The sequence below is a fragment of the Dipteris shenzhenensis genome, chromosome 33 (assembly GCF_047967505.1).
Source record: "Dipteris shenzhenensis isolate YYH24624 ecotype China chromosome 33, Dip_SZ_1.0, whole genome shotgun sequence".
In the NCBI taxonomy this organism is placed as follows: Eukaryota; Viridiplantae; Streptophyta; class Polypodiopsida; order Gleicheniales; family Dipteridaceae; genus Dipteris; species Dipteris shenzhenensis.
The window spans coordinates 27,427,979-27,572,157 of NC_141628.1; the positions used below are offsets into that span (position 1 = coordinate 27,427,979).

At 43.1% G+C, this 144,179-nt stretch overlaps 2 protein-coding genes across 2 annotated transcripts; both read right to left on the bottom strand.

Annotated features, from left to right (window-relative positions):
• Positions 1-16,555: 16,555 nt before the first annotated feature.
• On the bottom strand, positions 16,556-105,081 carry LOC147879909 (Class II aaRS and biotin synthetases superfamily protein). The gene is made up of 12 exons (XM_087371544.1): positions 104,645-105,081; positions 104,428-104,504; positions 78,511-78,603; positions 78,054-78,170; positions 70,510-70,697; positions 68,720-68,786; positions 53,466-53,588; positions 53,206-53,358; positions 52,799-53,080; positions 23,544-23,762; positions 17,405-17,498; positions 16,556-17,302 (listed from the first exon to the last, which is right to left on the bottom strand). Exons 1-12 carry the CDS (start codon positions 104,874-104,876, stop codon positions 17,238-17,240), a joined length of 1,710 nt encoding a protein of 569 aa, XP_087227670.1. The 5' UTR covers positions 104,877-105,081; the 3' UTR covers positions 16,556-17,237.
• Positions 105,082-129,105: 24,024 nt separating this feature from the next.
• On the bottom strand, positions 129,106-140,017 carry LOC147879910 (kinesin-like protein NACK1). The gene is made up of 14 exons (XM_087371623.1): positions 139,641-140,017; positions 139,443-139,532; positions 139,189-139,289; positions 138,986-139,099; positions 138,733-138,814; positions 138,515-138,582; positions 138,316-138,381; positions 138,077-138,201; positions 137,716-137,917; positions 137,389-137,538; positions 131,193-131,300; positions 130,097-131,104; positions 129,526-129,971; positions 129,106-129,397 (listed from the first exon to the last, which is right to left on the bottom strand). Exons 1-14 carry the CDS (start codon positions 139,978-139,980, stop codon positions 129,106-129,108), a joined length of 3,192 nt encoding a protein of 1,063 aa, XP_087227749.1. The 5' UTR covers positions 139,981-140,017.
• Between the last annotated feature and the right edge of the window lie 4,162 nt (positions 140,018-144,179).

Consider the following 144,179-nt stretch of genomic DNA (forward strand, 5'->3'; position numbering starts at 1 on the left):
CTTATCCCTCTCTCTCTTTCTCCCAAAGTTTTCCCACTCTCTCTCTATCCCTCTCCCCTCCCTTTCTCCTAATTTCCCCAAAACCCTCTCCCTTTCCCAACTTATCCCCTTTGTTATCCTAGTTTTTTCCTAATTTATCCCTATTTTCCCCTTATTTTTTCCTTTCTATCACTTCCCCTCTCTTTCTATCTAGTCCTCTCCCTCTCTTTACCTAATTTCTCCTTCCCCCTCCCATCTAATTCCTCACTTGTATCTCCCTAACTACACCCCATTCTACCCCCCCTCTATATCTCCCCCCCTCCACCCCTGCCTCCCCCCCCCCCACCTCTCTCTCTCTCTCTCTCTCTCTCTCTCTCTCTCTCTCTCTCTCTCTCATGCTTTTCACATGGAGGGGGAACAAGTACAGTAAAGTATCTCCTCGGCTTACTAGCCTTCACATCGAGGATATCTAACTTCACGGTGCCTCCACCCCCACTTGGAGCCGATCACACATATTTGGCATTCAGTATATCAGTCATTATACCTCACATGGATTGGTGCCCCCAAAGACAACCATGAACCCAGGTTCATTTTGATTGAGCCCTCTATCCGGTCTACACAAGTCATTTGGCTAGAGAGCTCTCTGACTTACTCGGAGATGGCGAAGACTTGGATCTAACTCAGGCCTCAGACAATTGTTACCGTTATATGAGATGCTACCAGTAGATCCTTCCCCATGACCTGACCCAGACAGGCACGTGAGGGGAAGATGCCACATAACTCATGGTTTGATGATGAGTGCAGGCCGGCCAAAGCACACCTCGCATGGGAACATGCATTAGGTCACATGCCTACACATGAGGCACAGAGGATCTTTCGACGACTGACATGCCGTAAGAGGCGAGCTTTCTTGTCAGACAAAATGGAGGATATCATCAACTCATTTCGAGGGGGTGACCCCACTACTGGATGGGGGTTCTTGATAGAGAGGAAGCTACCTATCCCTATCACTGACCCATCTATGTGGCACACTTATGCATGCTCCCTATATGATGTCCTTGCGCCAATCGGGCAACTCGATATGTCATCTATGCCGAGGCCCACGCATTGTTATCTATTCACCACACGGAATATACAGGATGCACTGCGACGGCTGAATAATCGGAAGGCACAAGATCATGAGGGACTACTGATGGAGCACTTTACACATGGCCATGAGGTTTTAGCCCCGATCCTAGCACGGATGTTTAATGACGCAGTATGCCACGACTTCCCACATACTTGGTGCACCACCACCATAGTCCCAATACACAAAGTAGGGGATCCTATGGACACGAGGAACTATCGCACTCTCATGATTGGCCACACATTGGCCAAGATCTATGGGTCAGTACTAGAGGGCCACCACACCGAGCTCCATGGGTAGTGAGCACTAGGGCAGGCAGGTTTTCGGAGACAACACTCCACTTTGGATCATATCTTTACTTTGCGAACCATCATCGAGGAAGCCAAAGCCCGACACCAGAAAGTCTACGCTTGTTTTGTAGACTTTCGGAAGGCCTTCGACACTGTCCCATGAGCTCGTCTCATCATGAGATTCAAGAGCTACAGATCCCAGAGACGTTGATTTGGGGAGTTATGAGCCTCTATGAGTCGGTCAGAGGAAGAGTCCGAGCCCCAAGAGGTATCTCAGATTTGGTTGAGAGCACGATTGGGGTAAAGCAGGGTTGCCCTCTCTCGCTGACCCTCTTTGGACTCTACATTGATGAGATCACATCCTTCCTAGACCGGCTGGGCAAAGAGGGCTCACCATTGGCTGACCTCCTGATTCAAATATTACTATATGCTGACGACATAGTTCTTCTATCTTCATCGGTCGAGAGATAACATTAGCATCTAGATGCCCTTGAGGCGTACTGCAGAGAGGGACCTGACTGTCAACCCTGGCAAGACCAAGGTCATGATCTTTAATACCTCATGTCTAGCGCTTCTTTGACACAACTTCACATACAGAGGGGAGCCAGTGGAGATAGTACAGTTCTATACATATTTGGGCACAGTCTTCACAGGACCCATTTTCTCGATGACCCAGGCTACCAGGGCACGACTCACACGAGGCCAGAGCGCGCTAGCCCAACTAGAGAGACAGTGCTTCCAAGCACACTTCCAGGATCCTCCGACGAAGAGCTGGCTTTTCGATACTCTAGTACAACCGACCACCATGTATGCAGCACCCTTCTAGGCGAGTGACATTCATTCCAGGAGTAGATTAGAGGAAGTTTGAGAGGATAGGTCTAAATGGGATCCAGGATGATACGGAGTAAGCCCTCAGTTCCACATGAGATCATACAGGCAAAGTTTGCCACGACGCCACTATATGTCAATGCTATCTTCTAGATAGTGACTTTCATTCATAGGGTATGGGCACTACCTCATTGGAGGCTACTGAGGGTAGCTTTGGAATCACCCCGACGCCTAGCAGGTGAGGGAGTAGCCACCTAGTATGCATGCACAGACACATGGCTGACTAGCCATGGCATTCAGATGGATAGACTACCCCCATTTCAGTATAGAATGGATGCCCCTCCTGAACGACTTCCGCATGATGAGATTAACCGTATCATATGGTTAGACCTCCTCCAGCTCACCACATCCCAGACTTGGTTGAGGGACCAGCCGCTCCCCACCAAGATGCATTTCTATCGTGCTCACTTCCTCAGAGTCTCTGATGATGGTTTCATTATCCAACCTCCTTATCTAAAGGATAGAGGAGTCTCACATGCACTCCGGATTGCCATTGGCTAGATGTGAGTTTCCTCCCATCAACTTAAGATTGAGGCAGACCGAGCTGCAGGTCTACTCAGAGAACACAGGATCTGCACACTGTGCGACATGGATACTGTTGAGACTGAGGAGCACTTCCTATGTAGCTGCTTGATTTACTATGAGATACGAGGGCGATATCATTGCCTTTATTACGAGGGGATCGGCTTCCGCTCTCTCGGTTGATACACTTTCAAGATCAGGTCTATGTAGGGTTGTACTTGATGGAGATGCGCCGACACCGAGAGGCACTACTGAGATAGGCCAGAGCACTATCAGCACTGGACAAACTACAGGATACAGAGCCGGACCCAGCTTAGAGACAGGTTACAAACTTCTATGCCTTTCGAGATAGCTCCTGGACATAGTGGAATTGAGGATGAGAAGATTGTTGACACGAGAGCAGCCTAGATCAACAGTCGGTCACCCCAAACTCTTCGGACTACTAGAGCACACACCACCAGAGCGCACACCATTGAGGTTTGTCCCATCACAGCACTACTTGTAGGGGACCGCTAGAAGAGGGATCACGATCGACGTAGCCGGAGGGGTATTGAGATCGAGGCGACCGTGGCCACCACCTAGACACGAGACAGCCCAATATTTATAGATATGCGACATCTTCATGGCCCAGCGAAGAGACCTGACCTAACTTGATCTAGACACTTGATCTGGACACTCCTGACTCTTGATTCAGATTCAAATTTTGTCTCTATTCTATTCTATTCTATTTAGACATCTATTTAGACACTATATAAGTACTTGGCAAGGGCTTTAGCTCACCCCTTGCCCAGCCCACAGAGGCTTGTATGAGATCTTTTTTGATGTTGTATCACTCTATCCCATAGACCCACAAGGTCTTCCGAGGATGTTAATATATCTTTCTCTCTCTCTCTCTCTCTCTCTCTCTCTCCCTTTATCAATCTATCTATCGATCTATCTCCCCCCCCAGTCTCTCTCTCTCTCTCTCTCTCTCTCTCTCTCTCTCTCTCTCCCTCTCTCTCCCTCTCTCTCCCTCTATCTATCTATCTCCCCCCCCTCCCTCTCTCTCTCTCTCTCTCTCTCTATCTATCTATCTATCTATCTATCTATATTCAGTGCCCCCTTCTCTCGCTCTCTATCTCTCTCTCTACCCTCTACTCTCTCGTTATCTCTTTCTACTCCCTCTCTATCTATCTCTTCCCTCTCTCTACCCTTCCAAACTAACCATCTAAATATACTAATCCCCCTAACTATATTATTCTCTAGTCTACTCCCCTCTTCTCTCTTGAAGTCTACCCCCCTAGTCTCTCTTGAAGTCTACCCCCCTCTTCTCTCTTGAAGTCTAAATTTCTTCCCTTTTAACCCCTTTGAAAAACCCTCTTTTTAATTGCCTTCCCCCTCTCTCTCTTCCTCCCAAAATTTTCCCACTCTCTCTCTACCACTTTCCCCTCTCTCTCTCTTAATTTACCCCAAACGCTCTCCCTTTCCCAACTTATCCCCTCATTGTCCTATTTTTTTCCTAAAATTTTCCTAATGTTGCCCTATTTTCCCCTAATTTTTTCCTCTCTCTCACTTCCCCTCTCTTTCTATCTAGTCCTCTCCCTCTCTACCTAATTTCTCCTTCCTCGCCCCCCTGCCCCCCATCTTATTCCACCCGTCTCTCCCTAACTACACCCCTTTCTAACCCCTCTCTATATCTCCAACACCCCCCCCTCCTCTCTCTCTCTCTCTCTCTCTCTCTCTCTCTCTCTCTCCTTCTCTCTCTCTCTATCTATCTATCTATCTTTACTCTCTCTCCCTCTTTCCCTCTCTCTACCCTCTCTCCCTCTTTCTCTCTCTACCCTTTCAAACTGACCATCTAAATATACAAATTCCCTAAGTATACTATTGTCTAGTCTAACCCCCTCTTTTCCTTTGCCCTCCCCCTTATCTCTCTAAGCCCCCCTCGTATCTCTCTACTCTACCCCCATCTTTTCTCCCCTTCTCCCTCCAAGCTCTACTCAACTCCACCTCTATCCTACCCCACCCATCCCTTACTTGACTACCTAACCTCACTTCCTGTTAACCTAACCCAACCCCCCAAGCTCTTCAACTTCCGTGGCTTTGCTGCCTTCACGCCCAACTTGTCGCCTTGATTCGATTCCTCTTCTCCTCTACTCCTGACTGCTATGCCTCCCCTACTTACACCCGCTCCTTCTTCCTTCCTTCTCCCACTACTCCAACTGCCTCCTCTGTTAATTGTTGTCATCTGTGGCTTCTCTTCATGTGCTCACCTTTTGATTCTCTACCTCCTCTGCTCATTGGCACCATTCGTTGATCTACACTTGAGCATTCATTTCACCACTCAGGCCCTTGCTACGCTCACACAATTGCACTATCCTCATGCTCTACTTCCACTGTGGACTCAGAGGTCTATTGTTTTAATTTTTCCCACGTGTCCTCTCCCCTCTCCCTTTAATGTACTCTTTTTACCATGCTTTTTTAAGGGTTTAATCTCCCCCCTTTCTTTACATTTTTCAAAGATTTAAATCCCCCATCTTTTAATTTTGTCCCTTTGTTAATATTTAACATGTCTCCCCTTTTTTCCTCCCTTCTTTTTATCTTTTATTTTTAATTTAAATTCTTTCTTTAAAATTCTTTAAATTTTCTTTTAAATTCTTTCTTTAAAAATTCTAAAAATTCTTTCTTTAAATTCCTTTGAAATTCTTAAAATTCATTCTTCTTTGTTAAAATAATGCTCCTTATTTACTTTCTTACTTATATTTATTGTTTTAAGATTCTCCTCTTAAAATCCTCTCTTCTTAATTCCCCTTACAATTACACTTCTAGTCCATTATTCTTTATCATTGTTCCTTCCCTTTATAAATTTCCCTCCACATTAAATTTATTTGCATAAAATCACATTAACTTCCCCCCTTTTTTCCCCTTTCTTCTTTCTAAAATTTTGTATAAATTTCCCTCTAATTTAACCCAAATTGTCTTGCTTTTTTACAAATAAAACCTCTCCCTCTTCTTAATCATTATAGATTTTTAAGTGTGTAGTAATTTTTATTATGACCCCAATAACAAGGGAGGGGTGTTTATAACACTTGTGTTCCCAACGAAGCTCAAGCTGGTTCTCACCATGTTTTTCTTGTTGGATGGTGGCAAGTATGTAGGCTCCCCTCTTTAATAAGAGTGATGCTTGCTACTACTTATCAAAGAAAAACTTGTTTGTACAATAATGCACTCTACAAACCTTGGCAAAATTGAGCCCCTCTCCGTTTTTTTTGTAATGTTTCACAATTGTTTTCCATTTTGTGTCCATTTCCAAAATTGTTTCATTTGACTATGAAATGGGGTTTTATTGAGTCTACACACACACACGCACGCACGCACGTGCACACACACACACACACACACACACATGCACACACACACACACACACAACACACACACCGTTTGGAACTATAATGGTACCTCATGGTAAAATACTGTGAGCTCTCAAAGTCATACATAGGATGAGAGATCAAAAGCCACAGCTTCCTTTGCAATTAGTTTATGGGCATACATGGGAGACAACATACTAAGACGAGACTCAAGAGATAGGAGGAGTTTGTGGATTAGGAGAAGTGGCAGTGTTGTAGAGATCATCTCTCACTGTGATGATCTCTACCGAGAGACAGGGCATACATTCCAAATTTCTCTAGATTAGGGCTTGATGCACATCTCAATAGGACCTCTTCATCACTCAATGCGAGGACAAGTATGTATACCACTTCTTGATCTTTGAGATGATTGTAGTTTAGTATCTAATATTGACCTAGATGAGGTAGGGATATCTTGAGTATCTACAAATAGGCAAGCCCTAATGAACGAGCAAGCCCACCTATTATTATGGGTACACTTTCTTGGACATGGGTAAGATACATACTTTAACATTTACAATGGTCGACTATTGATGGCCCCCCTTGTGTGGATTCACCTACTTGGGGAGCTCCAATATAGTTGACTAACTCATGGGATCCCCTACTTTAATAACATATATCACTAATTTCTTTGTCTCCCCACCACCATTAGTAGTTGACCACACTTATCCTTCCTTCAGTATATCCATCCCCTACCACATGACATAAACCACAACACCATCCACGCACACTGGTATATCATGACATCCAATTCGATCATAGCCTATCTCTCAAGTACTTTGCATGTCTTTCCACCCTACTCATAGATACACTCTTTTGCACACATCACCCCTTCGACTCACCTAGCTGCCTCTCGACTCATGCCTCTCGACTCAGTCACTTGCAATAGTTAGTATGATGATGAGTGTAAGGCATCATGTTGCAATCTTAGATTGGAGCCAAAGCATCATCTTTCGAATTAGATAGAGACGATATGCAAGTATCATCATTTGATCCACCAAAAGAAGTAGGCTTTCATTTTCCAAAATGAAGAGGAGCTACTAAATATCTTTTTTAGTAACAACTTCAATGAATTTGGGTAGAAGTTTATTGAGCAACAAGCCCCTCTCCTCTCAATGACACCAAACACTAGCACTCTTATGCATGCACACTATATGACATTCCCATTAACCATCATATGACCTCTCACACCTTTGCCCACCTCTTGTGTGATGTTCATCACCCACGATGATGTTAGACGTAGCTTTAAAGCTACATAATGACCTATCTAGATCACAAGGGGCTATGTACTGCATACATTGCATATCAACTAAGTACTAATGCCTCAAACCTTTGCACTTTTAAATGAAGCGGTCTGCAACACCCACATCTGGACCCTTAAAACCATCACTCTCATTCACATGCCAGGGGACCCTATGAGCCCAAAATTTTGTAAGACCATTCTATGCATCAATGCTCAATACATAGGTTAGCCAATTTGCATAGCCCTTGAGGACTCAAAGCTGATGAATAGCAAGAGTTCACATTATTCATGCCACTTTAGATCACATCCTCACAATCTAATGTGTCATTGAGGAGGCTGAAGCATTGAGATGTAGGGTTTATTACTACTTTGTTGATTTTCACAAGGCTTTTGATACAGTGCCAAGAGCTCACCTCATCAGATGCTTTCAAGATCTGAGGTACAGTCAAGAGATCATTTGGGCAATCATGGCACTTTATGAGAGGGTCTCAGGCAGAGTTCAAATGGCTATAGGGTCAACAAAGGAGATTTGGAGCACTATCAAGTTTGGGCAAGGTTGTCCATTAACAAACCAACTCTATTTGGTCTTTACCTTTAGACCTTCATCATCGAAACATTAGGATGGCTAGGTCCATCTCTTGGTGGCTCCCTGATTTAGATTCTCCTTTATGCAAAATGATGTGGTCTTACTCTCCTCTTCACGGAAGGGCCTCAAGCAACACTTGAATGCACTCCATACTTTCTTCGAGATGATTTAAAGGTCAATCTCAGTAAAACCAAGGTTATGATCTTCAACACATCCAAAGCACCCATCCATAAAGAGAGCTTAAACCTTGATGTATTACTAGTGGAAGTTGTCATATCCTACACATATTTAGTGTTCTCTTCTTTGGATTTGATTTTTACAATGAGACCAATGATGCAGGCCCATCTAAGCAAGGGGTATGCCGCACTTGCTAGGCTTGAGCAACAATGCTTTCACTATCACTTCTAGGATCCCCAAACCAAGTCTTTTAGCTTTGATTCTTCAGTCTATTGAGCAACTATGTATGGCAATCCATGCTGGGAGCTTGATCTATTATAGACGGGCTCGAGTGGAGAGTTTTCAAGTTCTCTTATTGGCATGGATGATTAGCAATAAGCCATCAATTTCTTACCATATCATTTTGGCTGAGTTTAGGGTCCCCCCACTCCACCCTGATGCAACATTCCAAATGATCACATAACTCCATCAAGTCATGGATTTCATTTCATTAACCTCAGGCCATCGCAGGTTACCATGGATGGGTCTATCCTCATCCATGATATTAGAAAACTAAGGGTGATCAAAGCTATTAATATGCCACATGGTTTAAGAGCTTGCTCCACATGGACAGATTTTCCCCCTTTTAGTATAGCCTTAAGGCCCCCTCTATTTTTCTTACTTATCTCCAGGCTAACTAGGTCATTTGGCAGGTTCTCATATAGCTACACAAATTTAGGACCTAATTATCCTCTAATGAGCTTCCTATGAACCTTAGCTTCTATAACTTCATTGCTTATGGATATCAAAGGAGGGCTTCATCACCCATAGGCTACACATGGATTCACTTCCTCCACTCTTTGAGGATTTTGATCAAGCAACTCCATGTTTCCTTACAACAATTAAAGATTGAGATAGGCTGAGGGCATATACCTAGAGAGGGATGCATATGCACCTTATGTGATCTACAAGAGATTGAGTCAGAGGAGCACCTTACTTGTATGAGATTTGAGGTCATCACCACCATGTTTTCACAGATGAATTCAAACCATTTCCAACTCTTGTCTCATTGAGATCAAAGAGACCTTTGACAATCTTCATTCATGATAGTGACCGGTTGCTTATGGCATATAAATGAGATTATGGGGCTCGAGTAGACTCCACATAAAGCACAATTATCATAGTTTTCCAATTGGATAGCATAGACTAGTAGTTCCTAGGGAGATAACATAGTTGAGGCCCTAAGCAAGAGTCTCAATAGACCCATTAGTGACTTGATGCACAGATGAGGTTTGGATCTTCCCGCCATGTTCACCAACCCAAGGATACAATTGGCAGGGGTGACAATGGCACTTGTCCAATGGAGAGCCATAGCTAGGAGACTGCAACAAACCTCATAAACTAACCAATGTTAGTGCTTTATGATGAGTCCCATGTGGCACCAATCCCTAGAGCCTCTCCTTACCAAGACCCTCTTATCCATTCTCAACAATCTAGTAGACTAGGTTCCTCAAAGAGCATACAAAGGACTACTACTATGATACCATAACGTAGTTCCCATCCTCTACATGGGCCTAGATACTTAATATTAGTGTTTTGGTTGTATTTATCTTGGGTACGGATGCCCACTTAGTAGCTCCACCCATTAATCTCATTGTATCCATTTCTTAAAGTCTTAGTAACCATTTGGTTTTCAAATACTTTAATTAACTTTCTTTATTTCTTTATTCTCTCTCTCTCTCTCTCTCTCTCTCTCTCTCTCTCTCTCTCTCTCTTCTTTTCTGTGGTTTACTCTTTTCTTATGAAGGTATTTATGGCTTTTTTCTAAGAACCTTCACCACATTAGTATTGATGTCCTTAAAGAAAAAACCATTTCTTAAAATCCAAATGTGTTATTATGCATGAGCTATGAGAGAGCAACTACAGAGTGGAAAATAAGTCTATGCATTATAGGAAGGTGAAAAGAAATGGACCAATAAAGTCTTAGCATGAGTTTGGTTAAAGATTGGCTAAAGACCCCCTAAAATCCAACATCCTTCTACAACTACTCTTAACATCAGCTTAACTTTTGATGATGGTGGATTGGTTTCGAGGTCCTACTTTGTTTTGGGTTTGAATTTTAAGATTCTTTAATCTAGGTTGCTATTCACTCATTCAAAGTTTCAGGTTCACTTATTCCCAGTTTTAGAATTACATGTTTCAAATTCATCGAGTTTTAGGTTTCAATTTTGGGGACCACTTGCTCTAAATTCCAAGGTCCATGCTTTGAGTTGAGTTTTCAAGCTTCACTTGTTTGGAGTTTTGAAGTGTGTCCCCCCCAACATTGAAAAATCGAAAATTCCTATTAATTAGGTGTGGAGAAAAGAAGAGGGGTGAAAAGGAAGAGGGCATGATTAAACTAAGGGATAAAGGGGGAAGAATTTCAATCAAATAATAATGGAGGATAGGTAGGGGAGGAATTTCAATTGAAGAATAATGGAGGATAGGTGGCATTAAAGAGGAAGCTATGTGAGATTGGGGAAGGGGGAGAGGGACCACTTATGAAGGGGGCATTAAAGAGAAAGGAACATGCAAAAAGGGGGAGGGGGAGGAGGGACCATTTATATTGCTATATTTATCTTTAGAGTAGTAGAGCTACTCTATAGGTTAGTGGTAGAGCTCACATGTGTGAAACACAAGATTATCGGTTCAATCCCTTGTTGAATTTCACATATCATGTGCACACCTCTTGAACATAGGCTTAAAAGATTAACTATGCATAAAATGAAATAATCCATGCTCAAACATAGGTTAATTAGCCTCCATGGGCCAAAACAAGTAGGAATAAAATAATCATGTTTGCATTCTCTCACAAAAACAAAAATACAAGAGAATCAACGTAGCCTATGCAACATGTGCCAAACTTTTGGAGCAAATATATGTTCCACATATGATTTAAGATAAATTTAAAAACCTTACTACCTAAAGATGCTATCAAACTAAGATTAATGGCCTCAAGAAAATAGTGGTCTCTCACTTTTCAAAGCCAAAGGGAGGCACTACTATCGTCTACTCAGCGCTGTCTTCTCCTTGCTTCAAAAATGCTTCATTATGCCAAAGGGAGGCAGTACTATTGTCTACTCAGCACTATCTTCTCCTTACTTAAAAAATGCTTCATTATGCCTTCCAATGGCACTATTAAATGTAATGGAATTTAAGAAATAGTGTCTATCAGGAATCATCATCAAAGAAAAGATAGTTGTCACCAAAGAAGGCATTGCTAAAGAAGCCAAATGCACATCCTCTAGTACTCTACTCAGCATGTGAGCCCGGTGATTGGTAATTTTTACTACACTCGTAGTGATCATGCATGCTTAATCCCAGTGGTGGGTGAGCGATGGCTGGTAATTTTAACTGCCAACCCGATGGAATCGTAGCCCTGACAGATGTGACTTGTAATCACTCATTACCATGCACTCTAGTACTCTATTGAGAATGCGAGCCTGGTGACTGGTAATTTTGACTACACTCCTAGTGATCATGCATGCTTAAGCTTGGTGGTGGGTGAGTGGTGGCTGGTAATTTTAACTGCCAACCCAGTGGAATCGTAGCCATGACAGACGTGGCTGATGAGGGCCACCACCACCGGGCAGTAATTACTAGAAAAGTAAATCATGACACCTAATCACCTCTAATCCCTCATTATCATGCACTCTAGTACTCTCCTGAGCATGCAAGTCTAGTGACTGGTAATTTACTGCACTTGTAGTAATCATGCACGTAAGCCTGGTTGTTGCGGGTCATTGCGATGGCTGGTAATTAACTCCCAGCCCGATGGATCTTAGCAGATGTCTTGGGTATTTGTAGATTATATTGGGAAGTGCCTGTTCATCTTTCTCGATGATATCCTTATCTTTTCCGCTACGGCAGAGTAGCATACTAAGGATGTGCGATGTGCCCTACAGTTACTGCACGAGAACCATCTATATCTCAATGCAAAGAAAAGTGAGTTTGGATTGCTAGAAATCAAGTATCTGGGATACATCATTAGTGCTCAAGGGATCTGATTAAATCCAAAGAAGTTTCAAGCTATCACCAATTGGGTTGTTCCCATGATGGCTCAAGTGATCCGGTCCTTTGTGGGATTGTGTCAAGTCTGTAGCTCACACATGGATGGATTCTCAACACATGCAACCCCTCTTACAGATTTATTAAAGGGGGTAAAGACATGTAGACATAAAGTTCAAGTTACACGCAAAGCTTTACAGGCCTTCCATGACTTACAACAGAGATGTGGCTAAGAATCTTAGATGCGACCACCTCTAATCGCTCATTACCATGCAAGTTAGTATTATCGCCTTGAATTAATCAAAATTCGGGCCAACCATCCTGGTGGCTTTCACTTTGACAGTGTAGTTGGGCTACAACCACCGCGGTGGCTCTCACCTTAATAGTGTAGTCGGGCTACAAATTGCCATTCCATTCCCCTAACCATTTCATCTTCTATCACTCTCGACCGTTTTGTTCTCCCTTGCAATTAGACTGCAAACTCAGTGGCCTCCACTATTCCATTTCCTTCACTGTTTCATCTTTTAATCCTCTCGACCATTTGCAATCGGATTGCAAACTCAAGCCCCCACTATTCCATTTTCTTCACTATTTCATCTTCTATCCCTCTCGACCATTTCTCTCTCCCTTGCACTCTTCCTGCAACTTTTATCCCCTCTCGTAATGGACCCTACATAGTCTAAGAGCTCCTCACACAATCTTTCCTCCCCCTCTGCAACACAATGCAAGAGCTCCTCCTCCGCTAATCTTGAAATCATGACATATGGGATCTCCTCTCTCACTCTTCAAAAGCCCAATTCGGATGCTCTCCAAAACTTCACCAAATTGGTACAAGAGGTGAACATGAAGGAGGGACAATTCCAAAATCTTGTGTTCCCAAAATAAAAGCTAAGAGCTCTAGCTTGGTATGCTCAGAAAACACACCTACCATTCAAAGCTCGAATCGACCGTTGAACTACTTGCACTTGCATACTGCCCTACTGCCTGCACATCAACATGCACGAGAAGATGGACAACAAAGGTCCATCCTTACTCGAGCATAGGATTGCATGATCAACTTCATGTATTCTCTCATATGTGTGTGTGTGTGAGAGAGAGAAAGAAAGAAAGAAAGAAAGTTTATTCAAGTCTTCAAAAGACCGATGAGTCTATGAGACTGTGAAAAATCCTGATACAAACAAGCTGTGTGGGTGGAGCTACTAAACGAGCATCCACTCCAATGTAGAATGAAAATGAATAGTGCCGAGTGCTACATAGCTATGTTAGAATGATGATCACCTACACACTAACATCCTCATCATCAGAGCGTCGAGGGGGATGGGGTAGTGAGGGCATAAAGTCAGAGATAGGTGCTGGCGGTTGCCTGCGGACATGGTCCTATGTCATCTCCAGGTCGTAGCTCTGCATCTGATAAGGGCTATAGTGACCCCTGTCAGTGGAGCCCCAACTCTGAACAAAGAAGAAATATCCCCAAGCGTAATCTATGCATTAACCCTCTATCTGAGCTAATGTGTCGCTGGCTTTGTGTCGCGATCATGGCAAGGCCTCGTGGAGTGGGAGCCCGCATGCTTTGGCCAAAAGAACTCAGTAATCGAGCTCTGAGAGGAGTCTATCAAGGGGGTCTGCTCTTGTCTCCATGATCGAAGTAGAAGCTCGCGGTGTTTGATTGCCTCGTGAATGAAGCCGGCTAAGCATCTCTGGTCTGGAAAGGAGAGAGAGTGGGCCAATATCCCAGAGCTGTCTCTGAAGAGGCAATAGAAGCGCACTCGAATCTCATAGTATATTGGGCATCTGAAAATGAAATGATCCTCCGACTCAATCTCTTGGATGTCACATAATGTGCATATGTGCCTCTCCTAGGCAAACCCTCAGCCCTGCCACTCTCAATGCGAAGTCTATGTGAAGAGACCCAAAACTGCCTGAGTGGGGTAGGTGGATCTGCATATATCTTGGTGGGTCGCTCCGCTGTGATATGTAAACAATGATCCCTGTAGAAGCTGAGCTTCATTGGAAGCTCGCTTGGTCCCAACCACGTCTTGAATGTGTGTAGCTGCAAAAGATCCTCATGAATGACCGAGTTGACCTCATGAGATACGAGAGGGAAAAAGGCGCGTCAATGCTATACTGGAAGGGGGGGGAGTATGTGGAGTCCCAATCGCTCAAACCATCTCCCTGTTCGTGCAAACCAGCATCTTTGATCACCTGCTACTGATAGTGCCATAGAGGAGGACTATGCTAGTCATTAAATTTGCTGCATCCAGAAGTTCAATCTCTGCACCCCCTCACCTGATGTAGGTATATTAGTGTCCACGGGAGACCAACAGGTCTACGGGACAAAAAAACCAGCTAGTACATCCAATCCATGAAAGCACATAGCAACTCTGAATTATCATAAGATGCCTATATTGTGGACTGGAAATTAAAATAGTAAACAACCATACATCAATTTAAGACTTCAAGGTCTTTTGGATTGGATTTAAACTCCTTAATGAGAGCCACATCCTCATCGATATACTACCCCCCCATTTTTCATTCTTCCTAGCAACCTTGACCTTGGCCAATTTTGTTGCCTTTCGATTCAACCGAGCTCCTGTGAGTGTCTTAGCTATTCATACCTTGGTTCGTTTGAGCTGGTAAGATTGGTGAAGAAGCTTAATGCACATATCTTGTATGCAGAGTGTATGTATCCTCTTTATTTAAGGCGGCCTCGTATTCTAATCTTTAGTGCATGGTTGCATTTGGCTTCATATTCCATGATCTCATCTTGAGTGTTCGTTTTACTTGCCTTTGTATCCACAATAACCTTACAAGTCTACATTACTTCGTCAATTACAACTTGCTTCTCGAGTCCTTCAAGCACTTGGATTCAAGTGTTTGTGGCAATAAATAGCTCCTTCTTGGCTTCTTGGATTTGCTCTTGATCTCTTGAACTAGGTGAAGTTTGCCCTTGAGAGTGGCCAACCTGGTTTCAACCATGCTAAGTTGATCCCTCAAGGAGGTTTGAACATTGTTGAGGTAACCCTTTAGGGAAAAATTTTCATCTTGTAGCTTGTTGATGTCGGCTAATAGCCCCTATGCACCTTGACTTTGACTAGTTAATGGCTTGGTTGGTGTTACCAAAACATTGGCGAAGGATTTCCTTGGCATCTTGCTTGTGACACACTGTGCGCCAATGGTGGCTATGTCGATCGGTCACATCTTAGCACTAATGGCCATGGCCTGGTTGTGCGAAGGGGGGGTGTGGGCAAGTGCGTGTGTGTGTGTGTTCTCACAAAAAAAGTGTGGAGAGAGAGAGAGCCCATACACACATACACGAGACACGTACACATAACAACAACACACATACACAGACAATCCCTTCTGATAGAGCTAATGATCCATTTCTTCAAATACGCCAAACTTGAAAATAACATATTCAAGGTGGCTTGATCAAATTGGAATGACTAGGCTAAGAATAAGAGTTGTGATACACCGCGTTTGTAGAAATATCTTAGTAATATATTTATGAATATGATCTTCAAATATGGGTGAAAACACGAAAGACTTCTACTTAATGCAAAAGTAACACTTTCACTACATTTCTGCAACCTCCGAAAGACATCTTGTCCCAACAACTATATGGTGAAATGTGTATTATTTAACACAAATCTTTATAAATCCCATTGTTCTTCTCAATCCTCGAATGTATGGAAGTATAATAAGAGTTCCAAGTTTTCATTTTCTTTTCAATGCATGAAAAACGTCCTAAATCTATCAAGAGTAAGGTAAATCCCTTGAACCAGCACAAGACATTATGTGCCATCATTAAATTCAAAGATAGAAATGGGGATGGGAAGCTGAACTTATATGAAGAAAAGTCTAAGACCATTAGAAGATTATTGAAAATTCGAGTAGAGCCTTATAGATGTTCGAACACCTTTCTTTTAGTTGAAGCAATGGCATTCCATCCCCCTTCATAAGAACTCCCTCTTGCAAGCTTTGATAGAATTGACTGTATGGCACCCTTTCGATGTACCAAAATAGGCCGAGGCATTTTTTACAGCCTCATGTCCTTTTAGCTGTATTCTCCTTTTGATGTTTTTTGTATGGTTGAGATCTAGATTCTCACCTCTCAGACAACTCACTTGAGAATTGCCTTTGAGTGATGCCATTTTGGGATAATTGAAGATATAGCTTCACAAGCCCTTCTTGCCACCTCCTCATGCCTGTCACATGGAACATTTTGAAGAGCTTAGCAGGCAGCTCTTGTGGCTGATCTAGTCTCATCTTCTTCTCGTTTCCAAGGAACGACTCAGCTCATTCAGATTTAGGAATAAGGTGGAAAATACACTTGATATTTGGAGCTTCGGTGTTTATGTGTGGCTCAAAGGTGTCTTACTGCATTATACTATATATCTTGGTTCTATGCAATTTACATGATTCTCATGCACATGTTGCACAACGTCCATATCTTTGCATAAAAAGAATGTCCAGTTTATAAGAGCACAAAGCATGATGATCCTTTTAACCTCCACAGTGCTGATTCCATCCATTAAGACCCAGATTGGGAAGCCATCAAATATATTGCTTAGAACGTAGCCATTATATAGTCAATACAGCAATAGCATACAATTGAGAGTCTCATTCTCCAAAGTGGAAGTAAAATACCCAAAAGCAACCATGAGGAACCAGTTTCAGCCTGTTTCAAGTAAAGATATTCAAACCCAGCGTTATCCATCTCTATGACGATCCAATATTTTTTCTCCCAAAGAGCAGAGGGACTGTAACTTTGACAACCAGGAAGCTCCCTAAACTAAGGCATCCATCAACTTGTAACTAGCTTGAAGGCAAAAATATCCTAAAGAATTTTACCAAAAGGTCAGTTTTCTCTGTATGCAAAAATCGGTAACCCGACATGTCTTGCCACACTTGCAAATACAAGAATGAGTTCACATTAAGCTCGTGCATTTAAGCTCTCAGAACACAAATGCCGAGCTTGAATTCCTGAACAGAAGAGGAGATTCACCAATTCTTTCAGTAGCTCCTTCCCCAAAGTGCCCATCGCTTTGCCGGCTTTCCAGAAGCAAAGCACAATGTACCTGAAGAGAAAAGACGCCCAAGTTATAATTGAATGGACGTTCGGTATCCTTCCATCATAAGACTTACACAAAATAATTAAATCACTTCTAAAATATTCTTACCATCAGGAAGATCTGGCTGATCAAAAGGCATACACAACGTTTTGGCACCTCCTGTATCCCCTTTTGTTCTAGCTTTCACGTCTTCTTCAACATCCTGCAAGTTAGAAAATTTAGTCCGACTATACTGGCCAAAATAAACAGCAGCCCTTCTGTGTTTCTGCCCAATCACACTCGAATCACAAATGTACTTTCAAAAATATAAAGGGAGTCTCGCAAAAGGCTGCAGACACAACAAACCCTAACACTAACGCCTTTTCCAGTGGCTGCAGACCACATGGCAACAGGCAACCCATTCTCACAATAAAGCTACAATGGAATGACCAGTCTCTGATTAGCCTGATTACCAGAAAACAATTGGTGGAGGCTTTTGATTTCTTTGCAGACCCACAGAGCAACAGTTACTCTGGCTCATCAAAGCTGATTTGCTAGTTGATGCCACATTTCAAGGGCCCTACCATTACTCTTGAGCAAGTAATCACTTTGAAAGCAATTTGTGAAAGTAGATCATGCTTACCCTATTATTAACTAGACCAGGTGAAATGTCTGTCATTTCAGCAATAGGATTGAAGTTCTGTTGGGACTATCAGAGTCACCTCCCCACATGTGAGCCCCCAATTGGGGGAGGTGTACCAGCAGGGTTTGAGAGGTGCCACACGAGGGCAGAGAAAGGGGCTCCCACAGGGGCAGATATGTGGGCTGCAGCATGGCTTGCATGCAGGCTGCCATGTGGGCAGCATGAGCAGCAACAGGCTGCTGTTGGAGGGCAACACAAGCCCTGGATGGCGGGCAGCAGGGCCCACACATGATGCAAGTACTAGGACCGGGTCCAGCAGCAAAGGCTGCTCAAAGGCAGGCCTGCTAGGACCTGCAGACAGGACTGCAGTTAGTACCAACTGCCTGTGCAGGACAGATGCAGGTCGGAGCAGAGCCAGAAACTTATGTATCCGTCTCTCTATGCAATTGTCTACACTTTAAGAATTGAGATTTGAAATAGCACCTGTGTGATTCTGGGCATATGTTTCCATACTCTTCAGCTGCTGTAGCAAGCAACCTCCACCTCAGTTTTCTAACAATATCTCAGTTGGAATCTTTTCCGCAAGCTTGTTTCTCACTAGACCAATACAAAACACGTTTTAGACTTTGTGTGCAACCATACAAGGGAATGTACATGTGGGTGTGCTCATGCAAAACTTTCAAGGGAAAGAAACAGCAACATGCAGGTACTCCAGAAAAATGGAAACGAGATGAGAATCCCATTCTATCATGTTACATGGATCTACAAATACAAACATTAGACTGAAGAGGGACATTTAAAAACCTTTTTTATAGAAGACTTATCCTACAACAATGTAAAGATTGGATCATGAACTATTCCTCCTAATTAAATACTCATAATCTGATAAAAGAGAGTACTGAAGTTGAAGCTTAGAAATGTTCCAAATGTCCAAGAAAAAGAGGTAATACTCATCGTGAACGGCATGTCCAGTGAGCAAAGAGGTGTGTCCCTTTGCTCTGCGACAGTTGCTTTATCCCCATGTTAGCATATACCATTCAAGGCTAAATGCCTTGATGTCTCATACCATAAAGACCCCTTTGTCTAGGTAGATGTGTTGAAACTGTGAGAAGTGCAGCGGTGCTGAGCAACAATGGAGAGAAAACAGCAAACACTGACACAGGACGAACTGAAAACAGGAGAGCCAGGAGAGACTTGCACAAGGATCACAGGGAAAACTCCTCAAGTGCTGGAGAAAACCTTTGCCAAACTGAGAGAACTCTGTTCTTTCCATTTCTGGAAGTGGCAGAAAACAAGGTGAAGATCCCCATTTTACCCATGTTCCCTGTCGATCGTCAACTGGACAAGAACAATTATGGCGTGTGGCGTGTTATGATGGAGTCAATATTACAGTCTTATGACTTGGCAGACTTCATTCTGGTAGGTGTCACAAGGCCCGATCCCCTTGATGCAAGTTCAGGTATTCTGGATCAGGAGGAGGCTGAGAATTTGGCCCAGATCTGGGACCGTGTCAATGCTAGGGTCCGTTCAGTCATCTTCTTGAACTCTACTCCTCTGATTATTAATCATGTAAAGCACATGTCAGCATCTGGGAGCATCTGGCCTCCCTCTACAACCGGACTTCCCCTATGAAGAGGGTCCAGGTACCAGTGCTTCCAAGGGTCCAGGTTCTTCCTCTATTGTTATCACTCATGCTTTTGTGCATAATGATTGTCTCTCTCGCTTCCTCTGTTGGAGAGGGAGTTCTCTCTCTCCAAGCCAAAGAATTCCTAACCTAGATTGTTGATAGTGGGGCATCGTGGAATATGAGTCCTCCAGCTGGGTTGAAGGATTTTGTGATCTCCAGTGGGGATGTCTGTATCCGCGACAGATCTGTCATCAAAGTTCATGGTGAAGGCAACCTCGACATCATTCCCACTGGAAAATGAGGGATTCACTCCTTGAGTTCCAGTTTGTTCCCTCTCTCATATTCAATTTATTGTTTGTTTATGAGACTTGCCATCATGGTACCATCAGTATTATTTGATGAACACTTTGTGGAAGTTTGGGATAAGGCTACCGGTCAGGTGGTAGAGACTGGTACAGTCAGTCATGGCATCTACACTCTGTCTGTGCTTTCTACGGTCACGTCTTCTCTTCAAGGTGACCTATGGCACTTTGGTTTGGTCACTTGAATGTTGAAGCGCTCCGACGTGCTGCTCGTGAACAAATGGTCCTTGGCTTACCTAATGTGGGCAGTAAGCACCGTCAATGCCGGGATGTGTTCCCGAAGCAGGCCGCACGGAGGGCTTCCTTACCTCTAGAGTTGGTTCATGTTGATCTTTGTGGACCTATAACTGTTTCCAACCTTGGCGCTCTACTTCATGCTACTGGTTGATGACTTCAGTAGGTTCATGTGGGTATACTTTCTGGCCCACAAGTCTCTGGCGCATTCTCTTTTTCGGGAATGGTGTACCTTAGTTGAGACTTTCATGTGGAAACCCTTCGATCTGACAAAGGTGATGAATTTTGTTCTCATCCATTTGAGGAGTCGTGTGTGACAAAGGGCATTCGACGGGAGTTTGCCAATACCGGTACTACCTCTAAGGTAGGTGTTGTTGAGCGGATGAATTGCACCGAGGTTGAAATGTCTCGGACCCTGCTGGCTCACCAAGAGGTTCCTCGGTTTCTTTGGGCAAAGGTATTTGGGTGTGATGCCTTTGTACACATTCCAAAGAAGCAGAGGGGGAAGTTAGATGTGAAGTCCACCCAGACAATCTTTGTCGGTTACAATTCTCAATCTATAGGCTATCGGCTGTATGACCCTTCCAAGCGCCTCAACAGGGATGTTATTTTTGACGAGTAGATTCCGTCTCCAATGGTTGATGTCGACCCACCTATTCTCCCAAAGACCATGGATGATGATAGTAGTGATGATTATGTTCTTGCACTGTCCCCAACCCCGGTATTCATTCCTGATCCTCCACCCGAGAGTGACCCCGTAGGCAGCAGGGGAAAGTTCCTAGTCAGGCTCTCAGAAAGTACCCCGTTGGTTGATAGAAACCCTTCGTGACTCAAGTGTCACCGACATCCCTTCTTCATGGCTTCGAGAGGAGGATGGATCCCGACGATCCTAGCAGAATAAGGAAAAGGTTCCGGAGGTAGTTCCACTTTAGGTCAATTAATCCTCAATGTCCCTTATCCTCAAAGACAAGGAGCCTTCGAATGTTCGGGAAGCACTTTCTCAGACACATTGGAAGCAGGCCATGGAGCTGGAGTTGGATTCTATTGAGCAGAATGTGACCTGGGAGTTAGTACCGCGCCCCAAGCGCCGTTCGGTCATTGGTGTCAAATGGGTCTACAAGACCATATATGCCTCGGACGATACTATGGATAAGCACAAAGCCCGACTTGTGGCTAAGGGATACTCACAACGCCCAAGGATCGACTCTGATAACACGTTTGCTCCTACCGCCAGGATGGCCACTCTTCGGACAGTGTAAGCAGTTGCAGCTCATGAGCAGTGGCCCATTTATTAGATGGATATTAAATCTACATTTCTCAATGGTGATTTAAAGGAGGAGATCTATGTGGATCGACCGCCTGGGCTTACCAAGTCACTAGGTATGGTCTACAAGTTACGAAAAGCCTTCTATTGGCTTAAGCAAGCTCCCCGAGCATGGAATCACAAAATTGATGTTCCGAAGCATTTCATGGCCCCCAGTGCAATTGTCCAAGTATGACCCCAATGATCTAGTGGAAGCAAGCAGATATTGCAAACTGATCGGCTTCAGTAGCCTTGTCCTTGACTGAGGCTGAGTATCGTGCTGCATGTTACGCTACTTGTGAGGCAGTTTGGCTCCTTCGATTTCTCGGAGAGATTGGGTTTCCACAAGCATTCTCAACAATCATTCACATTGACAATCAGAGTTTTGTTGCCCTTGCTCGGAACCCTGTGTTCCATGCTCATACCAAGCATATTGAGATCCACTACCACTATGTCCAAGAGAAGTTGCTCAATGATGTGATTCAGCTTACGTACTGCAAGACGAAGGACAACAAGGCAGACCTCTTCACCAAGCCCTTGGCACAACAACTACTTGGCGATCATTCCAGCTCCCTCAAGATGATCCATGATCCAGGAGCTAAGAGGGGGTGTTAGACATCATCTGTTGTATCATAGAGAGAGGGCCTTGGCTGTGGGTCTGCCCGCCCATGTGAGGTTGAGTGAGGGCCACGGTTGTGGGTTTGCCCGCATGGGAAAGGCACACAGAGAGAGAGAGAGAGAGAGAGAGAGAGAGAGAGAGAGAGAGAGAGGGATGGTGTCCATCCCATGACACCTTGAAGGAGGTATGGGGCAAACTTGGGGCCTGTTTTGGGCTTGTGCCAGGGCTACCTAGTGCTGCCACTAGGATGCCATCATGGCGCCTAGGAGGCGCCTTGGCTGGGGGGCCTTTTTATAGCCCCTAGCTCTAGTCGGCTGCCCCTGCCCCCTTGCTTTTTGCAATCACAGTAGATGCTTTAGGGTGGCTGCTTAAATGCCAGGTCAAGGAAGGGAGACTTAGAGGCATAGAGCTGGCCTCTTGCAAGCAGCTAGTTTGCCAACAGTTTGCAAATGACAGAAATACATCAAAGGATGCGAAAGGCACCATGAAATGTCTAGACATCTTTTGCAAGGCCTCTAGGTCTAGGATTAATCACACAAAAACTGGTTATGCTACCCTCAATGGGAGGAAAGTCTGAAGGGACTTGGATGCCATAGTATTACTAAGGGTACTATCTTCAGGTTTCTTGGGATCCCTATGAGCTTTGACATATCTATGAAACAAAGGTGGGATTGGTTTATGGATACGTTTCAGAAGAAGGTGGATAAATGGAGGGATTCCAAGCCAATCTTGCAGGCAGAAGGTTGGGCACCAACCATTGCATATATCCTATCTCCATTTTCTACCTGATTTGTTGGGCCCCCTCCAAAACTGGCCTTGACAAATTCATAAGGATCTACAAATCCTTCCTCTGGGGGGGAGAATCTCCAAGGTGAGATGGTCTTTTTGTACCAAAGCTAAGAAAGAAGGGGGATTAGGAGTGATTGATAAAGCCCCTAGCTGTTGAAAAATTATCTACTACATTGGTGATTAAGGCCATAATGGACCCAGAGTGTGATTGGGCTTAACTTCTTAGAAATATGAAGCTAGTCAAACCAGTCCGTTCTCCCAAGTGGAAGAATTATGCCCTGTGCAATCCTGAATCTTGCAAAACCGAAGGAAGTCGTCCACTTTTGGCAATCCATTTGGAAGGCTTTTGAAGAAATAAAGGCCTATCTACAATTCTCTGGATAGGGGGTTTATTGAATCTATCTGGGTGTCCACCATTTTTAGAAGTGCTCAGCTCAATGATGAGTAGTTTCTCCTGGCCAGCATTATGTTTAAGAAAGATCTTCAAACTCGGGGCAATTATGGGATAAGAAACAGATTAGATGGCATGCACACGCACAGACCCACTTATGCTAACACAGGCAGTCATTCCAACACACAGGCGCACGCAGAAACTTAGGAAATTAGAAAGAAACTGTAAACAACATTTTTTTAATACAAAACTCACAAAGCCCAACAAGGTGACCATAATAAACCACAAAAGAGAACTTACAACTTCATCACACCATGGCGCTAGAACCATCTTTTTATCATTCAAAGCTTGAGTAAACTCATCCCATGTCAATGCTTTTCTTATGCAAAGATCTCGTTCTTGCTCTGCCCTTTTAAACAGGTTTTCTTGAATCTCATCAAGCAGAACTGCTGCTCTTGCCGAGATGTCTTCAAAGGAGACATCTTCTTTTCCAAAAGTGTCACGCCGAACCATTCTAACCTGAAAACTTTCATAAAAATTATCAACACTGACTACAATGAGATAGGCGCAACATGGGAAAAGAATTATAAAGTACAAGCTTACAGCAGAGAAGCACAATTTAAGAAATATCTTAAACCATTATCTTTGAAAACCATCAAAGTCAGCCCAAAAAATATCCCTTTACCCTCGCATTGATATTTTTCTGAGGCAGTACATGACACCAGAAATTGATGGTTAAGATCAAAGGTGGGTACTCTAACAACCATAGCAAAAGTGAACGATACAAGCAATAAAACTTGCCAAAACAATGTAAAATAGCGCAAGGGCTTTCAAAAAACACTATGACTAACAGTCTTTCATTTGCATTCAACATGAGAATGTGCTTGATTTGAAGAGCGAAGGTAAGACAATTTCAATAAGGTACCCAATTTGGTAGCATACCCAATATTCTAGCAACGGATGCAGTCTTCTGATGTTTTAACCAGTCAGAGGAATAACAAATCTCATTGCCATTTTCTTTTTAAACAGGAACTTTACAAAGCATGCTTTGCTACCAAATTCCTCTGATGGCATGTCAAGTGTGTGGCAAAATCAATACATTTACCATCGGCTCCTATAGTAGATTAATGCAAGCATGACATTAGCATAAGCCCAGATAAACACCTAAGCCCTCATGTAATCCCAGAACAAGAAAGTATGCCCGATATTGGAATCCCAGTCACATCAGGCAACTATAAATTGACCAAATACGTTAAAGCTCTTTGAAAATCGTTTTCAATCACAAATTCGTACCTGTTCGAAAATCATGTTCCACCCAACCAGCATTGGAGTTTTTTAGTGACAAAAGAGACCCAAAGGGACAGCCAATCAAAAAATCAAAGACTCAATATGAGCACAAGTCCCCCCCTTCCCCCCCTCCTCTGCGCCCCCCCAAAAAAAAAGCATGTCTATGAACTCCCCACTAGACTGTCTACTCACAAATTTCTGGGACTTGGAAAGGATTGGTTTGTGTTGATCAATGAATGTTTCCATGTGCATAAAGTTAAGTACACAGAAGCTTATTTGCACAAGCTATGTCTGATTTGAGGACCTGTGCAACAGGTCACTGGTGTTTCCAATTCTCATTTTATGCACCATGGGTTACCGAATTTCCGATCTATACTGATTTATTCAACATGTCGGAGGTCTTAATCAGTCTTTGCGTTTAGAATGGATTCATTTGAAGTGAGGCAGCCAGCATGCCATGATTCTTGTTTACTCCATCCTTTCTATGATTTGGAGATCCGTGATACAGTTGCCAATTGAAATCGTTTGCTGCTCCAAGGGCATGTGGACAAAAGGAAGAGGGAGGAAAACAAAAAAGGCGACCAACAGAGCTTTTTTATATTAATAATTTACCAGATAAATGTTCTCTTACCTTGGAAATCCCCTTCAAAGAATTCTTCATAATATCCAAGTTGTCTGCCAAATACCTAGGAAACCTAGAAGACCAACCGATATATAAAAAACAAACCACTGAATGGAGTAACCAGTCAACTCTGTGAAAGACTAAGAAAGATCTTCAATATAAAAGAGGCTGTTGAGGGTTCCTCTAGAAGGTCTTGTAAATCAGTGGACATGCTGTGCTTGAATGGCTTTATTTATCTCAAATACCTAAAAGGCCTAGTAAAAAGTGTACATGCTCGTAGAACAACGGTTTTGGTAGGATGATCATACATTAGCCCAAGTAATCATGAGAGAGGGCATGACCCCTTGGTACAAATTTGATTTATGAGAACTTGACCACGCCTTGCGTGAACTGCGATGGCATTATCCCAAGGTCAACTACCACATTCTTACTTGCACCACATGCCACTAGGTGACTGATGAGACAAAGAAGGCCTACTTGACACACTACTCCCGAAGAGAGGAGGACAAAAGAGCATTGAGTTCTACCACCTTGTGACAAAAATTCATTCCACTAGGAAGATGATGAATTCCTTGAACTGAAGCACTTAGATACGTCAAAGCGAGACAAACTAAAAAACAATGTGAAGTCATATTGCCAAGTGCATTTCATAAACGAGGTAGTTCAATTGACTAAAGAAACAGCTAAGGGAGGGATTTCGTCATCTGTCAATCATTAGTCGAAGCTTCGTGTGGGCTTGACTAGAGGCCCATCGGGACTCTTGGTGTCCATGGAACGTGTCCGAGTTTTGTCGCTGCTGTCCTTGGATCCTTTCTCTGGTGTCATGTGATAGCAAGCTCGTATCATGCCTCGACCTAGAATCAGTGGGATGAAATCCTGACCTGCCCCATGGCAATCCATACTACATTGGAGAGGTGGATCTGTAGGTATATCTTGGTGCCTAGATGAACCCATCCTCGTTCAAATGAAGAAAAAGCTCTCTATAGAAAATGATCTCGGTCACGTGTGCCCACATAGACATGCCTTGCGATCTAAACCACATGGATGCACGCACAACATGCAATGCTCATTTCCATCAACAGCGGCGTGTGTTGAAACGGAAAAGGAAAAAGGAGAGGGGGGGCCTCAAAAGGCTAAATTTTTTGAAGAATGCAGAAGGAGAAATGAGGTACTTGCCCATTCATCAAAAAATGTTAAAAAGGCACACGATCCTTCCCCGATTGAGATATCAAAGCTAGGTTTGGTGTCATTTGTAAAACATCGGTCAAAGAGCTCATGAGATTCTTTGATAGTTCTGTTGGGATATCTCAAGGTGTATGCCTCAGGCACACCTTGGTTTCTATGTGTGAGTGCTAGAGGCACAGTTAGGTGCCCATAAGCACAGTTAGGTGGTGGAAAGCCACATAGGATGATTGAAAGAATCTAGGAGCAGATTGAGAGATGATTGTGGAGCTCTGAAGTCATCAGTGATGTCAGTGAGCATGTAAGAGGTGCCTACATAAGGACCTCACTCTTCTTCATTCTATAAGCAAGTATTCTGAATTTGTGTCCACTCTACTCTTTCCTTTCAGTTTACCAACATGGTATCAGAGCCATTTGATCCCCCTTGATCCCATTTCTGCCACATTATCATCTTCTTCTCCATCTTCTTCTTCACCATCTCTTCCTCTTCTTCCCAAAACTTGCTTAAGCCTGTTCTCCTCCGTTTCTCTGCCATTCTCCACGCCCTTCCTGCTAGAGATACACCTCGAAGGGGGGAACCCCTGGCTGCAAGGAATTGAAGAATCACTGCCTCTGCTCGTCGCCATTTCACGCAGATCGTCGACCCTTCTTCCTGCCTTTTCTCTGAGAATGCTCCATTCTTCTCTAATTCCTTTCAGAGGGAGCTTCTCCATACCTAGAGCTATCCTGTGCTGAAATCTGAGCAGCAATGGCTGCATATTCAAGCTGAAAACAGAGAAAAACCAGTCGAAAATGGAGAGGCAAGCTATAGCGCCCTGACGTGATTTTGCGCCCCTTCTCCTCAGTGGACCTTCTGTGGTATATAAGCTTTCTTTTGCCTCAGAAACCCCCTTTTTCTTTGCTCTGGAGAGTGAGATTCAAGCCCTCCAAGTTCAGTCTTTTGATTTTGACAGTTTTGACAAGTTTTTGAGAGTGATGCTACATAAGATGCTATTCTAGCATTTCTGAGTTTTTGAAGTTTTCAATAACATCAGTACAATTGTGGCTTCAACTTTACTTTGAGTTGCTATACCTGGTTTTGATTGGAAAGCTTTCATTTTTAGCCACCTCTATGAAGCATGTAAGAAAAAGCATCATTGATTGAATTTTGGTCACTAGTCTTTGCTACATTAAATGCTTATATTTGGAAGCCTTTCAGTTGTTATTCTAGCCTTGTAAGAGAGAAGACACTGCCCAATACCTGGGTTAGACCCTCTCATGATATTGAATATAGATAAGTTCAATGGAAAAGGCTTCCACACATGGCAGATGAAGGTGAAATTTGCATTGATGAGCGAAAAGCTCTGGGGACTTGTCAAACCGACTTCAATTTCTTCTTCTACAGCCTCCAATAATGGAGAATCCTCAGCTCCGACACGCCCGGCAAGGGATCCCGCTAGAGAGGAGAAAGCATATGGTATCATTGCTCTTGCTTTAGGAGATGATTATATTCATCACATCTCTGACTTAGAGTCTCCTTCAGAAGCTTGGCAGAAGCTTGACATGATTTTTGGCGCTAGCTCTCACATCTCAAAATTATCACTTAAAATCTCTTTCTTTGAATTGAAGATGGTTAGTGGCACTCCTTTGGCAGCTCATGTCAATTACATGCGGAGTCTTATGACTCAACTTGCTTCTATCAACTCTCCTATCACTACAGATGATGCTATGGCAGTGTTGCTTAAGAGTATGCCTGAAGATTATGATCATATTGTTACCACTTTAAAAGATCCTCCTAATCCTAATCTTGAAGGTATTATCTCTGCTCTCCAAGAAGAAGAAAGGCACATGGAGCTCAAGAAAGGCAATGACACAGCTTATGCTATAAAAATCCAGAAGGGCAAGCTTTCACCTTGCAATCATTGTGGGAAGACAAATCACCTTTCAAAGGACTGCTTCAAAATCAATCCATGCAAACACTGTGGCAAAAACAATCATCATGAAAAGTTTTGCAGAGCCAAAGCAACTTCAAAGACAGAAAATGCCAATCTACTTTCAGATGATGTGCCTCCACAAGATGAGGCATCCTTTGAAGATTATGCATTTTAAATCATCTCTATGTATGCTCCAGATCTCTCTTTTTTTGTTGAGTCAAGGTACTCAGCCTGGATAGTCCTCCAAAATGAATGAAATAAACTATTGTGTTTTGTGTGTTTTGTAAACACCTCTGGTCACCTTATGATGTAGGCCATGTGTATCTGTTTTGCTCCATGGTACCTCCTGCAGACATTGTGTGCATGTACATGCAGGGGAGATAACCATTGGAAGGTCTTTTTGTATCCCTTTTGTTTACCTTACACCCATGGGAACCCTTGCTAGCTTGAGATCCTAGCCATTGATAGATCCATGACCACCATGAGATGGCATGAGACACCTTGTGCTAGCTGTATCCTTGACATAGCCTGAGGCATTCCCTTCATGGTTGTAAGACACGTTAAGACACGACACGTTAGACACGCTTTAGACACGAGTGTCTAAAGTGTCTTAAAGATAAGACACGTAAGACACGCCATTGTGGTTATAATAATAAATATTTAATTAATATATGTATAAGTATACAAATGTACAACTTGCTAGCATAGCTAGCTGCGAGATTCTAGAAGTACAATAAGCTACACTTAAATAATGCAAGAAGAAACAATGCACTTGTACAATGTAGTTAAGAGTCAAGACTCGTCACTCAAGACTTAAAAGTTAAAGTTAAGACTCACGATTGAAGAGCTCGTAAGTTTTGAGTACTAAAGTGACATGAATGAAAACTGCATCTCGATACATATAATTGAAAGAAAGCTTTCGACTCTCAAGACTCAAATCTCTAAAGATTCATCCTAATCTAAATCTATGAGGTCACTGCCACTGCTAGATCCAAAGTCACCATTAATGCTAGCATGGCTAAGTCAAACTCAATGTGTGTTGTTACTCCTCACCCACCCAAAAAAAAAAAAAAAAAAACACTAGAGTGTCTAAAGGTGTCTTAAGATAAGACACGTGTCTTAAGTGTCTTAAGTGTCTTAAGTGTCTTATCATAAGACACGAGTGTCTTAACAACCATGATTCCCTTGAGGGGGGGCTTGTTGGGATATCTCAAGGTGTATGCCTCAGGCACACCTTGGTTTCTATGTGTGAGTGCTAGAGGCATAGTTAGGTGCCCATAAGCACAGTTAGGTGGTGGAAAGCCACATAGGATGATTGAGAGAATCTAGGAGCAGATTGAGGAGATGATTGTGGAGCTATGAAGTCATCAGTGATGTCAGTGAGCATGTAAGAGGTGCCTACATAAGGACCTCACTCTTCTTCATTCTATAAGCAAGTATTCTGAATTTGTGTCCACTCTACTCTTTCCTTTCAGTTTACCAACAAGTTCCAACAAATCTATAGGGTAGTTCTATCATGTAAAGCTTTAAATTCCACAAATCTAGCTCAAAAGTTTTCCCTTCCTCTCCTTATGATGATTGAACCCTTCTTATGTATCCATAAAATGAGCATAAGCGTATTCAAAACCTTTTACTAGTGTAAACCTTCACCTCACGTAACGAATTAAGGCCTTGCTTGCCTTCTTCAAACGTCCATTGCACTCAACGACTTGAGTTGACTCAATCCATCATGCCAGTCACATGATAGTATCAACTAGTAGACATCTTTCTTGAATCTATCTAGTTTCTAAAAAAACATAAGAACCTCTAAGAGAGTATGTTTTAGAACTTTTAAACCTTTTAAAAATAAGATGGTGGAATGCCCAAATAAAAGAAGCAATCAACCAAAAGCTTAGTCTACCAAGACTTATATTAGTACACACCTTCCTGATAGCTTGTCTTACAAACTCCCTATCAGATGAGTTTCGAAGAAGAACAAGACACAAAGTCATCTAAGTACTTAAGGTGATCAAATCCCGAACAATAATTCATCATAAGCTTCTTGTATTCTTTTGGTGCAAAAGAAAAATAGGCCTATACAATTGTGCATAGATTATAGTGGCTATAGTTGCAAAAACGGGCATATGCTTCCCTACACAAGATTTTGTGAATGTTTGTATCATAGTCAGCCATGGCTCCTTTCCCTTTTCCTCTTTTCTCAATGCTCATGCATGCTTCTTTGTGTGGTTCCCAAGCATACGTGGGGCTCCCTTTCACCACACACCTCCCTTCCATGCCTAGGGTCTCTACGATTTCATTGAGCAATGAGGACTCTTGCTATGGAGAATTTTAGCCATAACAAGCCTTTATTCATGGATATCCCTTGTAGATAGTACCTACTATACTGCAATTACATGTCAATTACCAGCTCAAGACTCCCAAGTAAATCCTTGTATACCATGTATGAAATTAATATTTTGAACGTGATTCGTCAAATATATAACAGAGATGTATATTTTGTACTATCTTTTTTTTGGGTGCTCGTGGGGTAAGGGATGTGGGTTTGAATATGTAAGTTTAATCAGCATCTATTGCCGCTCCATCGAAATGCTACAAAAAAATCAAGGGGTATCATCTAGACAGGCAACATAAAAAGCAACAATAGACAAGCTACGATCCCCAAAGAGGATAACTCATCAAATGTGACTAACTAATGGCACGTGTATGAGATAGACCATGGGTACCGTGGGTACCGGTCACCATGGATCTGATCTGTTGCCAACAGAAATATGAGATCTTTTAGGGCCAAAGAATAGTTCAAATTCGAGACAAAAATAATAGTGAGGATAGTCATGTGCGGTACCTCCTCAAGCCAATGCCAATTGCATGATGTTGTATAAGGGGCTTGCTAGCTATAAACGTCAGCCAATGCCAGTGGTATACACGAAGAAGGGCACATGGGCAATGTGAGCCAAAAAAACTCCCTTGGTTCCACTTACCTCTCTCAAGAGACGGCACTCCCATAGCCAAAGCTGCCACCATGCATACATGTCTCCACCTTGACAATAGTCTAGTCCAAGGCTGGTCCAACACGCCCACAATTGTGACTCTCTACCACTGTAATGCAACGAGGAAGGGATCACCTCAAGAATCACAAAGATTGACAATGTGCTCAGGTAGGAGGGCCCATCGAAGACGGTAAGCCAAGTAGTGGACTCAGAGGGGGACTCCCTTGCTACAGAATTTGCCCGTAGGAGGACCCATCGAAGACGGTAAGCCAAGTAGGGGACTCCCTTGCTAGAGAATTGGCCCGTGCAAAGTGCCTCCCTGTCTCAAGTCCTCTCTCCATGCTCAAAGGATAGCAGCATCTGTCGTACATGTATGCCTCCAAAGCTTGAGATGGTCCTTTGACTAAGGTAGTCAAAGTCAAGTCCCCCATGACCCAAGTTGGGCAAAAAGCACTACCCCACCATGTCCAACCGATGTGCTTCTTCCTTGTCTTCCAAGATCAATGCCTCTGAGTCTCCTACCTCAAGGTGCCAAATGATAGATTGTCGCTCAATCTCCTCTCTTTGCACCATGGGTTGGCATGAATAAATCTTGCATAAATGTGTCTCCATACCATCATCAAACTCCACATCAGCAATGACCCCCCATGATGACAACATCTGTAAGATCCACCTATAAGAAGGCTGCTATGTTCCCAAGACAAGACTTCAAGGTATTCCAGTGTAAGCCATGCTGCATAATAAGCCTTAGGACACAAAACCTCATGTACACTAAGCTTGCTCAATATGACTCTTCTCTACATCTTGAGGTCAATAACACACAATCATCCCTCGGATTGAGAAAGGACAGTTTGCCAAGCCAATCGGGCTCTCATGCCTCCAATACCATTAGAACCAACGGAGGGAAGTTCCTAGCCAACTGATGAGCTTGTCCCATGCAACCCTAGTGCAATAGAGAGTGGAGTAGAACAAAACAGTTGTGGAGAGCGCACAAAACTGAAATGTGATTACAAAAGGTTGTACCAAAATGAGGTTTATACCTCTAACATAAAGACGTAACCCTAAGGTAGGAAAAAGTGTCCCAAGGGGTGTTCACACCAAACTAAATATCCAACAAAGAAAGGTTGCTTGCTTCCCTTATTAAAAACCATGTTTGTGCTTGCTTTAATAACAAAGCCAAAAAATCTGCACCAAGAGTCAAAGAGCTTGGGGACTCTAAGTCAATGCCCATACTTCCAATTTTGACTACACAACAAGATGTCAAAAAGAGGAAATATTAATAAACATAACTGTTTCAAAAGCCATTCTCATATTGGCCTTAAGAGTATTCAAGAAGGCAAAGAGCAACAAATCTCTTGGATGGATCTCTTGCCTGGCACTTGCTTCCATTAGTAGCCCTTATTGTTGTCACCTCACCTGATGAGAGGCTCTTTCAAAATTATGGTTTCTCGACAAACTCATGCATGCAATTACCAGAACTAAAGGACTTTTGGGCACTTCACTAGCAGTAAAAAAACTTTGGAGGAATAATTCATTACTGTTGGAATTATCACCATAATTCATGGCAATGATCAATGTGTAGTCAATGAGTGAGGGGCACTTTTCCCTCATTAGAGGTTTTATCCCCTAACCACAGTTAGGATCTCTAACTACGGTTAGTGGATAGGTTTAGGTTTTGTCACTTGGACAAAACCTTCACCTCATGTATGTTTTACTATCTCTTCTATTCAATACGTTTGTGGTTTGCTCTCCATCTCTTTTTTTGTTCACATTTGGTATCAGAGCTTGCTTGCTCCTAGATCTCACGCCCATGCTCATCTTCAAGCCTGCCGCTACCCCCGAACCTAGAGTCCATCCTCAAGCTCATCGTATAGCTACTGCTTCTCGTCCGTACACCCGTTCTTACACCCTGCCGCACACGTTGCTGTACACCGTACATCACCCGTACACTCACCTTTTGTTTTTCCCGTACACTCACCCACGCAAGCAATCTATACTGTGTACGGATTCCCGTACGTACAAGAAGTGCAGTACACCGTGCATGCACACATGCTTCAGCCGTACATTGTACAATACATTTCCGTGCAGCGCTGTACAGGTTGATGTACATGCACATCTGCTACAAAGAAATTTGAGGCTTTTGCAGATAAATGCCAAATTTGGGGCCTTTCAGCTAATTTGCTATCTTTTGGATGCAATTTCCCTGAAGAAATTGGGGCTTCTGGCATTCGGATGCAATTTCACAGTGTACAAGGTGTTTGAACGCTTTGCAGGCAATTTTGGACTTAGATTGAGTCACATTGCAGACTTTGCAATGTTTTTTGGCAAGTTTTGGGCATTTGCAAGTTATTTGGATGCATTATGTTTTCAACCCGCAATGGTGCTAGGGTCTCTTTCCTGAAGAGAGAGTTGACTCATTCTCATATGGATGAGGGTGACTCTATGTCTGAGCACCTCACTAAACTTCAGGATTTGAGAGAGCAATTGTTGAATTTTCATGAGATTATTCCAGATTCAAAGATGGTCACTACCACTCTGAATTCTCTTCGTGAGTGTTATCTTGGCTTTTACACCTCATTGAATTTGTCATTGAGGGGGGGTGGCAACCCTCTCACTTTTCATGAGTTGATGGAACTTTTGTTGCAAGAAGAACAAACCAGGAAGAACATGGCTTCACGAGCTGGTGAACATGCGATGCTTTCGAAATTCAAGCCCAAAGGGAAGGGGCAGCATAAGCAGCATGCAAATCAGCCTTCACATTAGCATAAAGCTGATTCTGGACAGCCTTCTCACAAGGCTAAGAATGATGCAGAGAAGCCCAAGAGAAAGGGTGTTTGTCATTATTGCAAGGAGCCGGGTCACTACATAGGGGAATGCAAGAAAATAATTGCCAAGGAAAAGAAAAATGATTCTGGTAAGGCTGTCACAGATTCAGCTCCTCATGCACATGATGGTGGTGATGCTTCAACCAACTTATTGGAAGAAGATTATGCCTTTCTGACTTGCAGTCCTGATTTTCAAGTGGTTGCTCCAGATATTACAGCCACCTCTGAGGATGACTCTTATGCTTTTCTGACTTGCAGTTATGATCCTTCTAAGGATTCATGTGCTTTCAATGTCAATGAGACATTGAGTAATTGGTACTTTGATAGTGGTGCCACCAAACATATCACTTCTAGGAGGTGTTTGTTTGATTCTCTGTATCCATCACCCGCTAGAAAAAGGGTGTCTTGTGCAAATTATTCTTCTTATTCAGTTCGTGGAATTGGTGAGATTGCAGTTACAGCCACAAATGGCACAAATTTCAGAATTCATGATGTGCTTTGTGTACCTGAAATCAAGAAGAATTTGCTTTCAATGTCCTCTCTCAATAAAAGAAGATTTCAGGTTTGTCTTTGAAGATGACGAGTGTGCAGTCTGAGATAGGGAAGATGATTATGCCTTGAGACTATCTGGCACGTTGTTTCGAGGTTCTTTTCAGCTTGATGTTTTTTAGAAAAGATCAGATGATGCTCTTGCGGTTTCTACTCCCACTACTGCTATGCAAAATGCGGAGTTATGGCATGCTAGATATGGGCATATGAGTTATGGCATCTTGATGACCCTTCAAAAACATTCTATGGTTGATGCTTTGCCTCCTTTGGAGTGACCTCCTCCTCAAGCCTGTAAAGGGTGCATACTTGGGAAGATATACGGGTTTCCTTCAAGAAGAATGGTGCAGTACGAGCTGTTCAAAAATTACAGCTCATTCATAGTGATGTCTGTGGTCCCATGAGGACTCCTACATTGGGTGGTTATCTCTATTATGCCACATTTATTGATGACTACTCAAACTACACTTGGGTTTATGGTTTAAAGAAAAAATCAGATGTGTTTAAGCATTTTCGACAATTTGTGGCAAAGGTTGAGAATGAAACAGGACTAAAGGTGCAGACATTTGCACGGACAGAGGGGGGGAGTATATGTCTCAAGAATTTGAGGCTTATTTGAAAGAGAAGGGCATCACACATCAGCTTACAGTGAGGCTTACCCCTCATCAAAATGGCAAAGCTGAGCGGAAAAATCAAACTCTTATGGAGATAGATAGATGCATGCTTACAAGCAAAAAGTTGCCTCACCGGTTTTGGCTTGAAGGTCTCATGTGTGCCAACTATGTTTTGAATCGGGCTCCCACTAAGGTTTTGAGAACAAAGACTCCTTATGAAGTTTCGCATGGGAGAAAGCCTTTAATGGATCATTTTCATGTCTTTGGATGTGTTGCATATGCCCATGTGCCTGTTGAGTTTCAACATAAGCTGTCAAAAAAGGCAATTAAATGCATACTTGTTGGGTAGAGTGCAGAGAGCAAAGGTTATAGTCTCTACAATCTTGCTTCACACAAGATTTTTGTCAGCAGAAATGTATCTTTTTAGAAAATTCAGCACATACACAAGCTGAATTTAATGTGCCCGCTTCTTCTACATCAGATGATGTTTTTGAGGGATTAATACCCATTACTTTGGGTAACATCCTTGCTGAAGATCAGAATTTACGGCAAGCTCCTCATGTTTCACATGCCCCGATTCAACCACCGGCTGATTTAGTTCCTCCACACACAATGGAAGATGCTGCCAAGCATTTGCCAGGCAGAACTCGTAGTGCAACAAGGCACGAAGAGAGGGCTCTTTCTGTTGAATCAGCTTATGCAGGTACTCTTCTTCATGAGGAAGAGCCTCATAATTTTGAAGAAGCCAAGGATGATGTGCATTGGATGAATGCCATGAAAGATGAGTTGCAGTTCATTGAGAAAAATGAGACCTGGAATCTTGTGGATTTGCCACCAGGCAAGAATGCCATAGGTACCAAATGGGTTTTCAAACTAAAAAGAAAGTCAGATGGGTCCATTGACACGTACAAGGCACGGCTGGTTGCAAAAGGCTATGCTCAGAAGAAGGGCATTGATTATGAGGAGACATTTGCTCCTACTTTAAGGATGACCACTATCAGATCAGTTATTGCTATGGCTGCACATTTTGATCGGAATGTCCATCAGTTGGATATAAAAACAGCTTTTCTTAATGGAGACTTGTTGAAAGAGGTTTATCTCAAACGACCACACCTGGCTTTGAAATTATGAGTAATGCACGTAAAGTTTGCAAGCTGAATAAAGCTTTGTGTGGGCTGAAACGGGGCCCACGTGCATGGTACTCCAAGATTGATGCCTTTCTGACCAGCAAGGGGCTTCATAACGGTCCAACTGAAAGTATCCTCTACATCAAGAAGGATGGGAGGAAAGAAAGAAAGTCTATTAACATCCACTAGAGACCAAAAGGTCTATGGGACAGCAAGATACCCTCTAGTACATCTACTTTAGGGAGGGCACATGGCAGCTCCCAAGGAGTGCAAAAAGCCACCCCCATTATTTAGAATACCTACATGATAGTCTGGAAGAGTAAATAGCCATACATCAGTTTAAGACTGAGAGTCTTTTGATTTTGATTTGAACTCTCTGATTTGTGCTATGCCGTCATGGTAAGCTGCCCATTTTCCATCCTTTTTGGCAGCCCTAACTTTAGCTAATTCAGTTGCCTTAATCTTAAGTTGAGCTTGTGTAAGCTCCTCTGCTATCCATACTTTGGTGCCCTTCAACTTGTAAGATTGCCGAAGAAGCTTAATCCGCATATATTTTGACTTCCGTGTAAGGATAGCATGACCTTCATAGTGCAAAATAGAAGCTGGCCTGGAGTCGTCATCATCCACCCATTCAATGTTGAGCAAGCTTGCTTTGATCTTTGTCAATATTTCACTATATATGTCCTCCTCTTTGTACCAATCTTCTAAGAGTCCCCCCTATTCTAATCTTTAGCGCATTATCACATCTAGCTTTGTGTTCTTTAATCTCTGCTTGAATATTTGACTTACATGCTTTGGTGTCCACTTCCGCAATCACTTCCTTCTTAGCAGTTTGTACTTCAGTGTTAACAAGATCTTTGACTATAGAGACTAGTGGCGGGTACATCCTTACAAGATTTTACAGCCTCATCAATTCTTTATGTAGATGACATGCTACTCACAAGGTCACATGAAGAAAAAAAATGCAGATTTCAAAGCTGAATTGAAAGCTACATTTGACATGTCAAATTTGGGCATGTTACATTTTTATTTGGGGATCCAGTTTATACAAGAGAGATGTGGCATTATTATGTCTCAATCCAAGTATGTGCAAAAACTCTTGGATGGGCCAACATGCAAGATTGCAAGCCTACAGCCACTCCCATGGAGCCAGGGCTGAAGCTTACTATATATGATACATGAATCAGTAGATACCACACTCTACAACCAGGCTATTGGATGCCTCATTTACTTGTGCAATACAAGGCCCGATATTCAGTTTGTAATATCTCAAGTGAGCAGGTATATGCACAGCCCAAAAATAGCACATTGGCAAGCTGTAAAACACATCTTTCGTTACTTGTAAGGCACAAACTCTTATGGCTTGATGTTTCCCAAGGGGGGTGACTTGCAAATGCATGCTTACAGTGACTCAGATTAGGCTGGAGATTATGACACTAGGCATTCCACAATGTTTCTTTTTGGGACATACTTGCATTTCTTGGCTCGATAAGAAACAATCTACTGTGGCTACTTCCTCATGTGAAGCTGAGTACAGGGCAGCTTTCACAGCAACAGCTAAGTGTGTGTAGCTACGCCACTTATTTGATATTCTTCACCTATAATTGGAGGAACCTTCTCCAATTCTCATTGATAGTCAGAGTGCTATGGCAGTTGTAAAGAATCATGTGTTTCATGCTCGCACAAAGCATATTGAGGTTCATTATTGTCATGTGCACGGATTGGTATCCGACATGTACTGGGTACACAAGACTAGCTCAGGTTGCCTGGGGAGGCTTAGAGCTAGGCAGGCTTGATTCTCAGGTTGAGTGGCAAGGGTACGAACCAGTTAGAGGACTTCGCTATTTTTGGCGCTTGGGGCCCGAGTCTATATAAGGGACCCAAAGGTTCAGTTCTCAGAGAGCCGATGGGAGCAAGTTTCGTTCCCAGGTGCTAGGTCTGATCCTAGATTGAGTCGCGGACGCGCGCCTGCATCATAGCGTAGCCCAAGGCCCAGCAGCGAATCCCAAGCTTCACAGCGCCACCTGGTGGTATGGGATACCAGGCTAGTTAGGATCTGGTTGGGAGTTCGTGCCAGTAGCTTAACTCGTGGCTCGGAGGGGACATCTCATGATTCAAGATCACATCTCGTAGATGTCATGGTTGGGTGGTGAGCAGCTTGCTCAGTTACCTCATGTTGGCGTGTTCTTGTGTTTGCTTGCAGATCAGAGGTTTTCAGGAGTGCTGGGGACGTGTCATTTGGTATCAGAGCCAACTCCTGAGGTAGGAACTTCTGTTGCGAGAATTTTGGACGATTTTTTTTCTCCAGGTATGCCCTAATTTCGAAATTCATGTTCATTACCCTGCAAGTGCTTGTTTTGGTTCATCGGTTTTGGGAAGTGGTTAAGATTAGGGGAAGAAGGCAGGAGAAAGCAGAGGGTGAGTGAATTCGAAGTTGAACTAAGGCGTTAGGTCAGAGAGAGAACGAGGTGTAGCTTGGAGGGCCAGAGAAGGATTGCAGGGGAGAGAGATTGTAGGTGAGAAGCGCTCGTAGGAGTGAAGATATGGGCTGATCGTTGGTAAGCGATGGGCTGAGGTGGAGCTTCAATTGCACCTAGGTATGGTCGGACTGAGCAAAGACCCGGAGTGCGCCATAGGCTGGAGCAGTTCGCAGCCAAGGGGTAAGATGGAGGGTGCGCCATGGATGGGAGCAGGTCACAGACAAGGCTGTGCTAATTCGGGGGGGGGGGGGGGGGGGGGGGGGGTCTGGATGCTAAAAAAAGCACCACCCCTCCAACTTAGGAGGGCGAGCTTTTTTTTTGGCTAAAAAAAGCACCACCCCTCCAACTTAGGAGGGTGAGCTTTTTTGCTTTAAAAAACACCACCCCTCCAACTTAGGAGTGTGGGTTTTTTTTGGCAGCTGAACTCTCTAAGAGTTGCGCCCACCTATTCTAGAGCATAGAGCAGCAGCAGCTCCTCCCCTTATCATGACCCGTGCGCAAGTCTCTACCCCTCTCTGCCCCTCTTGACGATTCCACTCTCACGTACCGCCTGCTGCAGATTTTCATGCAAGCCAGCAAGGAGATCGGCTCCTGGATTGCCAGCCTCCGCCAGCCCCTTCTTCTTTCGACCAGCCAGCCTCTTTCTCTCATCCCCCTCTGTTTCGTCAAATTTTCTCTCTGTTCCAGTTTCCTAGTTTCGGGCCCACCTGTCCCTTCTCTTCTCTCAGCCTATTTTCTTCTTTCCAGATCAGATTTCAGTTATGGCTGATTCTGTAGACCCTGAGCTTGCGATGGGAAACCAGGATATGAACTACCATGCGGAGGATGACCAGGGTCTCTACGATGATCTGATTACGAAAAAAGCCTTCAGTGAATTCACCACTGCTCTTGATGGAAAGTTTGAGCAAGTTAACACGAATCAAACGGGGTTGACACAGCAACTCCAAGGGATTCAGACTACACTCACACTTTTGACTAGCACTGTTCAGGCACTCACGCATGTGGATGCCATGGCTTCAGTGTTAGGTCCGAACATCACTCAAGATCCTTTTCCCGGCGACCAAAAGTCTCGTACCAAGGAGCTTGTTCACACTTGGTTGCACGAGTGGCAAGTACATTTTCAGTTTCACCCTTACCCCGATGACAAGAAAATATAGCTTACAGCCGGGTTTATGTCAAGAAAGGCTTTATTGTGGTGGAAGGAACTCCAACCCAAGCCTGCAACATGGATAGAATTCGAAGGGGTCTTCAGGAAAGAGTTTCTGAAGGAGGAAGAAGATTACGATATCGTAGGCAAGCTCAAAGCCCTCGATATGTCCAAGTTGAATTTGACTTTTCAGGTTTATCTTCAGAGGTTTCGGGATTTGCAGACCAAAGCTACAAAGATGGATCCAGTGACCTTATTAGGTTTCTTTGTGGATGGTTTGCCTGACTCGTACAAGTTACAGATCAAGAACAACAAGTGTACCACGTTGCAAGAGGCCATGAATTACGTGCGCATTTATGATGATACCATGGCCAGTGCAAAGGGAACCACAGTTACCGACACGGGTGGGAAGAACAAAAGGAAGTTCTTCCAGTCTACCACTGGTACCTGGGAGTCGAAGTCTATAGACAACGCCTCCAAGAAACATTTGACTCAGGCGAAGAATGGTCGTGCCCGTTTCCTTTGTATCTTGAAGCTAAAGAAAGAGAGACGTTGCTTCATCTGCAAGGAGCAGGGCCACACTAGGAATGAATGTCCTAAGCGCAAGAACCAGAAGCAAACGCTGGGACTGAAGCTCCAGGCGGGTCCAAGTACCAAAGCTAAGGGAGCTAATCAAGTTTCGATGACAGGTATTTCTGTAAATGTCATTACCTACCCACTTTCTTATAATTGCACTTTTAATACTTCGTTATTTGGTTCCCATGATCTTTTCCGAGTTTATGGAGAAGTTAGGGACCAAAGAGTTCACATTCTTTTTGACCCGGGCAACTCTCACAACTTTGTTAATTACAAACTTGTGCAGAAGATGGGGCTGTCCACGATACCTAGCGATCACACCTATGAGGTGCAGCTTCCAGCTGGGAAGCAGTTTTGGGATCACAAGATTGAAGAGCCATCTATCCGGATTCAAGAGTACACAGCGGCTCTTACGTGCTATGTTATGCACTTGGAGCATGTGGACTTGTTAATCGGAATAGAGTGGTTTAAAACCCACGATATTCGGATTATTGGAAAAAACATACTCTTTCTTTTTTGGATAAGGACACCCAATTTTGTATTCAGTAGTGTGATAATATTCCCTCTTCTCAGGGACCCGATGTATCTGCGATGCAGCTTCGGAATATATTAAACACTTCTCATTATGATGTCTATCAGTGTGTTTTGATTCCACTTTCTTCATTTGTTGTCTCTGTTAATAACAAGAATGATTTAAGTGTGTTTGAACACCGTGAATTGAGAACGTTGTTAGATGATTTCATGGATGTATTCCCTGCTCAACTGCCAGAACGTTTACCTCCAGAACAGGCAGTAGACCATCGCATAGATTTAGTACCTGGGGCTCAACCTATTAGTGTTCCACCTTATAGGATGAGCCAGCTTGAGGAGGATGAGTTAGCTTCACAGCTACAGGATTATTTGAATATGGGCTATATTCGCCCAAGTAAATCACCTTGGGGAGCACCTGTCCTCTTAAGAAAGAAGAAAGATACTTCATGGAGAATGTGTATAGATTATAAACGATTGAATAAAGTGACAATTAAGAATCGATACCCTCTACCTCGTTCCGATAGCTAATAGACCGTTTGGCCGGAGCGAAGTATTTCACTAAGATTGATTTGCGTACGGGTTATCATCAAATCCGTATCTTTATGAAGGAGATCATTTACTTAGGACACAAGATTTCTTCTGAAGGTATTAGCATTGATCTGGATCGTATCCAGAAGGTTTTAGAATGGCCAATCCCTCAAACTGTGAAACAACTTCGTTCTTTCCTAGGATTTACGGTATTTCTACGAAAGTCTGTGCGTGATTATTCACACATCGCAGCACCCCTAACAAACATTTTGAAGGCTCGCGGCCGCAGGTCTACCCAACCGATCTCTTGGAATGATGCACTAAACAAGGCTTTTGAAACCTTGAAGTTAGCTATCAAGAAAGCACCCGTTCTTGCATTACCCGATCCTACCCGACCTTATGTTTTAGAGGCCGATGCGAGTGATTTTGCGATTGGGACAGCTTTATTCCAAGAGGGCAGACCTATAGCTTTTGAGAGTAAGAAGCTAGACGACACCCAATATCATTGGCCCACACTAGAAAAAGAACTCTATGCAATTGTGTATGCACTGAAGGTTTGGAGACACTACTTGTATGGTTCGAAGTTTCTTGTATTAACCGATCATCAGTCAATCAAGTATGTGTGTGATGGCTCTGAATTTAGGGGATGCAAGGCTAGATGGGCAGAATTAATGCAAGATTTTAATTTTGAAATACGTTATCGCAAGGGTTCGTTGAATAGTGTGGCGGATGCCTTGAGTCGAGTCAAGTTTGTAAATGCTATGTCATTTACAGAAATATCCTCAGACCTATTTCAATCCTTGAGAGGGCTTTGCGCAACTGATAATTATTTCAGTTCTTATTGGCAAAAAGTCCAGGATGGGAGCTCCATGGTTGACCAAGGCTCAGGGATTGTGCCCCTTACGGTACAGGCGGCGGGAGGTCAGTGGATGATTAGGAACGGCTTGCTGTTCCGGAATGGAAAGATTTGTGTGCCACATATTCTGGAACTTCGATCCAAGATTCTCTGGGAGTGTCATGATGCTTCTAGTGCTGGACATCCGGGTATACATCGGGCTCTGTCTCTTGTGAAGCATACCTTTAATTGGCCTAAAATGCGTGCATTTATTGAAAACTATGTGGTAGGTTGCCGGGTTTGTCAGGTTGCTAAGGCAGAACGCCTTAGAAGCGCAGGTTTATAACAGCCATTGCAAATTCCAGGTAATAAATGGGAAAGTATTTCCATGGATTTTATTACTGGTTTGCCTCGAACACGCAAGGGTCATGACTCCATTTGGTTCATAGTCGACCGTCTGACAAAAATGACTCGATTCTTACCTACTAGAATAACTATTTCAGCTGTTCAGCTGGCTCACGAGTTGTGGACCACTTGTTTAAGCTGTATGGTTTGCCCTCTGACATAGTCAGTGACAAGGACTCCAAGTTTACAAGTACCTTTTGGACACTTGTTTTTGAGAAGTTGGAAACTACTCTAAGTATGAGTTCCTCAGATCATGCACAATCCGATGGCAGTACAGAGAAGGTCAACCAATTGGTTGAAGATATGCTTCGGGCATATGTTTCTACGAGACAGTCTTCATGGGACGATTATCTACCTATGATAGACTTTACTTATAACAGTGCAAAGCATTTGAGTACTAGTTACAATCCTTTTATGCTTATGTACGGGTTTCAACCTAAGTCACCAGTTATGGTTGGGTTAAAGGGAATCCAAAATGATGCTGCAAAGACCTTCTTGCTAGACATGCAATCAGATCCACTCCCACGGACATAAAGAGTGGGTTCTGTGGGACTATTCTAAAAACCAAGGGATAGTAAGTGTGCATGAATTTTGGCATACCATGCCGTGGGTGCCTGCTTCAAACCATAAAGGGCTTTTCTAAGCCGGCATACCTTATTTTCAGAATTAACAACCTCAAAGCCAGGAGGTTGTGTGACATAAACTTCTTCCTGCAAATCCCCATAAAGAAAAGCATTCTTGATGTCAAGTTGGTGCACTTGCCAATGATGATGGGCTGCAATGGCAATGACACATCTAATGGTAGTAATCCTGGATGTGGGAGCAAATGTCTCCTCAAAGTCAATGCCTTGTTGTTGGGCATACCCTTTTGCAACAAGACGGGCTTTGTATCGATCTATGCTGCCATCAGATTTCCTTTTAATTTGTAGACCCACCGCGTTCCAATGGCATGCTTGCCGGAAGGGAGATCTACTAATTCCCATGTGTCATTTTTGGCAATAGATTGTAACTCAGCTCTCATTGCATCCATCCACTCTTTGCTATCAAAAGCATCTTTATGGCACAGAGGCTCTTCATTGCAAGCTGTAGCAATGTGTGCAAACTCAAGAAAGTGACCATGCTGTCTGTTCCCTGATCTTGTCCGGGCAGCAAAAGGCTGATCTTGTTTGCTGTCCCTCAATGTATCAAGAAGCCATCTGGGAACTTGCCTTTGCTGTCTATTGACAGCTCTTTCTTCAATGACTGCATCATGAGTAGTGGGATCATTTTGTGCCGGAAGAGAAACCTGCAAATCAACATGAGGTTGTGGCCGATTATTGCTTAGTGGAGGGCCTGCAGGAGGCTCATGTTGCTGGTCAAAATCCTCTTCTGATGATGGCAAGGGTAACCAAGATTCAAAGGCATCAAACATGACAACATCTGGCTTTGCTTTGCAGTCCACAAGAGGGGAAGCTGAATGTTCAGCAAAGATCACATCTCTACTGACAATAATCTTCCCAATATTTGGTTGATATAACTGATACCCTCTGCTCTCCTGGCTGTAACCAATAAATATGCATTTGATTGCCTTGTCATCAAGCTTATGTCTCAGCTGAGATGGTACATGAACATATGCAAGAGACCCAAAAACTCTCATGTGTGAAAGTGAAGGCTTCCTGCATTTCCATGCTTCATAAGGTGTAATAGTCTTCAATGCCTGTGTAGGTGATCTATTCAGCACATAGTTGGCACACATTACTGCATCAAGGCAAAATTTATTGGGCAAAGACTTGGCCTTAAGCATGCATCTGGCCATCTCCATTGTGGACCTGTTTTTCCTTTCAGAAACAGGATTCTGCTGAGGAGTGTAAGGAGTAGTGCATGAGTGAATAATGCCCCGTGAAGACAGAAATGCATCAAACTCCTTTGACATATACTCTCCCCCCCTATCTGTGTTGAGGGTGACAAGCTTGCATCCTGATTCATTCTCAACCATATTCAGCCATCTCTGAAAGCATAAGAAAACTTCAGATTAGGCCTTTAAAGGAAATACCCAGCAATAGTGAAGAACCATACAATGCCAAATGTGACGAACTCTTTTTGAGGGAGGTCGGTTGCAAGGTCACGGATATGCCAAAGATTTCTACCAACTAAGATATTTCGAACCATGGAACTCCACAAGGAGTAGTTGGTGCCATCCAACTTATCCTCCTGTGTGAGAACCCCGAACACCTCATTTGAGTTGTTCTGTGCTATTTTTAAAGAAAAAGTGATATATTCCATTCAAAACGAATCATACAACAGGTGGGAGAGAAAGTACTCTATCCCTAGCCTCAACAATGTGGCCAAAAAGCCATGGTGGAGGTCTAAAATGCCATGACATCCCAAAAGGGGTCAAATGAAAAAATAATGAGCAGTCCCATGTCCTCATGAAGGATAACAGTGTGTCAGCCTCCATGCATAAATGGGCCCAAGGACAAAAGAACATCGCGAACACCATATCCACCATAGGGTAATGGCACTTCACGGGCAGCCTCTTCTAGAAGGACTATTTTTCTTCGAGTTTGGAAGGGTTCTCCTCTTTTCTCGAAGGTTTCTACTGGATTAAGATGGCACTATCAGCCCCAATTCTTTCTTTTTGGCTCTTGAGCTTTTCATGCATTGCATGGTGTATCCCGTATGGAGCTTGCTCTAACAATACTTAATAGAAGTCTCTTTCTGGGAAAAAAAAATTTATGATCTGGTGCTTCTCTGCACCAAATCGGGTCAGTTATGGCTTGAACTGTTCGCCCTAAGCTCCAGTGTCTGCCCTCAAGGTTTGGTGGAGATCCAAGCTTGGATGGAGGAGTTACGAGGAAATTCGACTGGCTGGCTAAGAAGACCTGCGATGATCTAGGGTTTGACAGTTCCGATTTCTGATTTGCCTTCCTCCAAGGAGTCGCCTCAGCCTCCTGAGCATATGGAGCAAGTTTGAAGATGATTAAAGTCCCTTTTGCCTTGAAATCTGCTTGAAAAATCGGTTCACAGGTGCCGCAGTTTGCAAAATCTCATCAGAATTTTCAGATTATTTTGGGGCTTTTGATATAGAGGCATTTATGGGATGTATGCCATGTGATCTATGCTGTTGGTAAGGAAATTGGTGGATTATAGGCACTATTTCTACCAAATTTGAAATTTATATAGTCTATCCTTGGACTAGCATACATTGGTTTTTTTTTCCCCTTTGTGTAGTATTGGGTATATACAGGGTTTATATCCTCCCATTGATATAAACTGTGACTGCACTTTGTTTCCATTTCAAACTCCCCTAAAATTCGGGACTACACAGTGTACAAGGCATAACTCTGTTGATATCCATTGGGAATTGAGTTATTATTGATCAAGGCTATGGTGCATTTCCACTTGTTAAGATGCCTGCAAAAAGATCTACTGGCCAATCCAGTAAGCAACTAATCGGAAATCTTGATTCCATCACGGAGAAGGAAGCAATTGATGACTCAATAAGGGCTCGTGGAATAGCCATGCTGGGCATTGGTTCTATTGAGGGAGATCAGGCTGTAATTTCTGAGCCCACTGAACCTCATGTTGGAAATATTCAAGGGGATTTTGAAGCTACTCCTCGTGCATAAATGTCCCTTAACCAGGAGCAGATTATAAGGAGTTGTATGGATCCAATGTTACAGATATTCAAGGAGTTAACCAATGAGATCAAGGCCAATAATCAGAGGATTGACCAAAGGATGCAGAACATGTCTGCCACTCTTAATAAAAGGTTTGACCAGTTCAAGAGAAGCCAATTCTATGATGGGAAAAGACCTTTGGATTCCCAAATTGATAGAGACTTGGGTTCAAATGATGATGATCATCATCATCATGTACATGTAGCTGACCCAGTTGGTTTTATGGCTTCTACCCAAAAGACCTATCACTCTAATGGAGTTACAGCTCATATGGATAAGGATTCAGCACATGGTAAGGCTCCTAATAGTAACAGTTCAGCAGCTGAAGAGTTGTGTCAAAAATTCCATTAATATAAATTGCTACCAGCAGACCTTAGGACAGCAATGACATTCCAACAATATATACCAACAGTTAAATCTATTGAACCAAAAGGACCTTTTCATCAAGACAAAGATATGAAAGACAAGATTATACTTCCTAAGTTCAAAGATGATTCTACCTCTCCTAAGGAATTGGAGGAATGGCTCAGCAAGAGGTGATCAAGGTAAAATCAGATTTGATGTTCTTCATCTTGAAGATTATGCCCACTCTTGGTGGAGGCATGCAAGAAGGGTCGACTTTTAAAGCTTGGGATGAGTTCAAGGCTGAAATGTTTAAAACTTTTATATCTCCTTTTACTAGAGATCAATATATTTGTAAGTGGTATGATCTTACTCAGCAAGGATCAGTGAAAAATTATATCAGTCAGTTTTGGAAATTGGCTCTATTTGTTCATGGTATTGATGAAAGAGTTAGAATGCTCAAATTCATCCATGGTCTACACCCTAGTATTGCTTCAGACGTTGCAGCTCAAAAGCCCAATTCTCTTAAAGAGGCCATGCAGTTGGCAAAGCTTTATGAGCCCAAATACAATTGGAAGAAGAAGACTTTGGGTATTGGTCACTTTGGAACTAAGCCTATGGTCAAAGGTGTTTCCAATGATGAAAACAAACTTCCTGCACCTGCTACAACTTCTTCTATTTCTAGGTTCCCCACAGTGTATGGCAATGGCATGGGACAGCCTAAGGTTTACAAGGCTACAGATGTAAAGCCATCATTTAAACCTACTCCAAAGGATGATCTGGGTGATAAAAGAAACAAGTTGGTTAAGCAATTATCTCAAGCAATTATTGATGATAGGAAGAAGAAGAATTTGTGCTACCTTTGTGGTGAGAAGTGGGCCCCTAAACATAGGAATGTGTGTAAAGCTAAAACAGGAGCAAAGTTGAGCATGATTCTAGAGATTGATGATGATTTATCTCCTAATATTCCTGCAGCAAAATCTCAATTCCACTAATATCATGACTGTGTGAATGAAGGCCTTGATGATGATGAGGATCATAGTTCCAAAAAAGGGACTACCTTTCCCTTTGATCCAGGTGATTTTTCCACGTGTGACACCCTGCTTATGGGTGATAGTTTGCCAAAGTGCCCAAATAGTTCTGGACAATGGAACATTAAAGTTGTTGATGTTTATGAGAATAAGATCAGAAATTCTTATGGAAATGATGCCGTTGATGATGATGAAGTGTATTGGATACACAATCAGTTTTGTACAGCATCTCTCCTGATGTTTTTATGGGCTGCAAGGGCTCTCAAACCCTTAGGTTAAAAGGAACAATCAATAACAGACCAGTCCACATTTTGGTTGACAGTGGGAGCACTCCTAACTTCATTAATGCAAAGACACTTCAAACAGTGAGGTTATGCCCATCCACTTTGGATCATGGGATCAAAGTTGAGGTGGCTAATGGTCAGCATTCCCACAGTAAGCAATATTGTCAGGCTGCTCAAGTGCAACTTTCTCAAGACTATACTTTTCATGGAGATCTAATTGTCTTGGAAATGGGACCTATTGACATTGTCCTTGGTTGTGAATGGTTGAGAACCTTGGGGGAATTCTCTATGGACCTTAACAGGCTGTATATGAAGTTTATCAATGAAGGTAAGCACATCACCTTGATGGGTCACCTATCTCCTAAGTTGTCCTTAATTTCTGCAAGAAGAATGGCCAGAGACCTCAAAAGTGTTTGTGGAGTCTATGCTATTCAGTTGACCAAGTCTCAAGAGGGTAATGGGTTGTTGGTGGAGGATAAAGACATGCAGTCCCTATTACAGAAATACTCTAATGTATTTGCTGATCTTCCCAACCATCTTCCTCCCTTGAGAGATGTGGATCATGCAATTGTGTTGGAGCCAGGATCTAAGCCAATCAACAAAGCTCCATACAGACTTTCTACAGCTGAAAGAGAAGAGGTGGCAAGGCAAATAAAGGAACTCCTTGACAAGGAATTTATTACACACAATCAGTCATCCTTTGCCTCTCCTGTATTATTGGTTAAGAAGGAGGATGGCTCATTTAGAATGTATATTGATTACAGGGATTTGAACAAAATGACAATTAAGAGAGTTTGAGGCCAACTGATGGGCAAACAGAGAGGGTTAACCGTTGGTGAATTTGAGGCCAACTGGTCTACTACAACCTCTGCCTATACCTCAAGGTAAATGGACACATATCAGCATGGACTTTATTACAAGTCTACCAGTGACCTCTACACTAAAGGTGTCCACTTCATTCCTACTAAGACACAATATACAGCTTCCAATGTGGCTAAGCAATTCATGAAGAATGTGTTTAAATTACATGAACTTTCGTGATGCTAAGTTTATGGGGCAGTTTTGGCAAGAGCTTTTTAGTTCTATGGGAACACTTCTTACCCCAAGTACAGCAGATCACCCTCAAGCTAATGGACAATTAAGAATAGGTTTCCTATCCCTAGAATTGATGATCTACTGGATGAGCTTAAAGGGGCAAAGTACTTCACAAAGATTGACTTAAGGTTAGGCTAGGAGATGAACATAAAACTGCCTTCAAGACAGAACGTGGGCTTTATCAATTCAAAGTGATGGCATTTGGTCTAACCAATGCACCTGCAACTTTTCAGGCCCTAATGAACAAGGTATTGCAGCCTTTCTTCTATAAATTTGTTTTTGTATTCTTTGATGATATATTGATCTACAGCAAAACAAAAGAAGAGCATTTATTGCATGTCCAGCAAGTATTGGAAGTATTAAGGACACACTAGTTGTATGCCAAATCAAGTAAATGCACTTTCATGGTTGAAGAAGTGGAATATCTTCGCCATATTGTCAGCAGTAGTGGCATTAAGGTGGATCCCAGGTAAAGGATTGGCCTATACCTCAGAATATCACCCAGCTGAGAGGTTTTCTTGGTCTAGCATCATTCTATAGAAGATTTATAAGGCATTTTGCCAAATTGGCAGCTCCTCTCACTGATCTTCTAAAAAAGAATGCTTTCCAATGGTCTAAAAGTGCCAATAAGAGCTTTCAAGCATTAACTTCAGCACCTATCTTGGTATGTCCTGATTTCTCTCAACCTTTTATAATTGAGGCTGATGCTAGTGGAAGGGGTATTGGAGCTGTTCTAAAGCAGAGTCATGAAGTTATTGCCTTTGAAAGTCAGAAATTGGATGACAAGGAGTCAAGTTTCCACATTTATGACCAAGAGATGTTGGCAATACTTCATGCAATCAAAAAGTGGCACCACTACATCTATGGCAGAAATTTCAAGGTCAAGACTGATCATAAGACTCTCAGATATTTTCCATCTCAGTCTTCTCTATCACCCAAGCAAAGGAGATGGCTGTCCATTGTGCAAAACTATGACTTTGACATAGATTACAAGATGGGCAAAGAAAATATTGTGGCAGATTCTCTTTCCAGGATATGGGCTTGTACTTTGTCATCTATTACTGAGGTTTATAAGGATTGGATCCATGGCATTCAAGAAGAGTATCTCAATGATCCTCAAGCAGCTGCTATGTTCCAAAACTTGCAAGATCTTGACTGTCAGCAATATCCCAATTTCAAGTTGCATAATGGGCTCTTGTGGTATAATGATAGAATATTTCTTACTGAAAATTCCTCCTATAAGCTGCTAATCTTGCAGGAATTTCACTCATCTCCTATGGCTGGGCATATAGGCCTCAACAAGACGTATGATAAGATAAAACAGAGTTTTTATTGGAAGGGGCTTTGGAAGGATGTTCTTGCTTATGTACAAAGCTGTAAGCCATGTCAACAAAACAAGCAGTTGAATTTGAGGCCATCTGATCTACTACAACCTCTACCTATACCTCAAGGTAAATGGACACATATCAGCATGGACTTTATTACAAGTCTACCAGTGACCTCTACACTAAAGCTGTCCACTTCATTCCTACTAAGACACAATTTACAGCTTCCAATGTGGCTAAGCAATTCATGGAGAATGTGTTTAAATTACATGGACTTCCTCAGGAGATTGTGAGTGATCGTGATGCTAAGTTCATGGGGCAGTTTTGGCAAGAGCTTTTCAGTTCTATGGGAACACTTCTTACCCCAAGTACAGCAGATCACCCTCAAACTAATGGGCAAACAGAGAGGGTTAACCGTTCGTTGGAAGAGTATCTAAGGCATTTTTGTTTTGAGACCCAAGCATCTTGGGATCAATGGTTGCATCTAACTGAATTTTGTTATAATACCACCAAGCACACTTCAATTGGTATGAGCCCTTTTGAAACCATGTTTGGCTGTAAAGCTCATGTCCCATCAACCATTAGTGATCAAGCATTGACCAGCCAGCAAGCCAAGGATGATTTGGCTCACATGACTGCTCTATTACAGCAATGTAAAGATAATATGGTAAGGGCCCAAGCAAGGATGAAGGATTATGCTGATGAGCATAGGAGAGATCTTCATTTTGAAGAAGGGGATTATGTGTTTCTCAGATTACATAAGTCCAAGCATGCTTCTTTGAAAGGTAATACCAATGTTAAACTTGCTCATAGGTATTATGGACCTTGCAAGGTTTTGAGGAAAGTTGGGGAAGTGGCTTATGAGTTGGAGCTTCCATCATCCTCTAGAATACACAAAGTATTCCATGTGTCACTTCTCAAGAAATATTTGGGACCTAAGGAACAAGTTATGGAAGAGCTACCTCCTATGGATGAAGAGGGCCAGATTGAGTATATACCTAAGAAGATCCTTGGATTTAGAGATCATGTGTTGAGGAACAAGTCCTACATGGTATATTTTATCAAATGGAGAGGTCTACCTGATGAGGAGTCTTCTTGGCAGCCATCTACAATTGTGGAACAGTACCCTCATTTGCTTAGCTGAATTCTATGGCCAAAATTGCATCTTTATGGGCAGATCTGATTTTCTTTTGCTATATGGCATATATGGATATGTTGCAGCGAGCATTCACTATTTTTTTCAGATCAGCATGTCTCTCACTGGATTATATGATCAGATCTGTTATATTGGACAGCATAGCTCTTCCACCCTATTGCTTGGTCTCTTGGGAATATTATATGATCCATTTACAGGTCAGCATGCCTACAGGGAGGTATTTAACTAAGAAACTTCATTGTTCAGCTGATATGACCAGAGTTGAGCTATTCAGGTTTACGAGGAGAATTGTATATCCAGGTTACAGCCTTTTCAAATTTGAGGACAAATTTCTATTTGAGGGAGGGAGGATTGTAACAGAGGGTGACTTTTACTTAGGCTAAAAGTTAGTGGAAAGGCCTTTATTGGTTTGTAAGTGTTTTTCCTTTCTTTAAAGCTTAGGGTATACCATAAGTTGCCACGTGGCATCCTAGGAGGTAATCCCATGTGCAATATTGCTTTGTACTCACCTGGGCCATACCTATATAAGGGCCCTAGTTGTACTTGGCATTCATTCATGATTTGTACTTCATTACTGAGATAGAATACACAGCAAGAGTCCTATTACTCAGCTGAATTCTAATTGGGATTGATTCCTCCTGTCCTTGTGCAGCCCCTCACAAGTTTCTGTTGTAGGTCCAACCCATGACCTTTCACTCCTACTTTTTTCCTAATACATACAATACTTCACTACTCTAACTTTCCTGCCCTATTTCCATTATGTTCTACCAACTTAGTGGCGTTTACCTTCAGTTAGAACCAGTCCTGTTGCATACATGGTTATACACTAATATGCACATTGTCGAAAGCAGAAGCACCAAGCTACATCTTAATGCAACAGCCTTTGTTTTCAAAACTTAAAGAAGTCGTCAAATTCTGAACTTTAAGATCAAATTATTATGAAAGCCTAATCTCTTACACAAATTAATTAAAACAGGATGTCAGACAAATAAGAACAGGAAAGAGGATCAGAACAGTCTGTAAAGAAGCGCTCAACACATAGATGTCAAAAAACAGACCTGTTTTTTCTCAACATCCTTGGGCCCTATTTCAATGCGCAGAGGCACTCCCTTAAGTTCCCAATCAGAGTACTTCCATCCAGGAGTTTTATCTCTTGTGTCTTCCTTCACTCTAAAACCTGCATCTCTGAGCTTTTGAGCTGCCTCAGAGGAGGCAGTCAAAATACGGCTGGGATCTACATCATTAAATAAAACAGGTATCACGACGACCTGCACTGGAGCGACTCGAGGAGGCAATACTAACCCTTTATCATCCCCATGTATCATCACCATGACTCCAATCTGATTGTCTCATACAAACCACAACACAGTTAGATATTATCATATGATAATCCGAAAAAATATGATCACAAAACGATTACATGAACTAGACAAGTTAAAATTAGAAAAGCCCAATCGTTGCTTACCACTCGTGTAGTAAATGCCCAAGAATTCTGCCAAACCATTGACCTTTCACGTTTCTCATCTTCAAAATAAATCTCAAACATTTTCGAGAAATTCTGCCCCAGGCAATGAGAAGTGGCTCCCTGTATACCACGCCCTGTGTTTGGAATGAATGCCTGCAATCAACATGGCCATCATAATATCTATAGGCCCATTGAAAAGTATATCATTTTACACTTCAAATGCAAGACTTCATTTATTTGATGTGTCCCTCAGGTCACACCTCCACTGTTGTAGTGTAAAGACCACCCGCAAATTTCTCAACTTCACTCTTGATGCCTTTGATAACTGGCACAGCCAAAAACTCCTCATATATTCTCCTATACAGCTCCAGCACTGTTTGAACCTACATAAAAGTTACAGCACAATTTATAGTAAATACGTCATGCTTGAATTTCAATTTAAGCAAAAAGAGTTCAACAATACAACTAACATGTGACTCTATCCTTAGTACACTACAGTGCTCTCTCCCTATTTTATCATCTCACAGATTCTGATCTCAATTATGTAAGCTTCCGGCCTGTGTTTTGCATGATACTACATTTATGGCCAGTATATCTCACATGCAGACTTACTACATAGAAGATCAGATTGTAACAGGGCATTACAATTACTAGACCATGACTTTGATCATGGGGCATTACAATTACTAATTATTAGACCATGACTTTTGTCATGGGGCATCACAATTACTAATTTACTAGACCATATTTCCCCAGGACATCATGTTTGCCTCAATCAAACACAAGGCGCAGACATCAAAAGCATTACAATTATTAATTACTAGACCATGACTTTTGTCATGGAGCATCACAATAACTCATTTACTGGACCATATTTCCCCCAAGACATCATATTTGCCTCAATCAGACACAAGGCGCAGACATACAAATTCCAAACCAGGAACCAAAACAACAATTTCTAAAACACTTGAAACTCCTATAGATTAGGAAAACATGTTTTCCAACCTTGTATTTTGAAATAGAGTCAGGCCATTTGAGTCCAAGAGTTATTATTGCGGTTCCGAACCTTTTTAGTGGGGGGCACAACCTCATTTCGACATTTGAGGACCTTATACCAACCAGCAGATCCATTCTTAGACTTAAATCCTACTGATACATGTGGTAACCAAAAGAGAGGAGTGTAGCCATAAGCCTGTATTACTGTACCAAGATATGTCAAGGCTCCTAACGCACTCTAAGCCTTTCCTAAATTCCTACACAGAATTAAACTCATAGAGTATAATCTATCTAAAACTAAAGGCATACTTAAAACCGAATTATTTAACGTTTGACATCTCTTTGACTCTCATTCAGATTTGACCTTTTCCCATTGAGATTCTCAAGCGCTATCCATCCCATTACCTTGCAGACTGTAAACTAGGTCAAGAGATGGAAGCAATGGAGGTGGAAGCAATAAGCTGAAATCTGTATGCTGTAATGAATTGCTGCAACCATGAAATGAGTACAAAGTACACCCAATATAACAAAACCCTAGAACAAGGTGTCCTAGTAGTACTAATGTACTAACTGGTACATGTACTAACTGTACCGTGTGTCCTAACTGCCTATAACTAGGCCTACAAGGCACATATCAAGGAATGGATGGCACCTATGGATATCCCATAGAATGGCCTACAAACCCCCTCCATGGTATGGGCTGAAGTATCCTGAACACGTCTAAGAATACCTAAAGAACTAATGTCATGGCTGCATATGTTCATCCTATATGGATATAGCAACCTATGACTGTACAAGCATAACAGATCAAGTCACAAAAGATACTAAGTTCAAAGCTTCCCGGAAAGCTTCAAACTTAGGTCGAGGAAGAGCTTTCATAAAAAGATCTACCAAGTTGTCTTCAGTGGGAACATAAGACAACTGAATATCACCTGCTGACAATCTCTCTCTGACATAGTGATAATGAACCTCAATATGCTTTGTGCGGGCATGGAAAAATGGATCCACGCAACAGCCAAAGCACTCTGACTATCAGTGAAGATGACGGTGGGAGTTGTCTGACATGCATAAAGATCTGCAAGTAACTTCCGGATCCAAACACACTCCATTGTAGCTATAAAAGCTGCGCTCTACTCAGTCTCACAGCTAGAAGTAGCAACTGTAGTTTGCTTCTTGCTAAACCAAGAGATGCATGAAGTACAGTTGCCACTATGTGACACACGCATGTCAGAGCAGCGAGCCCAATCACTATCTGCGAATCCATGTATGACAAGTGAAGAATTGGCCTTGTAGAGAAGGCCCAAATAGTGAGTGCCTTTGAGATACCTGAAGTCATGCTTCACGGCCTGCCAATGGTGTGTAGAGGGACTATGCATATATATGCTCGGATTTCAACGTACAGGTCGTCCATACATGTACCGTACATACATTTACTGTATTGTTAGTTCAATACTTTCGCAAGAGATTGTACTTTGTGCGAGTTTTCTCTGCCTTGCAGGTTTTCCTTAGCAGGTGATTTTGGCAGGTGCACTTTGCAAATAGCCATTGTTTGGCTTAGATTTTGCAAAGAATTTGGGGAATTTTATTTGTTGCAGGCATTGCAGTCAGGTTGTCGAATCTGCTCCAAACATTTGGGGTTTTTTGGTTCTGCTTGCAATCTTGCAGACAAAATTTGCGGCTTTTGCAAATAATTACAAAATTTGGGGCTTTTGGTCGATTTGCCCTCTTTCAGCTGCAATTTCTTGCAAGAATTTGGGGCTTTTGCATTTTGGATGCAATTTGGCAATGGACAAATCATTTGGGAGCTTTGCAAGCAGTTTTGGACTCAGTTTGAGTCACATTGCAGACATTTGCCACTTTTTGTAGATAAATTTTGCAGATTTTGGGCATTTGCAGAGCATTTTGGTGCATTTCAAGCCTTTGATAGGATGTGACAGCAATTGTCATATTGGGCAGATTTTTTACAGACTTTGGTTGTGCATCTTACATCCCAGGAAGGGATTTTACTTGTCTTGTTTGCTGCATTTTTGAATTGTCTGGCAAATATGGCTCAGAACAATCCCAATGAGGTCTTTGGAGTCCTCACACAGGAGGATAAGTTGGATGGCACCAACCACTCCTTGTGGAGCTTTATGGTACGCAACATTCTAGTTGACAGACATCTCTGGGATTATGTCAATGGAGATGAGACAAGGCCGGAAACTGTGTCTACACCTGTCACTCCTATAGATGGAGGTAGGGGTAGAGGTCAAGGTGCAGGACAAGTGGTAGAAGCAGTAGCTGCTACTTTGCAGCAAAACAAAAAAGGTGGGATTCATGGGATACACGAGCTCTTTCAATCATTTCTCTTTCTGTCAAGAGGTTTATTATTCCTCACATTCGGTCATGCAAGACCTCGAAGGCAGCTTGGGATATTCTAGAGAGCATGTTTGCAGCAAGAAATGATGCCAGAGTCTCATTCCTGAAGAGAACTATCTCATACACACATGGATGAGGGAGATTCCATGAATGCTCATCTCACCAAGCTTCAGGATTTGAGGGAACAGTTGCTGAATATAGATGAGACTATTCTGGATTCAGAGATGATTACCACCACTCTGAATTCTCTTCCTGAGTCCTATCTTGTTTCCATACCTCGCTGAATTTGTCATTGAGGGGGGGTAGCAATCCTCTCTCTTTTTACAAGTTGGTAGGACTCTTGTTGCAGGAAGAGCAGACAAGAAAGAACATGGCCACACGGGCTGGTGAGCATGCCATGCTTTCAAAGTTCAAGCCCAAAGGGAAAGGCCAGCAAAAGCAACATGGAAATCAGCCCACACATCAGCATAAAGCTGATTTTGGACAGCCCTCTCATAAGGCTAGAAGCCTAAGAGGAAGGGCATTTGTCACTATTGCAAGAAGCCGGGTCATTACATTGGTGAATGCAAGAAGCGAATAGCTAAAGAGAAGAAAAAGAATTCGGATTTGGCTGTCTCAGATGCATCAGCTCCTAATGCACATAAAGGAGGGAATGTTACAGCCAACTTTGTGGAAGAGGATTATCCCTTTTTGTCTTGCATATCAGATTTTCCATCTGGTCCAAATACTACAACCACTCTTGAGGATGACTTGTATGCTTTCTTGACTTGCAGCTATAACCCTTCAAAGGATGGATGCTCTTTCAGTGTCAATGAGACACTAAACACTTGGTATTTTGATAGTGGTGCTTCCAAGCACATCACTTCAAGGAAGAGTCTTTTTGCATCTCTACATGCACCACCCGCTAAAAAGAAGATGACGTGCAAATAATTCTTATTCAGTGTGTAGAGTAAGTGACATCATACTCACCTCCAAGGATGGCACAGATTTCAGACTTACTGATGTTCTTTATGTGCCAGGTATAAAGAAGAATTTACTTTCAGTGTCCTCTCTCAATCGAGGAGGATTTCAGGCCATATTTGATGATGCTAAGTGTGCAGTCCGAGACAAAGAGAATGACTATGCTTTGATGTTGTCTAGCACTTTGTATCGGGGTCTTTTTCAGCTTGATATTTATGAGAAAATATCCGATCTTGCATTTTCAGTGAGCACTCCCACTGCTGCCATGCAGAATGCGGAGTTACGACATGCCAAATATGGGCACATGAGCTATGGCAGCTTGATGACACTTCAGAAACACACTATGGTTGATGCATTTCCTCCTTTGGAGTCACCTCCTCTTCATGCATGTGAGGGATGCATCCTTGGTAAGATGCATAGATTTCCCTTTAAAAAGGATGGTGCAATAAGAGCAACTAGCAAATTACAGCTCATACACAGTGATGTCTACGGTCCCATGAGGACACCTGCTTTGGTGATTATCTCTATTATGTTACATTCATAGATGACTACACCAATTATACTTGGATCTATGGCCTGAAGAAAAAATCAGATGTGTTTATGCATTTCAAACACTTTGTGGCCATGGTTGAAAATGAGACAGGACTCAAGGTGCAGACACTTTGCACTGACAGAGGGGGGGAGTATATGTCTCATGAATTTGAGGCATTTTTGAAGGAGAAAGGCATCACACATCAGCTTATAGTGAGGCTTACACCTCAGCAAAATGGCAAAGCTAAGCAGAAGAATCGCACTCTCATGGAGATAGATAGATGCATGCTCACTAGTAAGAAGTTGCCTCACAGATTTTGGCTCGAAGGCCTCATGTGTGCCAATTATGTTTTGAACCGCGCTCCCACAAAGGCTTTGAAGACAATCACTCCCTGTGAGGCTTGGCATGGGAGAAAGCCTTCAGTGGATCACTTTAGAGTTTTTGGTTGTGTTGCATATGCCCATGTGCCTGTGGAGTTTTGACATAAGTTGTCAGATAAGGCACTTAAGTGAATCTTTGTAGGGTGAAGTGCACAAAGCAAAGGCTATCGTCTCTATAATCCTGCCACTCGCAAGATTTTTGTGAGTAGAGATGTTATTTTTTCAGAGAATTCAGCTCATACGCATGCTGAATTTACTATTCCAGCTTTTTCAGATGATGTTTTTGAGGGGATGCTTCCTATAGCTTTTGGTTCCCCAGCTGAGGCTCATGCTAAAAATCAGAATTTACAGCAACCTCCTCCTGGTCCACATGCCCCGATTCTGCGACATGTTGATTTTGTTCCTCCACAAGCAGTGGATGATGTTGTCATGCAAGAGATTCAAGAGATACATGCAGCCAAAACAGTTCTGAATTGGTTGCTACAAACTCTCAGGAAGAGTAGACTTGAGGCACTTTTGCCTGGCAAGACTCGTAGTGCAGTAAGGCATGCAGGGGGGGCTCTTTCTATTGAGACAGCTTATGCAAGTACTCTTCTTGATGAAGAAGAACCTGACTCTTTTGAAGAAGCCAAGGATATGTGCATTGGATGAATGCCATGCACAATGAAGTGCAGTCCATTGAGAAAAATCAGACTTGGGATGTTGTGGATTTGCCACCACGGAAACATGCCATTGGTACCAAATGGATTTTCAAAGTAAAAAGGAAGCCAGATGGATCCATTGCAAGATACAAGGCACGGCTGGTTGCCAAAGGCAGGCTATGCTCAGAAAAAAGGGCATAGATTATGAGGAGACTTTTGCTCCTACATCCCGGATGACCACCATCAGGTCAGTTATTGCCATGGCTGCAAATTTTGTTTGGAATGTCCATCAGTTGGACATAAAAACAGCTTTCCTTAATGGGGACTTGCAGGAAGAGGTTTATGTCAAACAACCTCCTAGTTTTGAACTTTCAGGTAATGCACTTCAAGTTTGCAAGCTGAATAGAGCTTTATATGGGCTGAAACAAGCCCCACGTGCATGGTATGCCAAGATTGATGCCTTCCTGGCCAATAAGGGGTTACACAATAGTCCCACGGAAAGCACCCTCCACATCAAGAAGGATGGGAGGGATATTTTGGTCATCATTCTTTATGTAGATAAAGCACCCTCTACATCAAGAAGGATGGGGGGGATATTTTGGTCATCATTCTTTATGTAGATGACATGCTGCTCACACGGTCAAATGGAGAAATAATTACAGATTTAAAGCTGAATCAAAAGCTGAATTTGACATGACAGATTTGGGCATGTTAAATACCTATTTGGGGATCCAAATCATACAAGACAAGCGTGGCATTGTTGTCTCAATCCAAGTATGTGCAAAAGCTCTTGGATAGGTTCAACATGTAAGATTGTAAGCCTATAGCCACTCCCATGAAGCCGGGGACTGAAGCTTACTATGTATGATGCAGGTGAATCAGTGGATGCCACACTTTACAGCCAAGCTGTTGGATGCCTCATTTATTTGTGCAATACAAGGCCCGATATTCAGTACGTAGTATCTCAGGTGAGCAGGTATATGCACAGCCCAAAGACAACACATTGGCAAGCTGTAAAACGCATCTTCCGTTATTTGCAAGGCACAAAGTCTTATGGCTTGATGTTTCCAGGGAGTGACTTGCAAATGCATGCTTACAGTGACTCAGATTGGGCTAGAGACTATGACACCAGGCAGTCCACTAGTGATAATTGTTTCTTTTTGGGCAAAGCTTGCGTTTCTTGGCTGAGCAAGAAACAATCTACTGTGGCTACTTCCTCATGTGAAGTGCAGTACAAGGCAGCTTTCACGGTGACAGTTGAATGTGTTTGGCTGCGTCGTTTGTTTGCTAATCTTCATCTCTTATTGAAGGGTCCTTCTCCAATTCTCACTGATAGTCAGAGTGCTATAGCAATGGCAAAGAATCATGTGTTTCATGCCCGCACGAAGCACATTGAGGTTTATTATCATTATGTCAGAGAGAAGTTGCATGCAGGTAAGATCAGTATGATCTTTGTGTCAACACATGACAATGTTGCAGACATCTTCACCAAAGCACTTCCATGTGAGAAGTTTGAGGCATTTCGCAGAGCCCTAAACTTATCTCCTTTTGGTGATTGATCCCTTCTGTGTACATCACATTGACACTGCAGAGGGATGTTAGAACTATTGGCATATTCTAGGCAATGGCCAATGTAATCCATAAGTGAGTTAGGGACACTTTTCCCTCACTAGGAGGTTTTCCCCCCTAACCCCAATTAGTGGGTTAGTATAATTTTGTCACTTGGACAAAACCATCTCCTCAGTTGTACTCATCTTATCTTGTTTATTGCATACTATGTTTTGCTCTGCTCTCTTGCTTGCTTGCTCCCTCCATTCTCACAATATCGCATGCACCACTGCCATCCTCAGATGAGAAATGAAAAGCAGGCTCTAACGGTGTGATACCGGCTTGCAATCCTAAAAGATGTCCAATATACTTGGATTGTGACATCAAAATACCCCCCTCGTTGCTAGCAAATTGAATGCAAAGGACCAAAATCTAACATAGCAAATGTCTTTCTACAAGTCAAGCTTAAAAGACAAGCATGTCATCCACATAGAGTACTAAAATCAGTAAACATGTCCCACTCTTACGGATGTAAAGGGTAGCCTCTATAGGGCTGTTCTTAAATCCAAGACTTAGTAAATGAGCATGTTTCCTTGAATACGAAGCCCGGGGTGCCTATTTTAATCCATAAAGGGATTGGGTAACATAGACTTCCTCTTGCACGTGCCCATAAAGAAACGATGCCTTAATATCAACCTTATATACCTCCCAATGAAAGTGGGCGGCAAAGGCAATAACAATCCTGATAGTGGTGATCTTAGAAGTGGGGGTAAAAGTTTCCTCAAAGTCAATGCCTTGCTGCTATGCATAGCCCTTAGCAACAAGACGGGCTTTGTAATGGTCCACTGAACCATCACCTTTCCGTTTGATCTTGTATATCCACTTAGTTCCAATGGCATTCTTGCCAGGAGGCCAAGTCACACAATTCCCAAGAAATATTCTGATGGATTGAATCCAATTCAACTTGATGGCCTGCAACCAACAATCGTTCTTAAAGGCATCCTTATGGCATGATAGCTCTTCATTGCATGCTGTAGCAACCAATGTTGAAGCAACCAAATTAGCATGTTCTTTCTTGACAGCTGCTCTAGTACGGGCTCGTAGAAGAGCATCTTCTTTGCTGTCTTTAAAGTGTCAAACAGCCAAGTTGGACATTTTGGGACTTGCTGCTGCAGTACGAAGCACCTACATCAGCTGCCTTGCACATGTGGAGCCTACTGCTGCATTTCGGAGCACTAGACCAGAGGAGTTGGACTTTTGGAGCCTGCTGCTGCATTTCGGAGTCCTTTTTCCCAGCCTCCTTGCTCTCATTTTATGGTTCTTCACTTCGGGCTGCAAGCTTGTCATCTTTGGCTGCAACTGCATTCATTTTGAGACCTTCTCTTGCTGGCCTTCACTTGTGGGATCCTCCGCATGAGCTCTTGACAGCTGTGGAGCATATACATACCCTTGTTGTAACTTCATAGTCCAGCCTCTCTTGGCCCTCTCAATTGCCATTTGCTGTCCATTTCACCTCTCTTACAAGGGTGACTACCTGTCCTCAAGTTTGGAGCATTTTTCTTGCTGTAATTTTGGTCAAAATCACTTGGTAAGCTCTTACTACATTGCCTTCCTTTATTTCGAGCAAAACAAGCTTTTCTTTTGGTTCCTTGGAATTGTGGAAAGGCCCCGTGTTGCCATTGGAAGTCTTTTTGCAGCAAGTACACTTTGTGAAAGCCACACGTTTGTAGTGAAAAAGCTTTGAAGCTTGTGCAGTAAATTGCCTTTTGGATTTCGGAGATTGCACTCCTCTCATTTGCATTGTCAATTGGTGCCTTTGCTTTGCATTTTTGCTCTATGGCTGTAAATAAGGATAACTCGTTTGGGACGCTTGGGTCTGAGGATAAACTTGATGGCACAAATTACCACATGTGGGCTTAAATTATGGGGCATGTCTTGGTTGCCAAGAATCTTTGGAATATTGTTACAGGTACCGAGGTTAGACCCACTAGACCTCCTGCTTCTGGTACATCTGGTATTGCCTCTGGCGCATCTGGTGATGGGTCTAATGCTAATTCTGATACAGCTGCCTCTTCCACTACAAGTACTTTGCCTCCTACTCAGGATCAGATTCATTGGGATGGCCGTGATTGTAGGCCATCTCATGGGCTATCCATAGATGCCATTTATACCTTGGTATGTGCCTTGTAGGCCTAGTTATAGTCAGTTAGGACTATTGATACAGTTAGTTTATGTACCATCTAGATCTGCTGCGGGGAGGCCTGACTCTTGCTGCTCTGAAGCCTTGAAGACCTGAGAAGTGGATGATGAATGAGGGCCAAAGGCTGCCCTTTTATAGGCTGATAGGTCAGCCTGGCCGACTTGGTCAACGCTGACCATTGACCTGGTCAGCTGGTCAACGCTTACCGTTGATCAAGGCAGTCAAAAAAGTCAACGTTGATTTAAAAAGTCAACGCGTTGACTTTTTGACAAAAAAGTCAACTCTGTGTTCTTTGACCTGCGATGACGTGGTGCTGACTTCCTGTTGACTGTGTGCTGATTGCTGATTGCGCAGGGCTGCCTGAATGGTTGTACAGACGTCTACCTGGCCGTTGACTTGGCTGCCTGCGCTAGCACTAGCTAGCATGGCCACGGGCGTGTGGATGCTCGTGAGTCGTGACATCCCCTTCTGCTGAACCTCAACTAGGGTACGAAAGAGGCTTCCCATCGTGCTGACGGTGACTGTCTGTGGTATACCTGGATGATAAATCTTGATCCGAATGCCTGGTTCTTGAATCCGACAATGGTTGCTGAACTCGTGAATCCTGATCTGCAAGTACTGAATGCATGGATCTGGTGCTGACTTCTGGTATGGATATTTGATGTGGGTTAATATTCCAAGATGATGCTCCCTGTGGTTTTCCTCGCTGCATATAGGTGATAGGGATGGAGGAAGACTGGGTTTGAGAGAGGCATCCCAATCTTGGTGTAACCCTGTTGCCTGTTGTTATACTATATCCTGTTGTAACATTGTATCATGCTGTTATCCCGTGGCCATGCTAGCTAGTGCCAACGCAGGCAACAAAGTCAACGGCCACGTAGACATCCGTACAACCGTTCAGGCAGCCCTGCGCAATCAGCAATCAGCACACAGTCAACAGGAAGTCAGCGCCACGTCATCGCAGGTCAAAGAACACAGAGTTGACTTTTTGGTCAAAAGCCAACGCAGTACCTAGATAGGCTCCAGAGTCAGTTCTACGAGCTACGCTAGGGAAACACCGAGACGGTGAATCATTATGCCAATAAGTTCACTCAGGTGTTTATACAGTTGCAGTTGGAGGACAGTTTGAAGCTCAGCAAATTTCTCCATGGGCTGCGTACAGACATCCAGTGGTATGTGAGAAGTTTCAGGCCACATGATTAGGAGAGTGCATATGAGCTTGCTCACAATTTTGAGCTCATGCACAGGGGTCAAGGATCCAAGTAGGTCAACAGTAAGAAGTCCCAGGATTCCACACCAGGTGATGGTGGGAATGGGCAGCAGAAGAAGAGCTGGATGGTGAAAGATAGCAATGGCTATGGCAGGTACTTGGATACAGCCACACGAGCACTCTATGCCAAGGAGAATTGATGCTTCCATTGTCATGTGCCGGGCCATAATAAGAAAGATTGCCCGCATTACCAGAAGCTTCTAACAGCAGGAGCCACGTCAAGTGGTTCAACAACAGCTTCAACAACCTCAGTAGTCATTGAGGAGCTTGATGAACAACAAACTATAGGGACAACCTCAGTAGTCATCCAAAAGCTTGAAGCATGGCTGTCTCAGATTCAGCTCCTCATGCATCTGACAATGAGCAAGCTACAGCCAACTTTGTGGAGCACGACTATGCCTTCTTGTCTAGCATTTTAGACTCTCAGTTGGCTGCTCGGGATAGTACAGCCACTTGTAATGATGACACTTATGCTTTTCTGACATGCAGTTATGATTCTTCCAAGGATGCATCAGCTTTCAGTGTCAATGAGACACATAATACATGGTATTTTGACAGCGGTGCCTCAAAGCATATCACTTCCAAGAAGTGTCTCTTCACATCTCTGCATCCACCACCTGTTGGTGAAAAGGTCACATGTGCCAACAACTCCTCCTATTCAGTTCGTGGTACAAGAGAAGTTGAACTTACAGCCATTGATGGCTCAACATTCAGAATTTCTGATGTCTTGTATGTGCCTGGTATCACAAAAAATCTACTTTCAGTGTCCACTCTTAACAGAGCTGGATTTCAGGTCATTTTTGAAGATGACAAGTGTGCAGTCCATGATAGAGAGCATGACTATGCCTTGAGATTGTCTGGCACTTTGTTGCGTGGTTTTTTTCAGCTTGATATGTATGAGAAAAGACCAGCACATGCTCTTGCAGTTTCCACTCCTACTGCGGCTATGCAAAATGCGGAGTTATGGCACGCGAGATATGGACATATGCATTATGGCAGCTTGATGACGCTTCAAAAACATGCCATGGTTGATGCATTGCCTCCTCTTGAAACACCTCCTCCACATGCCTGTGAAGGGTGCATTCTTGGTAAAATGCACAGATCTCCTTTTAAGAAGGATGGATCAATTAAAGTTGTTCGAAAATTACAGCTTATCCATAGTGATGTCTGTGGTCCCATAAGGACTCCATCATTGGGTGGTCATCTTTACTTTGTCACTTTTATAGATGACTACTCCAACTACACTTGGGTTTATGGGCTGAAACGCAAATCAGAAGTGTTTATTGTCTTCAAACACTTTGCAGCCATGGTTGAGAATGAATCCGCACTCAAGATACAGACACTACGCACAGATAGAGGAGGGGAGTACTTGTCTGCAGATTTTGATGCTTTTTTGAAAGACAAGGGCATTGTACATCAGCTTACAGTGAGGCTAACTCCTCAGCAAAATGGTAAAGCTGAGAGAAAAAATCGTACTCTTATGGAGATGGATAGATGTATGCTGAAAAGCAAAAAATTGCCTCACAAATTTTGGCTTGAAGATCTCATGTGTGCCAATTATGTTTTAAATCGGGCACCCACAAAAGCTTTGAAGATCAAGACTCCCTATGAAGTTTGGCAAAGGAGAAAGCCTTCTGTGGATCATTTCCATGTCTTTGGATGCCTTGCTTATGCTCATGTGCCTGTTGAGTTTCGACATAAGTTGTCTGATAAGGCAATCAAATGCATTTTTGTTGGGTACAGTGCCGAAAGCAAGGGGTACCGTCCCTACAATCCTGTCACACGCAAGATCATTGTCAGTAGAGATGTAATATTTTCATAAAATTCAGCTCACACTCAAGCTGAATTTGATATGCCTTCTTCTTCCGGTGATGTCTTTGAGGGGTTACTACCCATTGCCTTGGGTTTCCCTGCAGATATATCTGATGAAAATCAGAATTTTCAGATACCTCCACATGCTCCGATTCAGCCACAGGATGTCATACCACCTCCACAAGCCGTGAAAGAAGTTGTTCAGCAAGAAATTGCAGACATACATGCAGCAAAAACAGTCCCAAATTGGCTGTTACAGACTCTCAGGGAGAGTAAAATTGATGCTCCATTACCTGGCAGAACTCGGAGTGCAGTAAGGCATGGGGGAGGTGCTCTTTCAGTTGAATCAGCTTATGCAGGTACTCTTCTTGATGAGGAGGAACCTGAGACATTTGAAGAGGCACAGGATAATGTGCATTGGATGAATGCCATGCACGATGAGTTGCAGTCCATTGAGAAAAATCAGACATGGGAAGTTGTCGATTTGCCACCAGGTAAACATGCCATAGGTACACGGTGGGTTTTCAAAGTTTAAAAAAAGCCCGATGGCACCATTGACAGGTACAAGGCAAGGCTGGTCGCAAAAGGATATGCTCAGAAAAAGGGCATAGACTATGAGGAGACTTTTGCTCCTACATCCAGAATGACAACCATCCGGTCAGTCATAGCAATGGCTGCAAATTTTCAGTGGAATGTTCATCAGTTGGACATAAAAACAGCCTTCCTTAATGGAGACTTGTTGGAAGAGGTTTATGTCAAACAACCTCCAGGCTTTGAAATCTCAAGAAATGCACTTCAGGTATGCAAGCTGAATAAAGCTTTGTATGGGCTGAAACAGGCCCCACGTACATGGTATGCAAAGATTCATGCCTTTATGACCAGCAAGGGGCTGCACAACAGTCCAACTGAAAGCACCCTCTACATCAAGAAGGATGGGGGGGATATTTTAGTCATCATTCTTTATGTAGATGACTTACTGCTCACAGGGTCAAATGAAGATAATATTGCAGATTTTAAAGCTGAATTGCAGACCACTTTTGACACGTCAAATTTGGGGCTGCTACACTTTTATTTGGGGATCCAATTCACTCAAGAGCAAAGTGGCATTGGTATGTCTCAATCCAAGTAAGTGCAAAAACTCTTGGACAGATTCAACATGCAGGATTGTAAGCCCATAGCTACTCCCATGGAGCCGGGGCTGAAGTTTACAATGCATGAAGCAGGTGAATCATTTGATGTCACACTCTACAGTCAGGCTGTTGGATGCCTCATTTATCTCTGCAATACACGACCTGACATTCAGTTTGCAATTTCTCAGGTGAGCAGATATATGCACATCCCAAAGACTATGCATTGGCAGGCTGTAAAACGCATCTTCCGTTATTTGCAAGGTACCAAGTCTTTTGGCTTAATGTTTCCAAGGGGGGGTGACTTGCAGATGCATGCCTACAGTGACTCAGATTGGGCTGGAGATTATGACACTAGACAGTCCACAAGTGGCAATTGTTTCTTTCTGGGGAAAGCTTGTATTTCTTCGTTGAGCAAGAAACAATCTATAGTGGCTACCTCTTCATGTGAAGCTGAGTACAGGGCAGCTTTCACAGCGACAGTAGAATGTGTTTGGCTACGTCGTTTATTTGCTGATCTTCATCTTTCATTGGAGGGTCCTTCTCCAATTCTCACTGATAGTTAGAGTGCTATTGCAGTGGCAAAGAATCCTGTGTTTCATGCTTGCACGAAGCACATTGAGGTTCACTATCACTACGTCAGAGAGAAGTTGCATGCAGGAGAGATCAGCATGATCTATGTGTCAACACATGACAATGTTGCAGACATTTTCAACAAAGCACTTCCACGTGAAAAGTTTGAGGCATTTCGCAGTGCCCTAAACTTATCTCCTTTTGGTGATTGATCTTTTCCTTGTACATGACACTGGCACTGCAGGGGGGTGTTAGAATTATTGCTATAATTTAGCAGTGACCAATGTAATGTAATAAGTAGGTTAGGGGCACTTTTCCCTCACTTAGAGGTTTTTCCCCCTAACCACAGTTAGTTTACTAACTATGGTTAGTGAAGTGATAAGGTTTTGTCACTTAGACAAAACCCATCACTCTATTCAGTTGTACTACACTCATCTATTTGCAACTAAGCTTTCAGCTCTCACTCACTCCTGCCTCTTGCTCTCACCTTTGCTTTCTCCCATTCTCACACTTTGTTGAAAGCACAGATCCTATGTGTGTTTACTCTCTATGATGCACTATGTTAATTGTTGGTTCAGAACTCATGTGTCGTGAGATAACAAGGAAACCATGCGTACCTACATGCTACTACATAACAACAAAGAGGAATGAAGAGACACAAACATTTCTTTTTACAACACCTAAAATGTCGAGCTGAAAGAAATCCATTTCAATTATTGATGTGATTGTTGGGCAAAGCAAGATTGAGATGCCATCAAGATTGTACAGCCCTCTTGCAACCTTCTTTTTTAATTTCACTCACACTAGAGATTGCACAAAGCAGCACATATACAATATTCATTGCTAGCAGAGGCCCACATGAGTGATCAGGGAAAAAACTTTGGACGTAGATCAAACATTATGCATTGATTTTTTTTTCCTCACCGATACAGAAAAGATTTAATCTTGTGCATGATTGTGATTAATTACAAGTTTGCCCATTCAAGTATTGATCTAGATATATAATTACTCAAAGGGTATACATACATCAACCCTTTGTGACATGGACGAAGAACAAGTAGCAACAGGAGGTTTACTAAAAGAAGGGCCTGAAAAGCTTGTTCACAAGGCAACATACCTCTTCATCAGCCTCTGCTTTTGTTGCGAAGGCAGTATGTCCCTCTTGCCAAAGAAATTCACGGCTCCTGCACTTAAGACATTTATATACACCTTCAAAAGAAAGAAAACATTGAACCTTACAAACTTAACAACAAATTTTGAAAAAGCAAGGAAGGAGCAAAAGAATCTTTCATTAGGCTCTCTTTTGAAGTCTAATGTCATGTACATTGATTTCATGTTAATAATATAGTTACTGGCTTCACAAAAAAGTATGTGTGTGTGAGAGCAATCTTTATATGATAGCTATGCTACGAGGGACTTGGATGTCTTGAAGTGTTTTCTGACTGTTTTTGAGCTCTTCCATTAGGCTCTCTTTTGGAGTCTAATGTCATGTACATTGATTTCATGTTAATAATATAGTTACTGGCTTCACCACCCAAAAAAAAAAAAAAAAAAAGTGTGTGTGTGAGAGCGAGTTGAAAGAACAAAGAAAAAAACTTTAATTTTTTTTAACCAAGGAGAGGAAAGAAAGAAGAAGATTAGGAAGAAGAGAGATGAAAAACAAAGGTGAATAGAAAGAGAATTCATTTGTTAACCAAATCTACACTTATGTTCTCATCAATATCCAAGCATAAGCTGCCATTCGGATTTTGAAAGATTCTAGAATCACTAGGGTAAACCCAAACTCCAATGCATAATAAGCTAGCTACAAGACACAACCCATCAAAAAAGGAGGGTGGAGGGGAGGAAAATAAAAGATTAGAGAGAGAGAGAGATGGGGAATCACATAATGATAGCACACATAAGACACCCTTAAGACATTTTGAAAACCTCGTAATCAAGTGATGCGTTAATTATATACGCTAAAAAAACATGAATTGCTTTTTATATATAGATGAATCCCAATATGAAGCCACAATGCAAGACTCTTAGTCCAAAAAACAACAAATAAGCCAAGCTATGGTCTGAAACAACAACTATGATGTTCCCCTTCCAAGCAATTCTGCACGGTCTATGTAAAAAGAATTTGTAAGAACGTACCGTTAATGCAAGTTTTATTTATTGCATGCTTTATAATCATAGGACCTTCTACAATATTTAAATCCTACAGAAAAAACCATAGGAAGTACACGCACTGCAGTAGCTAGAGGATGCATTGAGTACTACATAGCTCATTTTCACAAACTTGATTTTCTGACCCATAGCACTTCCCAAGGACTGAAAAAGAAAAATGAGCAAGTTCTCAAACACTCAAATCCTAAGAGTATAGATGAATCCAGAAGCATGCCCAATTCATCCTCTGAAAACAAACAAATAGTGCAGTCAAAACCATAAACTCCATCATGCATAGCAGGGTCTAGTTACTATGACATCCCTAGAACATCATCAGCACCCAATGGTGGGAGTAGTGCATAGTATAAGCATATGCTCTCACACATACATCCACACACCCACACACACTCGAGCATCAAATTATACCGAAGTCCCCGTGCTAAGTTTTTGTCAGCACTCCGAAGATGGAGTAACAAAGGCTAGCACCAAAGAAGAAGGCTAATCAAGTAGTAGTGCACATTCTCTTCGTTTAAGCTACAATTGCTGAAGAAGACTGTAGTATTTCATTTTAGTCCCTCCCAAATGACCTTTTTAATTTAATTTAAAAAACTTAGAAGACATACCTGAGAGGGCCACGAATTAAGATTGGGAGAATTATCGCAAAATCAGCAAGCCGTAACATGCACTCAGTTTCAATCTCATGACAATCACAAAGTTGAAAACCAGATCTAAGGACACCTGGTATCGTTTATGTACCTGATAAAGGGAGTGGGATGTTTGAACTCCCATCGCACCACATTACACCACTGATTCAAACGCAAGGGGAGATCTCTATGTCCCCTGATCCACTTTGCAAAAATTGGATACATCACAGTTTCACTAGTTGGACGTATAGCAATTGGAACCTCTAGTTCAGTGCTGCCTGATCTTGTGACCCATGCAACCTGTCAAAGCACAAACAGACCCAAAACAAAAGCCACTGAACATTATTCTGTTTCACAGAGGAACGAAGTTGTTCTTCAATTTTACACAAACTTTCATAAGAAAAGCCCATAAAAGTGCAGCTAAAATGAGATGACAATTGTGGAAAGAATGAAACTGCGGAAGGACAAAAGAAGTCTCACTTCAGTCTCTCATTTGCACAAATACTATTCTAGTTAACAAAGAAAACCGTCTTAAAATCCTAAACTTTGCTGAGACTTAAGCATTCACACATTCACTGTAAGGGTGAAAATTTTTTAACATTTCCCACGCGATAGACAAAATTACCGTTCAAGATCCCGAGACGGATCATTAATCAAAGCCTTGTCATCTAGAGAAGATCTATTCACTAGCCACGTCCTCTGAAAGACAAAACTACGAAACGTTTCCCTTTCTTCCCTTGGCACCAAAGCATTGAATTTTGACAAACAAGATTTGGGGACAGACAGACTATCAGAGTGACAGTGGCAGACGAGCTAACTCCCACAAATCACAAAGTAAGGGGCCCAAACAAACTAACCACGCTAGCACTAGTAGCGCTTTGTTGCTAGCTGCCTTCCCCAATGGTGCCAGCCTTCCCAAATCCATTGTCAGCTGAGATCATCTATTCTATCCTCAGCAAACCGGGAGAGTTTGTTGTTGGAAACGGAAGCGAGAGAACACAAGAGAATGGAGCTGGAATGAAGTTGCAGGAACACCGATGAACTACAAAGCTAGGGAAGTCATAGGGACAAAACCCTAGAATGAACCCTAACTCGTGTCAAAAGATGTGTTGGTGACTAACAAACCCACAAACTCACCTCTAACTGAGGTTAGAGGTAAAAAAACCTTAATAAAGGAAAAAAGTGCCCCTAGCCCCTTATTACATAACATTGGCCACTGCCTTAGGAAATATTAATATTTCTAACACCCCATTTCAATGATAATGTCACAATGTACAACGTAAATATCAATATCAAAAAAAGATATAGTTTAGATCTTGCAAAAAGCCTTAAAATTTGGACGAGGTAATGCTTTGGTGAAGAGATCTACCACATATACCTAGATGAATCCAGGAACATTCCCAAACTCATCCTCTAAGAACACAACATAGTGCAGTTTCAATCTCATGATAGTCACTCACAAGGTTGAAAACCATAAACTCCATCATGCATAGCAGGGACTAGCTACTATGACATCCCCACTGACGTCATCAGCGCCCAACAGTGGGTGTAGACCATAGTATAAAAATATGCTCTCACACATACAAATCCACACACCCACACATACTTGAGCATCCATTTATACAAAGTCTTCATACTGAGTTTCTGTCGGCACTCCAGAGGTGAAGGGCAGACTCGGCCATGATGAAGGCTAGCACTAAAGGAGAAGGCTAATCAAAAGGTAGTCCAAAATCTCTTCATTCAAGCTACAACTGCTTGTGAAGTCTAAACATTTTCATTTTAGTCTCTCCCCAACGAGCATCTAAATCTAAATCTACCACATTTTGTTGTGTAGGGCAGAAGACCATGTTGATGTCCCATGCATGTGGTTGCTCACGGACATAATGATAATGTACTCAGCCTCACATGAAGAGGTAGCCAGTGTGAAAGTGCTGATTTGCAAGAATGCGAATGTGTGCAATGCATGCAGAATTTAAATGCTGATTGGCCCTCCAATGGGGAAAAGGCACCCTCGTGAGAGTACTTGTTTCCTATTTTTGACCTATATGCAAAATTTTCACTTATGAATTTGAGTTTATGCAATGTCTTATTTCTATCAATACCTGCCCTATCATTTTACATAAGCTTTTACCCAAGTTAGGCGTTTTATAGATGATTTATTTGTACCAGATGTTCCTAACTTTCAAGACTTTATGTACAAAGATGCTAATGCTTTTGAAGAAGGAATCTATCCTCGTGCCTCTTGTGAACAGAACTGCACTTCAAGAGGGGATTCTTGTGTTTTCTTCGATCTTAGACTTTCTCAATCTACCATAGGATTAGAGGTTGATATATATGATAAACGTGAACAACCTGAATATAGTGGTTTACACACTATAACAATGCCTCATATTGACTCAAACATTTTTTATTTGGCAAAATATGGAGTCATATCTTCCCAATTCCATAGATTTTTCCGCCTTTGTACAACTAAGGAGTCTTTTATCACTCAATGTAGTAATTTGATCACTTTACTATTACACAAGAGGTATAATCCAAGGAAAATAATGAAAAAAGTACGCACAATCTTAGATATGAAGTCTTTTACCTATGGTGTATCGGCCTTGGGTATGTTTAGAATGATTGAACATAAGCTGAAAACAAAAAGCGGGGAGCTGAATAGCCCGTTTTTCTTATAGTTTCAAAAGAGAGTTTGTTTAAGTATGCTTGTGCTTTCTAAGTTAGAAATGTATTTTTGCCTCTTTGTAGGAAACGATACATAAGTGTAAAGGGCCATTTAGCTTTTTATGTTTTAAATAAGAGTGAGAGAGAGAAAGAGAGAGAGAGAGAGAGAGATTCCAGTTTTTTAAAAGATTTTGTTTCTTGACTTGCTTGTTTATTTTTACTTAGTCACCTGCTTCCTTTCTTCTTTCTTTCTTGTTTTCTTTCTCTTTTGTTTATTTGACGTATTTTAGTAAGCCCTGGGTTTGCCCAAGAGACTCCGCAAGTCTTTCGAAACCCAATATAGCTACTTATGCTTGGGCATTGATGACGACATAAGTGTTTCTTTGCTTGCTAAGTATTTCTTCCTTTTGTTTTTCATAAGTGTTTTTGTTTACCTCTTTTTTCTTCTCTTTCATTTTCTCTTTTATTTTCTGTTTAGTTTTTTTATCTTTAGAACAACAAAAAATCTAAATTTGTATGATTTGACTTATTCTAGTCTTACAAAGGTATATATTAGTTCTCTTAATAATGAAGTGCCCTGCATCAATGCCATTGACAAGTACTAATTTTATAGCATCCTTTGACAAAAAAATATCATAGGAGAAGCTAAAAGTGGTATTGGCTTGCAAACAAACCTAAAAGACTTGCAAAAACTCTGGTGTTTTGAGATCAAATCCTTTCGAGAAACTAAGGCAGGGGCGTAAGTTTTAGTAGACGAGTTAAATCTAAGTAAAATCTAAGTAAAACTTTTTGCAAATAAAAACAAAGTTATTGGAACATTTGTCCATATAAGAAATGACAAAATTCCTATTGAATTTTCGAAGAAGAATTTCATCTTCTTTAGAAAGATGGTTACTTTGCTTTGAGCAATTAACCGAAGGGACTTCTTCTAGTTTCAAAGCAACTTTCTTCAAAATCTTCCCTTTCCATTCTGATAAGATATTTTGAACTCCTAAACATTCTTCTAATTGCAAAACAAACTTTGAGATTCCCTTATCGATAGCTTTTAAAAGGCAAGACTCTTTAAAAGAGTACAATCGAAATTTCGTGCCTTTCATGAAAAGGTCTCTTAAGTTACTAGAAAGCAAAATTGAGGTATCAACTATGACTGCATATCAGCTGTGAACTAATGGTTGGGAGAAGAGGCAAGGCATCACTCTTGACATAGCCCATCGGATACAAAGGTCGACGAGACCACATCCTCTGCCACAGTGAGAGACAACTTGATAGACGTAGATCCGTGACATCTTTCCAACCAACTGGAGAGCCACCACGGCACTGAGTTTTGAGTTTTCAATTCTAGTTTTGAGTTTTTGAGTTTTGAGTTTTGAGTCTGAGCTCTTTAGCTTAGCATAGCACTCAACAAGGGCCCTAGCGCGCCCTTTGCTTCAGCCCACAGAGGCTTGTACAAGTTTGTTACAAGTGTGTTCTCTTGATAAGCCCGTGAGGTACTCCGAGGATGTTACTCTCTCTCTCTCTCTCTCTCTCTCTCTCTCTCTCTCTCTCTCTCTCTTCTTCAAAGTGGAGAATGAGACATTGATGGCATGTATACATTGTGAAGAGGGGGATACTCTGATTGAATATCAGACTTAGATGCTTTGGTGTCCAGTTCCACAGTCACTTCCTTCTTAGCAGTTTGTCCTTCAATGTGAACAAGATCTTTGATTGTAGAGACTAGCTGCGGGGTAGGGGGGAAATCCTTACAAGATTTTACAGCCTCATCAATTATTGCCTGCTTACCAGGCCCTTCCAGAATGTGAAGTCGAGCCTTTACTTCTACCAGTTCCAATCATAGCTCTCTCACTACCTGCTGCAGATAAAAAATCTAATCCTGTTGCCTAAGGATGGGTCGTTTTGAGCCTTCTTGTTGGTAATTCCGTCCATAAGGAGAGGATGTCAAGGCTGCAACTGTAGAGTACCGAAGCCTGATGGAGGTTGAAGGAGTTGAGGGGAACTTGGAGGAGAGGGTAGGCCAGTCCATAATTGCTTGTTTGTTGAACCCCCTAGCTGGAACCTAGCCCCTGGGTTGGGTTGGGGGTTTAGCCCAACTCGAGGTTAGGGCTAGTGAGTTTGCTATTGGCTGAGGCGAAGGGCTGACAGGGGCTATACGGATGGAGAAGTATGGATGGGGGAGGTACGGACGGGGGGGGGAGAGAGAGAGAGAGAGAGAGAGAGAGAGAGAGGGATGAAGTTAGAGAGAGGTGAGGAGCTGAAAGAGAAAGGCTTTGTAAGAGAGTGGTGGTGGGATGGAGAGAGAGAGTGAGGGGGGGAGAGAGAGAAGTAGAAGTAGAAGTAGAATTTATTAGCGTCCTCGGGGGGCCAAAAATGACCCATGGGACCCGTCTCGATACAATGTAAAAAGAGTCTCCTCAAGGAGAGGGGTCAGGAGTCTATGAGTTCTTGACGACAGGTAAAAAGACGAGTGACAAAAGATCCCAATGCTGCCAGAGAGGCAGTGGAGAGAACTCATGTCAATTGAGCGGAGTCCCCCAGTATCTGCTGGTAGTCCTCCCTGATATGTGCATATCGGGGGCACTGTAGAGCTACATGTGCCTCCATCTCAACTATCTGCATGTCACAAAGGGTATAGAGTCTAGCATGTCTAGGCTGGTGTAAGAGAGTGGTGGTGGGGTGGAGAGAGAGAGTGAGGGGGGGAGAGAGAGAGAGAGAGAGAGAGAGAGATGCGGACAGCACATGATAGTCTCGGGGCTAGTGGGCAGGGGGACAAAACAAATTGTGAATGGTGGTGTGGAGCTGCAATCGCACCTTGTGGTCTGGCCCATGGAGGTTCTCAGAGACTTACACCGACAAAGAGATTGTCTTCTACCTTGTGATACGTGAGAGTCCAGAGAGAGGACTACCCATAGTCACTAGGAGTCCGCCCACAAGAAGGAGACCACGAGAGACAACGAGATACGAGGCTCTAAAGGCATAGCAGTTCTTTTCCCATCACATCTGAGACCACTTATCTCTGTGATGCAGAACAAGAAGCACGCATGACACATGAGGGTGCGAGTTCAGCCACCCGATACACGATCAATTTTCATTATAGTATGCTACTTACCCATAAATACATCATCATATGCACATGAGGTCACCACAGAGAGTCACAACCCATACGAGATGAGATCCAAGCATGGAGAAGTCCTCCTCTTAGGTGACTTCGATGCACGTACATGGAACAGATAGGCAGGATTATTAGATTTTAAGTTGGACCCTCTCAAAGTACCAAAGATGGACCCAACATAGCTCGGGACAGTGAGACCCTGAGAGGATGCACCACATGTGACAAGAGAGACACTAGCTGGAGATGGGAGTAGTACATACTATGTATAGCAGTCTTCAGAGATGGCCATTATCCAGAGGGCTTATCACGGAGGGGACACTAGCACAGTGGACGACTTATTGGGCTCCCTAGCTTTTGTGACACGGTACATGATTTTGTAGCCAGCCCCCCCTCCCCCGAGTTCTGAAGCCTGACCCACTCATACTTGTCATTCAGCATCTCGATTGCACTACCAAACATAAGACGTGATCCCCCTATCCCAACCCAGGTCCAATATACATGAACCACTTGTCCCACTGCACGCCCTCCCCAAATCCATGGTTTGATGATGAGTGCCGAGAGATGAGATCTCACCTCATACGGGAGCAAGCTTTGGGCAGGTCTGAGGCACAATGGATCTCATGGCGTATCCTCTTCAACAATAGGTCTCCAAAGGCACCTAGAGGCTCTAGAGGAGTTTTGCAAGGGGTGAGATTTGACAATCAACCTTCGCAAGGGAGTTGGAGCTATGTGATTAAATTATAAGTTGGTAACCTTAGCATTGAAATCCAATGGTCATGAATACCTCCCATATGGAATAGGAAATAAAATCCAGCAATAGAGAAAGGAGCACTCTACCACAACATATCAAATGCTAGCGTAAAAATCTATCTTGCCAACATCATTCACATGTAATTAGCATCTTGGTCTCGCTTGACAACCGAGGTCCCTTTCTAGTTGTTGCCAAAAAGGCATACCAATCCCCAATCTTCAAACCAAAGCCCTAGACACTCCACGTTTCCCAACGACGCCATTACCGTTCCACATGGCAATAGAGAATAAGGTAGACCACGTGGTGCCTTCGACTTTATTTGTTTTCAAGCTACTTCTTTGTGATGTCTTCACCAGTATGAATTTTAATGCCTTTCACATGGCTTCTAGATTTCTAACCATATATGATGACAGCAGTCCCTTTGTGACATCACCCATCCACCACATAACCTCCATGGCAATCTGTTATATGTGATTACACAAACGTCTATGGAAAGGGGGGCTTTTGAAATTGTTGTCAAAAACAACCCCATATCAAACATTCTACTTTAACATGCTCATTTCTTTTCCACCAATGTGACCATGACAATGTCTCTCGTTGGATGTGCATTTTCCAACATATTGTTTCGCTTGAAAGTCTAATCTTGATGTATTTCCATAGAAATTGCAGGATAAAAGAGCACCTCCACTCCTTGTTTTTGCTTCAAGAATTGCAACCATGCGTGCGTGCATGCGTGCGTGCGCGTGTGAGTGCATGAGAGAAAGCCCTAGAGAGAAAAAAAAAAAAAATTAACCCTGTAACCGAAATCCAACATCTAGCTTTCCCTACCTCCCCTTATGCAGCTTGCAAAAGGCCCTCATTGCCCCTCCTTCACCTGCTCACCATCTCCTCACCTTAAAGGCTGAAGGCACAAGAAGGAGACTAGCAAGAAATATTAAGTTTGCATCAAATCATGATAGACCCCTTTCTATCATAGAACATCTAATGCCCACTCTCTAAGACATGTTCATCTCTTTTGAGTTGGTATAAATATCAGAAGCTAGACAACATATACAACGTTGATGACCAAATCAGTTCTGCAAAAATAATTCAGAATCACTTCGGACTTGTAAAACCGTAATTTGTGTAAGCATACCTCTGGAGCAAATCCTTCGATGTGGTCTTTCTCCTTTGTCAAAGCTTGTTCAGAGACGAAGAGAGGAAAATATGTATTTAGAATGCCTAACTTTTTTATCTCTGAATCAAAAAAATCCTGCAGATTGGAAATGACAATGAATCTAAGTCGAGAATGAAACTATCTGTACTAAAAGGACTAAAAACAAGGTCTCATTTTTCCAATCAATACAGTAATTACAAATTTATATTCCTCAACTTGTAAACTGACATTCACACTCCCAAAAAGTAGGCGAAAACTTATAACTAATAGCATGTCTCATAATGTAAAACAAAAATCGGTGCTCATGAATAACCAACCTACAAACTACTTCTAAATACAGAAACTATCATCAGAAGTCCCAATATCAATTCAGAACTTTAAATCCTGGTAAAACTAACTACAAGAATCAATAATCTCAGCATTGATTTGACACCACCTTTAATGTCTCCCAGATCGCATATGACCAAGGTCGGAGGATGTAACATCCTGAAACATCATAATATTCTATCATCCCGCTTTCGACAACAACCTGCAGGTTAAAAACACAAAACTAAGTCGCACAAAAGACTACATCATCATACACTAATGTATTCAACCTTGGATACTGGCCACACTTTTTTTGTTTTGGAGACTGTACACACACACAACCCCACGGCCCCCACACACATGAAGCACAGAGATAATTAAACAATAATTAAAGAATATACCTTTGTAAGACTAGACTAAGTCCAATCATACAAATTTAGACTTTTTGTTGTTCTAAAGACCAAAAATCTACACAGAAAATAAAAGGGAAAATGAAAGAGAAGAAAAAAGAGGTAAACAAAAACTTTTATGAAAAACAAAAGGAAGACATACTTAGCAAGCAAAGCAACACTAAACAATAATTAAAGAATGTCTACAGCCTTAAGTTCTCATAGAGCGCATGCACCAATGCACACACAAAGCATACTAATACCTATGAAGGACCAAAATGGTCTATGAGACAGAAGACTATATAATGCAGGACAACAAATCAAGCAAAAGCCTAAGTGCTTCCCTCATGACTCTCAGGGTGGAAAGCAGGAAAAGTGGAAAGATAAGAGCCACATGATGAACAACACAAACAGATAATGAAAGCAGGCAGATTGAACAAAGGCAAACTGAAAGTAGTTCAAGAAAAATATCCCTACATAACCTGAAAAGAAACTTGTTAAATAGTATTTGGATCTCATGAAGGATTCTGAAGTTAAGGCCCTCAAACAACAACAGGAACACCACCGAGGTCACAAAGAATCAAAAAACTGATTGAGAACCATTCCATTTTCTCAAGTATAGATGCCAAAAGCAAAGAATGGCAAGGTCTCAGCATAATTCAGTAACGAAGAATACCACTTGGGAACTGTGCGAAGAACCAAAGGGAAAGATGTAGAATCAAGGACTCGTAAGGCAATATTAGAAGTTCAAGGCAAGGCTGGTGGTAAAGGCAAGTTGAAGGTAATAATACTCTCCAACCTTGCCATCTACAAAACAAAATAACCCAAACTTTGAGCTAACAAAAGAGTAGCGCAATAGGCGTTGGAAAACAGAGCTACAGTTGCCCGTAGCATAACATAGCTAATACAACATGTAGATAGATTAATGTCCTTGCAATCACCAACGAAGAACACAAGACATCTAATGAGGACGATATGCCACAATACAACACCCAGTTTTTTTTGGGTTGTGCCGAGCTGCTGCTCCCGCTGCCCGCCCTTGCCATCTCCTCCTTCTCCCCCGCCATCTGGACAAGTGAGGCGGAGAAATGGCAGGGAGGAGGCAGAGATGAGGCGGGGGGAGGCAACTGAAGTAAGGAGGGAGAAGGCCAGGAGGAGGCAGAGATGGTAGGGCGGAGGAGGTAGTGAAGGCGGGGAGGGGAGGCGGGAGATGACAGGGAGGGGAGGCGAGAGATGATGGGGAGAAGGAGGTGGAGATGGCGGAGGAGGCGGCGGGGGAGGAGATGGCGTGGGAGGAGGAGGACATGGCGGGGAAGAAGGCGCCCTCCTCGCCTCCCTCCCTACCCACCTTCTAGGTGGCTTCCCTTTTTATTTTCCTTTCTTTGCAGCGGGAGTTTTTGTGCTTGTTCGAAGAAAGAAAATCTTGGTGGTGACCCCTGGTCTAGCCAAAGGGGCTCTATGGCAGCACCCTCGAATCTCAAAGCCGTTAAGGTCCTCCTTTCTCCAGCCGACAAGCAACAGGTGAAGCAAGCACTTCGGCCCCTCTAGGACAACACGATTGTGGGCAGAATTGTGGGCCTCCCACCCACAAGGAGACACGTGAGAGAGTGGATCCAAGCGAGCTTGGCAATAGAGGGCGACCACATTCAAGAGGTCATCATCTACGGAAGAGGCGCCTTCCTCATCCAGCAGAGCTCCCCCGCTACCACCTTAACACTTGTGGACCAAAGTCCCATCCTCCTCGGCCAACATTTGATGTACCTCTTCCCTTAGTACCACAGCTTTACAGTGGAGGACATGGACACGACACACCATGTTCCTTGACTCCCGATTACACTCCGCTTCCCGAGGCTCCCAAGGAATATAGAACCATCCTCCCCAATGGTCGAGCGTTTGGCACAGTGTTGGAGTCCCTGCCAGTTTCAGCAAAATCAGTGGTAGTAGATGACGGGGTCCCTAGGATCACACTGGTGGTTAAAAGCCTAGAGTCCCTCCCATCCTCCTCGAGACCCTAGAGGGGGGTACACTTCGCGAGCGAGTGGAGATTTTTGGGTTACCAGGTCATTGTCTTCATTGCAAGCAGATGGGTCATTAGCCAGAGACTACCCTCGCGGCCAAGGCCAAGCTCCTCCCCACCCACCCCCACAGGGCAGGCAGAGTCAGTAGGCCAGGGCCCAACACCCCCCGAACAAGAGCAGAAGGAGTCTCAAACCCCCAGGGTGACACCTTTAGATAGGGACTGGACCCAAGTAAAAAAGAAAAAGAAACCAAGCAAATTTGCTCGAAAGCACCGCACGCAGTGGGTTAAACGTGGGGGGGGGGGCACAGAGAGAGAGAGAGAGAGAGAGAGAGAGAGAGAGAGAGAGAGAGAGAGAGAGAGAGAAAGAGAAAAAAGGTTTATTAAAGTCTTCAGAAGACCGATGAGTCTATGACTGTGAAAAAACTTGATACAATGAGTTGTGGTAGTGGAGCTACTAAACGAGCATCCACACCAATGCAGAATGCAAAAAATGCAAAATGGCAGTACTAAGTCCTAAGTACAACATAGTACAACATAGTCATGTCGATAGTCGACTATATATCAATCTCAGCATCATCATCAACATCATCATAATCATCATCATCATCAGCAACAACAGCACATCAGGATGGATGAGGCAGTGGAGGCATGAGGTCAACAATAGAGCGTTGTCGGCCCCTCAAGGGTGCAGTCCTTGTACGTCTCTTGTCGTAACTCTGTGTCTAACCAAGGCCACTGTGACTCCCATCGGTCGAGCTCTGGCTCGAAACAAGGAGGGGATGTCTCCAAGTATGATCTGTGTGTCAACCCTCTATCTGAGCTGTCGGGTCACAGGCTCCGAGTCACAGTCATGTCGAGGTCTCGTCTTGTGGAGGTCTATGTGATCTGGCTGAAAGAACTTCGTGATAGAGCTTTGAGAGGTATCAGTCGAGAAAGAAGTCTGCTCCTATCTCCGTGCTCAGGGTATCCTCTCGCGGTGTCTAAGCACCTCATGAATGAAACTAGCCAAACACCGTTGGTCTGGGTAGGAGAGGAAACGGGCCAAAACCCCATAACTATCTCTGACGAGGCAGTAGAGCGAGAGAGAGAGAGAGAGAGAGAGAGAGAGAGAGAGAGAGAGAGAGAGTAGTCCAAGAGGCACCTGCAGAGGGGCAGTTGCAAAAGCCCATAATTGGAGACTTCCCCCCAGCAAGTCGATCCTCCCGTGATGGAGGTCCAGCGTCCGCAATCACCCTTGTATCAGCAGCGAGCCTCAAGAGCTCTTGACATGGCACAAGTTGCGGGCAGCGGTTGAGGAGGAGCAGATCAAGAACCCTTGCCAACCTAATCAACATGGTGGGCCTGTGGTCGCCTCTTCCCTCCCCTTCCTCCCAAGCTGCCCCCGCCCCCTCCTCCCCCCCTCACCTCTCCTACTATAATCATCCTCACCACCCGTCCCCCTCCCTCCATGTCCCTTCTCCTCCCCCTCCGTAGCAAGTTCTTCATCCTCCCCTCCCTCCCTTGGACTCGCCTCGACTCCCCTGCCATCGGGCAAGGGTAAGATAGCGCCCCATTCCGTTTCCTCGTCGCAGCATCCCGTCCCCTCCCTGCATTCAAGGGGGGAAGGGGCTCGTCCTTCCCCTCAACAGCTCCCAATCTTCAGCTTGGGCGTCCTCTACCGCGAGAATTTTGGAGATTGGGACCCTGGAACTACCTAGAGATTCTGGACTCTTACCCTCTACCCTTGGAGGTAACGCTTGTGATCCTGCAGCCCCGGAAAGGGGGTTCAATCAACGTAGTCGGATCCCAAACGCACCCAATCTGGAGATTCCAATTCGCCTCCACAGGGTTGGAGGAGTGGTCCCCAGTGGTATTTGATGCTATGTTATGGGATCAGATTTCACGCATGATGAACGAGTGGATGGATCCACAGGGACTGGACCTTTGACACACTACGCCCATGGTGCTGAAGTGAATTTTCAGTTGAGCTTCACACACGAGAAGCCAATGTGTGTTTGGCAGTAGGGGTTATCAAATTGCCACATGAGGCAAAGATTGATCAAGCATAGTACTGGCCACTCTAGAAGCGTGTTGATTTGTTCGAAGTGGAAGTCTCCTTCATGATGAAGTAAGCATGGAAGATTGGCATTGAGCCGGTGTCCACCCTAGTACGACAACGTATGAACACAAGCACAAAGTCACAAAAGGCATATTTTTTGGAGCAGGCACCCACTCACAGGAGAGCCTTGTATTCTGCTTCCTCGTCCTCATGAGCTGGACCATAGTGAGTTGGAACGTGCACGAGCTCCACGACCGTGCTCGTAGTCAGCTGCAGTGCCTAATCCTTCGGCAAGAGTTGCAGAGGGCAGTGGTAGGGTGGGCAGTGGACATCCTTTTGATACACGAGCATATGTTCTCAGCATCAAACATCAGACAGCAACACCATCTCGTTTCGGGGAGAGGCCCAGAGGTGTGGTACCCTGCTGTAGGATGGAGCGAAGGGATCTGCATCTCAGTCTCACAGATGGTGGCTCTAAAGGTCTATGATCAGGGCGAGCTTATCCCAGGGCGGGCAGTTTGGATGGGAGTCAAGATGATAGAGTCCAAGATTGGGATCTTGAAGGTGTATGACTCAACGTGCATACACCACCGTCCGGCCTTTTAGAGGAGACTGACAGAGTGTCTTCCAGATGTTGACTCTTGATCGTTGGAGGAGACTTCAACAACCTGAAGTTTGGGGAGGACAAGCAGGGCGGTGCCTCATTCTCTAAGATGCCACCTGTTGAACAGCGCACCTAGGAGCAGTCGGCCAAATGAGACATGATGGACTACTTGAGAGGCTGGACCACTTCTACATCAAGGATTGGGCACTCCACAAAGGCGGCTCTATCGGGATTCTGGCAAGCACCACGATGTCAGACCACTCTCTAGCAGTACTCCACCTAGAGCAACTCCGCCGAGGTCTTCCCCAAAAGGGGATCCGTATTCCACAAGACCTCTTGCAGGATGAGGAGATTCAACAGGTTATGGCAGAGAGTCGACAGCAATAACAGTCAGCACCATGTGAGGGCTGGGCTTCATGGGTGGCTGATGGGATTCAAAGGAGCAGTGGGGAGTTGCAGGCTTACGCCCTTAGACGAAGGAGGGCTCTTCAGGAGTGCAAGCGTCCACTGCGGCGAGACCTCGCCTCCATAGAGAGGCTTAGGGAGGAAGCAGCACCTAGAATCCCAATGGCTTAGTGACAGATTTGAGAGCGCGTGCCTTGAGCTCTAGGACAAGGAGGTTCGACGGGTTTAGTTCTCCTACCACTCCTCCAGGGCCCAATGGGTACAGCAAGGGGACAGGATGACAAAGCAGTTCTTTCAGACCACTGGACCTCGATCGGCAGGCACGCAGTTGAAGCATTTACGGGATCCGCATGGCATTATGCACACTGATCCATAGGAGGTTCTAGAGCTGTCCACGATTTTCTACAGTCAACTCTTTCAGACGGAGAGGATGACTCCAACTTGCCTTGTGGCCCGTGAGCTAGTTTGGGACGACGTTCCAATGGTTGTCTCGAGGTAGTTGTGCATGAGTCTGGAGGAGCCTTTTAAGGATGAGGAGCTCTGGGAAGCCCTCAAGGCTCTGTCGACCCGGAAGTGTCCTAGCGAAGATGGCTTGACTCCGGCCTTCTTTCAGAACTTCTAGGAGATTATTCCACCTGCCTAGCCTAGCCTACCAGGAGATCTTCGACACGGGCTCCCTTCCTCAGTCCCTAAGCCGGGGGTGGATTTGTTTGATCACGAAAGAGGGAGATAGGCCAGACATTCGGCAATGAAAACCGATCACCTTGCTTGATACCGCATACAAGATCCTCACCAAGGTCTTGAGTTAGCGGCTACGACCTCATCTCACCGACATCATCCATGACACATAGATCGGGTTTGTTCAAGAGCGCAACATCCTCGACAACATTTTCAGGTTCTGGGAAACAGTCGATTGGGCCAAGGAGCAATCATAGCCTTTGGCAATCCTTCTCTTGGATTTTGAGAAGGCTTACAATAGGAGGGGACTATGCAAAGGTTGGGTTTCTCAGACAGATGGATTAGAGGAGTTTCTATGCTTTATGCGAGGAGCTCTAGTCAGATGCTTGTCGACACACGGGCGAGGCCTTTCCTCTCTCGCTCGGTCCATTAGGGCTGTCCCCTCTCTCTTTTTCTCTTCTTCTTTGTGGCAGAGGCTTTGGGCTACTACTTAAGATCGTAGGAGGCAAGTCTCACAGGGTTGAGGCTCCCAATCAAATAGGAGGAGCTGCTAGACTCTGAGTTTGCAGATGACACAGCCTTGTACGTAGAGGGCGCCACAGCGAGCTTGGAGAGAGTCAGGGGAGCCCTGACTATCTACTGTGAGGCCTCGGGTGCACGGATCAACTGGACAAAGTCCATCGGTTTCTTCACAGTCTCTGGGGAGACACACGAGATTTGGGAGTGGGGGAGTGACTTTGGCTTCCACTGGATACCGCGGGGCCAGACAGTGAGATACCTTGAATGCCAGGTAGGTATTGATATTACAGCAAAGCAGCAAATTGCCCCGGTCCTCGAGAGTGTTAGGCGGAAGCTTCTCGGCCAAACTCTCCCCAGTGGGCCATACCCTAGTGGCTAACCAGGTGCTTCTTGCCACGGCTTGGTATATCGCCTACAGCTAGTGCTTTCACAGAGGGTGCATTGGGCAGGTTCAACGTTTGGTTCGAAATTTCCTTTTGGCAGGAACAGACGGCGCGAGGAATACCACAACCTGGGTCGCTTGGCAGACGGTGATCATGCCGCAAATCAACGATCAAGATGGGCGTATGCTCGGGCAACGGACTCACATTGGATGGGCATAGTGGGAAAATGGTGGCCTACTCCTTTGGCAGATGGAGCAAATTACCCATGGAGGCAAAGGCGAGGCTTGAAGCATTAGTGCATATGCGAGAGGCAGGGCAACGGATGAGAGTGTGACCTAGCCAACCCTAAGTCTTGGTCGGAGGGACTTCACGTGTGGATGGACAGCATCTGGTTTGGGTCAGTTTTCTTGGACTGGGGTCCCCTTGAGTATGATGATGCAGTGAGGAAGCACGCAACCTAGTTTTTTCCATATGGGACTTAGAGGCCTACTTCAAGCACTCACTGAGAGAGACCCAGAGATGGACGGGAGTCTGGATGGGATTCATTGGCAAATGATCAGAGTGGTGGGCTGATTGGGGAGAGTGGCACATTGATCGTCCCAGCATCCTAGAGCAGGATGCCAGTGGATGGCACCTCTGGCTTTGGGAATGTAGGCCCTTAAGGGAGGTCCAGTGGGATCCAAGAGTGTGGTTTTGGCCCTCTAGGATCGGCCTCGCTGTGCAGGTGGACGAGGTGCCCTTCTTTTCCTACACCACACAAATTGGCAGAAGGCTTCAGATGGACTCTTCTTTTGGACCCCTTTGAGGGAGGGACATTGGGTGGCCCAGAGAGTGCCCTAGGAGGTCCGTTCCAGATTTTGGAAGCGTCTGTGATCCAGTTTGTGGCCGAGGAAGATCTCCTACTTCTTCTGGCTAGCCACCAACGAAGGCTTGCCCATGGCCCGTGGTTGGAGCAGATGCGAGTAGACGGGCAGTGTCATTGTTGCCCTGCTGGAATTCTGGAGACGATCCCTCACTGCCTCTGGAGCTATCGTGGTGCAGTGAGGGTTTGGATAGGAGCCCTCTAGATTATGGCACGCATGCACAGCCTTCAAAGGGACATGGTGACTTGGTTGACTGAGGGAGGTCACACATTCCAAATTGATGAGGCCTCTATAGCTTACTAGATACAAGGTCAGAGCATTCAGAGGAAAGAGCTCCATGAGGCGGTCCTTCTTGATAGCCCGGATCCTCATCCCCCTCCGGAGGATAGCGTGTGGGAGCTAGTAGCCAATATCACGGCATGAACATTTGGGTTGATCGTTGAAGTCTGGTGATGGGCGAGCATATGGTTCCACCCTCGGCTACCTTGGTCGCCATCTAGCAAGATATCATCTACACCCTGCGCTCCACCTAGCAGCGTGGGACCCCGAGCTCTAGGGCGATTATCGCGAGGCGTGCACGTTTTTGAAGGCTTGGCCTGCAGGAATTTTCTCCACGAAGGATTCACTGGGTGTATAGTCTCCCCACCTGGCTGTTAGCCCCTGTACCAAAGACTCCCTAGGCAGTGAGCTGGGTTCCTTTGGAACAGGCTGGTTTTCTTCTTTTAATCTTGATCCGGTTTTCCAAACTCAGCACCTTCGGGGCTGCTGTTTTGTATTACATGCATTAACAGAAGGTTCTTTTCTTTGCCCCAAAAAAAAAAACATCTCCCAGTTATCTCGCTTCAAAACTTGTGCACATACAAGAAGATATAGAGAACACATCAGATTAGAGAGACCAAATATGAAGATGTACAGCCAAAATAGATCTAATCTATAGATATAGAAATCCATGCAAAAGGAGCTCCAAATGTTTACCAATACCTGCAACAAAACATCCACTGCGATAGAGCAGCTCTATTTGATGAACACTCTGCTATGGAACCCCTCTTCGATCACAACATGCCTCTTGTAGGCACGTGGTCTAACATCCAACTAGAAAATATCTACTTGCATTATATATTGGCATAACAATACCTATCTTCTACTTGCAATGAAACATCCCCTATAACCAAGTCTAGTATCCAACTAACCCTGGAAGGGTTCAACTTCGAGCCAAAAGGCCATAAGCATCACAAAATAAACCTACAAACCATCCATAAGGGTTCAAGCTAGCAGCTCACTTTCTAGCCATAGGCTCAGTACGTCAAGCCACCCCCGACCCCAAGGTCTAGACCACCATGAGAGCGAGTCAGCCTCAAGGTCAGAACATGCATTCCATACCGCATCGCTGCTGCTCCTTGGCCAATAGATCTATGTCCAAAGGAGAGTCCACTCCTCCAACCCTTGGCCCATGCTTATAGGCCAAGCCTTGAATATCCTTAGAAGTGAGCCCTAGACTTAGGTTGCATGCCCAAAGTAGGTTTACTTCACTTCAGGGACATGCTTTGCATTATTTAGCTCTGTTATGCAAAGACTAGCCACGCCATTCATAGGCTAGGCTAGCTCTTTTCAGACAAGCCCTTCGTAGGCTAGCTAAATCCACGGGATCACCATGAGGGCTGTGCATATATCTGCTCAACTCTAAGACAGCATATTGAAGATCTTTGATTGGTACTTTGATTGGTAGGTACATCAGCTTGATATAAAAACAGCTTTGAGGATGTCTTCCTAAAATACCAAGCCCCAGGTGCCTGCTTCAATCCATAGAGGGCTTTCTTTAAGCGGCATACCTTTCTTTCAGAACCTTCAACCTCAAAGCCAGAAGGTTGGGAAACATAGACCTCTTCCTGCAAATGCCCCTCTCCCTTCCATGTCCTACTAATTATATCCCCTTTCCCTCAACTATCCCTCACTGGTAGGCCTATTGATAGAGGGCTTCCTGCAGTAAACAACATGCCTCTACTTCTCTACATTGGCCTTCTTCACTCTCTTTGGTCTTCCCACCCAGTGATTTTACTTCCCCTCTTGCCTTGTGCGAGCATATCACCCCAGCCAGCCTTTCACTTTGCCCTTCTATTTTTCTCTTTGGCTTTCCTTGCTGTCTGTCTAAGTTAGCTCTCGTTTTTCTCATTATTTACCTCTTCTTTCTATTAATGGAGCTTCAAGCACATTTTTGGGAACCACATACATGAGAGGAAAACTTCTTTAAGGTAGTTGCTTAGTAGCTTCATCAAAGGAAGATGCACTCAATGATAATTGTCGTAAGGGGTAGTTTGGCACATGGAAACTAAAAATCCATCGTGTAGGGATAATCTTTTGGGCATGGGCTCCTCGTGGAGATAGAGAATGTGAAGTTTGGAGATTGAGAAAGCTCAAAAACATGGAGCTGACATGACTTGTGAAGGAAAGCTGTTTTTATATCAAGCTGATGTACCTACCAATCAAAGTGGGCAGCAAAGGCAATAACAATGCGAACAGTATTGATCCTGGAAGTGGGGGCAAAAGTCTCCTCAAAGTCAATTCCTTGCTACTGAGCATAGCCCTTAGCAACAAGACGAGCTTTGTAACGGTCCACTCAACCATCAGCTTTCCCTTTAATCTTATAAACCCACTTAGTTCCAATGTCATTCTTACCAGAAGGCAAGTCACACAACTCCCAAGTGTTAGTCTAATAGATAGAATCCAACTCAGCTTTGCATAGCCTTCAACCAACAATCATTCTAAAAGGCATCTTCATGGTATAATGGCTCTTCATTGCATGCTGTAGCAACCAAATTACCATGCTCTTTCCGGACAGCTGCTCTAGTATGGGCTGGCAGAGGAGTATCCTATTTGGTGTCTTTTGATGTGTCAAGGAGCAAACACGGGACCTTTCAGGGCATGTATTTCAGCTCTTTCCTTGTCAAGAGCCCTATGCACAATATCCTGATCAAGCTGAGGCATATCAGGCTGTAAATGAGGCTGAATATGATGCTGCACATGTGGCTGCAAATGACCAACAGATGGAGGAGGAGCAACCTCAGATGAGAAATCATCATGATCCTCCGATCGAAAGAAAGGCATCAAACTGTCAAAGAGATATGGGGCATCAACAACCGGCTGTTTTTGACAGTCCAGCAAAGGCATAGTGAAGGATTCATCAAATACAAGATCCCTACAAAAAACTTTCCCGTGCAAGGCTAGTAGAGCTTGTAGCCCTTGCTCTCTAAGCTATACCCACTAAAAATGCATTTGAAAGCTTTATCATCCAACTTGGTGCGTGTCTGAGATGGCACATGGGCATATGCCAAGCATCCAAAAGTCCTCATGTGAGTAATCCTAGGCTTATGACCTGTCCAAGCCTCATGAGGTGAGATGGTCTTCAATGCCTTTGTGGGACATCTATTCAAAATGTAATTAGCACACATAATGGCATCCAACCACAACTTGTTAGGCAAGTGCTTTCCTTTCAATATACACCTAGCCGTCTCCTTCATTGATCTATTCTTGTGCTCAGCCACAAGATTCTGTTACAAAGTGTAAGCCACCATGCACTAATGATGAATGCCACATGAGGCCAAAAAAACAGCAAATTCCTTTTGACATATATTCACCCCCTCCTATCTGTACTAAGGTAAGCAATGTGCAGCCCACTCTCATTCTCAGCCAAGGCAATAAATTGCCTGAAGCATGTAGAAACTTCGGATGTGGATTTCAAGGCGAAAATCCAAGTGTACCTGGTGAACCGCATGGGGTAATTTGCGCCATCAAGCTTGCCCTCAACGCCAAGCATCCCAAACAAATCATCCTGGCCACTAGTCATGGTGATGAAATTCAAGGCAAATGCACCAACTAGCAAAGCAAATGAGAGGAAGGCAACCTCTAAAGAAATCAAGTGACAATATTCCGCTCAAGCTTCAAAGCTTATCAATGCAAAAGACTCTGCTGTCCCAAGGTGTACCCAATGATGTAGCCCGAAAATACAGCAGGGAAAAGGCTCTGAATGCGAGCAAAAGAATTCACCCATGAAGGAGAGGTGAAAATGAGACCAAGTGGCAACAAGAGATGCCAAGCGAGGGTGGAAATTAGAGTATAGCAAGAGAAGTGCTCCCACAAGGAGGAGGGCACTTAGAAATGAGAGGAGAGTGATCTAATGGAGGGTACTCGCAGTCCAAGGCAAAGGTAAGCCAAATGAGAAGGAAAGGGCTCAACAAGCTCCAAACTCCAAGGTCGGTGGCTATAAGTGGCAGTAGGCCTCCAAGTGCAAAACCGACTTCAACAGGTGCTCCAAAAGCTGACGAATCTCAGATGTAGCCCGAAAATACAGCACGGAAAAGGCTCTGAATGTGAGCAGAAGAATTCACCCATGAAGGAGAGGTGAAAATGAGACCAAGTGGCAACAAGAGATGCCAAGAGAGGGCTGGAAATGAGAGTACAGCAACATATGACAAAACCCTAGGGCTGCGTGCCCTAACTAAACTAAGTGGTACATGTACTAACTGTACCAACTAACCAAACTTACTGTAACTAGGCCTACAAGGCACATACCAAGGAATGAGTGGCACCTATGGATAGCCCATAGAATGGCCTACAATACATTGAAAGCGTGTTTGCTCATTTCATGTGCTTCTCAGAGAGCTTAGTCTGAGTCAAGAAATATCTCAGACTTTGGTGATCAGTCTTTGCCATAAAGTCTGCACCCAAAAGATAATGCTTCCAAGTATGGATGCATAGTTGCCTGCCGAAACAGAACTTAAAAATCGGGGAAACGGAGTTTCCAGCCCACACTGAAACGGAAACGAAAGAAACGGCAATATGGTACAATTTATGTATAAAATTTTATTTTTTTATACATAATATAATTATCAATAGAGTCCAAATCATACATAATACAATTATCTATACTTCAAGCATTAATGCATCATGCATGCTTCTATGATTCTAAATTCCTGAATGATGCTTCAACAATCAACATGTGTCATGAACAAGTTTGACGTTACAAGAATTTGAAACTTAGAAGTTTGAAGTACTTTAAACTTAGCACACATACCTACATGAATCCAGGAACATTCCCAAACTCATCCTCTAAAAACACAACATAGTGCAGTTTCAATCTCATGATAGTCACTCACAAGGTTGAAAACCATAAACTCCATCATGCATAGTAGGGACTAGCTACTATGACATCCCCACTGACATCATCAGTGCCCAACAGTGGGTGTAGACCATAGTATAAAAATATGCTCTCACACATACAAATCCACACACCCACACATACTTGAGCATCCATTTATACAAAGTCTTCGTACTGAGTTTCTGTCGACACTCCGGAGGTGAAGGGCAGACTCAGCCATGACGAAGGCTAAGGAGAAGGCTAATCAAAAGATAGTCCAAAATCTCTTCATTCAAGCTACAACTGCTTGTGAAGTCAACATTTTCATTTTAGTCTCTCCCCAACGAGCATCTAAGTCTAAATCTAGCTGATAGAGCAACGCACCATTTAAGATAGAAAGAATTATGACAATACCAGCAGGCCGCAACTTGGACGAAAACTTCACAAGGTGAAATTTACATGTCCACTAATACGGCAGAAGCATATACCTAGATGAATCCAGGAACATTCCCAAACTCATCCTCTAAAAACACAACAGTGTGCAGTTTCAATCTCATGATAGTCACTCACAAGGTTTAATAAAATGTTAAGGTGGCATGGCTCCTCCATGTGCCTCCACCTAGGCGGTCCCATGCCTGCATTTAGTGAGATATGACTCAAAGTCCATGGGAGAAGTAATATAAAATAGGTGGAGATGGATATTATATTGGGTTATTCCCTCCATATAGGATAGGCCCATGTGGGGGAGGTATAGAAGGTCCAAGAGTGCAAGTTAAATAATGGGAATAGTAGAATGAGGTGGCAAGATTCCTTGTGCGAACCCTCCACTTGCCCTCCTAGATGTTTGAACGTATTATAAAATTGGGAAGAGACCAAGGGAGTATCATAGACTTGGGATATGGGAGTTGATATATGTGAAAAAATGTGGCCAAGCGTTATCGCACACAATTGAGAGTGTGTAACCACCTAGCCCACATGGGAGACTCTTCCATACACACCATGCATGTTGGAGGATGCATTTATTGAGAGAGACTCTCTCTCTTGGCTATAAAAGGAGAAAACCATAAACTCCATCACAACCAAGGTTGAAGTACTTTAAACTTAGCACACAAGCTGAAACTTTAAATTTGAAAGCATCCAATGTCCAAAGATGATCATGATCCACAAATTCCATGATCATGATTCATGAGTCATGCAAGACTTAAAATAAAAGCACCCATGGATGATATATAAAAAAGCACCTGCCACCGAGGTCCAAAGTATACTCAGTAATGTATCTACTATCATAAAAAAAGAAATAACATAGTCTAGGATGCATCATGTTGCAAGTGATTTGCAAAAATGCATCCCAAAATTTTTGGTTGTAGGCCTCTACTGTATCTCCTGCATCCATATGTGTAGGATCGTTAGATGATAGAGAGAGAGCAAGGTGCAAAGAGAACTAGAGTTGTAATGGAAAGAAAGAGTACAAGATACTTGTACCTAGACCCTAGGACTAAGTGTCCTAGGTGTCACATAGGACTAAGTGTCCTAAGTGACCTAAAAGGCACAAAATAATCTAAGTGCCTAAACTTATGCCTACAAGGCACATACCATGGCTTATACGGCATCACTAGAACCACCAGAAGATGGCCTACAAACCCCCCTCCATGGGATGGGCTGAAGTATTCTGGAAACGTCTCAGAATACCTAGTATTTATGGTCATGGTGGCACTATTCATCCAAAAGGATATAGCCACCTATGAATGTACAAGGTATGTCAGATCACGTAACAAAGGGAACCAAGTGTAAAGCCTGTTGAAAGACTTCGAACTTGGGACGAGGAAGTGCCTTTGTAAACAAATCTGCTATGTTGTCCTCTGTAGGAAGATAGGACAACTCTATGTCTCCTGCTGACAACCGCTCCCGAACATAATGATAGTGAACTTCAATATGCTTGGTACGCGCATGAAACACTGGGTTACGCGCAATGGCCAAGGCACTCTGGCTGTCAGTGTAGACCATAGTGGAGGATGTCTGGCGAATACCAAGATATGTAAGTAACTGTCGAAGCCAAACACACTCTACTGTAGCGGTGAAAGCTGCCCTGTACTCAGCCTCACAGCTAGATGTGGCAATTGTTGGTTGCTTCTTGCTGAGCCAAGAGATGCATGAATTGCCAAGCAAAAAATTGCCAGTATGTGACACTCCGGTGTCGGAACATCCTGCCCAGTCACTATCCATCTAAGCATGCATGGTAAGTGAACCCTGATCACCATAGAAGAGGGCTAAATCCTAAGTGCCTCTGAGATATCTGAAGACTCTCTTCACTGCATGCCAATGCTGTGAACTGGGCATGTGCATGAATCTTCTGAGCTGAGATACTACATACTGATACTGTAAGTCAGGTCTGCTGTGACATAAATAAATAAGGCATCCAACAACCTACTGATAAAGAGTGATATCACATAGTGGGCTCCCATCATGAGCTGAGAATTTGAAGCCAGGGTCCACTGGAGTAGAGATTGGCTTGCAATCCTCGAATTGAAAACGATCAAGGAGCTGTCCAATATACTTGGACTGAGACATCATGATACCCCCCTCAACATGAGCAAACTGAATACCCAAATAATAATGGAGCTGTCCCATGTCTAACATTTCAAAAATATGCTGCAAATCAGTCTTGAAAGCTGCAATTTGCTGAGTATCTGGGCCCGTGATGAGCATATCATCCACATATAAAATCAGCACTAAAAAATCAGATCCACTTCCACGGACATAAAGAGAGGGCTCTGTGGGACTATTCTAAAAACCAAGGGATAGTAAGTGTGCATGAATTTTGGCATACCATGCCCTGGGTGCCTCCATCAAACCATAAAGGGCTTTTCTAAGCCGGCATACCTTATTTTCAGAATTAACAACCTCAAAGCAAAGAGGTTGTGTGACAGACTTCTTCCTGCAGATCCCCATCAAGAAAAGCAGTCTTGATGTCAAGTTGGTGCACTTGCCAATGGTGATGGGGCTGCAATGGCAATGACACATCTAATGGTAGTAATCCTGGATGTGGGAGCAAATGTCTCCTCAAAGTCAATGCCGTGTTGTTGGGCATATCCTTTTGCAACAAGACAGGCTTTGTGTCGATCTACACTGCCATCAAATTTCCTTTTTAATTTGTAGACCCACCGGGTACCAATGGCATGCTTGCCCGAAGGGAGATTTACTAATTCCCATGTGTCATTTCTGGCAATGGATTGTAACTCAGGTCTCATTGCATCCATCCACTCTTTGCTGTCAAAAGCATCTTTATGGCACAAAGGCTCGTCATTACAAGCTGTAGCGAGGAGTGCAAACTCAAGAAAGTGACCATGCATCTGTCTATCCCCTGATCTTGTCTGGGCAGCAAAGGGCTGATCTTGTTTGCTGTCCTTCAATGTATCAAGAAGCCATCTAGGAACTTGCCTTTGCTGTCTATTGACAGCTCTTTCTTCCATCACTGCATCATGAATAGTGGGATCATTTTGTGCTGGAAGAGAAACCTGCAAATGAGCATGGGGTAGTGGCTGATCATTGCTTGTTGGAGGGCCTGCAGGACGCTCATGTTGCTGGTCAAAGTCTTCCTCTGAGGAAGGCAGAGGTAACCAAGAGTCAAAGGCATCAAACATGTCAACATCTGGCTTAGCTTTACAGTCCACAAGAGGAGAAGCTGAATGTTCAGGAAAGATTACATCTCTACTGACAATAATCTTCCCAGTATTTGGTTGGTATAACCGATACCCTCTGCTCTCCTGGCTGTAACCAATAAATATGCATTTGATTGCCTTGTCATCAAGCTTATGTCTCAGCTAAGACGGTACATGAACATATGCAAGAGACCCAAAAACTCTCATGTGTGAAAATGAAGGCTTCCTGCATGGAACCTGTTTTTCCTTTCAGAAACGGGATTTTGCTGAGGAGTGTAAGGAGTAGTGCATGAGTGAACAATGCCCCGTGAAGACAGAAATGCATCAAACTCCTTTGACATATACTCTCCCCCCCTATCTGTGTTGAGGTTGACAAGCTTGCATCCTGATTCATTCTCAACCATATTCAGCCACCTCTGAAAGCATGAGAAAACTTCAGATTTGGCTTTTAAAGGATATACCCAGCAATACCTTGTGAAATCATCAATGAGAGTCATAAAATATTTGTACCCCCCAATGGCATTTGTCCTCATTGGGCCACAGACATCACTGTGTACTAGCTGCAATTTCCTTTGTGAAAGTTTTGGACAATTCTTTTGAAAAGGAAACCGATGCATCTTACCCAAAAGACAACCCTCACACACATGTTTGGAAACTGTGTGAGTTTGAGGTACATCATTTGCCATCTACTGTGAGTGTAGCTTTGCAAGAGCTTTATAATTGAGATGACCCATTCTCTCATGCCAAAGATGAGTTTCAGCAAGCTGTGAATCTGAAATAGCAAATGCTTCAATAGAAAGTGCAGCTGAGTGATGATCAAGGTGATAAAGCCCCTTTTGCAAAGTGCCAGTGAGAACTATGGCATTGTCATCACGAAGATCATAAACTAGGCATCTGTAGCCATCAAAAATCACTCTGAGGTGGCAATTGCTGAAATTGAAATCAAGTTGACTTCAATTCCAGGCACAAAAAGAACATTAGTCAAAGTGACAAGATGGCTTGAAATGGATGTGAGCTGCACATCTCCAATTCCTTTTATAGCATAGGAAGCATTATTAGCACATGTGACAGTCCCCCCTCGAGGTGCATCTGCTAAAGAATGAAACAACTGTCTGCAAGATGTGACGTGCTTGGAGGCACCACTATCAAAATACCAAGACTGAGCGTCATTAGCAGTAAAGAGTGCGTCAGCTTTGGAGGGATCAAATGAGCAATGGACAGCCCATGCTCAATCATCCTGAAGAGCATGTGCATGTGAAGCATCTGCTGACTCATGGGATTCAATAGCATGTGAGGCATTAGCTGTCAATCCTGCTTTCTTTTTCTCCGAAGCAATGCGCTTCCTGCATTCTGAAATGTCATGTCCATGCTTGCGAGAATAGTTGCATCTTTTCTTCTTTGACTTACCTGCTGTATTTTTAGATGCATGGGAGGAATTACAGCTGCTATGCGCAGATTTAGGCTTGCCCATAGGCTTGGAAGCCTTGCCTCTTCCTGTCTGCTGTGAAGCAAATGCATGATCAAGAATAATGGCTTGTCTAGTAGCTCGACTTTGCTCTTCCTGCAAAAACAAAGTAACTAGCTGATCAAAAGAATAGTGGTCTGGATTACCCATGGCCACTAATCGAAGGGTTGTAGCAAAACCTTGATATGTATCTGGCAGTCCATTCAGTGTGGTACTGACAAGCTGTGAATTTGGCACCACCTAATCAATGTTGGCAAGTTGTTCCATGAGGTCCTTGACCTTTGTCAGGTATGCATCCATAGAGTCACCTTCATTCATACCGACTTCCTCTAATTGCCTTCTCAAATATGCAACACATGCCTCATTGTGAATCTAATAGAGAGAAGCCAATTTGTCCCAAGCATCCTTTGCTGTTCTGCAAGATCGGATGTGTGGAATAATGATTCTCTTGCATGATAAAGCAATACATGAATGTGCATTTGCATCTCTTGCATCCCATCTTGACTGTTCCTGAGTTGGAAGAGCAGCAGCAGGAGTGCTAGAAGATGAGGCATCAGGAGGAGTACCCCCTGTAGAGGGACCAGCAGTACAGGCAACCACTGTAGCATTGGCTGGCCTCAGATCAACCCCAGAAACAATATTCCACAAATGCTTTGCGACAAGAATATGTTTCATGAGATAAGACCACATCGGATAGTTGGTGCCATCCAACTTATCATCTTGCAATGTTCACTGCAAAAACAGCAAATCTGGCAAAAGCCCCAAATTTAATGAGGGCAAATACAGAAAAGCCCCAAATTTTGCTGAAATTTTTGCAAATGTGAGCCAATGTATTGTAATCTGACCCAATGTCCTGCAAAAGTGGCTCAATGTCCTGCAAAAGTGACTCAATGTCCTGCAATCTGACCCAATGTACTGCAAACAAACAAGAAATTCCAGACCAAATCCCAAAGAAAATAGCCTCAAGGCTTGCAACTGCAAAATTAGGACTGCTGTCCACAAATTGTCTGCAAAATGCACCAAATCCCGGAGCAAGTACAACGTACAACGGAGGTACAATGCAATGTACGGATGCATGTACTTGACTGTACGGGCCTGGTATGTTGTACGGTGTACAGAAGCACAATATAGAGCAGGTACGGTGGCTGTACGAAATGCAGGTACAGAGAGCAGTACGAATCTGTACGGTGGTTGATGTACAAAACTGTACGACAGTTGTATGGAGTAGGTACGCTTCCACGTGCAGGTATGACGTGACAAGTACGGAATAGGTACAAGACCTTCCATGCGCTTGTACGGAACATGTACAGCACAGTACGGACCTGTATGCAAGCTTTGAGTACAGTCGTACGAACTATACGGAAGGGGGTGAAGGGAGCAATGAGAGTCCGGGGGCAGGAAGACAAGTCAAGCCTAGCTCTGATACCACTGTAGAATCGTTAGATGATAGAGAGAGAGCAAGGTGCAAAGAGTCGATAGAGTCTGCCGTCACGTCAACTAGAGTTGTAATGAAAAGAAAAAGTACAAGATACTTGTACCAAGACCCTAGGACTAAGTGTCCTAGGTGTCACATAGGACTAAGTGTCCTAAGTGACCTAAAAGGCACAAAATAATCTAAGTGCCTAAACTTATGCCTACAAGGCACATACCATGGCTTATAGGGCATCACTAGAACCACCAGAAGATGGCCTACAATATGCAAGCTGTCCCAGGTGATAAGAATATGGTCTTGGGCATAAACTGTTTGTAAAAGGCTTTCTTGAAGCCCTTCCACTTCCTTGGAGCAGTGCCAGCTATAGTCTATGCGCTCCACCATGCACTAGCTGTTGTTGTTAGGTGTACACTAACCATGCGCAGCTTTGAAGACTTAGAAAATCTCTCCATGCCAAAAGCTGCAACAAACTGTCTAATAAACAGCATGGCTTTTTCTGTCTGGCCATACTGGCCATTAAAGGTACCTAACGGACTTCCCACCTTCCTTAAACTCCTTGGTCTTTGCTCTCTTGCCTGACTTCTTCTTCTTCTTCATATGCTTTGGCTTCGATGATCCATAAGGATAAAGAGGTAGAGCTAGAAGAAGAAGAGGAACTTGAAGAACTACGATGATGCTTAGCCTTTTTCTTCTTGGAAGGCGTACTCCCTTCCTGACTACATGCTTTCCTCTTTTTGCTGTCCTCTTTTCGAGGTTTCGCAAGGAGGGACAAATTATTTGTCCCTCACTCGCCTGTCGCTCCCCGAGTACTCTCTCTCTCTCCCCTCTCTCCCTTCCGCCTCCCCCTTCCCTCACCCCACATCCCCACCTGCTCCCTCTCTGGTCCTTTATAGCTCATGAGAGGCGGTTGAAGGAAGCATCTGGAAGGTTGTGGAGATTTTGCAGATTTATATCTCGTGACGCATGGTGAGACACAGTTTTTTTTTTTGCAATTCGTGCCTCAGTGCCTTAGGTCGAATCGCCTAGGATTTGTGTGATTAATCGAGCCCCGTTCACATGGCTCCCTCCCCTCCACACCAACTAATTAATTAATAGCTGCTTTATATCAACTAGGGGGTCCTATTCGTGGTCAACATGCCACATCCTCACCCTTGGCGATGACCACGACCTTCTATAGACAATTATTCCAATCTGAGAAGTAGACCCTTCACGTTTTCTCAGCCTAGGGAGTCGGTGTATGCACACACTTCGAGGAGCTTGCAGAAGCCCTCAAGGCCCTCCAATTGCAAACGTTCCCAAGAGAGTATACCCGAACCCCGGGGGGCCTTCTTCAGGTGCTTTTGGGAGTGCACTCATGTTACCCTACCGTTGGCCTTTAAAGAGATTTTTAATATTGGATGGCTCCCTTAGTCGCTCAGCCGCCAATGGATTTGCATAATCTTGAAAGAGGGAGACTACACTTACATCCGCCAATGGCACCAAGCAGTACGGCCTCATCATGCCGACATCATATATAACATGCAGACACGTTTTGTTCAAGAGTGCATCATCCTTGACAACATCTTCACTTTTGGGAGGCAATGGACTAAGCACGAGAGGATTCTCAGTCCATCATAGTCCTTCTCTTAGATTTTGAGAATGCTTATGATAGGGCACCCTGAGGAGGATGGGCTTCTCGAAGCAATGAATTCAAGGTGTTGTGGCCCTGTACATGCGAAGTGCCAATCAGATGCTTATTGGGGACCATACAGAAGAGGCCTTTGTTGGAGGTCAACATCTCCTTATGTCACCATAGAGAGAGAGGGCCTTGGATCTACTTGTGAGGTGCCTTTGGTGCAGGAGACTAGGCCCCAAAAGCCCCTCGTATAGGGTGTTGGGTCGGTACTATCACCAGGCCTGGTCGGCCATTAGGTGAGGGCGCCAGCCCCCTTATAGAGCTGCGTAGCAGCCTCTATGTAGAGCAAGGACAGGTCAGCCCTAGAGGGCTGTTGCCCAGCCTTCATATGTAGGTAGGGGTGAGCCCCTTATATAGGGGCAGAGGCAGCTTGGTTGGCCCTGTTTTAGGGTAGCCGTAGAGGTGGGTTGGCCCCTTATGTGCAGCTGGTCGGTGCCCTACCAGGCTGACCGACTAGGGGGGGCTAGGGGCTATAGATGTGCCTCCCCCCTCCCCTCATTTTTCCATCTGTGGAGCAGCATATCACATCTCATTGTAGGGCCTGGCAGAGGTGTATATCACATCTCGAGCAGTTCATCCACTCCCTTGTGCTCCCTTCCACTTGGTTGATGAGCTGTTTCTGAGCTCTCGAGCAGCCCATTGGTTCTGAGGTCTTCCCCCAATTGTAGCAGGGTTTTATCAAGAGATCCTCTTGTGCCTTTCTTGCCTTCTCAGTGAGGTGTGTGTGAGGCATGCTCTCTCTCTCTCTCCTGTTCAGTTCCATTGTACTTCTCACAGCCTTTTCCCTCTCCTGCTCAGTATGTCAAGGCTGCCCCCTAGCACCCTAACTTTTTCTATTTGTGGCAAAGGCTCTGGGTTCCTAAGATCTGAGACGACTACTGATCCGTCAGGAGGACGAGCTTCTAGGATGTTTCCAAATGACACGGCCCTTTTTGTGGACGACACCACATTGAACCTCAAGGGTGCCTAGGGTGCCCTTGAGGTATATTGATCTGGGGCCAAGATCAAGTAGACCAAATCAATTGGCTTCCTTGCAGCAACTAAGAAGGCTCAACAGGTCATGGACTAGGGAGCCACTCTTGGCTTCCGCTCGATCCCGCAAGGTTAGACACCGAGGTACTTAGGCTGCCACGTTGGCATTGATATTTCAGCGGAGCAGCAGATGAGGCCTATGCTAGAAAGAAAGAAAGAAAGATGTATTAACGTCTGCAAAAGGCCCCGCAGGCCTATGAGACAAAGTACAAAACCAAAAAAGTAATTCATACAAGCCGCTATGGGCTGAAGCAAAGGGCTCATTAAGGCCGTTGCTGAAAGCTAAAGCTAGTGAGCAAAATAACAAAGTAGCCAAATAGCAGAAGAGTATCAGGTTCTCCGAGCTAACGCTCCTAGTACACGCCTAGGTTCCATATATCCAGGTCCTCTGGTGGCTCTCTAATGGGATGTGAGAAGCTCTCATATGTGTGTCTATGGAGTTGTCTCTCGACGCGGTGGAGGGAGTGGTCTCCGCAATCTCTGTATCCGATGGGCTACACCAAGGGTGATGCCTCGTCTCTGACGGTCTCCTCTGAGGAGGGCTGAAATAGACCGGACCTCGAGCATGCGTGCTATGGTCACTCTCCGTGTAGCATGTGGAGTGTGTGCCTCTCGTCTGGCAGCATCGTGGCGGAGACTCTCGCTGCTAATCCATGATGCTCTCATCTCATCAAGCTCCTCTCCCTCAACCTCCCTAGCAGCTAACTCAAATGCATGGAAATATGTAGCACATGTCTGTGCTATGTCGATCTCGGTGACCTGTGCCAACATCCCTTGCTGCTCTCTAGTCTGTCACATCAGTATCTCTCTCTGTCGTTGCATCTCAATTAGATAGAGCCCAACACAAACTTGGTCGGGAAAATGGATCAGCTGTGTAATCGGACCAAAGCCATGCCCGTCCTGAAAGAGGCAATGATATCGCCCTCAGATCTCATAGTAGACTGGGCAGACACATAGAAAGTGCTCCTCTGTCTCGACCTCCTCCATCCGGCATAGTGTGCAATCCTCTGCTCTCTAGGTATGCTTGCAGCTCTCCCTGCATCAATCCTTAGCTGATCGGATGAGACACGCAACTCCCGATGGCGATCCTCAGTGCATGTGAGACTCCCTATCCTAGAGATACTGAGGTCTGATGACGAGACCATGCTCCAAGATCCTCAAGAAGTGGTCATGGTAGAACTGGATCTTAGTGGGGAACTCCTCTCCCCCCCAAGCCCTAGACGTATGGAGCTAAAGGAGGTCCAACCGTATGACACGGTTGATCTCATCTTGTGGGATCATCTCAAGTGGTGCATCCATGCTATACTAAAAGGGGGGAAGTCTGTCAATCTGAATGCCATGACTACCGAACCATGTGGATACCCGTGCGTACCATGTTGTATCAATACCGCTCTCTGCCAGTCGCCTGGAAGACTCCAATGCTAGCCTCGGTAATCTCCACTGGTAACGCCCAAACTTTGTGGAGGAATGTCACTGTCTAAAAGATGGGGATCATGGCGAACTCTACCTGTATAATCTAATGGGGGACCGAGGGCTTACTTCGAATCATCCTTGATCCCATAGTCACCTGTAGCCTCTCAAATCTCTTCCACTCTATCGCTGAAATGTCACTCCCCCAGAAAGGTGCTGCGCAAGCTCTTGTATTAAAACTCGGCTAAACTCTCCTTAGCAAGGACCAACTAGGTGGCCAACCAGGTCCTCTTGGCCACGGCCTAGTATGTAGGGGATGCATGGGATAGCTCCGATGCTTCAGAGTGCAATTTCTTGTGGGCAAGATTCCAAAGATGGCACGAGGAACACTGAAGCCAGGGTTGTCTACAAATGGATCAAGTCCCCCCGATTGCAGTAATAATAGCATGGCACTTAAAACTTGGTGCTTCTCTTTATTATATGGATTATTCGGTGGAGAGACTCAACTCTACAAGATAGTCAATGGACTCGTATCCAACCAGATGTACGACTCCCCAGCGTGTCGGAGTGGCACAACCATGTTAACAAGAGATTTTTGGCCATTCTTCGACGCTCCATATATCTGATCTCCAAATCGTCATGTAAAGACTGGTGGCAATTTGTCAAAAAATTGGTGTAAATAATAATAGCATCCATATTATTGGGCATGTGGTAGTCTCTAGTATTTCTGAAAGGTATATTTATGGGAGTTTGTTTTTATTTGGAGATGCTAAGCATAGCCCTTTAGGGCAAGCTACTAGTGCGAGGACTCACTCTAGGCTGTGAGCCCTGGGAGCTCTTATTAATACAAGAGCTCCTCATAAACACCCCCCACACAAAGTGGCCAATGGCAGCAATCTCATCGATGGATTCTCTTTGAGGCCCCCCTTACAAGGGAGGGCTCTCCATTGACAAGAAGCCTTCATGGGGTGTGGCAGTGACTATCCGGAGGTCTCATTCAGGCCAGCCCTCAATACCAAGAGGAGTTTGGGCGCCAGCCTCTTCATTGGCGTCCGAAGGTTTGGGATCAAGAGGGTCTCATGCTAGGATAAAGGACACATACTGGTTGGGCACAGTGGGATACTGGCCCAACCTTCGGAGCGTAGAGCCGTCTCCCCATTGCGGCAGAGGAGCGGTTGAGAGTCCTCTCCCATATGCAATCTTGGTGGGCTAGACTTCACAAGCCTTCAGCTCCTCCACAATGATACAGGTAGTTCTCCAGGACAAGAGGCAAGAGTTTCACCATAAGAGTCTTTCCCAAAGAGTAAGTCAAAGCAAAAGGAATTGGAAAGAGAGCTCATAGTACAACGCACCATAAGAAATATAAAAATTTATAGCAAATATCAGCAGGCAGCAACTTGGACAAAAACTTCACAAAGTGAGATTCGCATTCCACTAATATGGCAGAAACATATATCTAGATGAATCCAAGGTTGAAACCACACTCCATCAAGCATTGCAGGGACTACCTGTTATGACATCCCCTAACATCATTAGCACCCAACAATGGCTGTAGACCACAGTATAAAAGATGCTCGCACATGTACACATATGGCCAAGCTCAAAAGACAATTGATATCAGCGAGCTTTTGTTCAGGTCTAATTTTTCTCACTACTCTTATTTCAATTGTTATCTGCGGTTGTACTCTCTAACTTTTTATTAAGATTGTAAATTTCTATTTGAGTTGTAAATTAATTAAACCCTCCTAGCCAGAGCTACCATTAGGCCAGAACCGTTTAACAAGATTTAAGAGCAACCCACCCCTAATGTACTAGCCATGGCTCTTTCAAACCTGCTGAACTTCAACCAGGATATCAATGCGATGCGTGCACATCAAATCTGCTAGAGCTCGCCACCTTCCTACAAGGGTCCCCCCTAAGATCTCAGTTACCTTGATCATCTGACAGAAGCTTACAGAGTTCTAGTCATTCAATTCGGCATTGCTGAACCTCTCGAAGCTTATTAGTGCAAAACTTCCACGCCTGCTGGGCGCCATGAGTCACGGTGCTAGGATTACGGGATCAACATGTGATTACCTTGGTCTAGGTCAATGTGACTGATACGCTCATGGACTTGAAGTCCCCTCACATTAACGCACGAGGGCAACTTCCAAGATGCACAGTGGACTTTTCGCATGCATTGATCAGTAACTTTATATGAAAAGACGCATTGTATTCGACAGTGCCTCTTATAAACTCCGAGGGCAATAATTTTAAATTTCCAGCAAAGTACACACTCTTCTGGGGCTCCCGGGCAGACAAAAATGCGTAAAGACAGCCGTTACATCACATTGTAAAAACCAACCTGTGAATACCAATCCCCAAAGTTTTCGCTCTTCTTTACTGTCAAGCCAAGTTTCGTCTCTTTCTTCACCTCCTTTCCTGTATATTTAATAATAAATCGAAGTTTCGTACCAAGTAAGTACAATCATCACATCCTCTTTAAGCACTCATCCTCAAACTCAAGGAACAGCCATGAAAAGGAGAGCGATATTTGGCCCACAAAGGGAGCATGTATTTACCACTTGCTCGAACCTCCTGTTTTTCCTTTGGTGCCTTCTTTGGTTTTTCTTTTTTCTCCTTTTTCCGCTCCGCTTCCCCATTAATTCCGTCCTCCACAATATCTGCTCCAGCTTTGGAGCTCATCTTCTGCAAAACTGAACGGCTCCTCTTCACAGGTGAAGAATGACGCTGGATTGCGCTTAAAAACTTGTTGCAGGCTGATCTTTTGAGCCCTGCGACAGCCCTTAGCATGCAAACTCAAACAAGCTGATCGCCTAAAATGCGTTCACAAATGCTATTTCTCTCCTGCTGCTAATATAGCAAAAGCAATAGCCGCGAGGGGAGAGGGCGAGCGGCAGCGCTAATCAAATATCATCCCCAGCCCACGCTCAGTCACTGGTCAGTCACCCTAATCTCCGTCCCTAGTAGTAGTGCGATATGCGCGGAGACTGATCTTCCTGATTTTCCACGTGTTTTACAGATCTTTAAATCTTTTTGTTTCGTTAACTAAGCTTCATCCTTGTGTTTAAGGTTAGTGGTCATGTATTGGGTCCTTCAAAAAATGCAAATTCCTATTTCCTAGCTTGAGATTAACCTAAGGTGTGAGAGGGGTGCATTAATCAGAATCCATCACGCTTGGACTAGAGGGAAGGGATATTAAACGGTGGCGGAGGGCGGGGCCAACAAAACTAAGGTGAAGGCTATTATGAATGGCGATGCTCATTAGGCTAAAGTGGGGGGACCATGGGATTAGGTTCCAATGTAGCTTAAGATCAACATAAAGCTACAGTAGGACCTGGAGGTCAATCCTCATGCATCCATTTAAGACTAATATGTACCCCCTCTCCCAAGAGAGAAAAATAGGCTCAAAGGAATAATACATAAGTTAATGTGAATTTCCAAACCAAAAATAAATAGCTCTTAAATGTCATTTTAAAATATTATCCTATAGTTTAAGAAGATTAACCAAGCAAAACGTTAATCGACCCTTGTAGGCTACAACTAATGGATGAATTAGGTGAAATTCGTTAACAAAAATTAATTGGGGGGAGACCCATTATGTAGGTACATTAACCAACTAACCGAAAGTTTAAAACTCAATTAGTATAAAGAGATGGAAGAGGGGTGAAAAACAAGAGATGGAAGAGGGGTGAAAAACAAGAGGCTAGGAGCACTATTAAACTAAGGTTTAGGAGGGGCAGTTTTGTGGGAGAACAGGGGTGGGGGCGGTGTAGGCAGGGATCATGAGCAGAAAGAGGTGCATTGATGAGGCAGCCCGTCAAAGCAATATGGCATAATTCGCAAGGGATCAATGTGGCCCCTTTCATTTTTAACACAGATATATGTTTGGGCCCCTTGCATTATTTAACACTTCATATGTTTGGGCCTGTATAGATTAATGGTAAAGCTATTTGAGGGGACGTTGTAGGTATAATTCCCACTATGCTCTCTACATGCCCCCGTTTCTTTGGGTGGAAAATTGATGCTCCTTCACCATTTTTCGATTTGGGCAACACCAAAAATTAACATGCCTTCACCATATGTTAACCTACTCATCAAGAAATTGAAACTTTACCCTTTTTTAATTGAGAGGACACCAAAAATTAATGTGCCTTCACCATTTGTTAATTGGGAGGACAACAAAAATTAATGTGTGTCATCATAGGTTAATTAGGGATATGTCCTCTAGTGGACAAAGGAATTGGCATAGCCTAGGCATGTATATCCAAATGGTTTTCTACTCAGGGCATCCAAATGGATTGACTCCCCCTTTTCAGTATAGTTTAGATGCCCCGTCTTCTCGATTTATCATAATTACTTCTTTAGAGCATCTGAGGATGGAGTTGCAAGTTTAATCGCACTAGCTGAGGATCAAGACAAGCAAGGTTGTAGGTATACCTAGAGGGTCGTGAATGTGTAGACTATGCACACTAGAGGAGGTGGAGATAGAGGATCACCTTTTTTTGAGAAAATAGCTTTCTAGTACTGCTTCCAAAACCAACCATACAAAGCAACAATGCATGTGGCATTTGATCATGGACGAAAACAAAGGGAGGGAAAATAACCAACTTATTTTCAAAGAACCAAGCTCATTGCCCAGGGAAGCTTTGCACCATACCTTAAGGGCATAGGGGCAAACCCTAACCCTAAGGGGTTCTCATGTATATATTCATGTTTATGTTCAATACAACATAGTGTACAGGTAGCTATATCGTGTGCAATCCTCTCTCTCTCTCTCTCTCTCTCTCTCTCTCTCTCTCTCTCCCACTTTATCATGGTATCAAAGCACCAGGTGCCCCCAAGCCCTTGCATCTTGTCAAGGCACCAAGCCCTCCTTGTTTGAGGCATCCTCATCCTTCATCTTTGAGCGAGAGATTTATGAGGTACATCTTTCATGAGAGAGAGTTAAGCCCTTGCTGCAGTCGATGCACAAGCCCTCCCTTTGAGGCGTCTTCACGACTTCTTTATGTCTTAATTGAGATCTCTTTTCTCTCTCCAATTCGGTTTAGATCTTTCATGAGAGAGAATTAAGCCCTTGCATCTTCACGACTTCTTCGTGTCTTAGTTTAGATCTCCGCCGATTCGGTTCAAAAGCTCATAATTCCGAGCTATGGAGAGAGAGTTATGCTCATTTTAGTCTTCCTCCCTTTTAGGTTCATTGTATGAGGTTCTTCATGAGATTTTCTAAGGTCCATTTTTTGGGTTTTGAAAGTTCTTTGTGAGAGTATAGGAACACCCGTAGCTTGAAGGCATCCTGTTTCAAAAGCACAATAAGCCCAAATACTTACAGAGTCGATGGCCAAACATACGGTTTCTATGCATAGCCGACCTTCTACAACAACAAATAGGCAATCTCCTCAACAAGGTACTCTACAATTTGAGCTATATGCTCCTTCAAATTTTGTGCAAGGCTTATTTTCCACAACAACGACTCTCTATGACTCCCACAGTGTGCATTACCAGCCAAAGCAAGACAGTAGCAGCTGCATAGACAGCTTCGACAAACTCGTAAGCACAGCACCAATCCAAGCAAAGGAATCTCCATCTTCGATAGCCCAGACTCCAGCATCACGACTGGCAACGCCCGACTGGCTCCTGCAAGCTCCACAACCCAGTTGCTGCAACCCTTCACTGACCAACGCCTCTACACCTACGACTCCTACTACTACTATAGCCATGTGCGCATGCAGTAGATGACCTAAGGAACTAAAGCAAAGCACCAACGCGAGACCAGGCAATTCAACAAGTAGCTCCATCCCAACGACAGACGGCCAAGCAATGCCTATGCAAATTTGCCTTCAACAACGCCCATGATCTTCTCCCACGAGACTCACAGCATTGCAAAAATGCATTCAACAAGGCAATCGGGCCGCAAACAGAGCGTCGAGCACTGGCTCCTTCAATTGACACCATTAGCAACGCCTTCCATAATGTCACACAATCCCCGAGCTCCAAGGGTCGACCAAACGAGCTCTAATAGCATTAGCAAAACGACATGCAACATCAATGCTCACACCTTAGCAATCGATTTGCACGGGCAAGGCGGCCTAAGCGCCATCGCATATGTAGCTTCCAGCAATGGACTATCGATGTCCAACAGCTGCCTAAATGACAAAACTCATGCTATAGGGCTCACCAAACTCGGAGCAACACAACACACAGCGGCTCCAACGACATCCGAGCACCGAAATGAGAAACAACCTCCAACACTTTCGCTCTACACACGGGTTGGAGGTTGTCTCTCGTTTATGTGCTTCATTCTTGGGTAGTAGCTCCAAGGCTTCAACAAACTGCCTTAACTCCGACTAGCGGTAGCAAACTCTAGGATGACCAACACATATGAAAAAATGCGGGCAGCGATGGAATTATTTCCATCATCGAAATCTTCCATAGATTTCGTCCAGAATCTCGTGAGATTTTATCGTCCTCATCTTATCTACACCACCCACATAGCAGGATTGGTTAACAATTTGCCACGTAACAAGATATATGTCGCATCATCTGATCATGAACACGTGGTAGCCTTATCTAAAGCACCATGTCAACAAACCCGGGCCTATCTACCACGTCACCATCCTAGCCTGCTACATCAATATCATCGCCTCAATGCCACATGGCACCTCAATCTTATCTGCCATGTCAATAGATGTCCACGTTATCATGTCTGATCCAGTCTCAATAGGTCCATGTCATCGCCTACCACATCATCATTGACATGTCATCCCTGATTTCCACATCATTATCTCCATGTCAGTTGCCACCTCACTACCCATGTGGCAGTGCCATGCCATCTACCTAATCATCATGCCCAATCATCATGGCACGTGGTAATGCCATGTCATTAGTGCCACTTAAGCACTGAGTATCACACAAGCACACTTTGGTATCCTGCATGTGACCCACTGTGCCACATCATCATCTTGACCATTCCCCTTGGACAAAGTTTGGAAAATATTTCAAATGGTCATAACTTTTGATTCAAAGGGAATTTTGAGGTGATCCAAAAAGCAAAATTGCTCGGCAGCTCACGCTTTGTGCACCTACACCTCAAATTTCACATCTGAGTTCTACTTTGTAGTATTTATTGAATCCTCTTCATCGAAACCACCTCCTAATCCATTGCAACGTACCCAGCACATAAAATGAATCAAGATAAAATTAGTTTGTTGCATTGTGTGCTTCGACATGTAGTCCAGCTGTAGACTAGCACAGCCATAGAGGAGATTCAAGTCCACTAAGTCAAGTAAGCCATTGCCATATCACTCCCACCGACGTCAGTCCCTTCGGTTCTATCATCAGTATACACATTCACACGTCTGACACTAGCTCAGTTCTCTTGGCATTCGGTAGTTCAGTACTTTAGTGTGACACTTGGTAGAGTGATCTTCCTTAGATCCATGATTGTTGCATACATCTTGGACACACATGCCACCCATGTAAAGTCACACATTGTTGACTATTTTTGGGGCATTGGTTCCTGTATAGATACATCAGCCTTGTACAGCCTCTTGGCTACTCCTCACACACAGTTGTCATCACTTTACTACACGCTTGATCTTTGGCATACACACGTTCTTCCATCACATGACTTGGTTCAAATTTACAGGTTCAGCGTAAGCCCCCAGTGGCAGTAGCTTGAGCATAAGACCCCAATGGCAGCTCTCACATAGTATTCTCATGGGTAAACACTCTCGTCGGTACACGGGTAAGCCTCTTGCATAGAGCACTAGACCACCTCTAGCATGGAGCTATTCACATCACATAGTTGATGATATACTAGTCATGACTCTGGATGAGATCAGTGAGTGGAAAGAGAACCTACCTCAACCATTCATTGCCACAAGGTATGTACCAGTTTATGATGCAGACCCAACCCTCATTGGTCTTGAGAGATCAGACAAGTTGTATCACATATTAGCATGGATCAACCCACACTTTTTGATCATGCACATTTGTCAGTAAGCCCTCAGCACAAGGCACATTCGACGGTGAGCCCTCAGCATGAGGCACAATTGATGGTAAGCCCTTAGCACGAGGCAGTCCCATCTACATCAACATAGTTTGATTCCAGTGATGTATAGCCATCACAGTCTCGTACAAGTGATGTATAGCCATCATAGTTATTTGTGGATCCAACTCCATCTATTGCCATGACATCGTACAAATACACAGCATGAGTTCAGCAATGATCATGCAGTTTTTCAATAGGTAAGTCCTTGACATGAGGTACATCTCTAGCAGCATGGTAGAGATACGTTCCCTAGTGCATTCATCTCCTCGGGTGACTTCATTCCATCATCCATCATTGATGCTTTCACCTTTGACACGGAGCATATCTTGGACACAGTTTCCATCAACAATTCAGATCAGCACATCAATCTTCAGGACATTCTAGCATTGATGTAGTCATGCCGTAGTACATCATGCTTGGATCCATTATCACCACCATCTCAAATCAATAGATCATTCTTCAGCACGAGGGTATGCAGCAATGCAATCGACATCATTAGGTTTAGCCATAGCACAACCTAGGGAACCTCATTGTTTTAGCATGCACTTATGGCTGTCATGTACAGTCCATACTTGATGCAGATTAGTGGTTGGATCCAAGAATTGAGATTAGTCCCTACATCAACATTCAGCACCTCACATGCCTCAGGGGCACCTTATGCATTCTTAGATGCATTTAAGGCTTCTAGGCCTTATTATTGTTAGCTCCACCTTGAGCCTATGATAGATGCTACATCCTATGCCAACGATGGATGTTTAGCCATGCCCATATCAAATGACCTCTAGCTCATGATAGTTGAGCATACAAGTTTGACGAGTTGTTGTACCTTGTCAGTATTATGGGCCTCCTCTTTAACACGGCAGAATATCATACCTACATCTTTGGCCCTAACTTTTATGTAGCCCCTGGATCACTCTTTCCACAGCAACTATGTGGTCTTCTTTGACCCCACATCATATGACTAAGATTACTCTATTGTACTGTACCTCGCTCCGACATTGCTGTCAGGCTTTTTGGGTTGGTGACACCCTTGTTTGTCACAACCTACCAAATTCCTTGTCCATAGCTACATCAACTAGCTTCACATCTAGATGCCTCTTCTATAGAGCAACTATAAAGTATACGATGACTTATGACATGTTTAGCTTTGATATGTTCGACATGCAACCATACACATAGTTCTTCACACAATCATATTTCGATCGACCAATCTTTGATCCAGTGGACTTTACTTTCTGCATATTTCCTTCCTCTTCCCTTCAGCCTCTCTTCTAGATTTTATTTCCAAAGGTGAAGGATGACCCACAACTTAAGAGGGGGAAATGCACGTTATGTACAGGATCTAGTAAGTTGCACTCATTGTACATGCTTCCACTATGTAGTCATTGTGCTCACACATGCACATACTACTTTGATTCTTTTCAGTCTTCTTTTTCAGTTTTGGATGCTATCATATGCACCAAACGAAATCCACAAAATGGTCTTGTACATGCACCCTCTACTTACATAGTAAAATTTAAGAGGGGGTGTTAAGGATGGTGTAAATTGCACCATACCTTAAGGGTATAAGGGCAAACCCTTACCCTAACCCTAAGGCATTCTCATGTATATATTCATGTTTATGTTCAATATAACATAGTGTATAGGTAGCTATATTGTGTGCCTCTCTCTCTCTCTCTCTCTCTCTCTCTCTCTCTCTCTCTCTCTGTGTATGTCTCTCCCCCCCACTTTATCATCCCATGCATCCCTTGTGAAAGCACATGGCATGAGGCTATGTACCAAGTTGTGTCCAAGAGGAACTAGTTGACCATAAAGGCCCACTTTATAAGGGAGAGAGTTTGGCTAAGCTTCAATACGAGAGCTTGCACTGCACACTCTCTAAAATAGGGGCAATATATTTCTCTATTGAATTTTTCAATGCCCAACGAGTAGACAAGATCCACCAAAGGCTAAGCGTGCCCCCCCCTCCAAGATCTCTTAAATCTCCTCAATTGCTATGAGAAATTTGATTGAATTGCTTGAGTTGATCCTATCCTAGATGCCATCGAGTACAACATGCCCTCCACAAAAAGTGCCATACCATTTGTAGACTTTGAGTTCAATAGATCTCTATCTTGCTCAGTTGGGAGCCACATTCTAGTTAGGCATGTTGCCTAGGAGTGCAAAAAGTAACCCAAAGTATGTTTCATGTAAGGAAAGAGGGAGGGAACAAGAGGGAATTCCTATTATACTCAATAGGAAGGGAGAAGTCCTCTCCTATATACCCTCTATAAGAATCTGGCTGGTGCTCCTTATACATAGGGTAGAGATCCCCCAAATCCATCTATCTCAAATACCCATCCTTTGCATGGTGCCCTCCAAAAAAAGGGTAGTCCACCTTGCCATAGCCTTGTTGAAATCCAAGAAAAGGATTGTGATCAAAGAAGACTTCGCTCAAGTGGAATCCACTTTCCCCCAAAAGGTGAAGATTTCATCCAAGATATTGTGTTATTGAATAAAACTTGTATGTGTCAACGATGTCATCAAGGTGGGCTAGGCTCAAGACCTTGGATGAGATCTTGTAGGGGGGAGGCTGGTTCCACACCACTAATGAATGTTTTATAGTCAATCCCCCTTGTCAAGAGTCAAACAAATCTACTCTCAACTCAAAGACTAGGGAAGTAAGCCAAACTCAGATCTCCTAGATGGCCAAATGCAAGGGTGTATGTATGCACTCCAAGAAGCACCTGAAGAAAGAGGGTGTCAATCCATCCTTGTCATGGCACTTCTATGGGGGGAACGCCTTGAGGGCCTCCAAGAGCTCCTCATCAATGAATGAGGCCTCCACATGCCTACTTATGCTTGAAGATACCAATGACACAATGTATGTCTAGCTTGACTCAGAAGCTACAATGACCTAGAAGGACGACTCCTTAGACTGAAACCACTATCGATAGAAATAATTAGTCATCTCTAGAATTTCTTCAGGATCTTATTGCACTTGTCTACTCTCATCTTATAATTGTAGTAATTATTTCCCTACATAATGATAGTTAGTGGTCTAGAATAATTGTTCGCTCTCATCTCACGACTGTAGTAATTGTGTCCCTGCAGAATAAGAGTCAATGGTCTAGAATTGTCTAGTCATCCTGTCTCCATGCTAGGCCCAGTGTGCCTTGGAGGAGTGATGAATTTGGTGTTTCTAGACTCACTAAGATGAAGATCAATCCATGCACTCTCATACCAATTTGTGAGCAACAGGAAGGTCAAATATTTCTATTTAAGATGCTGTATAGAAGCCATATCCCATCTCAATTCTCTCTTTCACTCTTGGAGTGTGTCGTTGTTGTAATGCTTGTATCTACTACCCAATTGACTTGCCATCCTAGGGGGACTCTACAACTATTACCAAATTACTATTATGGTCTCCTATATCTCCTCCTCTTGTAACATCAAGAATGTGGAGCCCCTTTTCCAAGAGTCCACAATGGAGCTACTCTAGGTGCATCATGATCGAGGGAGTGATTTGGTATCATCATCCTTGCCAAAATACCCATGGCTCCCACCATCTATGCATTGCTTAATCCCGCATATAGAATCTTTAAAGTCTCTCTAGCAGACCATCATGCCACCACTGACTTCAATACTACTTGAAAGTCTAGATTCCCACTACCATCTAGGGGCCATGACCACTTACCACAAAGATGAATTGCTCCAAAGTACCATGCTCAACAAAAGGCATCACTCAAGAGGGAGGATCGATCGTGCTTATCCTCCTCAAACTCAGAATCGAGACCCTAATTTAGGTCTCCCACCAATCCATACCCCCCTCCCTTCTGTAAACTCTCTTTAATCGTTAAACACCTATGGGGCCAAAGTATGGGCCACTAAAAGACCCTTCCTCCTACCCACTACAAGGGACTACACCTTTGGTCCTCTCCTTGGGAGGAGTGTATGATGTATGTGGCTAAGAACATGTGTTCCTGAATCAAGGGGATACCCAATGATTGTCCATCATACCATCACATCCATATATAAAGAACCAACTACTATGGCTAATGCTTGTGTGCCCAATCATGAAGGTCATGCGCATTCCAGCTCACCAAGGTCCAACTCATGTAGAGGAGGGATGGGGAAAAAGGCCTTCCTATGTGTGGAAACCTCTTTAAGAAATGTAGGCTTCTACGGCTTTGGTCAAGGCCTGGATGATGAATAATCCATGTTTGTGTGGAAGCTTGCCAAAGGCACGATTGGCTCTATGCCCACATCTAGTGACTCCATGCCTCACCAATGAGCACACAAGTTCAATGGACAATGTGTAACCTTTTTCCTGACCTGCTTCTCTAGTCTTAAGCATATCACTACCATTGAAGCCTCTTTCATCTCAAGAGAAAGCTAGTTGGAAATAGCCATGTCTTTGTGTGTTACCGCTAGCTCCTTCCCCTACTATCTTGATCGATCCTCCATCTTCTTAAACATTTGATCCGTCATCCTCTGATTAAAGAGTAGGGTGCAATGTCGAATCCCAAAAATCTAATAAAACCCTCTTTTGGGGGCTATAAAATGAAGACTCATGCATCTAGAGTGACATAGTAGTCGTCTTGAACATAAAGATAGTTCCAAGGCCCTAGCTACTAGAACTCCCACAAGAGGGGCTATCCTAGATGATGCTTTGGCCATGGAAGATGAGAGAAAGGGGAAAACTCTTGTTCTAACCCTAGAGAAGTCTCATCTTGAGCTTGCTAGGAGGAAGATTGGAATTGAGACAAAGTAGCTACTTTTTGGTCTAGGGCGTAAGCAGAGATGAGTGCTAAGTAATGGAGAGGTGGAGAGGGAAGGGGGTGGTGACAATGATCCCCAACTTTGTTGTTGAGGCAGGGGAGTGGGGTGGGGGAGAACAGTGACTCGATGGAGGAGGAGACAAGGAGGATGGAGCAAAGGGGAAGGGGATCTCAAGATAAGGGAGGGGGCTGAAGGATATAGGCAAAGTGTCCTAGTAAGGGGCACCTCCCTTAAGCCCGATAAACTCTTGTGTGGACCAGGGGTCATGTGGAGCTATTGAAAGAATAAGGGTAACCAAGAATTAAAGGAAACCTCACCCTTAGGTGTCTAGGGTTGACAAACAGGGACTCCCTTTTCTTAATTTTCTTGAGTTGAGGAGGTTGGTGAGGGTCTCATCCTTGCATGCTATCGACATCATGTCCAACCTCTACATTATTTGCAAGTCATTTTCCTGGCTTCCTTTGATCCACTAGAGTCCAAGCCCCTCACAAGGCTCAAAACATGGTTTTTGTATCTCCTACTACTGTATATTTTGTGTGAGTGGTCTATCTCCATGGCCCTCCCATTGCTACTACCTTGAACGAGGTGATGGCCAACCTATAGTATAAGTGTTGAAGCTTGGAAGGTGCTCCATTCCATTGCATTGAAGGCACTAACTTGGGAGTCTTAGAAATTCAAGCCTCATGGAATAAGCCCTTGTCCAAGGCATCAAGAAAGATTCCTTGGGTAGGGCCTCCAAGTACTCAATGACCACCCTATGTCAAGGAACCTCTAAGATCTCATTTGGTAGGGCCTCGAAGTACTCCATGATCATCCTATGTCGAGGAACCCTGCAATTTCAAGGCACATATGGGTGGAAACTCTAGCAGTGTAAGATAAGATAGAGTGTTACTGCTCCATAAAGGTAGGGAAATTAAGGGTCAGTAAAAAGCATGGCACATGGTGCATCAAATCCATGCCATTAATAGTGAATCCATGGTACCACAGTATGCACAACAAGAGAGGAAGATCGAGCTCTACTCCACAAGGGCCTGGGTGATGTTGGGGGAATGCAACTGAGAATAAAAATACCTCTCCACAAATTTTGTCCTCATGAATGTGGTCACCCTCCCAAGCCAAACTTGCATATCTCCAAACAAACTTGGCTCCAAAGGGGTGTAAGGTCAACAAGGTGGCCCACTAATACTATGTCTTGAAGGGACCAAATGACAATCTTCACTTGCTATATTTCCTCTAGTGAAAACGCAATCTAAATGGATGTGGGTGTTAAGGGAGCTACCATGAGGGCCCCTCTTCTGAGCCCAAAGATGTCGCCACCAAGATTTTGATCCCAAAAAGTACAGAAGCTACACTTGCCTAAGAAAGAGGAGGGCAGAGGCAACAAAAGAGAGGGAAAGAAAATAGAGGAGTGAGAAAAGAAATAAAAGGGAAATAAGGGGTGCTACAAGCAAAAAACAATAGCCGTACATCGATCCTCTCTCTTGCTAGCCAGCCAAAGTGGTTTCCAACTAGCATGGTTAAAAGAAAAGGCTCCCACCACTAAGGGAGTTAGCAGAGGGTAAAGAAAACTCCTTGAAGCATTTACATTGATTAGTTTTAGGATCAAAAGTAATGGTGGAAGGGGGGGGGGACAAAACACTCATAGCTACCTACAAGGCAACGGATTGTCTATGAATAGGGGGCTATAGAGAAGCGCACAATGTGTGCTATAGGCAAGGTGTAGGTGTAGAGGAAACAATAGAGGTGAGGTGGAATAATGGAAAATTCTTAGGTGGATGGAGTTGATTATCCTTACTATATTGCTCTAACCTTACATGATGACGATGCTCCCACTTGAACCCGAACCCACTCCAAGTACGTGGTGCTCTTCTGTTAGTGTGAGAGGATCTCTTAGCTATCGTAAGTCCTTCTCTTAGTTTGAGAGGACAATAGGATATGAGACGATAACATGAGGGTACCTTTTGATGATGAGGTAAGTGGGTAAACAGGTTTTTTATAAACCTTCAAAAGGCAAGGCACGTCTTTCTGAACAAGTGAGTTTTATGTCATGTCATACAAACTATTTGCAATATTTGTTCTTCCAATATCTCATCTTTTGTCATTAAAGCATTTGAAATTGAATCCATTTCTACATTTGAGTTCTACATTCAAGTTTTCTATTATATCTAATGTATTTACTTTTTGGAACTTAATTTGTGTTATGTTGTAACTTGCATTGCATTTTTTTGATCCAAATACTCTTGTATATATTTATGCCTTCTTCTCTTTGTCTTTTATTTTTCCTAATGGTAACATTGGTAGAATTTCCCAACCTGGTTGAACTTGCTTCCCAAGAAAGATTTTTCTATTTGAACCTTTGATAGGTAAAAGAAATGCACAGATTTTGCCTTCTAATGAAGTACCTATTCCATACAAATTTATTAACATTTGCTATCATAAATCGATGGTCTACAGCTATTCAACATATTCTAATAAAAACTCACCATAGGATTATATATAAAATATTGATTCGACATTTAATCAAATCTTTTGCTCTAGATGTTCTTGTTGTTCACCCGTTATCAAAAACAAGAGGCCTTGAAAGTGGATATTATTCTAGCTCTACTTAATTCTTGCAATTGGAAAATAAGTCTAGAACACATCAAATTGGTAGAAACCAACTCATATGAGCATTTTTCCATTAGTGCTTGGTTTTATGGTAGTTCCCACATCATTAAACATTCAACTTCAATAAGTCTCAGTCATCTCTATACAAGAGATTGGCCATTCAGGATTCTCAACAAAGGAAGGCAAGAGAAAATATTGTAATTTTCCATATGCACCTTTGTTATCGTGTCTAATCAACATGCTATATGTGTAGATTTTCCAAGAGTACACCATAGCACAAGCATGTTAATCCAATACCATTCTATTTTTACAATCAAATTTTCAATTGTTTTAGAAAATTTTGTACTTTCATATCAAGTCGTAGGCTAACGTTACATCGAAGATACTTCTTGGATTCAAAATAATTTCTCTAGCTTTAACATTAGCTTTCGAGTCTCATAATCATATATATTCAAATTTGCTTGGCATGTTTCATCTCTTAAACACGTAATAATTGTTTTGTTTTCTCAATCATATTTTCAACTTATAAGCAAATTTCTAATTTCATATCAAGTTGTAGGCTTTACACTCAAGATAATGGTTTAGCTTTAGATTCAAAATAATCTCTCTAACATTGGTTTCGCAATCTCATAATCATATATGTTCAAATTTGCTTTGCATGTTTGAGCTATAACAATCATAATTTCTTGCTCTAAAAGGAAAAGTAATATTTGAGCTCCAGGATGGCTATATCGATTTTTCTTCTTCAATAGCTTTCCAACTTAAACACCTTCATCAAATTTTCAGTTCCATACTCCATTTTCCAGCTTCATAGCAAAATAGCAATTTGTCCAACTTCGTGACAATTTTCAGCTTCTTCATAAGCAATAGCAATTTTTCTAGTTTAATGATAGTTTTTGAACTTTAGTTTTTCATCTTCATAGCAACAGCAGCTTGTCCAATTTTCATGATAGCAATAGTAGTTTGTTAGTTCTATGGCAGTTTTTGAAATTCATAATTTTTGCTGCATAAAAGCATCCACCGTGGCATTGCTGCTCCACTTTTGCATCCACTCGAGCTCGCACCCTACACAAAAATCATCAGAATAGAAAACGTTATGCTAGTCGAGGACCTTTACAGAAAACCAATTGTTGACGAATTGGTGCTCAAATTTCTACCTCATTTTAGAAAATCCATTGTCTTACAGAGAGCAACACATTCCAAGCAACCTCCAATAATACAGCACATAACATTGCAAGAGGAAGAGCACACCATACTTCTCGTTTGTGATTCTAGAAAACCATCTTCCTTGAGTGCATAGGAGCGATTACGCAGAGGCGAATAGATTGGCCCTTGAACTGTGCATTCTCTGGTGACAGATTGGCCGCTCAATGGTCTCTTAGTAAGACTCCCCTTCATAACATCTCTGCCAGGTCGCTGTATAAACACTTAGGGGGTCGTATGATTCCCTGAATAAGAAAGACATGGGGGTTGAGGCGCTCAATCGGGAAAGGCTGCTCTCCAATTCTGAAACCAGCCATTGATTAGCCCACGGGCTTCTCCATAGCAAATGCGTTAACTCTTCAATTGCGTTGCCACACAAAACACACCCCGGATCAATCTGCGTCCTCTTCATTATCATTTCACTTTCACCGGCATCGATTGATTGATGATCTTCCATAAGATGAATCTACCCATTTTGGGCGACACCTTCAAACTCCCTCGAACATTAGGGGCCGCGTAGCTGAGGAACAGAAATGTCTTCCGTCATAAAATTCAACTTGGGTTTAGCGTCCAGAACATAGTGAAATAGTGGATCCACAGGTAAGCCATGCTATTATTGCGGTTGAAGCCAATGGTAGGCAACCTTCGTTGTTCTCAGCACAGGCTAAGGGGTTTTAATCTTGTAGAACCCTCGAGAGTCTCTACCAGTGTACCATCCCTTGAGTTCAAATGGATCCCCAAAGGTCAGTTGATAAGATATCTTGGATGTCCTTTGGGAGTGCGCACAAGCCTCAAGGACAAATTCGAGTGGACATTTCACAAGATAAAAGAAAAGTTGGAGAGATGGGCTAGGAAAACTCTATCCCTTGCTGGTAGATTTACAGTGGCAAAGCATGTACTTGAATCCTTGATGGTATATGTGCTATCCGTTTTTCCCTCCTCTAAAACAAATATGAGGAAAGTGGACAGATGTATATGCAACTTTGTTTGGGAAGACAGATGGCATGCAATCAAGTGGGATGTTTTGACTACCCCAAGAGAGGTTGGTGGTTTAGGACTTACCAGTATGACCGTGAAGAATGAGAACCTGTGTGCTAAGTGGCTGCTACAGATTGGTTTAGGACTTACTAGTATGACCATGAAGAATGAGAACCTGTGTGCTAAGTGGCTGCTACAGATTGGGAGCATCCAGCCATGGACTAGAATAGCCAGGCACTTTATTTGTTTAAATGCACCTAAAGGCATAAATGTACCTTCGTAGGATGTCGTGTTCTCAGAGTTTCAGATTAAAGTCCCTCAGTCTGAAATGCTAAATAGGCTGATCCAGATCTGGGAAACCAAGACTTAAAAATGCTCATGGGGTGGCCTTAAAGCTCCTCATGATGATGCCTCGTCGGGCAGATAATTATGGCCTACTGATTGGGCATTTCTACGTGGTCCTCCTGTTTTAAGAAGCCATCCGAGGCTGGCTACCAGAATCTTTAGAAAAGGTCTAAGGGTGTTTAGACAAGTGTGGGATCCGGGTGGAAGAAAATGGGATGAGATTGCCTCAATAAGGCAAAGAGTTAACCTTACATCCTCTGAGGCTGAGCTCATACAAATAGTCCTAAGTAGGTTGAAAGACAAGTGGCTCACTAGTCATCTCTACATTCATAATGAGGGGCTTAGAGTTCTCTTATGGAGATCGGGTAAACCGCTCTCGAAGGTTAAAAGACCTCAGGGACTCAGAATCGGGCCCAGTGGCACGTCTGGCCAAAGAAAAATGGAAATTTCATGCCCCATTTGATACAGTTACTATGTGGTCAGCTAGGCTAAGAAGAGTGTGGAGGGCTACCCCATCTTTTAGCCTCAATCTCATGCTATGGAGGGTTCTGATACAAGCTCCGTGTCAGAGAAAGAATTGTCAAGTGGAAACCAGATGTTGGTTTGATTTGCACCTTATGTAATGCCTTTAAGGAGACACACATGCATGTTCTATGGGGCTATTTTTATACTAGAGAAGTATGGAAGGAAATCAGTAGAAGTCTGAGTGCTGCCCAAATTCATATCAAGATAAAGTGGAAGATGGCCCTGCTGGGCAATGCTGGCGGACTTAATGATAGTCTTTATACATGCTGGCAACTGATTAGAGCCATCACCCTGGTTAACATCTGGAACTACCGCAACGATTTAGTTTTTTAGAGAGTCCGAGTTGGGAAACAAATTGCACCTGAGGTGATCCAAGACATTCAAAGGACTTTGCAGCATTTTGGTCACACGAACGAAGCTGTGAAAAGCTTAAGCTCTGTTTGGTTGTAAATGCCTTTGTGCCTGCTAATGCCTGTCTTAAGGCAGTCGGTTTTTTTCTTTCTTTGAACAGTTCCTTTCCCTTTCCTTAATACAATTTTGGTTTTTTCTGCACAAAAAAATCAAAAAACTGGTTTTTTCCTTAAAAGGCCAATTTTTGTACACATTCTATTTTTCATGGCATTTAATAAGTCGGCATTTTCAGCCAAAAGAAAAACGTTAATAACCATACTAACTAACTAAACTTTTCATACGGGCCGAGGCAAACTAATACTATTTGATTTTCAAATTTTTATTGGAAGGGGAGACATAAATCATAGTTTAAGCTAGCTTTGCACTAGCCATTTCATTACCTTCTTAAGGGGACATAATGGCTCAAGTTCTTACTATTTGATTAATTATTTTCGTAAGTGCGTTACGGCTAACATGAAGGAACTGTGATGTTGGTAATGCATCAATGAAGGATAAGGCTATCACCACGTGCATAGCATTATGGCCAACTCCACTGCATTGTGTTAAGTCTATCCCACTGAGCGTTGTGTTGTGACCACCTCCGCATGCACTGCATTATCTAACGCTTTACAAGGGCAATGTGTTAATCCTATTGCAACGTCTAGGTTGACTTAACTAATAAAACATGGGTAGGTGGTTGACATCATTAAATGCCAACTAGGAGTGTCAAATTTAGGTTATTTATTGTAGCGTCTGGTGTTTTATATTGCAACATCTTGCCATGTTAGCCCAAGTGTAATGTGACACCACATTAAGGATTATTACAATATCTTCTCTGCACACAGTCTGTCGACGAGAGTTTGATGATTTTTTTGATAATTTTGAGTTTGGGGAAAAAGAGAGCTTGTATTCCAAAAGTTTACCCTTTCACCCTCTATTCTCTCTCTTTACAATTTTCTTGGGCCTATGTGGCTTCAAGGCATGATGTTACCCTCTTTCTTTTGTCTTGGGCTTCCTGCAAAGCAGTTGCGCTATTGTTACTCTCTTTCTTTTGTCTTGGGCTTCTTGCAGCTATGCTATTGTTGTTTCTTTCCCAAGTATTGTAAATGGCACTTGTTGGCCACTTTTTGGCTCTTGAGTATGTGTCATTGTGCCATATTTATCTGCCTACAACTTGCTCTACTTTGATATGATGTCATGAATTGAGTTATGTATTGTGTCATATCAAGTGTAGATAAGAGGGATTGTATCTTCTCAAAAGATTCTCCTAGCCCCTTGGAGTGTAAGAATGCCTATCCAACTATTGACATGTTGAACGTGGAGACTTCGGCCATATGTATTGCAATGTCTTTTCCTTATTTGCTACTCCTTCCCTATGTTGGATGTTAGAGTTACAATGATCTACATTTAGAGGGTGGTTGTCAATGTTGCTTGTAGTTCTCCTACTTCTTGAATCCTCGTGATTGGTATTGAAGCTTTTGTCCCTATCATGTCGCGATGTGGCCTTATCCTAGATTTGAATACAAGGATTAGTGACCTTTTTGGCAATGCCATGTGTCACTAGTGCATGCTTCTTTTGTGAGTGGCTGATAGATTCTACTCTTTTCTTTAATGAGGGTGTTGTGACTATGGATTGAATATTTGTTCTCTTGGGGCTTTTATTTGTGGTACTCAAAACATGTGAGTACTCTATGCATGACAAGTGAGGTGTGGATTCCTCCCATATGTCTAATTTGCTAGGAAGTTCATAGGACAACCAATACCCATACCTAGGGTCCCAACGATTGGGGTTACCTATAGTGTGCTAGATCGTGCATATACAAGTGAGTGCTCTTGTGATAGTATATTTCTAACTAGGGGAGATTTAGGACTCCAAAATGTCCATATTTATTAGGGAAATTGAAAAGGTGTAAATCATGTACTGACCTTGAGTGTAATGCAATATGCACATAAGGCTACATTTGACTTTTTTGCCTAGTCAGAACACATTGATTTAACTATCTTTGGGAGGACATGTTTGGCGAGATCGATGGAAAAATGGTGGTGGAAGAAAAAGGCAGGGGTGGAGTGGAGAAGATGGATGGAAAAAATGGAGGATGGACGAAACTTGGAGGTGAACTGATTTGAGAGATTCAAAAGGAGAGGGGTTTACAAAAGTGAATAGGGAAGGAATGAGGGGTAGGGTGATGTTTCTATAGGTTTAGAGGTTAATTTTTGTGGTTATTTGCTCATTTTCTTATGCAAGTCACCAATTTCAAGCATATAATTACTATAAAAGTCTCATAATTTAGCAAAAATTAGAACATTCTTGTACTCCCTTGCCTTGAGAGATGTAGCATTGAAGGGAGTTCTTTCTCAAGCAAGCAACCACATGATTTGCTTTCGCTTTAGGCTCTAACCTCTCGAAAATGTGCCAAAATGTTGTCACTTTTCTTCTCATTTTCAAGTTTTGACAGTGTTGGGTGGCCACCTACAGTTATGTTGTTGCTCATTGTAGCATATGAGTTCACAATTGTAGCATAGGCCCTCGAGTCATATTCCAGTGAGAGGTGTAGACTAAGGGATGGAAAGCATTTGTGACTTGTGCTTAGGTGAGAAAGAAGCATTGATCACAAGGTTTGATAAAAAATTTCACATCCATAGAGTTTCAAGGGTTTATGAAGTATTGTAGGGTTCAGAAGGAGGGCAGGGTAACTAGGGTCCAAGGTTGAGAAAGAGTTGTTAGGTCTAGAATGGGTTTACGGTTGAGAAGTGGAGATCTAGTCTCCTTCATGGACTCGTGGGAAGGCATTGAGTAGGAGTGACCAAGCGTGAGGAGCAGGGGGGAGGAGGGCGGAGGAAGGACGAGGAGGGAGGGAGGGGGGGGAGGAAAGACGAGGAGGGAGGAGGAGGGAGGAAGGGAGAAGGAGAGAGGAGGAAAGAGGAGTGCAGGAGTATGGGTTGCAAGGGAGAAAGAGGGAGGAGGAAAGAGGAGTGTAGGAGTACGGGTTGCAAGGGTGAGAGTATGGTAGAACATATTGATGGTATATGGATGCCAAGAGGTCAAGCACATGAACAAAAATTGAACAGAACAATGAACCCCAAAGAGTGGGAGCTTTTTTCCATTGAGTCAGATTTATGCATGTCGCTTTTTGTGGGGGACTCTTGGGGTCTCTCCACTTTTTGTAGGGACCTCTTAGGTGGGACATCTTTTGTAGGAGACCCCTTAGGGTCTCTACACTTTTTGTAGGGGACCTCAAGGGTGGCAATCTATACAACTTTTGTAGGGACCTCAAAAGTGTAGGCCTTTAGTATTTGTCTCTATAATTTTGCAAGTATGATAAGATCTTTTCTACAGAGGATTTTCACTATCCCCATCCTATTAGATTCGTTAAACCATCTTTCATGCTCAAGGTATTACAAACAAAACTTTACGCCTACTCCACACACACAATGATGTCATCATGGTTGCTCTGGACTGTGCTTTTGGCCCTTGTTGCCATTGTTTAACAAGTAACATCTTTATTTTTATTCACATAGATTTGTCCTTGGTTACTTTTATTACATCCCATTGTATGGAGTGGAACTCTCATCGTTGTTGAATGACCATTGCCTTTGTCATTGATAGGTCCATGTTGACATTTTGTTGGGTTGTAAATTGATTAAGGGATTTAGTGTTGAGTAGATCTTGGCTTGCGAATCTTTTTGTCATCTTGATATTGCTAGCACTTCATTGTGGATTCTATCAAATGTGCAAAGCTTTGGTAGGGAATGGTTTCCATTGCTAGAACTCATTTGAGTTTAATGAGCTATTCTCTTAAGTCTTGTACTTACCATTTTGTTAGGCATAGCATGAAGCAAGTTTGTTCTTTTGATCTTGCTCCTATTGTAGTTGTTGTTTGAGCTATGCTAGCTATTGTTGCCAAGAATCTTGGAGTTCACTTATCCGTTGTACTTTCTCTTGGAAAAAATCTTTGAATTGTTGCATATTTTTTAGTAGGTTTGTTCTTTTTTTGGTCTCCTACCTTGAACCTATCTTGAATGTGTTGAGAATTAGCCTTCTAGGATTATGATAAGAGAGTGCCTATGATTGTTCTATCTTTGTAAGTGTCCTTGCGGGATCCTCTGGTGTATGGGCAAGACCTAATTCCTCTTCCACGGCTAGCATCCAAATTTGAGGCTTATCAGATAGAATACTTTTTACACTATTTTTATGCAAAAGTCTTGTACTTGAAGAGTTTGGGTGCTAGATATGTTCGTGATTGATGCATCTTGGTTTTGCCTTATTGGATAGATGTGTGTTAGAACCATTTGGTGCTATCCTTTAGATTGCATCCCCCTTTTAGGAATCTACTTTTGTTAGGTTTGGTATAGATTTTCAGCACAGCTGATTGTATATTCACTAGAGTGTTTTTCTTATGCCTACTTGTTGACATTCCATTGAGCACATGTTATTGATAGAGCTGATTCTTTTGAACATATTAGCAAATTTTCCTATCTTACTATTTAGTGCATCTGATCATTCGATAGGATGTACAACTAACGGTAACTTTGCATGTGATGGAGTACTAAAGTTCGATGATGTTGTGGATAGCTTGTTGGCTGAGGAGATTAGAAGGAAGTCTATGGATGGTAATAAACATGATGTAGCCTTAAATGTGCAAAGGGGCATATCATAGTTCAGGGGGAAGTCCCAAGAAAGAGGGAAGTCTCGTAGTAAATCTAGAGCACAGAACATTGAGAGTTACCATTGTGGCAAGAAGGGCCACCTAAAAAGGGATTGCTAGAATCTGAAAAGAGAGTAAAAGGATAAGAAAAAGAATGCAAATGGGGGTGCAAATAAGAAGAAAGAGATTCCAAGGGAGGACAAAGGAAAAGTGAAGATTGAGGATTGCTAGAATCTGAAAAGAGAGTAAAAGGATAAGAAAAAGAATGCAAATGGGGGTGCAAATAAGAAGAAAGAGATTCCAAGGGAGGACAAAGGAAAAGTGAAGATTGAGGAGATCAATGTTGTCACTGATGATAGTGACAATGACATTCTCTTCATGTCTAATCTACCTACAGAGTTTCTTACCACTTCAGATGATGCATATTCTCAAGATTGGATTTTGGATTCTAGTGCTTCATTCCATGTTACTCCCCATAGGAAATGGTTCTCCACTTAGGACAATGGAAACAGATTGTGTGCATCTTGGAAATAACTATGCATGTGACATAATAGGAGCAAGTGACATAAAGTTTTCTTTTGCAAATGGGTTTGCATTTGTTAAAAATGTGAGAAATGTGCCTAAGCTGACCAAGAGTCTCATTTCAGTAGGTCAGCTAAATCCAGGGCACAGAACATTAAGTGTTACCATTGTGGTAAGAAGGGCTACATGAAAAAGGATTGCTAGAATCTGAAAAGAGAGTAAAAGGATAAGAAAAAGAATGTAAATTGGGGTGCAAATAAGGAGAGAGATTCCAAGGGAGGACAAAGGAAAAGTAAAGATTAAGGAGATCAATGCAATCACTAATGATGGTGACAATGACATTCTCTTCATGTCTAATCCACCTACAGAGTTTCTTACCACTTCAGATGATGCATATTCTCAAGCTTGGATTTTGGATTCTGGTGCTTCATTCCATGTTACTCCCCATAGAGAATGGTTCTCCACTTAGGACGATGGAAAAACAGATTGCGTGCATCTTGAAAATAACTATGCATGTGACATAGTGGGAGCAGGTAACATAAAGTTTTTTTTTGCAAATGGGTCTGCATTTGTTAAAAATGTGAGAAATGTGCCTAAGCTAACCAAGAGTCTCATTTCATTCCATGTTACTCCCCATAGGAAATGGTTCTCCACTTACGACAATGGAAAGACAGATTGCGTGCATCTTGAAAATAACTATGCATGTGACATAGTGGGAGCAGGTAACCTAAAGTTTTTTTTTGCAAATGGGTCTACATTTGTTAAAAATGTGAGAAATGTGCCTAAGTTGACCAAGAGTCTCATTTCAACGGGTCAGCTAGATGATGTTGGTTTTCAGACCATCTTTGGTTTTAAGAGTTGGAAAATTTAGAAGGTCTCTATGCTTTTGGCCAGGGGTGCCAAGTATGGAACTTTGCATCCTTTACATGTCTCAGGGGTGCTTGATCATGTTGTTGCAATAACCAAGCAGCCAAGTACTTCTTTGTGGCATTGTTGGTTGGGCCATATGAGCCAAAATGGAATGAAACTCTTATGCCATTTGGGTTATGTACTGCATTTGAGCTTTTTTGACTTTGAATTTTGTGAGCTATGGGAAGCAAACTAAATCATTCCATAATTGGTCAAGGGTGCCAAGTATGGAACTTTGTATCCTTTACATGTTTCAGGGGTGTTTGATCATGTTGTCCCAATAACCAAGCAACCAAGTACTTCTTTGTGGCATTGTTCGTTGGGCCATATGAGCCAAAATGGAATGAAACTTTTATGCCATTTGGGTTATTTACAGCATTTGAGCTTTTTTTACTTTGAATTTTGTGAGCTATGGGAAGCAGACTAAATCATTCCATAATTGGCCAGGGGTGCCAAGTATGGAGCTTTGAAAAGCTTGATTTGGTGCATTCAGATGTATAAGAGAAACATACAGCAAACACAAAGTTTCTCACACAACAATCGAAATACATAGTACACATTCAAGACAGAAAAGAGATAATAATAAAAAACCAAGTCTAGCTAGAATAAGGATTGACCTTCAAGAAGATAGCATGTTAAAATCCCAAATCTATTCACGATATTTGAATATCATATACGGCATGTATCATGTCAAAAATGCTCAAAGTAAAACATTAGATAAGCACAAAAATCTGACCTGCCAGATAGCCAATTGTAAATATACTAAGAGTTACAAATGTTCAAAGTGGTAATCAAGTATGACACAAAAAAGAATCACATGCACAATTATCAATATACACAGAGAGCGAGAAAGCACCTTCAAGCTCAACCATGTCCATGTCCATGTCCATGTTCAAAGCGAAAGAATAATCAAGTATGACGCCAAAAAGAACCACATGCACAATTGTCAATAAATGCAAATAGTAAGAACGCACATTCAAGATCGACCATATCCATGTTAAGTCAAAGGCGTGGCAAACATCACAGAGTAACCTCGAAGCACCGCTTGTAAGACAAGAAAGTTGAAGAGACTAGCACTTACATAGACAAACATGCAGTAAAAGTAGATAGAAACCTAGGGCTCTAGCACTACCCAAACCCCTTTTCTTGTACTCCTAATCAACATGCAACTAGCTTACGAAAAATGTACAACCTATAAATTTTTGGATGCTAGTAAAGTTTTTGAACAGATAAATCTGCAATCTACTATCCCATAACACAAATCCACTGATAATAGAAATGTAGTAGAGCTACCAATAACTTCAACATATGAAAAACTGAATAAAATAGAGCCAACAAGGTGTCCATCTCCATAAGCTAAGATCTATAGACAGCTCATCTGGAGATGACAGATCACAAGAGTGGCAAGCATCGACTGCCCACAACAACAGTGAGTTGGAAACAATAGAGCGTGATATAACAAAGACGTCGGATAGCATCAGAGCACAACATGCGAGAAGGCCACCTCATGAAACATGGGAAGAGTTGTGAGAAAGTTGCCACAAAAGACACATTACCTAAAATGGATGCAACCGCAAAAACTGACTTGACTAACTACTTAATTGACACTAACCAGGTTAATTAACAGTAATGAACACAATTAAAGAGGCTAAATAAATGACGAGAGACCCTTTGGACCCAAAAAACTGTTGGAATATGGAAGCAAGAATTAGAACTAGAAACTGGAAATGAAATAACAAGACTGAAAGACTAGAAATGCCTTGAGAAGAGTGTAGACAAGACACAAGCTAGACTGATAGATTACAATGATGTGACCCATTGAATATATGGGCAAAAGTACAAGACATAAAGCAAGAGTGCTTATGGGATAATTGTAGAAGTGCCACATGGCACACACTCAAGACATAAAGACTAGACTTAGACTTAGACTTAGACAAATGTAGACTAGGAAATAGTACAGTTAGTGTGCACTTATCTCCAACGAAAACAACTCATTTCCCCATAGTCCCATACTCTTGTTAGGGAGGGGGAAGGATGTAAGTAGGATTATTTAATTATAAAATTGGATGGATGTTGGAGGCCCTTAGGGTGCGGGGGAAAAGCTGAGCTGGAACATCTCCTTGCTCGCAGCAGCAACCGCATCATCTTGCGCCTCCCAAAACCCCACTAATCGCCCAACAATCGCCGCACTCTCCTCGATATGTGGAGTGTCTCGCGTCTTGCTCCACAGCATTTGTGCTAGTTGCCATTTCCTCTGCTTCGATTCTACCTCCACCCCCCATCTCTCGTACAGTTCCTCTCTCTCCTTGCTCCTGAAACGCCTCCTCATCCTCTTCGCCAGCATCTCCCTTTCTCTTCTCAATGCTGCACCACACCTATCACATTCAAACTCTCCACATAAGCACAAAACCAATGAGTTAACTGCATGCATGCATCAACGATACAGGAAATCTCCCTGTTGGATCAACGTGACCGCGGGCAGGGCATTTCCGTCAAATCTTACCCGGTGACTCCTGTTGCAGTGGAGCTTCCTGTGGTTTCATCATCCTCCTGGTTTGTACACTCGTCCGCTTTCGCACTCTTCTGCTGCTTGCTTAGCCAATTCAGCCTGCGTAGCTCCACCTCCATGTAAATGGCATCCGCAGGATCCCCTCTGAATAGCAAATAAAATTGCGTCCTATGTATGATGGAAACTTGACACAAATCCCACAGTTGTACTATCTGCATGCGTTGCGTCTCGAAGAATGCGCGCCAAGCTGACGATGAGGAGCATGTTGCAGCCGACAATTGAAGAGGGGTTTGGCCTCCGCAGTGGTAGCACCCTGGAGAAGTAAGTGCACTGCTTTCATGTTGTTGTTCCCCGTCTTCTTCTGATTCTTCTTCCGTCTGATTCAAAGAAAATTCACCTCCGTCTCTTTCTCCCTCCCCGTTGGATTCCAATTCCAGAACCTGCAATTGTAATTGGAGTGAATCAACATTTCATAAACGCTCAGAAGACCAACAGAACTTTTCTTTTCGGGGGAGGGGGGGGTGAGCTTGCAGAAACCAGTCACCTAAGAAGCTAGCTCGCTAACCTGACAAATCAGCAGCTGCTTTTGATATTGCAGCTTGGCCACTCTCTCTTTCAACTCAGTCACGTAAGCCCTGATGCTTCTGATATTCTCCTCGGCTGCAACCTTGAACATTCTTTGCATCTTCTTTATGTCCACTGAGGAGGAGTTATCGATGCAACTCGCAGGAGTTCCCTCCGTTGACGAAATGATTGCTTCGTCAGCTGTCCTTGCCTTTGTCGACTTCTGGCTCTTTATCACTCCACTCGGTGACATAGGCGGGGGATCGTTCTCATCGTTATTGTTTGAGAAAAGTGTTCTTCGAGTGCCAGGAGAAGACAGTACGCCCTCATGATTTTTGTTGATTCTGGTGCTAGCAACAAGCGGAGTAGCTCTTTGCCGACATGTTGGAGTCCTTGCGCTTGCAGGCGATTGTTCAACTAGGTTATCTATGGATTTTTGTACATTTTCGAGCTGATCCTCGAGCGTGGCAATGGTTGCATCAGTGTCACGATCGCTGACTGGTTGCAATCTGCCGATCTCGTCCGCAACAGTACCCTTCGAACAATTTAAAAGCAAGTGCGTAGGTTGCACACGTCTTACCGTCTTGCGCAGATGCACGCTCCGAACTTCACGCTGTAGTTTGGCAATGGTGGCCGCAGCATCCTTATTCATACCAGCTTGCGCCAAGCGGAGGCACTCCACTTCCTTCTGCAAGGCTTCCAAGGCTCTATTTGCGTCCTCTCCCAGTTCGTCCTGCAAGTGTTCTAATTTCCTTATTTCTTGTACCAACATTAGAGATGGCGACGTCGTAGCTTTCGTGACGGATGAACGCCTGCGCCCAGGCGTTATTTGCCCCTGATCGGCATCTAATGCAAAGTTGTCTTGCTCGTCGCGCTCTTTGCTTGTATGTGCAGGCCGACGACTTCCTTCCCTATTGCGTTCTTCAATTGTCATGTAAGGTGTGGCAGGCAGCGCACGAGACGATGGATCAAGCAACGGAACTTGGGTAGGAGATCCGGTCTCCGGCCCCTGAAATCAAAATCTCAGCGTATCAACAATGACCAAGAGCGTGTCACGGATGCACTTGCACATAGGGCTTTAAAAGTTGGTTATTTACCATTGCAATCTTGGATTGTTCTTCCTCTTCTATCCTTTTAAGAAGCTCATCCAGGCGCGTTTGTACATTGTCTCGTTCAATCATAAGCTCCTTCATCTCAAGCGCCATCTGTGATAAACGTCGAGAAGTTACTTGTTCAAACTTCATGGGCCAGCAAATAGAGAAGAATCGACTCTTAATGAAATGCTATACAAGGAGAGGACGGGTGTAACAAGGTGGTATGACCACTTGAAGAAGGTGGAAGTTGCGTGGAGTTCGGGATTGTTGATGAAGATGTCAGGGTGAAGGCGGAAGGAAGGTGAGGGTGAAACAGGTTACGGGAAAGGGCAGAGGAAGGTGCAAATGCCCCTAACACGGGGCCAGAGAATTTGGACATGCCAACTAGGAGACCTTCAATTAGCCCAAGCGAAAACATTAGCAGACTACGTTGCCCCAAAATTTCAAATTGGGAGATCCTTTTCTGTAGTGGGAATAACAGAAAAAGATTATTCCTTATACCCTACCGTGAACAAAAAGGAATTTGTCCCCTACGCTCCTGATTTATAACATGCATGAGGTGTGCTGGCATCTATGCAACGATCATGTCACAGCTTTAGTTGTAATCAAAAGGACCCAGGTCAGCAATTTATTGTCGTCTAGAGAAGATATCTGTTGATCCGATAGTTCCTAACCTCGCACCCTCATTTTGCCAGGAATCCACACTACTTGGCATCTATAGGGCCTTCGGATCTCCATTGTTCGGACACTTCAAATCAGTTATCAAACCACTATCCAAACCACTCCACTGTCGATTTGTTGGTGTGGCATCTACTGTTAGTATTTGGTATGCAGCGGGAGACAGGGCAGGTTAGGCCTCCAGACCAGATCGTTAGCCTTTGGTATTAAAAGGGCATCCCATTGAGCCTCATCAGTGAAGCATTTCAGCTACCTCAGCCTTCCACATCAGCCCCTGCAGCCTCCATGGCCTCCCAATATCTAGTGCTGATGTGGGATCAGTTACCAGCCTTAACCCCAGTCATGAGCATGGCCTCTCAATATCTAGTGCTGGTGTGGGATCAGTTCCCAGCCTTCAGCCCCATGAGCTGCCAGTCATAGCCTCTTCAATTAGTAGATCCAGCCTCTTCATTGAGGATCCAGATGTTCTATTCAGCCACCTTCATTTTGGGAATCCCTCAGTTGTATACAGTGGTCTCTTGGTGATTTGCCCCGGCCAACCAAAGTAAAGATAGTAGTTGGCATTCTCCCAGTCTTCCACTGTGTTTGAGTTATCTGTGTGAAATGATGAGGTTTATGTATGTCAACAATCTCTCTCTCTCTCTCTCTCTCTCTCTCTTCTCATTTCATGTTTCCGCACCCCATTGTTAGTATGGGCTAGTTAGTGAGAGTAATGTAAGCTTTTCACCCATAACATTGGGGTCAGAGCATCAATTCTTTTCTTCAAGGGGGGTAGAGAGGGAAGTACGACACCCTGGGTGTCGTCTACCTTATGTAGCCTCTCCATGACTCCCTTCCATCCTTGAGCCTAGGACAATGACAATGAGGAGGTGACCCACAGGTGGACCCACTCTTGAAGCACCCATTACACCAGTTGCTCTGCTAGCCATGATGCAAATGTGCATATAAGCCTAAATGCAGACCCAGCAGGTGGACACACTCTTGAAGCACCATTACACCACTTGCTCTTCTAGCCATGATGCGAATGCAGATAGCATATGCAAATTGAAATGCAGACCCAGCAGGTGGGCCCACTTTGAAGCATCCATTACACCCGTTGCTCTGCTAGCCATGATGCAAATGCAGATGTTGGAAGCTCTTATCACGAGGGCCTTGTAGCTGTAGGATGCCTGAGCTACAACAGAGTGCCAGGATTGGGAGGCCAGAGAAGAACAGGCCAAGAGTCCAGGGAAGAGTGAGACCGTGAAGACAGGGAATGGGAGGCTTGAGAAGCTGAAATCGATTATTGATCTAGTCTTTGCTTCAAGCTAGAGTGGCAAAGCTGGACTGACTAGTTCCCCCAGCAAAGTCCTCTTACCCAAAAACACTAAAAATTTTGATAGGTATGATGGGAAAGTAGAACCTCATAAGCAGTGTCATAGGTCTTCAGCCTGAAGCTTCGAGCATACCATTGGATATTTGAACAAAGACCATGAAGAAACATAGTAATCCAATCCCCATCTATTATCTACAATTCTAGAATGTGAATATGGTTCATGTACTGTGGTGGCAAAGATTAATCATATCTAGTAGCTACATCCATATCTGCATTGTAGTGCTCTCACACTTTTCCACATGGGGGTGTTGGCTGTATGCAGCAAGCAACCTCCAACTCTGTTTTCTAACACAGTCTTGCATAGTTGTTCTTGTACTACAAAGAGCACGTATAAGACATTAACACTAGATAGGATGCTGCAAATTTTTGAGCTAGTGAGCAAGGATCACGGATCTAAAGGCCCCCTCAAGAAGAAGTATTAAGAGATCTCAAAATGAGAGGGTTCAAGACCAGCAACACTCCAGATAATATGGGGTTCTTCTCAATGCAGAGGAGAAGCCGAGGGAACGCCAATGTTTTCAATGCCATGAGCTACGCCATGATGAGAGGCATTTCCCCCTTTTGCATTCAGGACACAAGATCAGTATTCCTTTTTATGGGGGCAGTTTAGAGGATTTGCTCAATGACCATTTGGTTGCCAAGCTCAATCTCCTGACAGAGCAGTCAGCCAAGATGTTCAAGCTTCACAGTGCATTTGGGCACACTCAGCCAGCCATATTAGAGCAAGGCACGGGATGTCAAGCTCTGCATTAGTGGGATGGCAAAGAAGAAACCTTCATTATTACCCAGTGTGTTCCGTTAAATATAATCTCAGGTGCACCACTACATTGTTGACTACAGAGCTGTAGTCAATTGGTGAGACAGTACCATTACAATGCTATTCATCCACATGAAATGAATATTGAAGGCGTAGGTAAGGATAATGAGGAAGACCCAAGAGGAATTAAGAGCATCATAAAGGATACATGTGGAAGACCCAATAATGACACAAAGGCAAGCGACAGCTTCCCCAAGAGGGTGCTTTCAAAAAGCATGATGATGTTACATCGATATGGATCAGCAACCAGAATGCACTGATGGAATGGCATCAAGAGGACACATGGCAGACAGCACACAGGATATCTGCCCCACCAGCACATGGGTTTAGGAGGGCAGTGGAGCATTCGTGGTGCCTTGCAGAGCTGAACCACAATAAGCTATTGATTGGCCAAACTCATCATGTTATGGGAGAGGCTCTGTTGGGCAAGTAAATGGCAGTGAGCTTGAAGACATGTTGAGAGTCCAGAAGTCCGCAGGGAAAGACCAGGGATCCTAATGAGCTGGAAGTATGGATCACAAGGCTAGATAACTACTTGAGATTTAATCCAAAAGATTATGAGGGTAAGCTCATTTACGCTTGCATGCAAATGGAAGACTATGGTCACCCTTGGTGGAAAAAGATGAGGAATTCAAGGAGAGGAGAAGAACAAGTGCACAAGGGGGCATGGGCGGAGGAAGAACAGGAGAAGGATAGGATAAGAAGGGGGCCAGGGGCAGAGACCTGAAGGATGGAGGGTGAGTGAGGCTGAGGGATTGGAGGCTGACAGATCACAAGTCTGACGGATTGGGGCTGATGGAATATAAGCACACCTAAATCACCCCCTCGCCCCTGCTTTTTGGCCCTCATTCTCACTCCTTGAACTGATTAATGGGTTAACTCCTTTTCTCTTCTCCTCCTCACTCCTTGAACTTATTTTGTTGGTTCAGGAAAATAATTGGATCTTTGTTCAAATAGGGGATATATTGACACTATTAGATGTGAGAGCCTTTGGTGTTCTTAAATGTTTTGGCAGCACAGCCAGAGCTGTGTGAACCAACTACAGCAATCATGGTCAAAGCAATACAGAGCTCTATGCTTTGATGTCTGATGGGCAGTAATTTGGACAGCAAAGCCAAAGAGGGACAATAGCTCACCCAAGCCGACACGGATGATAAGGAAATACAAGCTATCCTTCCAAGGTGGGAAGCAAAGTGGACTCCAAGGCACATTGGAATGTGCAAAATGAAAATCCTATCAGCTAAGTTAATTCTTGATAATGAGCCTGCTAGGATAGATGAAGGCTTACAAGACTGATGATGTGCCACAGTATCAAGAGGCAAAAGATTCTACTACTTTTCTATTGGACCTGGGGGTATGCATGAGCAGTGATGGAGAGATTTGCAGCATCACTTGCAATTTAGAGTGGCCGTTTTTTAAAGCAGGGATGGTTCTAATGAAGGCCAAGGTTGGGTCAAGTTAGTGTGGGCTCGAACTACTTTGGCTATGGATGGTCTAGGCTAGTGGAGCAGGACTGTTCAAGTCACTTTCCCACTCATTGTATGAAATTATACACTCTTATCTACTCACCACAGCTCCTGCTTCCTTCGCCACCTGTGCACTCTCTCTCTCTCTCTCTCTCTCTCTCTCTCTCTCTCTCTCTGAAAATGATCAGAAAATATGGCACGATTCAGGTACAAAAATGAAATTCTACAAATGGGGAATCAACCTGATGGACAGCTATGCAATGCAGAAATATCTTGGGGAGGAAATCTTAATATTCAAAAGGAATTTAATATGCAAAATAAGGACCAGTTCACATGATCTAGAAGTGGAGAAGGGTAGATGGATACGACCTAAGATCCCAAGGGAGGAGAGGATATGCAAAATCTGCCCTACAGGGGAGGTAGAAGATGAGCTGCACATACTCCTAAACGAGCATACGCACGCATAAGGGAGAGCCATGGCAACAGTAGTTGTAATCTGAAGAATCTATTGGAACAGCCAGGCCACAAGTTTGGAAGCTACTTAAAGAAATCTTGGAACATCGCAGAAAAATTCTCGGACTAGCACAGAAAATAGCCCTGCAAGTACTCACAATGTAGAAAGATTTGGGAGACTTTTTATTTCAATGGTTGTAATGAACCACTATTTAATTTAATAGTGGTCACCAGTCCCATAGATCCTGAGGGTAAAGGATTTTAATACAATCATATCATATCATCTCTGTGTGTGTGTGTGTTTCTGTGTCAGCTTTTTCTTTCGCCTGCCATCTCCTTGACTCCCACTATTCTATCTCCTTTCTCTGCTCTGCCCAATCCATTTCTTACATTCAAAATGTACCCTACAATAAAGGAGGGCCACTTTATAGTCCCCCTCCATAGTCTTCATTTCTAGAGTGGACAGCCCCTAATTGCTGGTCTCCCACTATTCTATCTCCTTTCTCTGCCCTGCCCAATCCATTTCTTACATTCAAAATGTACCATACAATAAAGGGAGGGCGACTTTATGGTCCCCCTCCATAGTCTTCATTTCTGGAGTGGACAGCCCCTAGCCAAAATAGTTCTAATCGCTGGTCCAAATTGGCCTTCATGACAATTCAGCGAACTGCAAATGTATGTATGCATGATATTGTTTGATAGGGATCTGAGGGTGGATGGGACAATGGCTCCAGCCTGACGGCAGTGAAGAAATAGAAGGGCTGGTCTGCAGATGATGCACTTTATGGACCAGAGTGCTCTCATGTCTGGCATGAAAAGATTGAGGCTCAGGTCTTGGATGCTGAATTCAAGAGATGTGCTGCTGATCTCTGAGCCTGAATGTGCAGGTGCAGGGGGACCGTATGGTGACAATGCATGTAGACATTATAACATTTCTAATCCAATGGCTTTGAAACATGGGATTATTTTAGTTTGACTGTAAGAAGCCAAAGCCACATATGCGAAGCATGAAATTAGGTGAGTGGGTCACTTATCTGTTAGGCTCTAAGCAACATCTTTGAAATATGGGATGATTCTGTTTCTGAGGTTTCCAAGTATGAGTGAACAATATGAGATGGCAGTTCAGAATTCGGTTTACCTTTAAACCCGTAAGTACATCCCTCTGAGCATGAAGGAAATATAGCCAAACTGTACAGAAGGAAAGCACATTGGAGCAAGGGGCTAATAACATACATCTACTGAAAATGTAATGCAAGCAATCTTGATTACTTTGAATCTAAATTGAATAATGAGCTTTTAAATTACGTTGGACCAACATGTCGAAAGCATCTGAGGAGACACTTTTGTAAATATTTTCATGGTGAAATAGGAAGGATACAACCATTTGAGAAAGATGCAAGTCAAAACGACCTTTTTTATCTTCATATCTTGCTGGTGCAGCAAAGCTTCTGCTTCAGAAGAGCCAGTGCCAGAAAGATGGGGGTCTGGAACTCTGAGCTCTGAATTCAATCGAGCCACTTCATTCTGTAGGTGCTTGACTAGTGCTTTATCTGGAATTACCTGACTTGCAGAATAGACACAGGTTTAAAAATCTTGTTTATGTTCACAAGTCTGCTTACTGTAGACATGTTAACAGTTGAAAATATTAGAGTCTCATTGCCGTTGGCTGGTCGACTAGCATTCATTCCTGAATGAGATACAAAGAGACTGGAAAAATGGCTAACTTGATAAATTTACCATGTTCACATGAGCACTGTTGGTAACCTCTTTCGCCCGACTTGCAAAGAAGAGTGTATTTCGAGATTGCTCTACTTGGCTCAGAGCTGGACTCATCGTACAAATAATTGCTGTTCTTGCATTTCCCTCGAGGGAATTCTGTAGAATGCGTGTGAGCTTGGAATCGCGGTAGGGAAGGTGACCATTTCTTGCCCTGCCATTACTGTTTGAGATCGTGTAATAGAGGGAACCAGATGTGAGATATCTTCTTCCATGCAGGAAGGCAATTCAAATGTGAATAAATTCTAGGTGTAAGCACAAAGAGGGCGCTACTAACTTAGTTTACCTTATTTATTTTTCTAATTAGAAAAACTCAGTTTACCTTAACTTCCGAATAATAGAGCTGAGTGTTAGTAAGCTCCGGTTGATGTGAGAACCTTCCTTCAATCTACTTCCATGTGCCATTGTTTGAGATGCACGCTCACTACCTGCTAGATCAACAAAGTTCTGTGGAGATCCATAATTAGTGGACAACAGAATGATAAAGAGAGATTGAGTGACCAACCATGTTTGGCAATATCATCAAACTGACCCAGAATTCCCAAAATTCCTGAGGCTCACCAGGTTTGCAACCAGAGCGTTTACCAAATCTGCATTTGCGAAATGCCTAGGGAAGCTCTCCAGAGTCTACATACCAGTGTTTGCAAGCCAACAGATAGATTCACGCAAATGTTTTAAGAAGCAGCCTATTCAAAATGTAGTAAAACTGCTTCATCGGTAGAGAACTCGATATGAAAGGTAGGAGATCAATGGGACCCACCAATCTAATGATCTGATGAGATCGTGAACTGGTATCGTTCAGAGTAGTTTCTCCGACCTGCCTTTGGGCTGCTCCATAGATATTGACACAGCAAATCGTACAAATTTAGGTGTTGTCCTCGTATGGCAACGATCAAATGGATGAAATATTTGTCACTAAGCAGGGTGGTGTTTCTTTAAGTAGGACTAAGAAAGCAAACACAGTTTTTAGCCCTGTACCTTCACAGATTGTAAGAATTTGTCGCAGATGATCGCTGTCCTTCACAGTGATCTCAGTGAGTTTGTCTACTTTCGTACCTTTCTATTAAGATTCACCGTCACAAAATTTAAGTGAGTGGTCTGAAAGGCACTGAAATTAGGACAGATTAGCAGTGTAATGGCGACTTCAGGGCATTGTAGCATGTCCCGCACAACGCCAACATAACGATGTACATAAAGCCAGACATTTCCAAAATGTTTAAGAGATTCTTACTTCAGGATCATCCATAAGTCGGAGAGGACCAATTTCTGGGTTTAAAAGGTCTTTAACTGCTTCATTGTAGATCTCTAAGGCAGCAAGTTTTAGCAAAAAATCTCGTTCCTCGTGCTGCGAACAAGATGTTCATCAGTACCAAGCCCATGCAATATATATCTCGCTGTAGCTTTGAAGGATCAGAAAATTTGAAGCCCGATTACCTCCACAATGTAAGCATAAATATCAGTGATAGCGTTCTCAATTACACCTCTCATCGTGTACGTTTTTCCACTGCTGGTTTGGCCGTACGCAAAAATTGTCGCTGCAAGCATCGTTATAATTCCATTGAGCTCTGGGATAAACCACGGCATGATGGTCGAACACAAAAAGATTTTCGCCTGGATGAGCTCTTTTGCATATGTTGAGGCACCTGCCGGCTATTCTAAGAGCGAGATTGCAAAGTCAGTGTGTCTACCATTGACACCAGTAAGAGCAGAGAGAGCTACATCTTTAGCTCCTTGCTGGTACACGCTCTGAGTGGTTGAATCCGGTCCGAACACGCGATCTGCAAGCACGCGGTTCCTTCTGTGTTCGGGTCTTCAATTCCACAGATAAAAGAGGAAGAGATGCATAACATGTCTTCGGGTGTGAAAACGGAAATGTAGGTGCGCACCGTATGAGTACGACTTGTGCTGCGCAGGTGATCGCTCCGGCAATGATGGCGGGTTGAAAACAAGAGTGTTGGCATCCACACATTCCCACGCACAGGTGTCGTTATGGCTCAGTTCTTGCATACTCAAAGGCCTCACTCGCACGGTCACCAGGATTTTCTCCTCTCCTGCAGCTGCAACATGTTGTCCCTGCTTCTGCTTCACCCTTTTGTGAGAAGAGGATAGGCACCAGCTACTGCGGCTGCTGTCTGTCATTGGTGTTTTGGACGAGAAGGTAGAGGAAGAAGAGGTAGGGGTACTAATAAGAAGAGTGTATTGAGAAGTCGTGGACTTCATGCTCATGCAGTCAGTCGCACTTCACAGAATTGTGTACACGAGATGAAAAGTTTTGCAGCAGAAATTGTTCGGTGCTGATGAGTTTTTAGTCTTTCCATGCGTCCAACGGCTCTCTCTCTTCATAATGTTTTTTTTTCTTTCAAACGCGACTCATTTCAAAATTCGCACTTTTTTTTTTGGAGGGTTATTTAACACAAGGAAGGTGGTGGTAGTATTATTTAACACAAGGAAGGTGGTGGTAGTATCCATGGAAACAACACTTCGCTAGTTCATCCCCAAGGGACTTGAATGTGTGCAATCGCTCAAGAGGGCCAACACCCAAATCTCCTCAAGTGCTACTACTATTGCTCCTTAAACTTGCACTTCCTTAGCACTCCCCTAAGGAAAATGCTGGGATTGCCACTTTTTGCTACATTTTCCTAAAGCTCTACCCATTCCCACGACTTCAACTGTCTGCCTACCATGCCAAAATTGAGCACCGCATCACCCAACTGGAGAGGGAGAAGGATTGCCACTTTTTGCTACATTTTCCTAAAGCTCTACCCATTTCCACGATGTGAACTGTCTACCTGCCATACCAAAATCTAGCACCACACCGCCCAGCTAGAGAGTACTCTCTAGCTGGGCATTTTGGGGTATGTTGCAATAAACATCAATGGGATTGCACGTTCTGCTCTTCTTCTAAGCTTTTCACATGTTTTCACATCAGGGATGCCAAATCCGTCGTCAAAGATGGGCAACAAGGATTGCGTAGGAACCCTTTTTCTTCATCACCAGCAAACGTTCAAAAATGCTCAAGGAGCATTCTTGAGTGGCAATCCTGCTCACGTGGGAACGGGCTCTTATGGACTCTAGTTCCACCCCCACGTGTCGATATAAGTGTGATTTAGTAACACTCTAGTGTTTGATTGCATGTTGGTTTCTAGAGTTCTAACTCCATTTTTAGCCATGGATTTGCTTCCTTTTCTACTTTCGACATCGCTTACGAAGGCACACCTTGTGCCCCCTTATTAGTTGAATTGTTTGAGTATATGATTTTTTATTTCAAAATAAATAAGTTAAACATTGTATAGCACATAGTAGGACCTAATTCCTCTTGAAAAGGGAGTTTATTTATTACAAAGAATGAATGTCAAAAGTAGACAAGTGTTTAAATTGAAATGTTAGAAATACATTAATGGATTATGGGATTGAAGATGATGTGAACCATGGTGCTTCACTTAGAGTTCATATTTATCCAATCCATTAGTTTCAATCTCTATTTGATTCCTTTTTTCCATATACAAGCATCAAAGATGTAGCATAGGTTGGCCATAACAAGTAGTACATATGATATGAGATACATTAAGAGGTTGCTAAATAAAACATGAGTAGATGTACTTAAAAGAAGAAGAAACATGCATGACGATATGAATAATAAGTCCCAAGTCATGATAATAGGCATGCTGGAAGCTCAAGCATAAGTTGTCAATTGGGAGTAAAATTTGGTGTTGCGATTCCAAGGGATGAAGCTATAGTTCATGCCAATGCAAATGTTGAGATTTATAGAAGTCTTGAAAGGATGATTTACTTGAAGCTTTTGATTTTTATTGTGGACAAGAGCTCTCGAATTGATTTTATAGTTACCGGATAGCTACAAGCATAAGTGATTGAGCATCTCAATCAAACATGACCATAGCATTCATATGGGCCTCCAAAATCTTAAGCCAAGCATTAATAATTCTCATAAAGAAGCAATCATTCACGGACCAACATACTTTACCCTTAGGAAAGGTTTATCCAAAACACCTTTGAGTGTCAACTACTTTGTTGTAATCCATGCCCTAAGAAGCTAGAAAAATTTATTGATTTGAGATAACAAAATGTTGTGAACAATCATATAAACAGGGCCTTACTTAAAGAAGCCTTCAACTTTCCCAAACCCCTCCTACATATTACTATTGAGAGTGTGAGAGGGAGGTGCAAGAGAGTAAGGGAGAAGAAGAGTAGCCATCATGATCGTAAGATGAGCACACTCGCTTCAAAAATGAATACAAGGTTATATATATAACACCCTACTTAGACCATATTAGGCTATTCACACTATGCCCTTAGCCTTTAGGGGCACGTCCTTTCTACCCCTCTTTGTATACATCTGAAGCCATGCACTAGATTTTGCCAAACTATTGCTCAAGAGAAGAAAATGAAGATGCCACTAGGATAGGGATACGATATTCTCCTATTGTTGAAGAAAATATCAATATACTCCTTCATGATAGTAGATCTCTAAGGCAAGAAGTGCTTCTGTTCAACCTATCAACTAGGAGGCCTACATTAGGGGTAATTTGTTAGTATATGCACCTTATCTAGAGTGCTCCTACAAAGTTAACTTTCATGACCATCTAACGTATACATATATGGATAGATCTTACCATTAAAAGGTCATTGGAAGGTATTGCGATTGTTGGACACATACACCTAGGGTATAAACGTACCCATGCACAATTTATTGGTGCCTATGCAACATCCATGGTTAGGGTAAAAATAAGATGGCAACATAATTATGGAAGTGTTGGTCATTGGGCGAAACCTTAGGAACATAGTTATGGAAGTGTACGTCATTTGGTAGAAACTTTCCCCAATATAAAGTTACAAATATTAATCCATGCTACATTTTCAAGGCTTCAATGTGTCTAAGTATACTTAAGCTCCATATAAAAGTTGTTTATAAGTTAGAATATGAATATCTAATCTTATAGATGGGTCCAGATGACTTGTGCCATCAATTTGAGTACTTGGATGGCTATGTTTGGACCTGATATGAGAAAGTTGTGTTGATTTTTGGGCAGATTTATCAAATTTAAAGCTGTAAATATTAGCCTAGGTAGCTTGGAGAAGGCTCTAGGTTCGCCATCAGGCTAATGTTTGCCCCCTATTTTTTCCTTGTGAATCATGCATGGTCTATGTCACACCCATGAGAAACTCTATATGAGTATATGAACCTTACCCAAACCAAGGTCCTTAGAAGTTTCATGACCATCAAACACACATACGTATGATATATTGATATCAATGCATATTTTGGTAATAAATGAGAAAGTGTGCATGCCCCACCACACAAATTGTGTCACACCGACACGAAATTTGTGGGTATATATGCCTAATATAAAAGAGGGCCCCTATAAGTCTTATGATCATTTAACATATACATATATTATATAAGCATGTGGATGTTCATTCTTAAACACTCATGTGCCATGCATGGTAGAGAATGAGGAAATGTACATGTCCCACCATATACGTGATGAGCGATGACTTCAAATAGGGACCCTACAAGTCTCTTGACACATACATGTATAATGGTATAGGCGTATGAATGTGCATTTTTTAATACTCATGTGCCATGCATGATAGAGAATGAGGAAATGTACATGTTTCATCACACAAATGGTGTTTGATACTTATGAAACTTTTCAAGTATGAGAGACTTACTCAATTACAGTTCTTTGTAAAGTTTCTTGACACATAGAGGGATCATAGAAGCATATTACACACAAATTTTTGGCACTTACAGACCATCCATGATTAAAAATGAGAGAATGTGGATGCCCCACCGTACAAGTGATGTTTGATCCTTACAAAACTTAGGCCTTATTCATTGAAAGGGCTTTTCAAATTTTTATGGCCATTAAACACATGGAGGTATGGTACAAGCATGCTAACAGCTATTCACTGTCCTTGGTTGAAAATGAGAAATGTACATGTCTCTCTATACAAATGATTTCCAAACCTTATGAAACTTTGCAAGTATATAGGGCTTACTCATATAAAAGTCTTTGAAAAAACTCAATGGCCATGCACCACCACAAATACTATGTTGGACCCTATGAGAATTTTGTGGATATATGTGTCTTATTAAAATAGGACCTCGAAAATATTTCTTGATCGTTTTGTAGATACATGTGTGGTACATGCATATAGATGTGAATTTTTAAACATGCACGCAACCATGCATGGTAGAAAATGAGAAATGCATGTCCCATCTTACAAATGATGTTTGATTCATATGATTCTTTTTTAGTATAGGATGATGATAGAACACCTAGAGGTATGGTATAAGCATAGAGATGCACATTTTTTTCACACATATATATTATCCATGGTTGAAAATGAGAAAATTTTCATGTCTCCCGTACAAGTGATGTTTGATCATTATGAAATTTTGT

What these genes read in the sequence shown, in the direction of transcription:
- LOC147879910 (XM_087371623.1), bottom strand. Translation starts at nt 139,980, where the DNA reads ATGAGCATGAAGTCCACGACTTCTCAATACACTCTTCTTATTAGTACC. An exon ending in GCACAAGTCGTACTCATACG is followed by an intron (nt 139,533 to 139,640) that starts GTGCGCACCTAC and finishes GCGTGCTTGCAG; the next exon opens with ATCGCGTGTTCGGACCGGAT. An exon ending in ACAGTGCTCATGTGAACATG is followed by an intron (nt 137,539 to 137,715) that starts GTAAATTTATCA and finishes TCTGCAAGTCAG; the next exon opens with GTAATTCCAGATAAAGCACT.
- LOC147879909 (XM_087371544.1), bottom strand. Translation starts at nt 104,876, where the DNA reads ATGCTAAGGGCTGTCGCAGGGCTCAAAAGATCAGCCTGCAACAAGTTT. An exon ending in CATCCCACTCCCTTTATCAG is followed by an intron (nt 68,787 to 70,509) that starts GTACATAAACGA and finishes TCTTAAGTGCAG; the next exon opens with GAGCCGTGAATTTCTTTGGC. An exon ending in TCAGCCAGATCTTCCTGATG is followed by an intron (nt 17,303 to 17,404) that starts GTAAGAATATTT and finishes TTTTCTCTTCAG; the next exon opens with GTACATTGTGCTTTGCTTCT.